Raw genomic sequence first — 143039 nt, 5'->3', positions numbered from 1 at the left:
GCATGTTTCATGTAAAAGCCACAAGATCAGTGGGAACGAGGCTTCCTTATTTTTTTAAGCTGTTTTGTGACAGATAAAACTCAGCTGGTGAACCAATCCATACAAAATGACCCATCAGGGCTGCCGTACTGCTATGAAAGAAAAAAAAAAATCAATGTCTCTTGTTAAAGATGGGGAGACTGACTTTATTCAAGACCATCACAACAGGTGTAAGGACCAATGCAATGGGATTTCACAGTGGGCTAGAGAGATGGGGTCAACTCTGAGCACAGCACCAGCAAGTGGGAATTTATAGCCAAGGAGCCTGGTGGGGGTCAGTGGCTGGAAAATTACTCGGAGGAAACATCAGGGCTGAGGGAGGTTCTTGATAAATTGATGTAACAGGGGACCTCGCTGGTGGTCCAGTGGGTAAGACTCTGTGCTTCCAATGCAGGGGGCCCAGGTTCGATCCCTGGTGGGAGAACTAGATCCGACATGCGTGCCACCACTGAGTCCATATGCTGCAACTAAGGGGCCTGCATGCCACAACTCAGGAGCCAATGCAGCCAAAAGAAAGAAAGAAATATTTAAATTGACATAACAGGATTCTTTTTTTTTTATCATCTTTATTGGAGTATAATTGCTTTACAATGGTGTGTTCGTTTCTGCTTTACAACAAAATGAATCAGTTTTATATATATACATATGTTCCCATATCTCTTCCCTCTTGCGTCGCCTTCCCTCCCACCCTCCCTATCCCACCCCTGCAGGCGATCATAAAGCACCGAGCTGATCTCCCTGTGCCATGCGGCTGCTTCCCACTAGCTATCTACCTTACGTTTGGTATTGTATATATGTCCATGCCTCTCTCTCTCGCTTTGTCACAGCTTACCCTTCCCCCTCCCCATATCCTCAAGTCCATTCTCTAGTAGGTCTGTGTCTTTATTCCTGTTTTACCCCTAGGTTCTTCATGACATTTTTTTTTCTTAAATTCCATATATACGTGTTAGCATACGGTATTTGTCTCTCTCTTTCTGACTTACTTCACTCTGTATGACAGACTCTAGGTCTATCCACCTCATTACAAATAGCTCAATTTCATTTCTTTTTATGGCTGAGTAATATTCCATTGTATATTTGTGCCACATCTTCTTTATCCATTCATCCGATGATGGACACTTAGGTTGTTCCCATCTCTGGGCTATTGTACATAGAGCTGCAGTGAACATTTTGGTACATGACTCTTTTTGAATTATGGTTTTCTCAGGGTATATGCCCAGTAGTGGGATTGCTGGGTCATATGGTAGTTCTATTTTTAGTTTTTTAAGGAACCTCCATACTGTTCTCCATAGTGGCTGTATCAATTTACATTCCCACCAACAGTACAAGAGGGTTCCCTTTTCTCCACACCCTCTCCAGCATTTATTGTTTCTAGATTTTTTTGATGATGGCCATTCTGACTGGTGTGAGATGATATCTCATTGTAGTTTTGATTTGCATTTCTCTAATGATTAATGAAGTTGAGCATACTTTCATGTGTTTGTTAGCAGTCTGTATGTCTTCTTTGGAGAAATGTCTATTTAGGTCTTCTTCCCATTTTTGGATTGGGTTGTTTGTTTTTTTGTTATTAAGCTGCATGAGCTGCTTATAAATTTTGGAGATTAAACCTTTGTCAGTTGCTTCATTTGCAAATATTTTCTCCCATTCTGAGGGTTGTCTTTTGGTCTTGTTTGTGGTTTCCTTTGCTGTGCAAAAGCTTTGAAGTTTCATTAGGTCCCATTTGTTTATTTTTGTTTTTATTTCCATTTCTCTAGGAGGTGGGTCAAAAAGGAACTTGCTGTGATTTATGTCATAGAGGGTACTGCCTATGTTTTCCTCTAACAGTTTGATCGTTTCTGGCCTTACATTTAGGTCTTTAATCCATTTTGAGCTTATTTTTGTGTATGGTGTTAGGGAGTGATCTAATCTCATACTTTTACATGTACCTGTCCAGTTTTCCCAGCACCACTTATTGAAGAGCCTGTCCTTTCTCCACTGTACATCCCTGCCTCCTTTATCAAAGATAAGGTGGGTTTATCTCTGGGCTTTCTATCCTGTTCCATTGATCTATCTTTCTCTTTTTGTGCCAGTACCATACTGTCATAAATACTGTAGCTTTCTAGTATAGTCTGAAGTCAGGGAGCCTGATTCCTCCAGCTCCGTTTTTCGTTCTCAAGATTGCTTTCGCTATTCAGGGTCTTTTGTGTTTCCATACAAATTGTCAAAGTTTTTGTTCTAGTTCTGTGAAAAATGCCAGTGGTAGTTTGATAGGGATTGCATTGAATCTGTAGATTGCTTTGGGTAGTAGAGTCATTTTCACAATGTTGATTCTTCCAATCAAAGAACATGGTATATCTCTCCATCTATTTGTATCATCTTTAATTTCTTTCATCAGTGTCTTATAATTTCCTACATACAGGTCTTTTGTCTCCTTAGGTAGGTTTATTCCTAGATATTTTATTCTTTTTCTTGCAATGGTAAATGGGAGTGTTTTCTTGATTTCACTTTCAGATTTTTCATCATTAGTGTATAGGAATGCCATAGGTTTCTGTGCATTAATTTTGTATCCTGCTACTTTACCAAATTCATTGATTAGCTCTAGTAGTTTTCTGGTAGCATCTTTAGGATTCTCTATGTATAGTATCATGTCATCTGCAAATAGTGACAGCTTTACTTCTTCTTTTCCGATTTGGATTCCTTTTATTTCCTTTTCTTCTCTGATTGCTGTGGCTAAAACTTCCAAAACTATGTTGAATAAGAGTGGTGAGAGTGGGCAACCTTGTCTTCTTCCTGATCTTAGTGGAAATGCTTTCAGTTTTTCACCATAGAGGATGATGTTGGCTGTGGGTTTGTCATATATGGCCTTTATTACATTGATATAAGTTCCCTCTATGCCTACTTTCTGCAGGGTTTTTATCATAAATAGGTGTTGAATTTTGTTGAAAGCTTCCTCTGCATCTATTGAGATGATCGTATGGTTTTTCTCCTTCAATTTGTTAATATGGTGCATCACGTTGATTGATTTGCGTATATTGAAGAATCCTTGCATTCCTGGAATAAACCCCACTTGATCATGGTGTATGACCTGTTTAATGTGCTGTCGGATTCTGTTTGCTAGTATTTTGTTGAGGATTTTTGCATCTATGTTCATCAGTGATATTGGCCTGTAGTTTTCTTTCTTTGTGACATCCTTGTCTGGTTTTGGTATCAGGGTGATGGTGGCCTCGTAGAATGAGTTTGGGAGTGTTCCTCCCTCTGCTATATTTTGGAAGAGTTTGAGGAGGATAGGTGTTAGCTCTTCTCTAAACGTTTGATAGAATTCGCCTGTGAAGCCATCTGGTCCTGGGCTTTTGTTTGTTGGAAGATTTTTAATCACAGTTTCAATTTCAGTGCTTGTGATTGGTCTGCTCATATTTTCTATTTCTTCCTGATTCAGTCTTGGCAGGTTATGCCTTTCTAAGAATTTGTCCATTTCTTCCAGGTTGTCCATTTTATTGGCATAGAGTTGCTTGTAGTAATCTCTCATGATCTTTTGTGTTTCTGCAGTGTCAGTTGTTACTTCTCCTTTTTCATTTCTAATTCTATTGATTTGAGTCTTCTCTATTTTTTTCTTGATGAGTCTGGCTAATAGTTTATCAATTTTGTTTATCTTCTCAAAGAACCAACTTTTAGTTTTATTGATCTTTGCTATCGTTTCCTTCATTTCTTTTTCATATATTTCTGATCTGATTTTTATGATTTCTTTCCTTCTGCTAACTTTGGGGGTTTTTTGTTCTTCTTTCTCTAATTGCTTTAGGTGCAAGGTTAGGTTGTTTATTCGAGATGTTTCCTGTTTCTTAAGGTAGGATTGTATTGCTATAAACTTCCCTCTTAGAACTGCTTTTGCTGCTTCCCATAGATTTTGGGTCGTCATGTCTCCATTGTCATTTGTTTCTAGGTATTTTTTTATTTCCTCTTTGATTTCTTCAGTGATCACTTCGTTATTAAGTAGTGTATTGTTTAGCCTCCATGTGTTTGTAGTTTTTACAGATCTTTTCCTGTAATTGATATCTAGTGTCATAGCGTTGTGGTCGGAAAAGATACTTGATACAATTTCAATTTTCTCAAATTTACCAAGGCTTGATTTGTGACCCAAATATGATCTATCCTCGAGAATGTTCTATGAGCACTAGAGGAAAATGTGTATTCGGTTGTTTTTGGATGGAATGTCCTATAAATATCAATTAAGTCCATCTTGTTTAATGTATCATTTAAAGCTTGTGTTTCCTTATTTATTTTCATTTTGGATGATCTGTCCATTGCTGAAAGTGGGGTGTTAAAGTCCCCTACTATGAATGTGCTACTGTCAATTTCCCCTTTTATGGCTGTTAGTATTTGCCTTATGTATTGAGGTGCTCCTATGTTTGGGGCATAAATATTTACAATTGTTATATCTTCTTCTTGGATTGATCCCTTGATCATTATGTAGTGTCCTTCTTTGTCTCTTCTAATAGTCTTTATTTTAAAGTCTATTTTGTCTGATATGAGAATTGCTACTCCAGCTTTCTTTTGGTTTCCATTTGCATGAAATATCTTTTTCCATCCCCTTACTTTCAGTCTGTATGTGACTCTCGGTCTGAAGTGGGTCTCTTGTAGACAGCAAATATATGGGTCTTGTTTTTGTATCCATTCAGCCAGGCTGTGTCTTTTGGTGGGGGCATTTAGTCCATTTACATTTAAGGTAATTATTGATATGTATGTTCCTATTCCCATTTTCTTAATTGTTTTGGGTTCGTTATTGTAGGTCTTTTCCTTCTCTTGTGTTTCTTGCCTAGAGAAGTTCCTTTAGCAGCTGTTGTAGAGCTGGTTTGGTTGTGCTGATCTCTCTCAGCTTTTGCTTGTCTGTAAAGGTTTTAATTTCTCCATCAAATCTGAATGAGATCCTTGCTGGGTAGAGTAATCTTGGTTGCAGGTTTTTCTCCTTCATCACTTTAAATATGTCCTGCCAGTCCCTTCTGGCTTGCAGAGTTTCTGCTGAAAGATCAGCTGTTAACCTTATGGGGATTCCCTTGTGTGTTATTTGTTGTTTTTCCCTTGCTGCTTTTAATATGTTTTCTTTGTATTTAATTTTTGACAGTTTGATTAATATGTGTCTTGGCATGTTTCTCCTTGGATTTATCCTGTATGGGACTCTCTTTGCTTCCTGGACTTGATTAACTATTTCGTTTCCCATATTAGGGAAGTTTTCAACTATAATCTCTTCAAATATTTTCTCAGTCCCTTTCTTTTTCTCTTCTTCTTCTGGAACCCCTATAATTCGAATGTTGGTGCGTTTAATGTTGTCCCAGAAGTCTCTGAGACTGTGCTCAGTTCTTTTCATTCTTTTTTCTTTATTCTGTTCTGCAGTAGTTATTTCCACTATTTTATCTTCCAGGTCCCTTATCCGTTCTTCTGCCTCAGTTATTCTGCTATTGATCCCATCTAGAGCATTTTTAATTTCATTTATTGTGTTGTTCATCATTGTTTGTTTCATCTTTAGTTCTTCTAGGTCCTTGTTAAATGTTTCTTGCATTTTGTCTTTTCTATTTCCAAGATTTTGGATCATCTTTACTATTATTATTCTGAATTCTCTTTCAGATAGAGTGCATTTTTCCTCTTCATTTGTTAGGTCTGGTGGGTTTTTTCCTTGCTCCTTCATCTGCTGTGTGTTTTTCTGTCTTCTCATTTTGCTTATCTTACTGTGTTTGGGGGTCTCCTTTTTTAGGCTGCAGGTTCGTAGTTCCCCTTGTTTTTGGTGTCTGTCCCCAGTGGCTAAGGTTGGTTCAGTGGGTTGTGTAGGCTTCGTGGTGAAGGGGACTAGTGCCTGTGTTCTGGTGGATGAGGCTGGATCTTGTCTTTCTGGTGGGCAGGTCCACGTCTGGTGGTGTGTTTTGGGGTGTCTTTGGACTTATTATGATTTGGGGCAGCCTGTCTGCTAATGGGTGGGGTTGTGTTCCTGTCTTGCTAGTTGTTTGTCATAGGGTGTCCAGCACTGTAGCTTGCTGGTCGTTGAGTGAAGCTGGGTGCTGGTGTTGAGACGGAGAGCTCTGGGAGATTTTCGCCGTTTGATATTATGTGGTGCTCGGAGGTCTCTTGTTGACCAGTGTCCTGAAGTTGGCTCTCCCACCTCAGAGGCACAGCACTAACTCCTGGCTGCAGCACCAAGAGCCTTTCATCCACATGGCTCAGAAGAAAAGGGAGAAAAAGTAGAAAGAAAGAATTAGTAGAAGTAGAAAGAAAGACAGAAAGAAGGGAGGGAGAGAGGGAGGAAGAAAGGAAGGAGGGAAGGAAGGAAAAAAGAAAGAAAGAAGATAAAGTAATATAAAATAAAGTAAGATAAATATAATAAAGTTATTAAAATAAAAAAAATTATTAAGAGAAAACAAAACAAAACAACAACCAAAAAAAAAAACGGACGGATAGAACCCTGGGACAAATGGTGGAAGCAAATCTATACAGACAAAATGTCGCACAGAAGCATACACATACACACTCACAAAAAGAGGAAATGGGGAAAAAATCAGAGTCCACCTCCTTAATTTGGGATGATTCGTTGTCTATTCATGTATTCCACAGATGCAGGTACATCAGGTTGATTGTGGAGCTTTAATCCGCTGCTTCTGAGGCTGCTGGGAGAGATTTCCCTTTCTCTTCTTTGTTCTCACAGCTCCCAGGGGCTCAGCTTTGGATTTGGCCCCGCCTCTGTGTGTAGGTCGCCGGAGGGCGTCTGTTCTTCGCTCAGACAGGGCGGGGTTAAAGGAGCCGCTGATTCGGGGGCTCTGGCTCACTCAGGCCGGGGAGGGAGGGGCACGGAGTGAGGGGCGGGCCTGCGGCGGCAGAGGCTGCGTAACGTTGCGCCGGCGTGACGTTGCGCCGACGTGACGTTGCACCAGCCTGAGGCGTGCCTTGCGTTCTTCCGAGGTAGCTGTCTCTGGATCCCAGCACCCTGGCAGTGGCGGGGTGCACAGGCTCCCCGGAAGGGAGGTGTGGATAGTGACCTGTGGTCGCACACAGGCTTCTTGGTCGCGGCAGCAGCAGCCTTAGCGTCTCCTGCCCGTCTCTGGGGTCCGCGCTTTTAGCCGCGGCTCGCGCCCGTCTCTGGAGCTCCTTTAAGCACCATTCTTAATCCGCTCTCCCAGGTACGTGGGGGGTTTCTTGCCTTTTGGGAGGTCTGAGGTCTTCTGCCAGCGTTCAGTAGGTGTTCTGTAGGAGTTGTTCCACGTGTAGATGTATTTCTGGTGTACCTGTGGGGAGGAATGTGATCTCCGCGTCTTACTCTTCCGCCATCTTCCCGGAAGATCCCCCATAACAGGATTCTTGATGAATGCGAGACGGGGCAATCAGACATCACATGGGAGATGGTAGGGGATAAGGAACCTGATCAGACGTCAAGGGTGATCAGATACTGATGTTGGGGGGATTTGGGTAAAGTGACTTAGCAGGTTTCTTGATAAAACTAGATTTTGGGCTTACCTGGTGGCGCAGTGGTTGAGAGTCCGCCTGCCGATGCAGGGGACGCGGGTTCGTGCCCCGGTGCGGGAAGGTCCCACATGCCGCAGAGCGGCTGGGCCCGTGAGCCAGTGAGAGGCCCGCGTACCGCAGAGGGAAAAAAAAAAAACAAAAAACTAGATTTTACAAGGAAGCGCACAGATAGGCCTGGTAGAAGGTTCAGGAGCCTGACTAAAGTTTGGTCAAGCAAAGAGTCTGTCACTGGTTACCACCAAGAGGCCGTTCCGTGAGCTCTACATTCTCCTGCTATCCAAGCAGCTCCCTGAAAAGAGCCTAACAAACATATCAGTATTTACTTAAGATGTCAAATGGCTGTTAAGTTGGGTGGCCAGGTGGAGCACGTAAACGTATAGAACGTCCAGTTAGATTTGAATTTCAGATGAACAACGAATAAGTTTTAGTGTAAGTCTGTTCTGTGCAGTATTGAGAGCACACTTATGCTGAATTATCTGTTGTTGATCTGAAATTCAAATTTAATTGGGCATCTTGTATTTTATCTTGCAACTCTACTTGGTAAGGCCCAATATGCTACCTTTTCAAGGGCATTTGATTTTTAAGAGGACAAGAGTAGACAGTAAGGCAGTTAGAAGGGAGCCTCTGTGGGTCTGTGTTGGTTTGCCAGGTAAGAGGCCTTTCTTGCCCAAGAACTTGCTTTGATTCAGAAAGAGCAGCTTGTCCGCTGTCGTCTGCCTTGGGGCTGAATAACCAAGTTCTGCGCCTTGGCCCCTAGGACGGATAAGAGCTTGACATTCCTGAGCGCCTGGCACTTGACATTCACAGTGAGGTAGATATTCTGACCCCATTTTCACAAAAGAGGAAACTGAGCACAGGAAGATCAGAAAACAGCCCCAGTTCAAGCCCAAGAAATAGTCCCCCAGAGCCAGTCGGGGTTAGCTTGGGAGGGAACCTGTTCTTCCTTGAGCCCCCAGGCTGGACCTGTGAGGGACAGAGGTGGACCGAGACGCAGAGGGATGCCCAGGTGCTTAGTGGACAAATCTAATAAAATGAGGTCTCTACAAAGCGCTCAGAGGGCACTTATACTTACTGGGGGGATTGATGGAGCCTCAGGGCCAAAGTGACTTTGGGGAAAATCTGTAAAGGAAAAGAGGAAATTGAATTTGGAGGTGAAACGGGTGCCGATCCAATTTCTGAAAATCATAATCCCGACCACTGTCAGAGCCTCTGCTTGGTAAAACTGTGTCCTCTTCCACTGGGTGTGTACCCAATTCAGTAGGAAACTCCAGCCAAAATTTCAGAAAAAAAGAGTTTCGTCAACTTTATCCCTAGGAAAGGACCCCCTTCCTGTCTGCCACTTTGTCACAGGGCCCACTGCAGCACATAGTCTTCAAAATTGCTATTTTTCTCTGATTCGTGCTCTAACAAAATCAGCATCAGTGTCATTACAACCTTGGATATGCCGACAGTGTTTCTCTCAAGAGGTTCAGAGATCACAGCAGGCCTCACAGTGGTTCTCCACTGGGGTGATTCTGTGCCCCGGGGAGATTCGACCGTGACTGAAGATGTATCAGTTGTTACAACTTGAGAGCAGTGGGGCTACTCTCTCCAGCGGGCAGAGGCCAGGGATGCTGCTAGAAGTCCTACAACGTTCAAGACTCCCCACAAGAAGGAACTCTGTGGCCCCAAACCCTGGCCTAAACTGCTCAACTAACCCCTGCATTTGAGAAGCAGCTACTGGACACCAATCAGGCCAGATGTGGGACCAGATGCCTGGAATGTGAGCTAAATCAGGCCTGGTCCTTGATCTCATTCACTCACACTCTGGGTGGGAAGGAAGACAGAGCATCTCAAAACTGTGTGTAGGAGGCTGTGCACAGGTCCACGTGGGCAGAGAGAAGAGGAAGGGGTCATCCTGATCTCCGAAGGTCCAGGAGGGCTTCCAAGAAAGGAACATCAGAAGAGGGCTGTGACGAATGAATAGGAGTTTGACGGCAGGGAAGGGAGGAAGAGTAGTCAGGCAGTGGGCCAGAGGTTCAGAGGCCTGGGGGTATAAGAGTAACATGGTGTGTTCCAGAAACCATGGAGGGTCTGTGCAGCTAGAGCATAGCTGCCATGATGGAGATAGGAGGGTCCCAGCAGGTGGGGAGGAGCCCAGTCATGGGATCACATTTGAACTTGAAAAATGACCTGTGTGTGGAGGACAGTCTGGAGCAGGGAGACAGTGAGAGAGGATGCAGTGGCGATAGAGCAGAGGGCGAAGCTGGCTGAGGGGTTGACACTGATGGACGTTTTAGGTCTTAGGGACTGATTCTACAGGGGCGGGGGGCAAGGAGGAGGTCAAGGATTTAGAAGCTGCAGGAGGAGGGAGCACGTCAATGTGGTTGATGTGGAGTGGTGTCTGGAGCGGGTTTACTATGGGGACTTGTATTAGTTTGCGCAGCCTGGGGGTTTCAACAACAGAAATTTATCCTCTCACAGTTCTCGAAGCTGGAGGTCTGAGATCAAGGTGTCAGCAGGGTTGGTTGCTCCTGAGGCCTCTCTCCCTGACTTGTAGACGGCCGTCTTCTCCCTGGGTCCTCACACAGTCGTCCCTCTATGTGTCTGTGTCCTTATCTCTTCTTATAAGGACCCCAGTCACACTGGATTAGAGCCCACCCATATGACCTCATTTTCATGTAATTGCCTCTCTAAAGACCCGATCTTCAAATACAGTCACGTTCTGAGGTCCTGAGAGGTAGGACTTCAACATCGGAACCTGGGGGGGCAGGGACCACATCAGCCCCTAACAGGAAAGGATCGAGCTCTGTGTCCTCCAGCCATTCCCCGGGAGCCATCAACTTCCCACTGTTAACAGACACTGACTCAACAGCAGGGAGACTAGAGCGACGTCCCAGGGACCAGGCGGCCAACAGTTTCTCTGGTCCAGAAAACAAGAAATGCCCGATCACTGAGCAACTGCCGTGTGATGGGTACATTCCATCCTCAGAGGAGGATGCAGGCAGCTGCTGTCATCCTTGTCCTAGAGACTAGGAGACCGAGGTCCAGAGAGCTCAAAACACTTGCCCGGGTTCCCACAGCTCACAGGAGCGAGTTAGCCTGCACATCTGCCCAGCTGCCCGCCAGGCCCGGACTCCACTCAGGACCTCGCACCGTATCCCTTAGGGGGACCCTTTGCTTCTGTGTCACCCATCTCTTGGCTGGCAGAGCCCAGGCCAGACGAAGGTGCCCCTACTTCGCCAGAGATGTGCCCGTGGAAACAACAGGTAGCTCCTGGGCCATCGGAGCCTCCGGTCAATATTTACCCAGTAATTCAAGCAAGCAATAAACAGCTTACAGGTAGCTTCCTTCACACACACCACGCAAGCTTCCTCAGCCATTGGACTGGGCCCAGCCCTTGTGAGTCTGGGCCGGGGGGAGCAGTGGCTCCAGCCCTGCTGTGCAGGAAAGCCCCCAGGGGAGCTTTGGAAAATCCTGGTGCCCAAGCCACCCTAGACCAGTGAAATCAGAGCCTTGGGGATGGGACTCAGGCCTCAGGCTCCAGTATTCTTATAAGGCTCTCCGGTGTGCAGCCAGGGCCGAAAAGATGCAGTAAGACTCCTACCGTCCCTGCCCCCAAGGGGGTGCGACACAGCACAGCGCCCCTCCCCTGCACATTCCCACCTCCAGCCGCCGTCATACAGATGGACACATTCACTCGTGGGTGTACACACACAGTCAGGCACGCACACGCCGGGACCATCCCTCCTAAGCCCGCTGGAGACCAGTCTGTCAAAGGCCAGAGTTAGGCTTCTCCAGGTGACAGAGCACGAGTCACTCACCCTAGTTCCCCCTCCAGCACCCCAGCATGGACGATCCTAGCAGGCGGGCTCAGCCCTCTGTGCCGGTAGAGTAAAGGTTCCAGGCCCAGCCCCCGAGATGCCCATTCCAGGAAGAGATATTCTGACAGGTAGCCAGCACGGAGCATCAGAGTTGGGGAATGAGAGGGGGCTTGGCAATGGTGCCAGCCCCTCTTTTCTGTGGCCCAGAGAGGTGCAGGGATGTAGCTGGGGCCACACAGGAAAGGGCCGGCAGAATGACCAACCACTTCTCTCTGGGGATGGCTCTGTTCACACATTCAACCCTCACAACCTCAGAAGTAGGGGAGGCTTTTTTCCCCATTTTAGAAATGAGGAACCTGAAACTGAGGACTTTTTTCCCTCTCTTTTTTTTCAATTGATGCACATAACATAAAATTTACCATGTTAACTATTTTTAAGTCTACAGCTCAGTGGCATTAAGTATATTTACACTGTTGTACAGCTATCACCACCGTCCATCTCCAGAACTTTTTCTTCTTCCCAAACTGGCATTAAACCCTAGCCCCCCCCTCCCCTCCCCCTCCCCCCAGCCCATGGCAGCCACCGTTCTACTTTCTGTCTCTATGAGTTTGTCTACTCTAGTTACCTCATATAAGTGGAACCAAACCGGATTTGTCTTTTTGTGACTAGATTATCTCACTTAGCATAACTTTCTCAAGGTCCATCTGTGTTGTAACATGTCCGAATTTCCTTCCTTTTGTGTTGGGTCTTCGTTGCTGCACGCGGGCTTTCTCTAGTTGTGGCGAGCAGGAGCTACTCTTTTTTTGCGGTGCACGGGCTTCTCACTGCAGTGGCTTCTCTTATTGAGGAGCACAGGCTCTAGGTGTGTGGGCTTCAGTAGCTGTGGCACACGGGCTCTAGAGCGCAGGCTCAGTAGTTGTGGCCCACGGGCTTAGTTGCTCCACGGCATGTGGGATCTTCCCGGACCAGGGTTCGAACCCATGTCCTCTGCATTGGCAGGCGGATTCTTAACCACTCCGCCATTAGGGAAGCCCTCCTTCCTTTCTAAGGTTGAATAATATTGCATTGTATGGATATACAATTTGTTCAACCATTTTTTCATTGGTGGGCATTTGGGTTGTTTCCACATTTTGACTATTGTGAACGATGCTGCTATGACACGGGTGTACAAGCATCTGTTCAAGTCTCTGCTTTCAGTTCTTTTGTGTATATACCCAGAGTAGAATTGCTGAATCAAATGGTAATTTTATGTTTAAATTTTTAGAGGAACCGCCATACAGGCAGACGTCAGAGATATGGCGGGTTCGGTTCCAGACCACCACAGTAAAGTGAATTTCACAATAAAATGAGTCACAGGAATATTTTTGTTTCCAAATGCATATAACAGTTATGTTTACACTGTGTTCATCAGTGATATTGGCCTATAATTTTCTCTTTTGTGATATTTTTGTGTGTTTTGGGTATCAGGATAATGCTGGCCTTATAGAATGAGTTTGGAAGCGTTCCTTCCTCTGTAATTTTTTGGAATAGTTTCAGAAAGATGGGTGTTAGCTCCTCTCTAAATGTTTGGTAGAATTCACCTGTGAAGCCGTCTGGTCCTGGACTTTTGTTTGTTGGGAGTTTCTAAATTACTGATTCAATTTCATTACTGGAAATAGGTCTGTTCGTATTTTCTGTTTCTTCCTGGTTCAGTCTTGGGCGATCGTACCCTTCTAAGAATTTGTCCATTTCTTCCAGGTTGTCCATTTTATTGGCATAGAGTTGTTCCTAGTAGTCTCTTACCATCCTCTGTGTTTCTAACTTCTCCTTTTTCATTTCTGATTCTATTAATTTAAGACCTCTCCCTTTTTTTCTTGATGAGTCCATATGTGCAATAGCATTATCTCTAAAAAAAAAAAGTTATATCTTCATTAAGAAATACTTTATTGCTAAAGAATTCTAACCATCATCTGACAGTGTAGGGTTGCCACAAACCTTCAACCTTTAAAAAAAAAAAGAAAGGCAGTATCTGTGAAGCGCAATAAAATGAGGTCTGCCTGGACTGTTTTCCACAGCAGCTGCATTGTTCCCACCAACAGTGCATAAGGGTTCCAGTTTCTCCACATCTTCATCAGCACTGGAAGGGTGAAGGTCACACCCAAACATCTAAGTGCAAGAACTTGCTTTTAGCCATTGAAATAACACATGTGGAGCTCTTGAAACAGTGGCTTAGGTGGATTAAGTGTTCAGCTGTTACTGCCATTAACAGTGCTGCTACTATTAACAGCACTACTGCCATCACTACCACTAACATCACCACTACTCTTACTACCGCTAATGGCACCACTGCTATCACTATGACGACTGTCGCTGCTGCTACCACAAGGCTTCCAAGACAGGAATCAGCCGGATCTGTCTCACCACACAGCTGTAACCCCATCCCTGTATCTGGGGTATGATTATTATCGTGGTTGGGGCTGAAGGAGAAAAGATCAAGGACCACCAGGGCTTTGTTTTTTTGTTGTTTTTTTTTTTTTTTTTGCGGTACGCGGGCCTCTCACTGCTGTGGCCTCTCCCGTTGCGGAGCACAGGCTCCGGACGCACAGGCTCAGCGGCCATAGCTCACGGGCCCAGCCGCTCTGCGGCATGTGGGATCTTCCCGGACTAGGGCACGAACCCGTGTCCCCTGCATCGGCAGGCGGACTCTCAACCACTGCACCACTAGGGAAGCCCAGGGCTTTGTGATTGACTCTCTATTTTAGCATTTCTCAGCAAGTAGACTGTTGCCCGCCTGGATCAGAATAACCTGTGATGCTGGCTTTAAATTCAGATTCTGGGTCTCCCTCTCAGACTGGCTGGGGCGGGAGGGGAGCAGGTGAACACTTGCTGGATGCAAGCCCCCTGGGGATTCTCCACTCAGTAGGACTGAGCAACCTGGCCCACTGGTGCTGGGGCAGGAGCCCCATGCATAGCTTTTTGGTTTTGGTAATATGATCCCCTCACCAAAAAAAAAAAAAAAAAAAAGAATAAGAACAAGAAGGTGTAATTTACCTTCTTTTCCCTGCACTTGTGAATTTCTAAATTTCTCTGGTGATCCTGTATTAGTTTTATACTGAAAAGTAAACATTTTTTAAAAACACCTAGAAATTCTGAGGCACTTATACCCTTTTAAATAGCTTTATGGAAGTATAACCCATACACAATAACTGCACTTACGTAAGTATACAATTTGATACATTTTGACACATGTGTATACCCATGAGCCCACTTCCATATTCACAATAGTGAACATATTCATATCCCAAAAAAGTCTATCGTGTCTCTTTGTGTAGGCACCGTTTGTAGTGTCCTCTGGCCACTCCTTTCCGCGCATGTACTCTCCACCTCTCCCCAAGACCTCCAGCATCAGAATTTGTAGGTTATTAGGAAAAAAAGGTGTCTGTACCCTTTGCCAATGAGCACTGCTGTCAAAACAACCTTGGTGACTACCTGGAATTACAGACCAAGTCTCAGCCACTGGGAACAAACTAAGCAGGAAGCAGCCCAGGGGAGCGTGGGCTGAAGCAAACAGGGAGGCACCACGAGGAACAGAGAGATGGGATAGGTCACCAAGCGCATGCGCAGGCACCGGTCTCTGTGTCTGGAGTGCCCTCCTCTGGCATCATCCAACTTTCAAACTCTTATTCATCCTTCAGAATCCACTTCTCCTGAGAAAGCTCACTTGGTCTATATCCCCCCAGTGGCCTTTTCTCAGGGATGGTGTCCAATGGCAGGGAGCATCTTCTGCTGAGCATTAAACAGGATCGGAGGACCTGAGACATCGTCCCGGCCACCTCCCAACATCAGAAACTGTGATATCTAAACCTGCCCCAAAAGACAGACCTCTCTCTCCTTTTCTGTAGACCTTCCAAGGAAGGTTCACAAATGCCCATGGCAGTGCCTAACAGCCTCCTCAGTTATGTCCTTGGCTACTCCAGCCTGACACTTGGCCCTGCCCACCCTCCCAAAATCACCTGTTGGAGTCTCCCTGGCTGGCCCTGCTCCCAGCGCCCCTGCCAGCTCCTGAGCGTAGGGTCCCTGGAACCAGGCCTGTAGCCCCTCCAGCCACCTGTAGGGAGAGGGCCAAGGGGAGAAAGGGAGGCAAGCAGGACTGCGGAGAAGTCAGACCCGCATCCTGCACTCTCGGGGTCAGGACAGCTGTGGTGCGGTGCGCACGGGCTGACTTCCTTGGGGACAGCGCACATCCGGCCTCCCTACCAGACTGCGCATTCCTCCACCCAGGGACTTTGACAGAAGCACCGCAATAACCACCACGCCAGCAGCTGAGATCTGCTGAGCTCTTGCTACGTACCAAATTCTCCTGCACACGGTATCTCACTGACTCCTTGCAGAAACCCCATAAGAGGGGCCGTTATTCTCGCTACTCCTCACAGAAGGCATAGAGGGCCAACTTGCCCAGTCACACAGCTGAGGTGGGTCAGAACCAGGATTTGTGGGCCTCCCTGAAAGCTTCCCTCCCCCGGAACCCCATACCCAGTATGTAACAAATGAAAATCAGTTTGCACACCTGACCGTGGAGCTCTCCATCTGGGGTCAGCCTCCAGCCTGGGCACACCATCCCCAGGGCTTTGGGACAGAGCTGTGTCCCGTGCTGTTGCAGAGCTGAGGCCAGACGGCCACAGCCCGCTGGAGGCCCTCATTCCTGGAGCCGACCCGCAGGTCATGGTAAGTGTTGGGGATTGTGATGGTGGCTGAGCCCTCATCTGTGCTCTCCAGGCTGCACGACATTCTCTCCGTTTGTTTACAGGAGAAGCCTTTACTGGGTCTTCTCAGAAGAGACGTTGGCTTCCCACCTCCCCAAGCAGCCAGACACAGAGCTGCCTTGTCGTGAGGAATAAACTGAAAGGAATTTTGAGTTTCTGGGCAACCAGACAAGGAGGAAACAGAGAGTCTGGGAGGAGGAAGGTGAGACCAGGAGGAGGGTCTGAGGAGAGGGGACAGCATGGCAGCTGGTGCCCTGCACGTGGGAGCTGCCACCACAAAATCCTCCTGCGTGGTGGCCACAGAACTCCGGACAGTATGCCCCTTGTCGCATTTAAACGTGTCTGCTGTGTTGTCCCGAGAGGTGAATGTCCCCTCCCCATTATCCAAGCCTTGAGCAAAGGTCAACCTCCCCCAAAAGTGGTACATCTTTGGTGCTTTGGGACGTGAAGGAAGAACGGCATCCAGTGGGTCTGAGAGAAGACCCTTCTGTCAGTCATTCCCAACCCCCGAGTCAATTCTGCCTATACCCGTGTCCTCAGCTCTTTTTAAAAATTAACTACAGGGCTTCCCTGGTGGCGCAGTGGTTGAGAGTCCGCCTGCCGCTGCAGGGGACGCAGGTTCGTGCCCCGGTCCGGGAAGATCCCACATGCCGCGAAGCAGCTGGGCCCGTGAGCCATGGCCGCTGGGCCTGTGCGTCCGGAGCCTGTGCTCCACAGTGGGAGAGGCCACAACAGTGAGAGGAGCGTGTACCGCAAAAAAAAAAAAAAAAAAATTAACTACAGTAACTGAACCTGAAACTCTGTATCCACTAAACACTAATTCTCCATCTCCCCTCCTCTCCGCCCCTGGCAACCTCCATTATACTTTCCATCTCTATGAGTTTGACTCCCTTGGTACCTCATGTAAATGGAATCCACAGTATTTGTCCTTTGTGACTGGATTCCTCACTTACCATAATGTCCTCAAGGCTCATCCATGTTGTAGCCTGTGTCAGCATTTCCTTCCTTTTGAAGGCTGTGACGTATTCCATTGTATGGATGGACCACATTTGGTTTATCCATTCATCCACTGATGGACACTTGAGTTTTTTCCACCTTTTGGCTTCTGTGAATAACGCTGCCATGAACATGGATGTCAAACTATTTTTTCAAAATCTTGTTTTCAGTTATTTTGGGTTTATAGTCGAAAGAAGAATAGCTGGGTTATCTGGCAATGCTATGTTGAATTTTTTGAAGAACCGCCATACTGTTCGCCACAGCGGCTGCCCCATCTTACATTCCCACCAGCAGTGCACAAGGGTTCCAATTTCTCCACATCCTCTCCACGCTTGTTACTTTGTTTCCTCAGCTCTTTTTACCTCACTACAGCTCTCGACGTCTCTCTACTTACCGCCAGTGAAAAGTGGAAATATTCACTCTTCCAATGCATTTTTCCTCCAGAACTTCCAATTTCTGTACGGTTCCTTGTGCTCAGTGTTTTACTTAATATAAAATAACATCCATATGACTTAATACTTCCTGCCTCATCTTGTTTGGCTCTGGTCCGGATCTGGAAGGAGGTTACTTTGACCTGTATGTGGGCGTCCCGATGGCCACTGACCCTGGGCCTCAACTCTGGAAAGGGCTGGCTGTGAGCTGAGGCCTATTAAGAGGTCTTCACCTCTGTCGCTGATTGGGTAAAAAAACCTCTCCGTTCATTGGTGGAATGTGGAGTTTTTACAGAGATATTCCTAAGCTTAATCAGAAAAAGACAGTCCCAAAGAGGCCGCCACACATAAAAGGGCCGCCCTGGTGAGAATCAGCATTTTAAGATTAAAGGACCTTCAGAAGATTTTATGTCCTTGTCCTCTCTCAAAAACTGCATGGCAAAAAAAAAAAAAAACTCCATGGCAGAAGAATATCTGCCCTCTTCTTACAAATCTTAAAGGAGAGAAGAGCTTTCTGTGTATTTCTTAAATTATACTGCTATGGTCTGAAAGTTTGTATCCCCTCCAAATTCATATGTTAAAAATCCTAACCCCCAAAGTGGTAGTATTTGGAGTTGGGGCCTGTGGGAGGTGATTAGGTCATGAGGATAGAGCCCTCATGAATGGGATTAGTGCCCTTATAAAGGAGACACCCCAGAACTTCCTAACCCTTCAGTCATATGAGGACACAGCCATCTATGAGGAAGCTGGCTCTCAGCAGACACTGAGTCTGCTGGCACCTTGATCTTGGACATCCCAGCCTCCATAACTGTGAGAAATAAATGTCTGTTGTTTAAGCACCACCCACCCCGCCCCCCAGTCTGTGATATTCTGTTATAGCAGCCTGAATGCACTAAGACACATAACACTGGAAAAAAAAAAAAAAAACAGAGATGGTGGGGGGCTAGGGAAGGTGACAGCAGCTGTTGAGTAGCTACTCTGTGCAAACACCATGCTCAGTGTTTTATATATTCTATATCATAGAACTCTCACACTCCTGAGGGATATGTAGTATTAGCCCATTTTACAGATTAGGAAGCTGAGGCCTACAAGGAGTTAGCAGCTTGCTCATTAATGATGGTGATGCAAGCCCAGATGTATCCGCCCCCCAGAATTATGCTTCCTCCAAACAGCCACCTGCTGCCAACCAATACGAGCTACTGTCTGCTGTGGTGGGAAGAGGGGAGGTGGGCGTTGGTGCTGAGGCTTCAGCCCTCTGCTCCTCAGGCTCAGGGCTGGACATTCACTTTTCCCCCCAGGTGAGCAGTCTCCGGAGGTCTGGCCTCCGCTCAGAGAAGACTGCCTTGAAAACAGGGTAGTGTTTATCCACTTATTATGACCAGATGGTGACAGGATGCCTGGCTCCCAATCAGCGACCATCTCCTGGCTCAGGAAGTCAAATCAAGGCCAGAGCCAGACTGATATGCAGAGAGTCCATGCAAAGTGGAATCAGGATTTTTAATGCATTTTTTGTTGTGGTAAAACACACATAAGATGTACCATCTTAACTATTTTCAAGTGTACAGCTCAGTGGCATTAAGTACACACACACTGGTGTGCTACCATCACCACCATCCATCTCCAGGACTTTGTCATTTTTCCAAACTGAAGCTCCATCCCCATTAACCACTAACTCCCCCTCCCTCTCCCCCAGCCCCTGGCACCCACCCTTCTACTTTCTGTCAGTGTGAATCTGACTACTCTAGGACCTCCTGTAAGTGGAATCATGAAGCATTCGTCCCTTTGAGGCTGGCTTATTTCACTTACCATAACGACCTCAAGGTGGAATTTAGGAATTTTAAGAATCCTTTGCACAAAGTGCTGTGGTCTAGTGAATCAGCCGCCCTGCTGAGGGGTCCCACACCCTTCGGCCTGCACTAGATAAACACCCAGAAACCCACGCTGGCCTCTCCCCGCGGACCCCACCTTCAGCAGAGCCTGTCACGAGAGCAGCTCTCCTCTTCACTTCTGCACACTTCCAGACCTCGCAGAAGCCCCCAGGTGTCCGGATTACTTTTCACTAACTGGTTTTAGAGGATTCTTCCCAGTGAGAGCTGCACAGGCCCCTTAATCTCATCAGGATTAAATGCATTCCCAGCCACACGGGGGAGGGGGTGTTCCCTGGGGCAGGCATCCTGAATCAGCAACGGCCTCCTGGCGCTGGAGGCTCTTGGTTGCTTCCTGTAGAGCCGGGCACTTGCCCACCTTATTCTAGTCTTCTGCCCACTTACGCCATCCACTCAACTACAAACCCCTTTCTGGAACTCTCCAAACTGAAGACGACCCCTGGGACCCTCCCCACCCTGCCTCACTCCGGCTGCCTGCCTGTGCCCACCTCACTGCTCCGAGGACAGACTCTCCATCACTCATTCCTTGGGGGTCAAGGTCACTCATCCCTCCCACCTACCGCCCCACCCCGGCTGCCCAGACTACCCAGGCAGCTCCACCCCACAGTCCTGGGAGCACAGACCCAGGATTGCATCACCCACACCTTTAGACTGCCAGTGCCACATGGGCAAGGACTCTGCTATTTGTCTTGGCCGCACCTTTTTCATTAATTCCCTGCTGCCCTCGTTTAAGGCCCCATAAAACGACAGGATAGAGAGAAATAACCAATTGGCCGTTGGCGCTCCCTTTACAGGGGAGAGGTTGGGAGGGCCCTCCTTTCCAAGTTCAGAAGTAAAAATGTCATCTTTCACCTCAATAAGGAGAGGAGTCTAGGAGGCCTTGTGGAGCTCGCCAGGCTTCCCTCCGAGCCTGGACCCGTCTCCCTCCAAAAAGCCTTCTGCCCCAAGCAAAGTCACCCGCAGGACCCCTCTACATCTCTCGTCTCATCCCATCTCCCAACTTCCGACTCCCCACTGCCTTGTTACCCGTAACTGTCCAGAGCTGCTCCCTTCCCCCCCACACCGTAGGCTTCACCACCACCCCATTTTCCTTCCCGGATCCCAGACTGATGAAGTCCTCCCCTTCTCCTGCTTTCCCAAGAAACCTGCTCTACTGGGCCTGATGGAGAATAAAACCAAGGGATCTTCCCCCTAAGCATCTTCCTTATCTTGTCCCAAGCATAGGGGCAGTGTGGACCACCCACCCCAGGGGGGTGCAGGGGGAGAGGCAGGGCCAGCCTGCCCTGGTTCCCAGGGAGCCTTGGACCTCTCGTGCCCCCATCAGTTATCCTGATCGACTCTCTGGAAGACCCAGGTGACAAACCTCATCACCTCTCTCTGCGGCAGAAGCCTCACTTCCAGAACAACTTCCCACCTCTGCGTTGTAGAAGCCACCTGCCTTTTCATCTTACTCTCTGGCTCATTTGTAAAAAGTGAGGGAACCCCCTTTTCATAGACACTCAGACGCACTGCTGTCGTCCCCTCCCATCTGGGCTGGGATGCTGACCCCCCCTACCCCCAGCAGCTTGCCCCACGCCTCCTCAGTGTTGCCAGAGTAACCTCAGCCAGGCAGCACCGGGAGCCAGAAACCCTAAATGATTCCCTGTCTCACACAGAATGAAGCACTCGAAGCCCTGAGCACTCTGACCCCAGCTGCCCTTTCCAGAACTGCCTCCATGACCTCAGTATACGTATCTCACCCTACAGCCGAGAGTACCTACTCATCCTTCCAAGAATGGGTATGGTCTTCCCTTCTTTCAGGGAAATGTGCACTTAAGCAAGGGAGAATTTAAAGAAGGGAGCTATCATATTGTGTCTGATGGTGGTGGGAATGATCCAGGAGAGAAAGAACTGGTGAGTCTAAAGGGAGAGGGGAGGTTTGCTAAAGCCACGTCCTTGAGCATCAGGAAGGAATGGGGTCCAGGCCACAAGGCGAGGAGGGAGTGGCCTCATATAAGAGCAAGGACAGCATGGCCATGCCCAGGCAGGAAGGAAGGGACAGATGCAGGGCTGGGAGCACATGCGGGCTTCTGCTTTCTCAGCGACATAAGAAGCTGAGACAGAGTGGGTGGGTAGGGGTGTTGGAGGTCTAGGGATACAGAAGGAACGAAATACAGGATGAGATCAACTATGAAAACATACATCTACATATGAGTAGCTCTGTTTCTCTGTCTACTTAACTATCTGTCTACATACCAGCCCCCTTTCCCCCTATCAAGCCTGGAGAAATATACATCAGAAGGTAATGTGAGGCTGCATCTGTTTTATGGGGGTGGGGCTCCTGTTTCCTTCTTTGCATATGTTTATATTTTCCAAAATTTATCCAGTGAGTGTGAATTAATTTCATAGTTAAAATGGAACTTTTCACAATAAAATTAGTTACAAGTTGGTATCTGAAGTAGAACAAAATGGTCACCTTAGAGAGCAAGTTAGGAGAATCTTAAACCAGAGTCAGCCTTGAAGGGAAAAGGCAGATTCTAACCCAAATATGAATAGAGAGGGGTCTGCTTCCTCCATGGGGGAAGACGCTAAGTAGTCATAATCTCAGTCTCTCTCTCTACACGTGCACGCATGCGCGCGCACGCACGCACATACACACCAGGAGATGTGGGGCTGGGGGACGGACAGGGCTAAAATGCTGGGCTCGTCCCTCTGTCTGGAGCCCCGCATTCATGGAAATCCCATGTCCCTGGCTCTCCAAGACCAGCCCAAGTCTCACAGTCTGTCCAGTTGACGCCGTAAGGACCCTGAAGCTGTCCACACGAGTGGTCTCTGCACGTGTACCTCTCAGGAAGGCAGCAGGGCACACAATGTAGAAAATTGCAACCTGGGGAAGAAAGATGACAGCACACCATTGAAATAAGGCTGGGCTGGCTGAGCTTCCGGAAGAAACAAACACCAAGAATGAGCCTCGAATTTTGCCCATGAATACTGAGAGAGGACCGTCCTGGGCCTTTGAGGTTGTCACCATCTGGACCCTGAGTGTACACGGCAGTAAACGTCACAAAGATACATGACAGAAGGCCTCTCTCCAAGCTGGGCTAATGTTCCAAGCCCTGGTTGCCTTACAGACCAACAAGAATGGGTTAAAACTAAGACAGCGTGACACTAAAGTACAGGCAGCAAAAGAAAAACAAATCAGTTGGCTGACAGCAAACCTAGGTGCATCTAAAGACTGGGATTCCAGGCTTTCACTTCCATGTGGTGCGTTCCATCCCTGTTCGGGGAACTGAGATCCCACAAGCCACACAGTGCAGCCAAAAAGAAAAAAAGACACAGTCAGCAGAGTGAAAAGGGCCTGCTACAGAATGGCAGGAAATACTGGCAAATTCTATTTCTGATTAGGGGTTAACACCCAGACTCTATCAAGAACTCCTGCAACTCAACAACAACAAAACCAAACAACCCCATGAAAAATGAGCAAAGGACTTGAGTACACATTTCTCCAAAGAAGACACACAAAGGGCCAATAAGTGTATGAAAGTAGCTGCACATCACTCGTCATTAGGGAAATGCAAATCAGAACTAAGGAAGGAAAATTTAGGTTAAATAGCTGGAGGGAAGATGCGGGCAGGCCTGTGCAATTCTGAAACGGTCTATCCTGGAAGAGTGAGGCGTCTGTTTCATTGGAGTGCTTGAAGCATGAGATTAGACTCCCTGCTCACCCGGAGTGAGTTCCGGGGCCGTGAACTCGAAGTCCGGCAGAGCATGCGCTGTTGCTGCCCTCCTGCACCCCTGGGCACGCTCTCCAAGGACCAGCTGTGAAGCCGGGGAGGGACCTCGCAGAAGGTAAGAGGCGGAGCCCCGCCCGGGTCTCTGACCCCACCTCCCGCCGTCCACTCAGCACCGCCAGCTGCCACCTGCCTGACACCAACCGTCTTGAGAGGCCACCAAAATCTCAGCCACGTCTTCATGTCTAATTGCAGCCACTCTCCCTCCTCCGATCCTCTTCGCCTCTCTGCCTCAGTCCTCATTCCTATTTCTTTGTTATCAAAATCAGACTCCCTGCTCACCCGAGGCTCCATCTCCCGTGGCTGTTACGGGTGTTCTCTTTTCTGCACAAGTTTGCTGCCCACATGCCCCAGCCGCTTCCCCCTTCCAGTCTGTTCTTTCCCACCAGGGCCCTTGAACCTCACGGAGCAAGGGGGCCAGTTTTTTGCTTTTTTTTTAAAACATCTTTATTGGAGTATAATTGCTTTACAATGGTGGGTTAGTTTCTGCTGTATAACAAAGTGAATCAGCTATGCATATACATATATCCCCATATCTCCTCCCTCTTGCGTCTCCCTCCCACCCTCCCTATCCCACCCCTCTAGGTGGTCACAAAGCACTGAGCTGATCTCCCTGTGCTATGCGGCTGCTTCCCACTAGCTATCTATTTGGGACCAGTTTTTAAGTCCCTCAAATCTACAAGACCTCTCCCATCAAGCGAGATGGTACCTGTCCTCTCCCCTGGGGTAGTCTAAACACACATCTCAAGAAAAAGACTTTATTGCCTAGACAATTGGAGATAAGGAAAGATCATCTGTCTGTCCAAATGGCTTGGGCTGGGCCAGAGTTGTGGCATTGTCAGAGTGATTTTAGTACAGACCCTGCTAGACATTAGGCTCTTACAAACTCTAGATAAGGACCTGGTCTTTATAAGGCTTGGAGGAGTGGAAGGGAGGCCGGGAGTTGCATGAGAGTTGCCACTGTAGATAAGGAGAATATATATTTTGTTTAACCAGACCTGTCCTTTGGCTGGAAACCCCAATGAAGTAGCATCCATCAAATCCTTTTCTGATTTACACGAATCCCTGATTCCCCTGATAAGGAAAAGTGTAAGTCAACACAGCTCTGTTGTAATTGGGTGTTACCTGCCCAGATACCAGACTTTTTATCTACAGATTCTTTTGCAGGTTCCCTTCAGCTTTATCTGCCTTGTAGGTGCGACCAAATTATCATGTGTGTGTATGTGTGTGTGTGTTCCAAGGGCCCATTCATGAATATGTCCCAAAGAAATGCCACAGAGAATTAGTGACTTAGAATCCAACGAGGGAAAAAAAGGGAGGTGGCAGGAAGATGATGGATCTATTTAATAATCATACCTAAGCCTTCCCATATTGTCTGCTCCACGGAGATATCTGCAATCCATCACCCGTAACACGGGGAAGCCAACCCCAGGGCTGCCCTGATAAGAGGCCAAGGCTGTGGTAAATCACCCCACACCTCTGGACTCAGTTTCTCCATCTATGAAAGGGAAAATTGTATCTACCACCATGTAGCTATCACGAGGATAAATGAGCTGCGTTACACCAAGTGATCTTAAAGCAGGAAGGCTGGTGGATTAAATAAAGATTTACAAAGAATTATGTCTAAATGATCATTATGTATGATGTGCTTCATGACGCTGATAAATGATGCCTGGAGGGGACCCCAGAGAGAACCTACTTCCAGTGTCTCATTTTCCAGATGAAAAAAAAAGCGCACCACCTCCACCCCCGCTTTTCCTCTGCTGGTCAGGTCAGTACCCAGGGAAGATAAGTTCAAGCAGCAAGTCACTGGTAGCTCAAAGTCCATCCTTCTACCCTGAAGAGTGATACTTAGAATTTTTAGCAAGGCAGAGAAACAGCTGTGACACAATGTTAAACAACACAGCAGAATACAAACCAGGACACATCCAGTGACTGCAGCTGTGCTGTGTGTGCCTGGGAGAAGCAGTATTTCGAAATGAAAGAAAATACTTGTGTCTGAGAGTGGGTTTTAGTTTAAAACTTCGTCTCCAGTGTTACTGCTTTGGTACTGGTCTCTTAACAAGTTGGGACACTCTCTTTGCCAAAGTGTTTTTTTGTTTTATTTATTTTATTTTTGGCCGTGTTGGGTCTTCGTTGCTACACACGGGCTTTCTCTAGCTGCGGCGAGCAGGGGCTGCTCTTCATTGGGGTACGCAGGCTTCTCATTGCGGTGGCTTCTCTTGTTGCAGAGCACGGGCTCTAGGCGAGCAGACTTCAGTAGTTGTGGCACTCGGGCTCAGTAGTTGTGGCGCACGGGCTTAGTTGCTCCACAGCATGTGGAATCTTCCCGGACCAGGGCTCAAACCCATGTCCCCTGCATTGGCAGGCGGATTCTTAACCACTTAGCCACCAGGGAAGCCCCTGCCAAAGTGTTTTTATACAGAAGTGTAAAAAGTACAAAAGTGCCCCCGCTCTGACTCCCCAATCCTGTTCTCCCCTGGGGTAACTAGCTTTAAGTTGCCAGTGTCTTTCCAGACATTTCTTAGATACAAACCTAGTTCTAAATGTTTGTATCGATGTGCTTGTTCATTGAAAAGCAGGTGAGCCTCCCTGGTCTTGGTCTTGCTACTCAACAACCAGGAACAACCTGTCCTGGGACAACAGCGGAGGGGGGTGGTGTGGAAGATGCACTCTCCACCCATAGACCAGGAAAATGTGACTGTGGACCAGGGTGAGGACAGTTCATTCACCTTTCTAAGGGGAGACTTTACTCCCAGAAAACACTGACTCAGCCTGGCTCCTCCCGGCCCAGCTCCTTCCCCTTCAGCCCGAAAGCACCCAAGTTGTTGGCCTGTGGACTCAGCCAACATTGCTGAGTCAGACGCCAGCTTGAAGGAGGGAGGCTCTGAGGCAGCAGTGAGTCAGTGTGCGTGAGTGACTTGAGAAAAACCATTTAACAAGAACTGTGGGGACAGCAGGTGGAGTGGGAAGGCATTATGTGCAACATGTATGTTCTGCGTGTGGATAACATTCCTGGGAAATCCACCATCCTCCAGGGCCCAATTCAAGCACCATCTTCATAAAATATTCATTTATTCTCAACTCTGGGTGCTCATAATTACTCATCCAAACGTTGGAATAAGGGACTTTCAGGATGTGCTGCCCCAGCACCCCCAAGTATAGGGACCCCCCTCATTCACGCACCATCCCCATCAACACACACCCCGCATCCACTGACCCCAAAACAATTGTTGCAGGTTCTCCATATTCAGAGTTGCCACATTTAGCCAAAGAAAACACAAGACACCCAGTTAACTTTTAATTTCAGATAAACAACCAATCCTGTTTTAGTGTAAGTACGTCCCATACAATATCTGGAATATACTTAGACTAAAACGGGATTGGTTGTTTATCTGAAATTAAAGTTTAACTGGGTATCCTGAATTACATCTGGCGACTCTATCCAAATTCTATATTCTCCACTGTCCAGACTACTTAATAATTTTATCTGATAATTTTATTTGTTCAAAAAGCGTATTCTAAAGACCAGGTAGTACCCTCTCAGAAATGGAAGCTTCCTTAGGAATATTTGCTACAATGACAAATAATCGTTTTTGAAACCTCCGAAAATTTGTTATAATCTTGATGTTACCTACTTCTCCCCAAGCATCCAATAAATCCTGGTCAAAATGTACACACTCAAAATAATTCCTTTGCACATTTAGTCAGAAAGGTGCAGTGTGGTACTTCATTTAGTGCTTGAAACAAATTACACAGATATCTTAACATATATCTCTGTTTAGATATCTCAACCATGTGTTATATAACTGTGGACAAAACTAATCTTCATCATCTCAGCTAACATTTATATAGTTTGTATATACAATACTTTCTAATTATGTTGTGCAATTGAATACAATCTATATGAAAACTCTGTAAGGTAAGCATTTATTATCATCACCATTTTCAAGTGGGAAAACCTTATTTTATTTTTATTTTTACTTTTACTCACAGGGACTTTTTATCAAAGAGGGAGGTTCAGAGGAACTGGGTATCTTGTTCGACAGCAACACAAAGGGTAAATGAGAAAACTAGGTCTTAAGCCAGGGTCTTCTGATTCTAAATCCTATTCTTCTTCATCTCCACACATCCCTGATGTAAAAATAAAAAGGTTAGTAGTGCATAATCTTTGCAGAAAAATTGGAAAATATGGAAAAAGAAAAAATGTAAATCACTAGATGTGTCATCACCCAAAACAACCACTGTTAAAATGTTAAAATTAACTGTATCTCCTTCCAGACATTTTCCAACACAAACAGATCATCTAAGTATGTAGATATATAGATATAGATAGATACGTAACTGGTCTTTCTGCATACTCTATATTCACCACACCTTACTAAAGTGAGCTTTTCAAAATATCTACCTGATCATGTAATTCTCTTGATTAAAACTCTTCAAAGACGTCCCTTTTTTCTAGAAATAAAACGCAGAATCCTTACCATGGTTTACACAGCCATGAACTGGCCCAAGTCTATCTCTCCAGGCTCATCTTGATTCAATCTTCTCCCACCTTACTCTACTCTCCAGCCACACTGACCATCTTTCATCTTTGTTAATCCAATTCACAAAAATGCTATCTCACTTATGTTTTAATATGCATTTATATAAATTATTAGTGAAGCTTAACTTTTTTCACAGGTTAATCGGAAATTTTCATCTCTTTTTTGTGTGAAATGTCTACTCGTGTCCTTCATCTAATTTTCTGTTGAAGCCTTGTCTTGTTCTTATTGATTTGTAAGAGCTTTTTATATCCCACATGCCACAATGAAGACTGGGCACAGCCAAAATAAATAAATGAATAAAAATTTAAAAATAAAATAAAAGAATTGAAATCATACAGTGTGTGTTCTCTCCCACAATGAAATCAAACAAAAAATCGGTAGCAGAAAAATAATGGGAAATCTCTATACATTTAGAAACTAAACAAGACACTTCTAAATAATCCATCGTTCAAAGAAGGCATCTCAAAGAAAATCACAGAACACGTTGAACTGAATGAAAATGAAAACACAACATTAAAAAATTTGAGGGACATAGCTAAAGCAGTGCTGAGAAGGAGATTTATAACACTAAATGCTTATATTAGAAAAAGAGGAAAAGTCTCAAATCAGTCATCTAAGCTCCCACCTCTAGAAGCTAGAAAAATAAGAGCAAAACAAATCCAAAGCAAGTAGGAGGAAGAAAATTATAATAAAGGCAAGGTTAAATATCAATGAAATTGAAAACAGGAAAAAAGTAGAGAAAAATCAATGAAACGAAAATCTGGCTCTTTGAAAAGATCAGTAAAATTGGCAAAACTCAAGAAAAACTGAAAATTTTAAAAAGAGAGAGAAGATGCAAACTACCAAGATCAGGAATGAAACGAGGGACATCATTTCAGACCCTGCAGACATCAAAGAATAGTAAGGGAATAATGTGATTAATTCTACACACATACGTCTGATAACTTAGATAAAATGGACCAATTCCTCAAAAACTACAAACTACCACAACTTACTTAATATGAAATAGGCCATTTGAATAGCCCTATAACTCTTAAGAAAATTGAATTTATAATTTAATTCCCCCCAAAAGAAATATCCAGACCCAGATGATTTTACTGGAGAATTCTACCAAATGTTATGAATATGAAGAAATATCACCAGTTCTACACAATCACCTCCAGAAAATATAAATGGAAGAAGCATTTCCCAATGCATTTTATGAGGCTAGTGTTACCAAATCAAGACTAAGAAATAAACAAAAAAGAACACAACAGACCAATATCTCTCATTTATATAGATGCAAAAACCTTAACATAATGTTAGCAAATAGAATGCAGCAACATATAAAAAGAATTGTATACCACCGCTAGTGAGATTTGTTCTAGGGATGCCAAGTTGGTTCAATATTTGAAAATTAGTCAGTGTAATCCACTGCATTAATAGGCTAAAGAAGGTAAGTCATGGGATCATATCGATTGGTACAGAAAAAAGCTTTTGACAAAATTTGACATCCATTCATGACAAAAACTCTCTGAAAAGCAGAAATAGAGGAAAAATTTCTCTACTTGATAACATTTACAAAAGACCTACTGCTAGCACTATACTTAACAGTGAAAGGCTGAATGTTTTCTCCCTAAGACTGAGACTAAGACAAGGGTTTCCACTCTCACCACTTCTGTTCAACATAGTACTAGAAGTTCTAGCTAGAACAATAAGGCAAGTAAAGGAAATAAAAGGAATACAGATCAGAAAGGAAGAAATAAAAGCATTCCTATTTGCAGATGACATGATCATCTAAAGAGAAAACCCTGAAGAATCTACCAAAAACACGCCTCTAGAATGAATAAATAAGTTCAGTAAGGTTGCAGGATACAAGATCAACAATTAATTACATTTCTGCATACTAGCAATGAACAGGTGGAAATTGAAATTAAAAGTACAATACTATTTACAATTGCTGAAAAAATTAAATAAGAGTAAGTCTAACGAAACATGTTGTTTTGTTACATAGAACTGTATATGAAAAATTATAAAACACTGGTAGAAGAAATCAAAGAAGACCTAAATAAATGAAGAGACATACCGTGATTGTGGATTAGAAGAATCAACAGAGTAAAGACATCAATTCTTCCAAAATTCATATATAGTTTTAATGCAATTCTTGTGAAAATATCAGTAAGACTTTCTGTAGCTACAAACAAGATTATTTATGTAATAAATAGAAAGAAAAATTTATGTAGAAATACAAAAGAATTAGAATGGCTAAAATAATTTTGAAAAAGTAGAATAAAGTGGGAGGAATCTAAAGAAATCCATGCCAAAACTCATCACCGTCAAACTTTGAAAAAATAAAGACAAAGTCTTGAAAGCGGTGAGAGGAGAATGATATCCTACCTATGGGGGAAAACTACTAGAATGACAGCAAACTTCTCAGTGGAAACACTCCTGGGCATTTGTCCCAGAGCAATGAGAACCATGTCCACATCAAAACCTATCTGCAATTACTTTTAGCTGCTTCATTTATAATAGCCAAGAGCTGGAAACAACCAAAATGTCCCTCAGTAGGTTAGTGGTTAAATAAACAGTGGTGCATCCATAGCATGGGGTTCCACTCAGCAATGAGAAGGAATGAATTAATGATACAGGCAAAAACTTGGATGGATCTCAAGGACATTATGCTGATTAAAAAAGCCAAACTCACAAGGTCACATACTGTATGACTTCATTTATATAACATGCTCAAAATAACTAAGTTACAGAGATGGAGAAAATTGGTGGTTGCCAGAGATTTGGGATGCTGGGAGGGAGGGGAATGAGTGTGACTATGAAGGAGTAGCACGAGGGGGGTCTTTGTGGCGATGGAAGAGTTCTGTATCTTGATTGCAGCAGTGGTTACACGAATCTACATGTGAGAAAATGACACAGAACTATACACACTGCACCATGTCAATTTCCTGGTTTTGATATTGTACCCTAACTATGTCAGATGTAATCACTGAGGGAAACTGGGTAAAGAGCACACGTACTCTGTGATTTTATATATGTATGCAAATCAGTGGTGTATCAGCAGTCAAGGGACTTTCCTATGAGAAAAGCCCGTAAAGGGAAGAGCATTGGTAAAGAGTCTTCTCCTCGCACTTCAGTAGCACGTATCTCTTTTAATTAAACATGGGTGCTGGTCTGGGATGAAAACAATGACTGCACCTTCTTCCTTTGAAAACACGGAATGTCAAAGGAAGGCTTGATCATTTAGAATGTGATATAAATTGCTTGTAACACCATAAGAAGAAAGGAGATTTCGCTTATTTGATTCCACAGTCCCCTCCTTTATAAGGACCCATCAGTCAACAAGATTATGGATTATTCTGTGTGTGCAGTCCTGTGTTAGGACTTTTTCATCTCCAAGTGCCTAAAACAATTCAGATTAGTTTAATAAAGGCAGAGTTGAATCTAGGGGTTAAAATATGTCGTAAGGGCCCTCATGACCCAGCAGGCTCTCTTCCATGAGTGAAACCTGAAGATGCACATCCCACCAACTTTGGAACCCAGCTGGGGTAGACAGATGGCTTTCTCACCCTTGTCTCCAGCTAGAAAGTCTCAGGAAAATTCTGAGTACATCTTCAAATTGGCCAACTTTGGACATTTGCTCCAAGTAAGCCTAAGTGTCCCATAGAAGAGAGGATTCTGCCCCTTGAAGAAGGTATGAGAGAGGCCAAGACCTGGGACCAGCCCTCCAAAGGAGTCCTCTCTGCCCTTGAAAAGGAAATTATCAGGTGGTCCCCACCCCTGCAGGCTTGGTGCCCCAAAGAAGAAACAAGATGAACCCAAATGCACAATTTACATATAAACATGAGAGGTTGGAGACGGCAAATATGCACACATAGAACCTCAGCTTTATGAAGGCATTGATCTGAGAGGATGCCAGTGAAGTGTGAATAAGGAAATGCTGAACTGGTCTCTGAAGTGCCTGGAGGGGCTGCACTCAGATGGCTCTCATGCGGAGAGACACCCAGGAGCAGTTTCAAAGGAGGGAAAGTGTTTTGCCTCTTGAACACACAAGATTAATGGGAGGGTCCGATGAGAAAACAGATGTGATCGCTTGGTCACTGTCACCTGCAACCCAATTTGTTGTTGGTGTGATTTAGCAGAGAGCGTTAGAAGGAGGACACCCCCAACCTGAGGAGGACACAGTGAGGGGTTCAGAGTCAGCGGGCACAGTGAGAAACATGTCAGGGTTCAAGGGCCTTCTGTGAAACAAGGTAAAATAAAAGGATAAGAGAACGTGCACATGAAGAGCTCCGGGTGGTGCGTGGTGCACGGTGAGAACCCAGAGTACTGCCACCGTTCACAGCCACGGTCCTGGTTCCACAAGTCAACGTGGGGGACAGGAGGGAGCGGGTGTGGTCAGAAATAGGAGGCCAACCCAGAAGATGAAGCCAGAATGGGGTTAGACCAACAAAACCGCAAGGGCCACTGCAACTAGAGAGCCTGGGATTTTCTCTAAGAAACTCTCAGTAAACATTGATTAGATCCAACCAAATTACAGCCCGGGTGATGGGAAGGCTCTGGATTTAGATAGTGGTGATGGTGGCACAGCCCTGTGAATATACTAAAACCCACCAAACTCTACATTTTAAAATAAGGAATTTTATGATATGTGAAACATATCTCAATTTTTTTAAAAACCAAAGCCTGACAGGCTGGAGCAGAGAGCAAAGGTCAGAACAGAGCGGACATGCAGAGTCAAGTCAGAGCCTGGCCCAGAGGCCACTTGTCTTCAAACTGTCACTACCTCTGCCCACGTCGCAGGGACTTCAGGTAATTCTTCAGGCAATGAGGTCTTCTGGAGACCCAGGCCCAAATAGAGTGCCCACCCTGACCAGCATTTAGTCACCTTGCGACCTCCTCGTCCCCAGGGGACACTCTTACCAGCAGTAATGTCACCACAGTGGGGGGAGCCACCACCAAGCACAGCATAGCCATGAGCTCCTGGGCCTGCAGGAGGGTTCCCGGACAGACAGCCGAAACTTGTCAGATGGCTGTCCACAGATCTGCCTGGACACAGGTCAGCATAGGTAGCCAGAACAGGATCACTGGGCTGAATGTAAGCCTCCTCTTCCACCCACAGCTAATAACATTAATAATATTTATTTGTTTGTTTGTTTGTTTATTCATTTATGTGCCAGGCATCACACTAAGTGATTCCCATCTCGTTTAACCTTCACAGGAACCCTCTGAGATAAAAATTATTATTATACCCATTTAACAGATTTGAAAATTGAGGCCTAAAGATGTTCATTAGTTTGTTCACACAAGAGTAAGAAATGTAATTTTTGGAGACTGTCTTTTAATTTCATGTTCAATATCAAACAGCCCAGAAAAAGGAGTCTTCAGAAGAAAAGTCAGAATTTTAGAGTGATCTGGTGAAGGGGGAGGGGTCGGTGGTGACAAAGACTGTCGCTTTCTACCTTGTTCAGTACTTTTAATTTTAGCAGTGAATATGTAACAGTTCAACAATAAAAACTAATAAGAAGTGTGTGTGTGTGTTTGAAGACCAGGGACAGCAGACGTAAAACAGGTGATCCTCAGGAAGTCTCTCTCTGGACCTCTCCCTGGGGTGGGTTTTGAGTGGTTTTTAGAGTTCTGGCTGGTTTTGTCAGTAGTTAACATCATCTTCATCATCCCTGGGGTTTACCCTCTGACAGAATAGGACAAGCAGGGGAGTGTATATGACAATAAGCCAGGCCAGCACGGTAAGGAGCAGCTGGCAGGGGGCTTCCTTACCCCTTCCCTAACCTGGGTTCCTGGGCACGTCTCACCACCCCACCCCCTGGGCAGTGAGGACCTGAGGGCTCCCATCCCTCCCAGGAAAGGCTGGCGGTGGCCTGGGTTGGATCACTAGAGCCCCAAGCTAGGCCTCAGGACGATAGAGTTTCAGGTTCCCCAAAATATACAAAACCTCTGGAAAGTTTGAAACCACAGGGGACAAAAATGGGCTTCCCTTCACCTCACAAAAAAGTTCAGTAATGTAAAGGAGAAACAAAAATACGTGAAGTTTCATTAATGCTCCCATGATTATTTTTACTTTTCAAATTTCTGAACATGAAAATGTGCCGTCTACGACTTGCGTTTCTTTCCTTGACGTCGCTGTCTGGACAGGGATGCCATGAGGCCCCTGACTTGTGGTCGCATGTAGAAGACAGAGGCAAAAGACAGCAGAGCTGAAGTTGGGAACTTCTGAGCAGGCAGGGAGACCTGCCCGGATAGAGCCCCACCTGAGGTAAGTGGGTGTTGCTGTCCCAGCTCTTCACTTCTTAGGGGGAGGGAGACCTCCTCTCCCCACTTTAGATCAGAACTCCACAAGGGGTAGAAAAAACAGTATGGTGGCTTCTCAAAAAATTTACCCTACTCTGGTCCATATGATCCAGCAATTCCACTTCTGGGGATATACCCCAAAGGAACTGAAAGCACAACTAGAAGAGATGCTTGCACACCCCTATTCATAGCAGCATTCTTTGCAATAGCCAGAATGACCATCCACGGATAAGGGGTAAACAAAAGTGTTAGATACATACAATAGAATATTATTCAGCCTTCAAAAGGAAGGAAATTCTGACACAGGCTACAACATGGGTGAACCATGAAGACATTGTGCTGAGTGAAAGAAGCCAGTCACAAAAGGACAAATACTGTCTGATTCCACTTACATGCGGTACCCAGAGTAGTCAAATTCATAGAGACAGGAAGTGGAATGGCGGGTGCCGGGGGCTGCAGGGAGGAGGGGGTGGGGAGCTGTTATCTAATGGGAACAGAGTTTAGGTTGGGAAGATGAAAAAGTTCTGGAGGTGGATGGTGGTGACGGTTGCACAGCAACCTGAATGCACTTAGTGTCACTGAACTGAACTTAAAAATGGTTAAGATGGTAAATTTCATGTTTTATATATATATATATATATATATATATACACACACACATATATTTATTACCATAATAATTTTTAACATCTTCGTTGGAGTATAATTGCTTTACAATGTTGTGTTAGTTTCTGCTTTATAACAAAGTGAATCAGCTATACATATACATATATCCCCATATCTCCTCCCTCTTGTGTCTCCCTCCCACCCTCCCTATCCCACCCCTCTAGGTGGTCACAAAGCCCCGAGCTGATCTCCCTGTGCTATGCGGCTGCTTCCCACTAGCCATCTATTTTACATTTAGTAGTGTATATATGTCCATGCCACTCTCTCACTTCGTCCCAGCTTACCCTTCCCCCTCCCCATGTCCTCAAGTCCATTCTCTACGTCTGCGTCTTTATTCCTGTCCTGCCCCTAGGTTCTTCAGAACCACTTTTTTTTTTTTTTGGATTCCATATATATGTGTTCGCATACGGTATTTGTTTTTCTCTTTCTGACTTACTTCACTCTGTGTGACAGACTCTAGGTCCATCCACCTCACTACAAATAACTCAATTTCATTTCTTTTTTATGGCTGAGTAATATTCCATTGTATATATGTGCCACATCTTCTTTATCCATTTGTCTGTCGATGGGCATTTAGGTTGCTTCTATGTCTTGGCTATTGTAAATAGTGCTGCAAAGAACATTGGGGTGCATGTGTCTTTTTGAATTACCATAATAATTTTTTAAACTACATGAAGGGAGGCTACATGGGAACAGTCCTCTGGTAAATATAAGAGACCCACCTGAAGAAAGCAGGCATGGCTCTGCTTCTGCACCTCCGTTTTGTCCTGCTCAGCCCACACTTTAGGAATTTTAATGATCTGACACCACAGGGAGTTGTACACTAAAATCTTCCTGTGGCATAGTTCCTACAAGTTATTTGGCAGGAGAAGAGTGTAAAGACAGATAACAATAATAGACACCTTATTTATCACTTTCAAAAATATTCATAACTAAAAATTCTCAGAAGGGAAAAATATTCATTTTCCCTTATGATTTCCCTTTTCTCCCAGGCCTTCATCTCTCTAGTTCCTTTTCCACCAAACATTTGTTCTTTGACTTCTGGCAATTCATTTACCTTTTCTGTTTCAGGTTCCTAGTCTACATTTGGAAATCAGTAATAACTTTTATATTCTCTCCTTTCCTTGCAGAGATTGTTGTAAGAATCCTGGAGACGGGGAAGAGGGAAATATGTAAAAATATAAAGCCATTGTGTTTATTCTTACTATTATTAAGAACTGCCTTTGGGAGATACTGACTCCTCAGGTGAGACTTACCCTAAATGATGCCAGACATGACCCAAGAGAATTACACAGCAGGCCTCTCAAGAGAGATCTGGTCCACCTGGTCCCTCACATCATGCCACAGTTGCTGCTCCCTGTTTCTTTCTGTGTGCCTAGCACAGCCCCGCAATCCTGGGTCATTTGTGGGGCAGGGAAACGTGGTAGCCAGTACCACTGCACATCCCTGCAGTGTAAAGGGATGAACTCCCCATCACCAGGAGTATTCAAATAGAGTGCAGATAATCACATCGCAGGGAATTCCTGCTTTGGGCAGGAGGTTGAAATTCTGTGTTCTCTTCCAATCCTAAGAATCCATTGATTTCTTTATTACTGGATTAGGAATCAATTGATCTGAATCCAGTGTGGGCTCCATCCCCTTCCTTGCTGTGTGACTAGCCATGTTCCTAACCTCTCTGAGCTCAGTTGCCTCAGTTATCTCTTATTATGTAATCTGCCCAACTGCTCCTGTCCTCAGGAGCCCAGGAAATCCTACCCGAGCAAGGGCTCTGAAAATCTGTTATTTTTTATTGCCATGCTAGGAAGAATAGTAGTGCTGTTATTATTATTCCTGCCCTCCGAGGATGACTGCATGACCCAAGCAAAGACCACAAAGCAGCCCTCCCTGCTCAGAAGGGAAGGACTAGAGCCTGAGAGGGACTTGGGCTGGAGAAGCTGCACTCTGAATCAGCATTTCTCCCCAAGAATAGTGATTCCTTCTGTTTCTTTCCTGTTGATCTCCAGTCCTTCCGAGTGACCTTTCAGAAGCATCCCTGGAACCTTGTGAACATTGACTTTTTTTTTTAATGTCCAACCAGGGCTTCAATCCCTAGCAGGGTTTCCTTCTACTTGTACACATACCAAAAAAGAAAAAAAGGCTTGCTGAATTAATGAACCACTTCCCTTATCTATTTTTCCTGTTATCTAATTCCGAGGGGAAAGCTGGGAGCTCCGAGGGAGCTAGGAGACAGCTCACAACGCCTCCCTCCCACACGCTGAGAACAGCCTGGAGTCCCCGGGACTGAGGGACGCTGTGAGGAGCCGCAGGGACACCGCTCCCACCGCGGGTGAGTCCCCTCCTGGCCCCCGTGGTGACCCCTTCATCAGGGCAGAGAGGGAGATACACCGAGGGAGCTGGGAGGGCCCAGAGCAGGGGGGCTGGAGGATAGAAGGTCGGTGGGGGAAGAAGGGCAGGGAGAGGACCAGCCAGTGTGGACTGAGGGTGTGCAGAGGCTCTCAGGCCTTGGGGACAGGAAGGATGAGATTCTTTGCAGACCAAGCCACAGAGCCCAAGGCTTGCTTTCCCACTCTCGCTCTCTGGTTTATTTTCTTGGTTTCTCTTTCTTACAATTGGGTGTCATTTTAGTTTCGCCATTTTCTGGTTCGGCTTCCCACTTGAACAGTCAGAAATTGATGAGGATGGGCAGTCTCTCAAAAAAAAAAAAAACAAACAAACAAATAAATACACGCCACACGAAAAATCAAACGATCTGACCAGGTGCCCCTGAGTCCTCTTGCCTTTGCTTCCTCCAGCCCTCCCAGATCACATGGCTTTCCTCTGGGGTCCCTGCTGTGGATGCTCTGTCTTGAGAACTGGTTAGAAAGTTTAGGAGAACCCTTCCTGACCCAGGTCAGACCTTCCTGGGATGCTTTCAGGGCAGAAAATCTCACTGGCGTTTTTTTGTTGGTTTCACTGGTGAGTTAGTAAATAGGCCTCGTGGCCTTCAGGATCTGATAATTTTCTTCACCTATTCACAGGTCAAGGGTCAGTCAGGCTTGGTGTTGAGTTTAACTTTTCCTTAATTCTGGAGCCAGACATGTGATGGGAAGGAGGGGGTGAAGGTGGGTCTTAACAGGTGTACCTCAATGATTGTATTTCTCTTCCCCGAGCCCACTTTGCGCTTTCAAGAGCTTTTTGCAAACAAATCGAAATTACCTCTGCTACCTGTAAACTCACTGTTTGGGCAAATGAGCTTTGCATCTTATTTGTAGCTGAGAAAAGGGCTCAGTCTCAGTCAGAAAGAAAAGGAGACACAGTGGTAAAGACAGAGGGGCAGCTTTGAAAGCACACGGATAGAGAATGGCCAACCATTGCTTAGAAACGAAGGCTCTGGGAGAGTTTGAAACCACGTAGGTTATCTGAGCTTCGTCCACTTGCCCAAAGGTTGAAAACACACAATGGGGTATTTTAACTCTGTAGCCTTAGGAGGACTAAACAAGCGCTCATCTGGAATTGGGAAGGATTTAGCGCAAAGTCTCTTGGTGTCTGAATAGTTACTACAAATATTAACTCTGCAAAGCAGAGAATGGAAACGTGTTCCTTCTGCTATGTTTCCCTCACGCCGGCTTCCAGCGGGGTGAATCAAAAGCTGTCTCAAAACTCACCCTGGGGCTTCCCTGGTGGCACAGTGGTTGAGAGTCTGCCTGCCGATGCAGGGGCCACGGGTTCGTGCCCCGGTCCGGGAGGATCCCACATGCCGCGGAGCGGCTGGGCCCGTGAGCCATGGCCGCTGAGCCTGCGCGTCCGGAGCCTGTGCTCCGCAGCGGGAGAGGCCACAGCAGTAAGAGGCCCGCGTACCACAAAAAAACAAAACAAAACAAAACAAAAACTCACCCTGATCTGCCTTACTTATCTTTCCCCTGCCCAACTCTGGTTCCCTTAACCCTCCCCATTTCCCCCCAGGGCTGATAGTCTCATTCTTCTGTGTGTTCTCCAAAATTAAGGGAATTTGAGAGGTTTTTAGCAGGGCAAAATCAGGGAAGCGCCCCTCTGAATTGAGGGCAAACCTTACTGTGAAAGGCTACTAGAATCCCATCACAAAATTGATTTGGCTTTTTTATTAATAGTTAGTAATGTGCTGGATTTTGTTTGTTTCTGTTAGTCTTATTTGATTAAATCAGCCTAGCGTAAAAGGATATTTAAAAGTCCCACTTTATGAACCTTTTTTTTTTTTTTTACAGAATTCATTAGAGTTCATGTTTAGCGAACTAGACATTTCCTGTTTCTTCTAAAGAATTTGTCTCTGAAAGTGACTGCATTTGTGAATTCAATTGGCAGGGAGAGGGGAAATCTTAGTTTTGTGTGCTTGGTACTGAGGAAATGTTAAGTTGCTCTTTATCCCTGTTCTAGTTCTCAAACCCAATAAAATATCCATTTCAAATGACTTTCTAATGCCTTGTTATATTTGCCAAGTGATTTATGGGACGGAAAATTCTAGTTCGGCATGTGTAAGTCCGGAGATGGTTTAGGGCTGGGACAGCACAGAGACTGAAGCAATTCAAGCGATCAATCTCCAACTGTCTAAACACAGCACCAAGTGGAGATTCGAGACAATTATCCGAATAATTGGGGGGGGGGGGAGGCACTTTCACCTGAACTATCTAGATAAAGGAGCGACACGGGAAAATGTGCGTGACCCTGAGGGCTCTGCCTCGGCTCTCTCCACGACCACGCGAATTCGGGAGATTTTTCTCTAGGTTTTCCGATTAGGGTTGGGCATGGGAAAGGAAGGAGAGGTTTCTAGAAAAGCTTAAAGGGGCTCCCGCCGCGCCACTGGGAGAGGGGCCCTGCGCCGCGGGACGCCCCGCTGGGTCTGATAAAGTCCCGAAGCCGATCTAAGGTCAATAAACCAGGCGGCGTCAGGCTCCGGCGGAGGGTCGGAAAGGACAGGGGCGGGAGGGGAAGAGAGCAATCTCGAGGCTGTCGGCGGAATGAAAAGGAGCCGAGAACCGAGGAGGTCCCAGTCCGGGCGCCGGCGTGGGGGCGCTCGGGGCCGAGCCTGGGCCGCCGTGCTGGGCGCGCAGCCCGCGGGAGGGAGTAGGACGGGCGGACTGGGTGGGGTCCCTGCGGCGGTGACGGCGACCCTGGAAGTGTCCCGGGTCCTGGGCGAACAGACCTAACTCCGCCGAGAGTGTGAAGAAGGGAACGAAAAGTTTGGAGGGAAAAAATTAAGGAACGGAGGAGGGGTGAGATGGAGACTCCCAAATAATGAGAACACTCAAAAACACTTCTGGGAACCCTCAAAGAGCCAGAGAATTGTCCCAAAATAAGAAAAATTAGGAAAAGGATGACAGTATTAATCATTAGTCATCAATTTTCATCCCTTTTGTATGGCGCTTCAAAGTTTACAAATTCCTTTTACATAGAGTTCTTGTTTCTCCCACCGTTCGCATGGCGACAAAAGAGACTGCAAGAAGATATTCTGCCCAAAGTTACAGCACATTGCCAGGGTCCCCCGCAAAGGGGCTCGAACCGGTTGCTGAATGACTCGTCCTCATCCGAGAAGATCTTCCCAGGAGAGAGCCCAGATGAGAAGTATGCAGCTCTGCGGAAACCTGGTGGATGGAAGCCTGAAAAAGCGCTTCGGGGCTGCTAACCTCCCGGATCGGGCCCCTCCGGCCGAGCCGTCTAGTGCGAAGCCCCGAGTGCGGGTAGGGGACGAGGTGGTGGTGGTGGAGGGGGCTCCCCTGGAGGCTCGCAGGGTCCCCGCTGACACCGCGCCCTAGAGCCGGCGGGCCTCTGCAAGTGTACACCAGCGCCCTTGAGCTCTTTCCACTCTCCTGCGCTCGGCCCACAAGGCCGCGGAGATCCCTCTTAGTCCTATTCCTGGCGGGGCCGTCGCTGGTTTGGTTTGAACTCATTTCAATTATTGTGGCGCCCTGTAGGCCAGGCCACCTCGGAAGGGTGTCGCGCCCGCGATCTCCAGGGTCGGGTCTCAGGCCCCGGGTTCCCCGCGCAAGCGAATGTCCTGAGAGCAGGGTTGGTGGGCGAGAAAGCCCAGACCGCAGGCGGTGGGGTCCGGTCGCGCTCCGGGCCCGGGTGTGACCTCGGGCCTGGGCCTGGCGCTGATCAGAACGCTGCCCGGGTTGCCCTCTGCACGGGAGACCCATTTACGGAGCTCAGAGGTGGCGGGATGCTGGACGCAGGACGCACTGATGGCGGGGGGCGTGTTGGGTGCCGGGGAATAGAAGGGGGCTGGCTTTGCCCGCCGCCTGCGGGCCCCTCTCCGTGTGCAGGGCACTAGCGGCCCCTGGACCCGCTCGCCCCGAGGCCTCTGCCTCTACGGTCGGGGCAGCGAGGCTTGTATCGAAACCCCGTCCCCCGGTGTCCTTCCGGTCGCGACCGCCCCTGTGAAGTCCCTACACTGGCCAAGAATCACAGATCACAGTAGGAGTTTCATCAAAACGGTTATTCTTACACACACACACACACACACACACACACACACACACACACACACACTCTCCATCCCCCAGTTAGGCTGTTCTGCATCTCAACACCCCCGTGGAGACACCTCCCCATCCCCAGAGTCGAGGGTCGCAGCGAACCTCCGCAGACTCCAAGCCCAAAGGCACTGGATCAGTCATTTCTTGGACCGGGTTTGCGGGGTGAGGGGGAATGAATGGCAAGCCCCCGGGGCTCGCAGGCTTAGTGGCCACGGACACCGGGTTCAGGGAGTTTCCCTCGGCCTCGGCTCAAAGAGCCTTTCAGGCACGGCTCCACGCGGAGGCTGGAAGTAGAGATTTTGCGCAGCTTCTGGACTGGGGGCTTATGGGGGGAATCAACGGGTTCCCGGGCCTGGGCACGCTGAGGTTCTGGGGCAGTCTTTTATTCACTTCTCGGCCCGCGCCCCAAACTCGACAATTCCCCAGCAAGCCTCCTCCTGGTCTTGGAAAAACTCCCCGCAGATCCTTCCAATACGTCACGTCGCTAAACCCGGGGACAGCGCCTGCAATGCCCCCCGCAGATGCCCGCACCGGGGGGCCGGGGTCCAGGCGCCGTTGCAGCGTTAGCGAAGGTCAACGTTGGGCGGGGGTTGGAATGGCTGCTGCTTTTTTTTTAGATATTGAGAGGTGTAGTTTCTCCGTCGTCCACCCCACTTGTCGTTCTTAGGGATTTTCTTTATTCGTTTAGTATTGTCTTCTTAACTTACGCTCTGCCTTTAAATTTTCCTCTGCGTCTGGCCTGATATTTTCTCATCCCAACCCAACACCCTTACCCCCTTATAATAGATTCGTTTTAACTAATTCGGATGTCTTATTGGATGAATCAGAAGCCTTCCTGTTGGCGAGGTATTTTAATTTCTGAATGTTAAACTACACAGCGATTTTGCTTGCCCTTAAGGAATTTCTTAAATCTCCACCTCTAAAGAAGTAGCGCCCTACAAAATTATTTTCCAGTTTCTAGGTGGATGTCTAACAAGATTGATTCTCTCAAAATCATGATGCAGTGTTGTTGTTGTTTAATGTTGTGGAAACATTTAATACTGAGCCAGATGATTTGTCCTGCCACACCATTTATTATGGCTTTCCACTAACTCCAAAGATTTAGCAGGAAATTGACGGCGTAAATAGAGAACTTGCAGTTGTTCCCCAGCTAAGATTTTGTTTGCTTTTTGTTATATCAGAGTAGTTCTAGCGTAATAATGATAGAACAATGAGTCTCTCCTTGTAGATAAGTCATAATTTTGAGCATCTATTCTTTGTTTTCTGTGGAATTTGTTGTTAGAGCCTATGTGAAATTTTTGTTTCCTATAATAGTGCTGATAGATAGTATATCCTTTTCTTTTTCAGAAAATAACTGGAGACGCAATAAAAGTAGCTCATGGGGGGGAGAAGTGTCAAGGCGTTTTGTTTGTTTGTTTGTTTTTTAAGTTTTTGGCCACACCCCACGGCATGTGGGATCTTAGCTCCCTGACCAGGGATCGAACCCATGCCTCTTGCATGGGAAGGCAGTCTTAAGCACTAGACCACCAGGGAAGTCCCTCAAGGTTTATTTCTTTAAGAAACTTTAAAAAAGAAACTCTAAAGAAACAAGATCATTAACAGATAAAAACTTGACCATGGGAAATTCAGAACGGAGGTCAGAAAGTTAGCTATGCTTCCTCTGCGATGATTCCAGAACAACAAAAATTAGGAAAGGCAGTACCGTACTGGTCGCATGTAATAGCCCCTGTTTGTGCAAAAGCAACTCTCTGGTATTAATGGGCGGGGAGGGTTGTTCAAAGTGTTCCTAGCTTCTGGAAAGTTGACAAGCAGAATCTACGAGTCATAGAACTACTCCCTAGAATTCAGCAGATGGTCGCTACCGACCACATCGGATACCTGCTTCCTTAAATACTGTGGGAGTAGGGGCAGGATTTAGGGTTCAGGGCAAGTCCTGCGAGGAGGCTCTGGGAGGAAACCGCCTGAGGGCCCCCGAATTTGTCAGCTCTCCCGGGCCTTGTACTTTCCCCAGGCTTGGCGCAGGGCTGCCTTCGAAAACTCTCAGCTTGGTGGCCGCTCGGGTTTGCTCCAGCCGCGATAGCGGAGGGGCTCGCTATCTAATCTGGACAGCAGCATGAACAATCCATTAGACCTCGGCATTTATCCGGGGCGGGGGAGGAGGGAGGGACGGGGGCTGGCGTGCCCCACCCGGGCCTAGGAGGCGCTGAGCTGGCCCATTGGAGGCGGCGGGGGCGGGGGAAGGGGGGGACGGGGGGCGGGGGAAGGGGGGGACGGGGGGCGGGGGGAGGGGCGAACGGCGGGGGAATTAATGAAGCTGAGTTCGTGTGGACTCACAAGGCGCCCCTACGTGGTGTGCTTCCGTTGCTGGTAAACTATAATTCTACCCATTGTCAGTGTAAGGACCAATTAGGATCCCTTTGGGTTTGGAATATCACATTTTCTTTTAGAATTTCAGTAGATACTTAACAATGTCTTTTTCAAACTCCACGCCAATCAAGGGGCACTGTAAGATTCCAATTTTCCAGTATTCCCTGGGACTTGGGAGACTTAAATCCATCCACCCATTCTTTCGTTCATTCATTCGGCAAACATTTACAAAGCTTTCCTCCGGCAGGCATTGTGCCTTGTACTGACATGTTAAATTATTTGCCCAAGATGAGGACTACGTTGGCAACGTGGGCGGAACCCTAAATCAACTATTCCAGCCCCGTGACTGCTCACTTCTTTCCCCCAAGACATACAAATCAGAGACGTTGGGAGTTAGAAGGGCCTCAGAGGTTATCTGGTCCAGCCTTCAATTCAATGCAGGAATCCCCGCCCCAGAAGGCCACAACGAGGCCCGCGTGGGCTTGAACGAAGCTCCATGGACTGGAAAGTCTTTCCCTAGAAGAAGTCGGTCTCCGCTTGCCCACACCTAAACTCAGGTTGCTAAGCCCCTCGTGCCGCTGTGACCCCCCAGGTGTCCCACTAACCCGGCTGACCACCTTCCCTTCAGACTTCCCCTGGGAATGGAGTCTCCAGGTGCAGGATACTAACCCCCAAAGAAATGTTAGGATGCCATTGGCCTTAGTCAAGCTGGCCTGCCTCACCTGTCCATAGGGGTTATGTGCTGCCAGTCAGAGTATAGGCAGTAGTCAAAGAATGTCCAGAGCCTGGATTCGTGTCTCAACACAACCACCTACAAGCTGGGTGACCTGGACCCAGTTATGCCAGTGGTGACCAAGTTATTCCACGTCTATTTCTGGCGTATTCTCGAAATAAGATGTGTGAATGTGCTTCTCAATAGCGGAGGATGTCACCTTATTCAAAGATAAAATTCCCCCTCTGTAATCTGAGATTATTCTCATTTGCTGTTTAAAAACTTAAAAGCTACAAAAGGCAACTTCTGGATAATGACCTCATCACAAAGAACATTCTGGAAACTTTAGTTCTGATGAGATACTAAGGGCACATTGTCCCTGGGTGAATGTGAGAGTTTAGACTGTAGTGTTAGAATAATGTGATTTGAATCCCATGTCCACTACTTACTGGCTATGTTATCTTGGGCAAATTACTTAACATTTTTGTGCTTTGGTTTCTTGTATTTTGAAATCTTCACAAACCTTAGAGGGCAGACAAGACTTCTCCCAGTCCCTAAAATAATCTCCGGAGTGTAATTCATTAGCCGGGCATCAATGTCCCTCACGGGTTTGTTTGGCTTTGTTTGTTTTGTTCTTAACCTGTAACTTCAAAACACTGCAGTAGTTATATTTGTCTAACAAGAGGTGTAAATTTACCCCAAAATTCATAAATATGTTTAAAAATTATCTCACCCAAAATTGAGTGTTGCTGGTGGGAATTCTGGATGCAACCCTTCTGGAAGGCAATTTAGCAATATGTATCCAAAACACTACAAGTGTTCATATTTTTTTGACCCACTTTTTCCAGTAATAGCAATTTACCCCAAGGAAATAATCAGGGGTTTACAAGATGCTTTACTTACCAAAATTTGTGTGGATTTGACAAGGGCACTGCAAACATTTATTTATTTTAAGGAAAAATAGAAAATACCATAAACTCTGAACATAATAGTTTACTTACATAAACTGCAAAATCCATAATGTAGCCATCAAACTGTTTTCCTTAAAATATTTAATGACATGGGAATATCTCATAATATATTTTTTTAAATAAAAAGATTATGAAATACTGTGTGAAACTGGCTGGGTGGGGTGGGGAGGAAGAGAGACAGACAGACAGAAAACACTAATGTTCTCCATGGTTCTTTCTGGGTGATGTGGTTAAGGACAGACTGTGTTTTCCTTGTTATACTCAACTGTATTTTCCAAATGAACTACAATGAGCTCCTGTTTCTTTGAAATTAGAAAAAAAAATTTTGAGAGGGGTGGGAATGATTGATCAGATCCAATACATGTCTTGCTTCTTAAGATTTCATGACTATGGTGCTTATGACAAACATTCATTTTAGAGAATTTAGCTTTAAAGTCCCCAAAACTCAATGGACTCAAACTCCAAAAACACTCCTGGACTCTAGAGACACTTACATTTGGTGGGAGTGATTTTTCCACAATGGGGTTCTCCCTCCCCCTTTAGAAAATGTTTTCACAGTCATCCAGATTGCCTCAGAATTTCACTTGCAACCTTGAGTGTTGCTGAAATTGAAAACAATAGTCTAAGTTCTTGTAAATTTTTCTTCTTCTCAAAACTCCCTTTGCTGGCAGAAGGATGTGGTGGAATGTAAGGCCAGGTGCTCTCGTCCAGCTGCAAATAAAAGCTGATTATTCAGACCCCAGGAGAAGAAGAGGGGAACTTGGGCAGGGGAAGTAGACCTTTAGTGGTGGCCAAAAAGCTGGAGAGAGTGTTCAGAAGGGAAGACCTTTGTGAAAGCAAGAAAGTTAACCACTGAGAACGCGACTGAGGACCATATAAATTACAAGTATTAGTGAATGTCAGGTGCCATTTTCAAAACTGAAATAGTTTTTATTTGTAGAGGAATAAGTAGCAGTTTATAAAGATGAAGGGTGCCTTCCTCCCACTTCATATGTGGAGTGTAAGATGGGGTTGAGGGGAGGGTGGTAACTCAAAGAAATAGAAACAAAATCCCACCATAAACTTAGGGAGCCTTCAAAAAATCTTGTACTGAGATTTTTAATTTAATGTAACACATTCGGGCAACAGAAGATAAAAGTAGCATTGAGTCGAAGGTCAATTTCATTGATGTTAATGATCATATAAACATTGAGCAAATAAAAAAATTGTAGTCTGAGTACAATAGGGGATATCGACTTAAAATACAACTCCTATCCTCTCTCTCTAGGCTCTATACTTTTTTTTTTAACTCTGAGGTCAGCCTTTGTATAGTTGGTTGGTTGGTTGCTTGGTAATAAAGGAATATGAATAGAATTTTGGTAGAACCACAAAATTTTAGTTTTTTGTAGACTGGAGTGAGTTTCTCTCTGCCCTTCTCCACCTACGAGGCAAGCAGGGCCCAGTCAGGCACCATATTTATCTTCACGCCACACTTGCCAGCCCCCTGCACCGTACAGGCATGGTGGTAGGTAATGTTTTGAAGAATAATCTCACAGGAGCACATTCTAGACATCTTTGCTGACTGAATTCTCTACGACAAAAATCCTCAGCAACAACTGATTTCTCTGTACTTGTCTCTGAAGGGAACAAACCCAAAGCCTTGAGCCAACCATATGTACCCTGCATCTGGCCAGGATATATCCTGAAGCAAGGGGTATGAGAAGTTAGGACAACCAGAGCTGGGAAGGGTGCATATTTCCAAAGCCTTCACAGAATGCTTTATTTTCTACCACCTAGGAGTTCCTCGGTCTGTGGGCCAGTAGATATTGGCTGATTTTCTTATCACTCTGCCATTTAGCATTCTAAGAAATGCCTCATCAGGCACGGGGTTTTCTGGAACACACACTGACCCCAGGGAAGTATCCTAAGAGCTCAGCCTTTATATAATTTTAAAATAATTTTCACGTGTAATCAAAATAGAGAGATCAAACTGTCCTTCCCTTGACCCTACTACGAACTGATTAAACAAACAGTACCTTGATCGATGGCCTCGTCTGTAAGTTGCGGACAAGGAATAGCATGTATCAGAGTCCTTTCACATACATATCACATTGGATCCTCACATTTGATTGTTCTTTGGGGTAATCAGTGTGGATATTATTAGAGTATTATGCCCGTTTTATAGATGAGGAAACTGAGACTCAGAGATGTTGCTTTGCCAAAGGTCACACGACTAATAAGTAACAGAATAAAACTCAAAATGCCCTACTCTACCTAGTAAGTGCTGCCTTCCCCACCCTCCAGGAATATGCTGAGGATTCCTGAGATGATCTATATGAACTGATTTGTAATTGCTGTAATAGGTGTTATGAGGATCCCTTAATTCACTCCTCTGCAAATCTTGAAATCAAGGAATGACAGAGCTGCAAGGCTCTTAAAGCTGATTTCACACACACACACACCTTTCACTTTACAGGTGAGGCCCGCGGAGGTTAAGTGACTTGCCAAAGGTCACCCCACGAGTTAGTGGGATATGACCAATGTCATTTTTAAAAATTAGGTAAAACAATTGTATACCAAGCCCATTTTTATGGCTTATTTTAAGCAGGTTAATAAGTATACCAGGCACAGCTTTAAACCTAACTGAATAAATGCTGACACTAGTTTATAGATTCAGCGGATAAGTAGCAATAAGGAATTATTCATCTCTCATTTATCATCCAGCCTCTCTAAGGTGCGAGTTATAAAGTGAAACAGGAGTTTGAGAGCCTCCACACATGTGCGATCAAAACAGTGAAAATAAAGTGGTTTGTAAAGCCATACATTTACAATGTGGCTGGGACCCCAGGTCTCCTGAAATGTGAAAGAAAGAAAGGAGAGAGAGAGGAAGGAAAGAAGGAAAAAACAAAGAAAGAAAGAAAGAAGAAAGAAATTTGTGTATTTCACAAATAGGCACTTTTATTATACAGAACTCCATATTTGGCCTCCAGAGGCATTCAATCATTAATTCATTATTTTGGGTGTGTATTGAGCACCTACTGTATGCAGGGCACAGTGGGAGGTATGGAGAATGATTAAATACTACTCCAACCATCAAGGACTGTTTAAGCTTAATGAAGTGACAAAATAAAGCTCTGCATGTGCGCGCGCACACACACACACACACACACACACACACACACACACACACACACACACACTTGAACCTCAGAGTCAGCCGGTATAAAGGGATGTGTGGGTGGGAATAGGAGGAAAGGGAGACTGCCTGACGGCTGGGGTAGCCACAACAAGGAGCACACGGAGAGGGTGTCCTTGCCACGACCTTGTCCCCCAACAACATTTCTTTATCATGAGAATAGGGCTGGGAACCATCACAGGCAGAAAAAAAAAAAAAAAAAAAGACAGTGAATTGACTGCCCCAATTAAGAACCCAATCCAAAAACCTCGTTTCCTCCACTCAGCTACATGTTAAATACAAACAAACTGGTGAAGAGATGGAGGGGATCTGCTAGGGTGGGAACAGCAGTTAAAATATTTGTAACATATGTTGAAAATGAATAAAATTAACAGTTGATTTGCGGATTTGGGAGGTGAGCGCTCATGAATTCTCATGTTGTTATTCAGAAGGACTGGTTTATTTTATTATTTTAAAAAAATCAATATCTGCTCCCCAGTGGTGCACCTGAGGCCCAAAGGTCATTGTCAATAACAGGGCAGTCACAAATCCAAAGTGACTTGGCTCTCAGCTGCCCAGACAAAAGACGCTGTGAGGCTCCTCTTGTAGCCCCACCTTCATAAATGGAAGCATTTTCCAAGATATTAACTCAAAACCCTTTAATTTGTAGATGGGGCAACCAAAGCTTAGAGAGTCCAAGTGATGAAGGGTGACCATTAAATGTATGTGAAATCATGAGTGAATTGTGTATTACGAATAATTACTCAGGACATTGGGCATAAACTGGGACGTAGGATCACCCCATGAAACAATGAGGGTCATGACAAGGACCAAGTCCAGAACCCTGTCCATTATGCCTTCCCCCCAACCCCGTCCACAACTTTGCTGCCTTATTTTGTTTATTTTGAAGGCTAGAATATTTATGAGGATAGTTGAAAGCTATTGTCCAGAAATATATTATGTACCAAATGCCTCTTTTGGCTTGGTTTGTCCTCCATCTAGGAGGGGCTTGAAATGACTAGTTTTAAATGTCTATGACTCACTGAGACCCTTTACTGCAGCCTCTTTCCCCCACCCACCCCCATCGGGGCTGAGCCCTGATCACCATTTCCACCTCCCTGCAAAGATGGAGGTGGCAGTGCTCACCACGTACTCTGGCTACCCCAGAGCTCAGTGTGCCTTATCGCTAATCCTCTCACCCTGGTGGTTGCACCAGGGTGAGGAAAGCTTGGCCTTGGGATTCAGATTTATAGAGGGGAGCTATCAGTTCCTAAGGCAGCATACTGAAATGGAAAAATGGGGTATGACCAGGTCTCAAAGCACCTACTACTGGCTCTGCCATTAAATGGCTGTGTGACTCTGGATAAGCCTGTAGCCCTTTCTGGGTCCTAATCACCTCATCTATTAAATGAGTGGCTTGGACCAGAATCCCAAGCCCCCTTGCAACTCCAGCTCTCCGTATCAGTGTCAGTGTCAAAAAGAGGCCAAAGGTACCTGGGCCCATAGTCACCCCCCCTCTCAACGGGGGCACTCAACGGGGGCTGAGGTGCTGGTGAGGCACCACGTGGCACCTTCTGCACATGAGCTTCTCTATGTTTGCACAGTGGAAGGGACCATGGCACATGTGTTTCCGCCACATCCCTGGTACTACATCTTCAGTCATAAAGGACAGAGATTTACACTGTGTAAGGACGAGCCGGAAAGTCCAATTTTCTGAACTCAATTCAACAAACTCTTAGAAACGTCTACTACGTGTTAGAAACTATGGAAAATACAAAGCTATCAAATAAGATTTCTGCCCTTGAGAAGACTGAAATTTGGAAGAGAGGGTTATGGAGACAGGGGGACACGTGGAGAGATTAAAATGAAATACAATGTGTTAAAGCCTGTGGAAAAGATGCGGGGGGCGGGGAGGGGAAGGAATTGATTCCGGGAATTGAAGTCTTTTTTAAAAATGTGTTTTAATTGAACGGAGGACATGTGAGAAGAAAGCCCTTGCTTTTTCCCTTTTCTGTCCCTCGTAGTACCAATGCTTTGTTCACAGTGGCAGTATTTGGGTTCTGGAATCAAACTACTTGCTTGTAAACCTTGGGTCTGCCACATATTAAGCTCAGCAAGTTACTTAATAGTGCTGTGCCTCCGTTTCTTCATCTGTAAAATGGGGGAATAGAGTGATTGTGTAGATAAATGAAACAGTCAATCCATGCAATGTACTTGGCACTGTGCCTACATATAGTAAGTGCCCAGTGGTAGCTGTTACTCAGTAAACGTTTGCCTAGTGAATGGACTGAAGTTTTATCTGCAGTCCAAGCCTTTTATCTTAGACATGCAGATGGGCCTCACATTTTGTGTTCCTCACTGAACCTGCTCATTATCTGTGGCTAAGACTGAGTTCAGACTTAGAGGTCTGGTGTTCCCACCCTTCCACTGTGTGGGACCAGCAGTGAGCCCCTTGTTATAGGACCTTTTGAGGAACAGAATGGCACAGTTTGGAGATATCCACCTGGGGAGATTTAATGTCACAAAATGTTGGTGTAGGAAAGCACCCAGCCTCTGCGACTTACAGACAGGAAACTAAAGCGCAGAGAGACATTAAGCAATTTGCCTGTGGTCCTGCCACTCACCTGGTGGCAGATTCAGGATTAGAACCCAAGACTCCTGACTCCAGATCAATGAGCTTCCACCAGTCACCTGCTCCCTAGGTCCCGACCCCCTGGCCTGAGCTGCTTTCTGCAGGGAGTCTCTTGGGCCACCTGGGATCCCTCCCTCGGCTCTCCGTCCGGTGCCCCAGAGAAAAGACTACCTGTTTCCCAGTTCTTAGGTCGCATCTAAGAATGAGAGCCCTGTCAGAACTAGCCCTTGACTCAGACTGGGGCGGGGGTGGGGAGAATGGAGAAAGGAAAAATCTGAGCCCTTTAGCACTTCGTGTTAAGTTGTCTCCAGGGCTGACTTACTTCTTTAATTCTCACTAAGCGAAAGTGCTTTGCAGGTACTATGTTCACGATCCCCACATGAGTGTCACCCACAGAGAAGGTGGCCCTGGGGGCTTTCATTAGAAAGGCAGAGGGGTAAGGCCACCTGCCCTAGTTCTGCAGTCCGTCTGGCGCTCAGATAGCTGCTCTTCTAAAACGGGGCAAAGACAAGATGGAGGAGCGTGGAACTGGGAGAAAGTGAGCGGGAGGTTGAGCATGAGCTAAGCTGGATCCTATCTTTTCAAGCCGAGCAAGTGAAGTGTTTTTCGCTATTATAAAAGCGAAGTTGAAACCTCAGAAATGTACAAAAATGGAGGAGAGGGGGAATTCCACGCTGGAACCTTACCATCTTTACATGTAGGTGCATTGACTTTTATTCATCTACCTGTCTTGTTTTCTATCACTATATAAAAATTCGAACGAACCCAAATGGAATGTTCGCCGGGGTCCTGATTTTGCTCCCCTCACGCAGGCGTGAGTGATGCCCGGAAAACTGACTCTTCCCCTGCTAAGCTGTGTTGCACGAGACACTCCTGGCGGCGGCGTAGTCCAGCCTCGCGGGGCGCGGCCCCTCGGCTGGAGCAGGCGCTCCTCTCCCGGGCGCGCGGCCGGAGGGCGGGCGCGGAGGTCGGACGCCGGCTCGGACCGCGGCCGCCGGGTAAGAGCGGAGGTCCGGGCGCGGGCCGAGCGAGCGCGGGGGCTCCGCCGGGGAGGCTACGGCCGCGGCCCCCCGGGGAACCGGCGCGGGCGAGCGGGGGCGGGAAGCCGGGCGGCGGCGGGGAGGGAGTGGGGCCGCGCACCGGGCGCCGGGCCGGGGAGGCCCTTCCGCACCCGCCGCCCCCTCCGCGGAGCCGGGTCGGGGCGCGCCGGGGGGCGGGGGCGGCCGGCCGGGGGCTGACCCCGAGCGCCGCCGAGTCTGCGTCCGCCCGCCGCCCGGCGCTCGCCGCCCGCCGCCTCGGGTTACGCGGCGGCCGTCGGCGCGCACCTCATCAATAAGGCCTGACAGGCCGCCGGCTCCGCTGCCATCCATCACCCGGCCCGCGCGGCCAGAGGCGCAGGGCACCCCTCGCGGGGGACGGGCGCGGGCCACGGGAGCCGGCGGCCCCTCGGGTGAGCGGGACCCGGGAGAGGCCCGCGGTCACCAGGGAGCCGGGCGGACTCCACGTAAGCCCGAAAACAGACCCGCGCGACTCGGAGGCAGCGTTTTCTATCCATCAACAAATATTTGACTTTATTCCACCTCTTAATCCCAGTGTCTTTTAAGAACGTGTTCATTTGTTTTTAAAGAGCCGCAAGGGAGCTTAGAAATGATCTAGCACAATCCACACATTTCACAGATGAGGAAACTGAGACAGAGTGGGGACTGGGCATGCCTGAGGTCACGCAACCCGGTGGCGATGCAAACGAGAGGTCAGGTCTCCTGACCCCCCGGTTCCCAGCCCACGCGCCGACCACATGGGCACTGGGTAGGACCCACGACGCATATGCGTGTTTGGCATCAGATGTGTGAAATGGACGAAGTCGTGCGTGTTGTAGGTTCTCGGTGTGCCTAACAGTCAAGCCAGGTCGCCGCCTGCGTGTGTGTACACGCGTGTGCGCGCGCACGCTGAGGTCTAGAAAGGGAACAGTAAATGAGGCAAAAGTATGGAGGGGAGACACCTACATATAAAAATAATATAGTTCCTTGAGTTCATTTACTTCCTCTTCCCATGTACTCTTCCTTCCCCTCACCTCAAGGAATTAACATGGTTTCTCTTCTAACTTATCTGTTGCAGCACTTTCTCCCGTTGCCTGTTTGCAGGGCTCTTTTTCTCACTGGTCTGAACCAGTTTGGAGGTAGTGACTTATGTTCATCCCTAGATCTCCAAAGTTTGCATGGTGCCTGGCACACAGCAAGCACTCAATACGTGTTTGCTACAGTGAATTGCAATACTTGTAAGGGAATCCAAATTATTAAGGTTCGGAGGACATCGAGGCTGAAGGAACTCTCAGATCATGGTGTTTAGTCTCATTTCGTGAGAGAGAGACTGGCCCTTGATTTACCTCTGGCCCCCAGAGTTCCCTCTTTTTTTCCCAGAACGCTACCTGCCACAAGCTCTCCTGGTTGTGGCTTCCTGCATGCTTTTTACTTCTTCCCTTCCCTTCCCACCTTTTGGTTCTTCCAGTGCTTCATTAGCAAGCTTTGGAAGGATGGGGAGGAGAGTAAGAGGGAAATAGACAAAGCCAATCTGTTCGCTTTATTTCTAACAGGAAACAGTATTTTGTGGGGTTTTGTTCTGTTTTCGTTGATGGTGGTGTTTTGTGTTTGTTAGTGCTGTTGTTTTTTTCATTCAAGTGAACAGGATGAGATTAAAGCCAAAGACCAATGGGTGTCTGTTAACATTAACAGTCATTTTTCCTCCATGATCACGGTGGTTTGAGGAGAGTTAAAAACAATGATATTATCGACAACTCTTGGAAGGGGTAGAAATGAGCACACACAGACACACACACACACACACACACACACACACACACACACACACACACCACTTTTATTGAGCAGGAAAGGTAGCAGAGCCATCCTATGGCCCTGGTAGTCAGTGGCTTTGGGCTCACTTGCGATGTCTACTAGACCATGACTTCTGTAAATACAGGTACAACGTGTAGTTTTATCTGGCATAAAACACTTTTTTTCCAGTTACCATCTATCTGCAATGGTAGCCCTTCCGCATGCAGGTCACGAACTACAGCTGAGTGTAATGAAAATTGATGTAAGAATCAGAGTCAAAACAACTTACCCTGCAGGACTGTTGCAGGGCTGAATATGATCATGTGCAGGAAAGGCCACGTTTCACCAAATGGACTGAAGGAAGTATAGTTCTACTCTCAGGGGCAAGCTCATTCTCTCAAGGCCAGGCCTTGGCTTATTCCTGCCTCATGGGACCAGCTGGACAAAACCCAGTCTCCTTTGCCTCATGGGACCAGCTGGACAAAACCCAGTCTCCTCTGACTGACTAGCTTCTGGCCAGCTGGGTCTCCCTGCTCTCCATCTGTTGCCAGCCAGTTGCCTGGGGGAGCAACAGTGTGGTTGAAGTGACTTAGCAATTTCTGAGCTTCTGCTACCTGGTTCCAGGACTCTCAGGATGAGACAACAAGTCACACTCCCTGGGAAGTCACCCTTCCTGCAATAGGGAGGACCAACCTTGGGCACTGGATCCTTTTAGAAGAGATGCAAGGTTTTCTTTTATATAGAAATCACTTTTCTGAAGTATTTTAGGGGGGAGTGAATCATGTACCAGGGATGTGAAGTCTCACTAAAGACTGGAGACGGGAGTGTGTGTGTGTGGAGAGAGAGAGAGAGAATAGGGGCTGAAGAATTTTCTCCTGTCCCAGAAATACTCTTAACCCCCTGCTTTTTTAAAAGTCTGATTTATTGAGGTGAAATTTACATAAAGTTCACTCTTTTTAGGGTACAGTTCTATGTGTTTTGCCAAACACACAAATGGTATAACCACCACCACAATCAAGATATAGACTAGTTCCATATTTTTTCACTTGGCATCTCCAGCAAGGCTCCTGACTGACAGCAGCAGAGGTGTCTTCACAAGGTATGGAAGTACCTTGGGCAGTAGGAGGAAAACCGTGAAAACAGTGGCACTGCACCCAAGTAGAAGTGTTGGAGTGAAACAGCGGAGAGGAGAGTTCTTGCCGAGACTGAGGATATCTCTGTGGTCCTGATACTAGGAGCTTGCTGTGTAATCTTGGGCAAAACATTTACCCTCTCTGAACCTCAGTTTTTTCATCTGTATGTTGGAGATAGTTATGGTTGGTGTTTAGAATTCTCTCTGCCCCTTGAAAATCTATGATATAATGGTACTGGGTGTAGGTCACAGCAAGATGGATTTGATAACCAAATATGACACACTCCTTATGATGGAAACTGCCAAAATCATTTGAACTATTGATTTATAAAGATGGTTTTGTCAAAGAGCCTGAGAAGGAGAATCAACCTGAAAAAGACAAGTAATTACAATGTATTGCATTTCAAAAATGTTATATATGTGGAATAATAATACAACATATAACCTTTGGGAACTGGCTCTTTTCACTAAGCATAATGCCCTGGAGATTCATCCAAGATGTTGTATGTATCGCTGAATGGTATTCCATGGCATGGATGTGCCACAGTTTGTCTCTTCATTTGGTGGAGGGTATTTGGGTTTTCAGTTTGGGATTTTACAAATAAAGCTGCTATGAACATTTGCAAAAAAAAAAAAAAAGCTATAGGCTAGCTCCAACACCCCCCCCCCATACTTCCTCCTTCCCCTCTGCAGTCACCTCTCCCCCAAACCCCTGCCCCTGGCAACCTCTGTTTTCTATCCCTATGGTTTCACCTTTGGGAAAATGTCATACAAATGGGTTCATTTAGTCTTTTGAGTCCAACCTCTTTCATGCAGCCCTAGTGCACTTGACATTCACTCACGTCACTGGGTGTATTTGTAGTTCATTCTTTTTTGTTTCTGAGTAGTATTCCCTTGCATGGCCTCCCCTCCATTTGTTTATCCATTTCCCAGTTGAGGATCATTTGTGTGGCTTCCAGTTTGGGGCTATTAGGAGTAAAAACTGTAAGTGTGAAGATACCAGCAATCCTCTTCCATAGATTAAAACACAACTTACATTTAGCTTTTCTTATCCTGAGGCAAATTGCAAATAATTCATATGCTGAGCAGCCATGTTCAGAGAGTTTGGGATGGGAATGTCACAGTCTCTGACAATCTTATGTAGAGGTGGGGGGGCGGGGAGGAAGAGGCGAGGAGAGAGAATGAGAAGCCAGGGCTTTTGGAGTGGAATAAAGACCAATTTCTCACCTAGTGATTATGAAATTGATCACTCTTGACAGATAAGGCTGTGTCTTATTCTATCTCCTCTGAGCCGTCCACCCCACCCCTGCCCCATCCCCAAGCAGAGTGTGGGTTATGGGAACGGGACATCTCCAGAGACTTCCTAGGCTGGGGGCGCAAGGACTCTTCCCCTCACAGGGGAAAGGTTCCAGCCCCAGTGAGAGGTGGTATGAGATGGGAGAGGGAGAACGGGGCGGGCGCAGCGAGCTGAGGCTCCTGGGGTCAGCTCTGCCCCTCCGAGAGTAGAACCCTGCCAGCTCTTCCCATCTAGGTGCTGATTATTCCATTTCACTCAGACTCTTGCCTCTGGGTTTTTCTCCCTTTAGTCCCTTGCCCTTTGGCAAATTGCTGTGGATTAGCACCTCTGCTAAAGAGGGCCTGGGGCTGTGGAAGAAAGCAGACTTTAAAGGCAGAACATCCTTGTCTTTCAGTCAAACAGGCAGATACAGGAGCATGTATGGGAAAGTTGAAACTAGCGAAGAGAAATGGAATGTCAGGGATCTTGCTGTCTTTTTCTTCACTCAGGTCAAAATACAGCAAATAGCCTTTTGACAGAAATAGGTAGGTCAAGCTGTTGGAAGCTCCATGCCTCCCATTTTCTTCTGCTGTTGCAAGAAACTGATCATTTACAAATGAGTAATAAATACCTCCTTGCGCCCAGGGGTGTGTGAGAGAAGGCAGCCCACTCTCTTTGGGCACCTGCTGCCACTGAGCGGTGGTGGCCTGTAAGCGACCTTACTGTCCATTACAGGGAAGCCCAGGCCTGTGGAGAGAGGGTCCTCCCCCACGTGCAGGACCGCAGGGCCTAGAGCCCTCAGCCCCGCAGCCGCGGCTTTGGGAGATGCCCCGGGCGGGCTCTGCTTCCAGGGCTGGGGGGTGGAGGCGAGGGAGGAGAGGCTGTTTTCGCACTTGGGCTTCGCGCTTCCTTGACACTTTCCTGTCTCTCGCTCCGCCGCCAGGTCGCGGCGCCTGCCTGGGCGTCTTCCCCAACTCCGGGTCACCTCGGGCTCGGTGGCCCGGGGAAGGGTGCTGGGGGCGGCCTGTGCGGAAACCGGCCCAAGCTGGCGCTAGGAACACCGCGTCTCCGGTGGCTCCACAAGTCCCGACATGAGCGCCGGGGTCTTGGACTGGCAGCGCTCCAGCCGCTGGGTCCCCGTCAACACCGCAGCCCTCCCGGGAGCGGGGTGCGATTCGGGATTGACCTCGCCCCGTCTGGTCCCCTCGCCTTCATCCGGCCCAGGCCTTTCCTTCCCAGTTCTCTCGCTGGCCTCCCGTCTCCCTGGGGCTCTCGGTCTCTATTTCTGTCGCCTGGTCCCTTGACTCCTATCTCTTCTTCTTTCTCTGGGTCTGTGTTTCCGTCTCTGACGCCCCCCCCCCCCCCCCCGCCTTTCCCCTGGTCTCTCTTCCTCTCTGCTCTCCGCCTGTCCTTCCCCTGCTCTGTTTTTTCCATAACACTTCACACCACCTAAAAGCCTATACTGACTTATTCATTCTCCGTCTCCCTTTTATAGAATGTAAGCTCCCCAGGCAGAATTTTTCTCTGTTTTGTTCTATGCTGAATCCCAGCGCCTCGGACAGTCCCTGGCACTGAGTAGGTGCTCAGTAAAATTAGGATGAATGACTGGATGAATGAGTTAATTGGTGAATGAACAAACCCTGTCCCTCTGGGTTCTCAAGCCAGTCTTTTCTCTGTCTTTTCTGCCTGCCTTCTTCTGTCCTCCTTTTCTCTGCTTTCTCTTGTTTCTGCCTCTCGCCATCCCTCCCTCACTTTTTTTCTCGGTCTTGCTGTCGGACAGCGTCCCTCCAGCTTTCCAAAAGGTACGGGTTTGGGCCGTCCGCACCGGGAGATGGTACACCTGGCGTCTCTTGTCAGCCTTTGTCCTAGGGAACCGGGCAGCCTCCCTGTCCAGTCATCGCAGCCTAAGCGCCTAACCAGGTCCCTAGCTGAACTCGACCTCCAAAATCCTGACTGTGCGCCTGGAAATCCCTTCTTCCTGCAGACCCCAGAGTCCTGGGACTCCCAGTTTCCTTAGAGGCAGCCTAGATTTGGGCGAGAGATTTGTAGGTGGCGGTGCAGATAAACACTCTGCAGCGACTCAGACTGGGCCTCTCCGTGTCTGGCCTGGGCCTGGCCTCAGGGTCCTACTCTGAGAAATGGTGGTGACTCTAAGCACCTACTGTGTGCCAGGTGATGCATTCACTTTTGAAGGGAGTGTTGTTTCTCCAACTCCCAGCAACCCTGAGAGATGCTATTAGCAACTCCTTTTGTAATTGTAATCATTTAACAAACATTTATTGAGCATCTACTATGTGCCAGCCCTGGCTGCTGTCCTCATAGAGCCTACATTCTGGGGTGTGTGTGGGAGGAAGAGGTGTGTATAAGCAACCACAGATAAACGAATTTGTAACTCCGGGGAACAGAAGAGCTAGGAATTAAGCAAAGTCACATTTTATGTATTCCAAGAACATTTATCGTGCTCTTGCTGTGTAATGGGTGCAGCCAGTGCTGCAGCTTCAAAAGTCCCTAACAGGGTAGGAGGGAGGGAGAACCCACAAGGGAAAGAATGGGGCCCATGTCACCAAGAGAGATCCTGGAGGTGACAGCCTCGGTCCCCAAGAGTAGGGCCCCTCCGGACAGCTCGGAGATTCTGCAGCCCCAGAGCGGGTCTCGGTGCAGCCTGGGCAGTGGGTACCGGAAGCTTCCGCTTGCTGCTGTTCCCCCACCCCCATCCGAAGTCCTCGGATTTGGAGGGGAGAGGGAGCCAGGCTGGGCGAGGGTAGAGGGGCGAACGCTAGGGCGTCAGCCTGGCCGCAGGGCGCCCGGTGCTTGGCGACCCGCTGGCGGCAGAGCCCGGACTTGCGGGCGCCTGGACTGGGTTTCAGTTCTCGCCTCCGCTGCCCCGGGACCTGAGGAATGCCCTCCCCATTCAGAAAGCTTTTGGCATCCTTCCCGAACTTGGTGAAAACGTGGAGACTCCTTTTCTTTCCCTTCCCACGGGTTCTTAGATTATGAGACACGAACTGTTTTATTTAAACTTGATTTTAATGTTTAAATGTCAGACGTCCTCATTAAATGAAATTTAGAAAGATTTGAAAAGCAAAACGAGGGCTTTAAAAAGCGTTTCGTTATAGAAATTCGATAATAAGTAGAATGGATGAAAGAACTAAGACTCAGAAATCTAGATTCGAGACCTATTGCAGAGCGCCCCGGCTTTGCCACCTCCAACAAGTGTCTTAACCTCTCTGGGTCTCCTAGTTCCCGTTTGTATGAGGATGGGAACATCTTCTCTCCCTCCCTCTAGCGCGGCGATGTTGTTGTTTCCTCGAAAAAAAAAAGGAATTTGAAAGTGTTCTGTAATCTGGAAATATGGTAGGGTGTGCCAGAAACTCTAGTCCTCAGGGCCGGAAGCAGCAGGAAGCGTTTGCGGTCTCCGAGACAGAGCATGGCTTCGCCTTGCAGCACCGAGTAGTATTTTTACAAGCAAGACAGAATTAAGAAGCGTGGCTGACTTCTCTCCTCACGTCCACCGGCAGGAGGCTGATGAGCACTTCCTGGTGGGCAGAGCTCGGTTCCCGGGGAGGGGGTCTCTAGCCTCGCCCCCCAAGAATTCCCGCTGCCAAGGCACAGGGGCTCGGGAGGGAAAGAAGGTCTACTAGCCTCGCAGCTTAATTCGTTTTCCGTCCGCGGGCGACGGCCCTGCTCCACACCCGGATCCTCTGTGCTCCACCCGCGGGGTGGGGTGTGGGGTGACTCTGGGCGTAGTGCGGGCCCCGCGAGTGAGGACCAACTGTCGCAGAGGGAGAAGGAATCGTGCCGGCGGCGCCAGGCCCGGTGGGGGAATTGGAGGGCCGCGTGGGGACAGGAGCCGGCAAACGTTCAGCGCGGGTCCCTTTGCCTGTCTGTCCCGGAGCCCTAAGGTACAAGCTCGCAGAGATGCGTCTACATGTCGGAGGAATTCGTTACACAGGACAAGGGGTGACTTTTCCAGTGCCCTCCCCGGTCCTGTCTCTCTGCGGGTTTCTTGCTCCCGATTAGAAGACTTTGGGGGCCTGCTGTTCTTTCAGGCGTCGTTGGTTTTCAGGGCTGGCGGCCGCCGAGGCTGATTTCCGCAGGGTGCCCGGCGGCCGCACCAGCCAGAACTGAGACTGTGGCCCCGGCGTTGCGCTCGGCTTAAAGCAAGCCCGCTTGGGTCCCGCCAGGGACTCCGGAGAACCCCGCCCGGGGAGACCGTCGCTGTTGTCGCTGTGAATCCCATCGTCCACTGTTTATTAACTTTTTTTCAGGGAACTAGAGTTCCGATTCCTCTGTACTCCATGTCCTGCCCTACAAATACGTCTGTAAGGTATGGACCGGCTCAAGTCCCAGAGGCCATTTAATGGAGCAAAAATTTCCGGCAACTTAGTCTTGTGTCCTGGAGAGATTTTTTTTTTTAATCGAATAGCACATCTTAGTAATTCTTATTTGTCTAAATTTCACGACTTGACACTTCATTAGACCCAGGCCCTTAGTAAAAAAGAGGTCAAAGACTTTACAGTATTACATTTTCCTTGCAGATTATGGGAAAGAAAAGTGGAAAGAGAGCATGAATGGGGTTGGGCCATATCCCAGGCCAGCCCAGAGACATCTCCTTAAAAATAGCCAGGAGTCCGAACCTCAGAACACACCACACGCACACACATCCCCAACTCCATTCCCAGCGGCCTCCTGAGCGAGGGAGAAGCCTGGGAACTTAGTGGCAGCCGATAAACCTCCTCCAGCCGGCGGGCCAGCGAGGCCTTGAAATGCTCTCCGCTCCTGGCAACGGCGCGGCGGCCGCGGCTGCTCCCTCCTCGCCCAGGGGAGGGAGGGGGTGAGCGAAAGAAGGAGGGAGGGGGTGAGCGAAGGAAGGAGGGAGGGAGCGAAGGAAAACGAAACACCCTAAAAGAGCGGGCCGCTCGCCAGCCACTCTCGGGACCGTCCTTGAGCTAAGCCCTCTGGGGAGAAAGTTGGGGCGCTGGGCCCAAAGGGAGGGGAAAACGCAGAACACAGACACAAAATTCTCGGTTCCAGGCATCTTCCTAGAAGCAAGGAATTTTTGACGGACTCCCAGGCTTCAGCCCACCAGGAGAGCGCGGACAGGGCTGGGGGGCTGGGGTGTGTCGGTGGTAGTGGTAAAGGAGCTCTGTCGCAGGGCTGGCCAGGAGCGCCCCCCTGGTGCATCCGGGGTTCCTCGAAAGGAAGCGCTTAGAAAGAGCAGTCTCTTCCATCAGGGGTCTCACAACAGCCACGCAGAGCAGGGCCTGCTATTGCCCCCACCACTGTACGGGAGGCTGTGGGGGGGGGAGTGAGGCGAGGCTGGCCGCTGGTCACCCAGCTACTGCGACCCTCAGCACACGCGCTCTGGCGCCGCGGCCGACCCGGCACTACGAAGGTAGCAGCCCGCGTGGGAGCGGCCCGCGTCCTTGGCTTTGCGGAGGACGCTCAGATGGCCGCTCCGCCAGATGCTAGGTCCCAAGGCCCAGTCTCCAGGTTCAGACCCTTTCGCCCTCTGGGGGTCGCGCGCGGGAGGCAGCTCTGAGACATGGGGCATCGCTGGAGCCACAAATTCCCAGGGAGGAGAGAGATGCCGGGGCAGCTTCCTGCTCCTCCGAGCTCAGCCTTGCAACTCCTCAGAAAGCCCTCGTAGGGCCCTGGCGCAGGCCTTTGGCTTCGTGGCTCTCTCGCTCACCCCAGGGGGAAGGAGGACCCGTTTCAAAGAGCACAGGGGTCGCGTGCCCTTCTCGGCTGCATCAGAAAGTGCGCCGGTCGGAGTGTCCCCGCGAAACCGCCTTTACCCAGGTCCAGCTTCCGGGATCCCCAGGACCACCTCCCTCTTAAGTTCCCAGGCCTGGGATCTGCAGCCCCAAATTCTGCAAGGCGCTGGCGAGGAGCTGGAGGAAGCTGGAGAAGGGATCCCTAGCACGCCACCCTCAGCTTCCCGGGCGCGAAGGGGCCCAGGCGGGCAGCGGCCCAGGGAGCGGCGTCGGTGAGTCCAGCGGGCGCTCAGCCCTTCCGCCGCTCTGCCGGGCGCCTCAGTTTTCTCTCTTCGGCCTGAGCCCCTCTGGACCTCCGCACCTTCAGCTCGGGGAAGAGAATTCCCCGCGCAGCCGCGCTCAGTCCTTCCTCCGGGATTTTCCTGAGAATCCCCACGAGTTGGCCACGATCCCTTTGGGGGGTTTCCTTCCAATCAGCCCCGCGTCCTAGCCTCGGCCTCAGCGCCCGGATTGCCCTCGCGCAGGCCGGGAATCCACGACCGATTACAGACTGCGGAAGCGGGTCTCGCCCGTACCCTTACTACGGAGGCGCACAGGTTTCTTTCAGGGTGGTATCCCCGGCCCCCTCCCGACCCCTCCAATCTGGTATGAGAAACCTGCGCAAGGGAGAGAAACGCGACCTTATGGGGGATGGGGGGAAGTTTAACCGAAAGCTTGAGAGCCACCGGCCGGCTGTTATCTGGAGCTGAAGGCTGCGGTAATCGATGGGTTATTTTTACGCGGTAATAGGGCCCTGTGATTGCTCTATTAACCTTTAGACCTGTCTGAGGGACTCTCCGGCTCGCAGCCCCGCTGAGCTGGGGCCTCTAGGCACTGACGCCGACTCCAAACTCAGGCCTGCCACCCTCCCCGTCCCCGCTCTAGGCAGGGGGGCTGAGGCCGCTGGAAGAGTCCTCTCGGCGGAGAAACTCCGCTGGACTGCCGAGCTCCCCAAGTCCCTAAGTCCCTTGGATTGGAGCTGCGGCGCCGCAGGCAGCAGAGAAAACGCAAAGATCTGAAGGGAGGAGGCCGCGGGGGCTGGGAAGCTTCGCCCTGAAAGCGTGCACTTTTATCTGCATGAACATAAAACTGAGCGCAGGAGCCTGGCCGACTCCCCGGGCTACTGCGAAGGTGAAAGGGAGGCTTAGGTGTCCGCGCTCTGATTGAGGGGGGCAATCTCAAGTTCGGTGTCTCTTCCTCCTCCCCAGAATCTGGGGCTAGGAGAATCCCACTACCCACTATCACCCGGAGCCCTGCAACCAGCCGGGCACCCCCGGTGACCCAGGGCCCCACACCCGAGCCGGGGTCGCGCCCAAGAGGTCACCTTCCCCGTTATCAGCCCCGCCCCTCGCCCCCCGCGTCCGGGGCCGCGGCTGGAACCGGACCACCAGGAAGCGTGGGGAGGAGGGAGGAGGTGGAAGGCAGGGGAGGAGGTGGGAGAGAGACGACTCGTTAATAAAGCTGACCCTGGGCAAAACCGCAAACCGAATCGACCTCAGGCAGGGCGGTGGGTGAAGCCCGCGCGCCCCGGCGGTCGCACTTCGGAGTCTTCCGAGGAGATCCCTGCGCCTGGACTTTGCCTGCTAGGGGAGTTTTATGAACAGCTCCGCAGCTAGGCGCCCAGCGGAGGTGCAGACCGTCGCGGCGCACCCCCGCCCCCTGTCCTTGCACGTGACTCCCGCGGGCCAGTCAGCGCCGGCGAGCGGGAGCGCAGGGACGAGGGGATCCGCGCCGCGAGCTGGAGGACTCCGAGGCGGCCGGCAGGGAGGCTGCGAGAGCTCCGCCACCGCCGAAGCTCCCGCGGCGCCCAGGGAAGCGCGCGCCGGCCTCCAGGAAGCTCGAGCCGCTGCAGGTAGGCTTCTCCCGCGCCTCTCCTTGCTCTTTCCCGTCTCCTCCGCGCTTGTTTGCTTGGGAGTAGAGAGGTAACCAGCGGATGGAAGGGAGACGTTGGTCATCCCCCTCTCCCTAACCTTGCCCAAAGCCGGCTCTCCTTTGGCTTAGCAGCTTCGTCAAAGCAGAGTAGGATTTGGGGGGAAAGCGGACAGGGATATTCGAAGTGCTTCTGGATTCTTTTTGTGTGAACTTGAACGTGTTTAATCCCCGCCCCCGCGTGCAGATTTCCCAGACCTTGTTTGCATCTCGCAGGCCTGGGCCTGGGTGGCGATGGTGGCCGCGAGAAATCCCCCTGACCGACTACCCTGCACAGGCTGCACGGTGGCTCGAACACGAAGGGAGTCAGACGGAGGAGTGTCGCCCGTGGGTGACAGAGAGGCGGTGGGAGGCGGCGCAACTGGGCCTCGGGCCCCGGGGAGGCGCTCCGAAGTCGGGAATCGCTGCTGAGCGCCCGCACTTTTTATGCCTCCCAGTTTTCCTATCTGGGGTCCAGGGGACTAAACCCACACTGCTTCTGGGTGGGATTGGCTGAGGGCGGGAACCCGGCGGAGAGCAGTGATGTCCCTCAGCTGGCCACGGCTAGCTACCCCGGTCCACGAAATTATGTCTCTTGGCTTTGGGCTGGGGGCGGGGGTCACCCAGGGGAGAGGAGGATGCCCAGGTGGTAGACTGCCACCAGGTTGAAAGAATGAGGGGCCTTGCGATTGGGGGAACAGGGTGGTGAGAGTCCCGGGGCCGGTGGGAGTCGCGGCCAGCGCTGCCGGGAAGGTTGGGAAAGCGCCTCGGGGAAGGATTTCCTGTGTTTCTCAGAAAAGGAACTGCAGCCAAGAGCAGGTTTCAGGCTTTTAAAGAGAGAAAGGTTTTATTGGGGTGACGGGGTGATACTCCCCCCTCCACTTCTGGATCTCCACGTCCCCCGCAGCGACCAGGTCCGTTATTGCCGGCTTGGCTGTGCGTTCGGGTGTGACAGTTTTCTGTGCAGCAGGCCGAGGGCGAAGGCGCCAGCTGAACCGAAGCAGCAGGAGCGACCTGTAAATGCACGGGAACGTTAGGACGCTCTCGATCCTCTCCGCTCTGAGAAGTAGATCAGAAAAGGGCTCTGAGCTCAGTCAGCAAAAGGAAGAAAGCTTTCCTGTCTGGCTTGTGAATTTTGGGTGAACTGGGATGGGTGATGAGCAGGATACGGAAAACTGGGGCATAAGCCCGGATCCCCACAGCAAGGCCAGACATCTTCTGCCATTCTCAGGAGCTCGTTCTGCTCCCTCCCGGGATGGCCTGCGAGGAGGGTCAATTACAGAAACAAGCAAGAGTCTTTTAAAGGGAGTAGTTCATTTCTTGTCTTAACAGAAAGGTATAGAGGGGTATTTTTTCCCCCTCTATTGTTCAGTAATCCAACTCTGAGGTAATGTATCAGCCATTTAAAAAGGCAGAGAATGTAATAAAGACAGATGTTAGATTTATGGCGTTTTCAGCGTTTCCATTTTAAAGCTTAAGTTAGCACCTGTATGTATATTGGAAATTGGATTACAAAATTATAAATCTTCCTTTCCTGCAGCTATCTGAGAAAAGAAACTTATGACATTTGTTTTAGAACTGTAGGAGTATTCCAGAAAATACAATGAAATAGGTCAGCTATTTGATTTTTAAATCAAATACCGAATATTTTATTAAGGTAAACCTGTGTATTTACTTACTGAAGCCCAGAGATTCCTATAGGTATTAATTTTTTACCTTCATTTTCAAAGGGGAAAGTTGGTGATCTCAGGTCAACTTTTTAAATATCCATCCTCTAACTAAACTTCTTATTGGAAGGAAATGTTCCCTAAACCCATAACTTATTGTATAGTTTTGAAAGCAAATAATAAACCACTTAGGAGTTAACATATGACTGTATAATACTGTGCTATAACATTATTATTATTAGTGATGTTGCAAAAGTGGTTAAAGCATTATATAGTATGTATTAGACATTCCTTTTCCAGAATTTTTTTACAAGAATAAAGATGACCATTTATTATAGTACATAATACGTCTGAAGCGTTTTCTCATGATACATTGTAGTAAAAGTAATAGTCAATTGTATAGAATTGTGCCTGTTATAAAAGTTTTATAAGGCCCTATTATAAGTGCTCTCCATATATTAATTTATAATCCTCGCAATGACCATACAAGATAGTTACCTTTAATATTTGAATTTTTGCAAATGAGGAAACTGAGACACTGAAAGGTTAAGTAAATGTGTCTACAGTCATTCATTCAGTAAGCGGCAGAGCCTGGATTTAGTACATAGTTCAGTTAATATATCTGTAAGTCTACTACTGCAATTAAAAAAAAAAATGTTAAGGGTAGCTGCCTCTCCTAAGGAGAAAAGTGGGCATGGACTGGACAGCCTTAAACCCTTGGAGTTCTACAGATCCTGTCCCCTACCCCCTTTAATTGTACTTTGATCTTAAAGGAGTTTCAAAACTTTTCGGTGCTTCAGTCCCCTCTTTTGTAAAATGAGGAGAGACACTTTTACTTAGTGGAATTGTGGAGAAAATGACCTGGAGCTAAGCAGGTGCTTCAGAACGTGTAGTGCTTAGTTTTATCAGAAAAATTGCCTGGTGAAATAAAAACACAGGATACAAGGATATAATCAAGTCCTACAAACTGTTCTTTCCCCCAAGCAGTCTCATTGGTGTTCTGATTCCATATGTGGGTGGATCAGTGATTCCATATGAAAAACCCGTTCGATGAATTGGAATGGTTCAGTGAGTACTGTAGCTCTGTAAAGTGACTTTGTACATTCCTCTTACTTTTCTTGATATCCAGTCTGCAAAATCTCCAAAATAAAACTACTTGCGAGAAACGTGTATCTTGTCTGATTTGATGTCCACGTGATATAGCGTATGGATAACAGATTCCACAAACTTTTTCACCGAGATTTAGCAGACACTGTGCTCACTTATAAATATTTAGACTCTGCCTCTAGTTAAAAAAAAAAAAAAAGATTGCAAACAAAAATTTCTTAGGCTGCTGGTTTTTATAAAGTTTGTCCTTGTCTTCCATGGGCAATCTAAAGTTCTTTCATGGCCAGGATCAGTTGGGGATAGGTGGGGGGACAGAGGAGATGGGGCGAGATTTCTTAGGTCTAGGTTCTGTGCGGAAACCGGAAACCCTTGGACTTTTAAAATACTGTGACAAGAATATACTAGAAATAGGGTAAAATTAAAGTCCTTCCTGACAAGCAATACAAAAAAAAAAATGAGCGTGATCATAACCAGTAATTTCATGTCCAATAACTGGGAAGCCCCGGGTCTCTAAATCGCCCCTCCCCGAGGCTTCCCTCCGGCAGCCGGACCCCACGGCCTCTGCAGAATAGCTTCCCGCGGAGCCGGGTGGCCTCCGAAGCTGGGCCCCCGAGAGTGGCGATTTTGTTTGCAGGGCGGGAGAAGCAACCAAGTTTAGGGGAAATGGGCTCTGGAAGCTCTGGATGAACTTATTTCCCTCTTTGTCATTCCCTCTTTAGACGCGGCTGCATCTCGGAGGAAAGGAGCCAGCCCGGCCCTCGGCCTTGGAGCCAGCCTCCCGCACCGTGCACCGCAAGCCGGGGTGTCCTGAAGACGGCGGTGCCGCGCAGCGACAGGCCAGGCCGCGTGACCCCGGCTGGAGCCCCTTGCCCGCGCCCGGGCGCTACCCTGCGTCTTCGCGACCTCCAGTCCCTGCAGTGGATTCGGCCCCTCCTCCACCACCTCCGGGAACAACCGCAAATTCAGTTTGGGATTTTCCTGAGTAAACCAGAGCCTAGAGTCTTTGGCTCAATGCTGGATTTAATACGTATATATTTTTGAAGGATTCGTGTGTGTTTTTTTTTAACCTTTGATTTTTGATCTTCATTTTTGTGACAGCCCCTCACTTGTACATTATTCGTCTTTTTATTTTTGTATTTTTATTTTCTCTCCCCGCACTGATCCTTGTCCTGAGGACTCGGACGCTGCGAGCGCGCGGGACGATGTACCAGAGCCTGGCCATGGCCGCCAACCACGGCCCCCCTCCTGGCCCCTACGAGGCGGGCGGCCCGGGCGCCTTCATGCACGGCGCAGGCGCCGCGTCCTCGCCGGTCTACGTGCCCACGCCGCGGGTGCCCTCCTCCGTGCTCGGCCTGTCCTACCTCCAGGGTGGAGGCGGGGGCACCGTGTCCGGGGCCGCCTCGGGCGGCAGTTCAGGGGCCGCGCCGTCGGGCGCAGGGCCCGGGACCCAGCAGGGCAGCCCGGGCTGGAGCCAGGCGGGAGCCGAGGGAGCCGCCTACACCCCGCCGCCAGTGTCGCCGCGCTTCTCCTTCCCGGGCACCACCGGGTCCCTGGCCGCCGCCGCCGCCGCCGCTGCGGCCCGGGAAGCCGCGGCCTACAGCAGTGGCGGCGGGGCGGCGGGCGCCGGCCTGGCGGGCCGCGAGCAGTACGGGCGAGCCGGCTTCGCGGGCTCCTACTCCAGCCCCTACCCCGCCTACATGGCCGACGTGGGCGCGTCCTGGGCCGCGGCCGCCGCGGCCTCCGCCGGTCCCTTCGACAGCCCGGTTCTGCACAGCCTGCCCGGCCGGGCCAACCCTGCAACCCGACACCCCAATCTCGGTGAGTGCTGAGCGCGCGTCCCCGGGCGGTCCGGGGCCGGAACAGAGGTAGTTCTGAGCCTTGTTTGGGACATTTAATTTTTCACAGGTGTGCGGGGGCGGGGGCAGGGGATAGAGGGGATACGTGAGTTTTTCCAAGGAAAGCAAACTGGGAGACAGAACCTGGCGGCCAGGGCGGGCGGTAGTGGCGGTGAAGGTCACAGCCCCACGGAACCCAGATTCCGTTTAGTGAGGGCGGGCCTGCCCTCTAGATCCTTTTCTGAAAGGGAGAGACGACTGCAGGGTGGCCCCGGGCATCGGGTGTGTCTGGGTCTACGTGCGCCCGGGCAGCACCCGTCTGTAGGTGACTGCGGAGGCCGCCGGGCGAGCCGGCTGCACAGCGCTGGGAGCACCGGGTTTCTGCTCCCACCTTCTCTCGGCCGTTGCTCAGCGTCCTCCGCAGGGAACTGATTACATGGCTTGGGCCCAACATCTTCTGGGCCATTTGGCGGGCCAGTTGGAGGATCCCTCGGGGTGGCAGAAGATTTTCCTGTCGGGGAGTTCACACCGGGAACAAATGAGGGACCCTAGCAATGGAGATGGATTGAACTGGGATCAGTGCCAGGTGGGTGCCTCGGGGCCAGAGCGTGTTGTGACCATGTGCTGGTCGGCGGGGCATAGGTGCCCAGGGCTGCGTTGGAAGCGCACTCCAGCTCGGTGTCCGGGAACGCGGGAAGCCCAGAGGTGCATCTTTATAATGCCCGACTGAAGTGGAGACATTGCCGGAGGTCCAAGTGTTCAGCCTCGTCCGGTCCCGAGGGCTGGGGTTAGAAATTACAATCGTAATGGGCACAATTTTAATAGCTTCTTTGAATGTCAGACTTGGGAAGGACATCAAACGTGTGCCCCTTGCTCCCATTTACAGATGAACAAAATGAAGTCCGAGGAAGGGCTTCGGCGCTTCAGGCTGAGAGAGAAAGGAAGTGGCAACGCTAGTTCAAAATGCAAATGACCTCTGGTCCTGTGGAATTTCAGGAAGGGACGGGATCGGGCTTGGATGGAGACTACTCTTGTAGGGGAGGGGAAGCCCAGACTTGAGCAACAAAGTTAACATTTATTGACTACCTACTAAGTGCTAAATCCTTTCGCATTTGTTCTCACTTTGAAGAGTAAAGTCTGTTCCTCCCAGGTTTCCAGTCTTGGGCTGGCTCCGAGAAGGGTCCAGGCTTTGAAGAGCTTTTAATTTATCCTCAGACCCTGGGTGGCCTGGGGAAGAGCCCCAGGGGTGTCCGCCCAAATACACATCTCAGGTAAACTGATTAACCATGGATGTGGCGCCGGGTCTTGGAGCTGTGGCTCCCAGTTTCCCCCTCCCCGTCACGGGGGAGCCAGACGGCACCCCCAGAGAGGAAGGCCCGCCCCTCCCCAGGCTCCGGAGACCCTCGGGAGGACCTTGAGAGATAGCTCGGCAGCATCTCCATACAATGGCAGCTCGAGGTGGGCATGCTGGGCGTGGGCCCCTCAGGCCCCACGTTCTTAGAACCCTCCTGAGTTCTCTCTAGAGCTCCCTCTAGAACTCCTATTTTAAAATAGGGAGGAATGGTCCACACAGTTTCACTTCTTCGAACTTGGGGGTGGGGTGGGGAGGTTGCTTCCTAACCCTTGTGATCCTGGACTGAGAATTTGGTGCTTGGTTAGGGCAAAAAGAGAAGTCTGACATCCAAAGATGGGGGGGGGGGATTCTTTGTGGTCATGAGAGTCACAGCCACAACAATGTAAAAAACAATAATACGGTGGGGGAGTGCACACAGTGAGTATTTAGATTCTCAAATGTAACCCATACCAGGCCGGAGGGTGTTGGAGTAAGTAGTGTTTCCCACACTCCAGTGTCAACAGATGGCAAGCCGACCTTTAAGGAGGGCCCCCTTGCTGACAAGTGTGGCCTGTCTTCCTGGCACGCTGTGCTGTGTCCCACTACTTCAGGAAGTCCCACCTGAAGACAGCCCTGGGGTCTGGCCAAGCAGTTGGATTTTCTCTTCTGTACGCAGCCAAGTGTTTTAAGTGGGCAGGTGGTGAATGGTTCCACGTTACCTATGTGAGGGGACAGGAGGCACGTTGAATTTGTTGGCATTCAGATCTCCAGCATGTTCTGCGTGTGGCACTTGCATAAAAGCCAGTTAAAAGCAGCATATGTACATGTGCTTTTTATATGTTCCTCCTATCACATGGACCCTCCTGTTAATGCCTGGTAGCTTTATCGAGGACCATCACTGACATGTTAACTGATGCTGAGTGATCGAAGGATGATGACAAGTGATTACTGAGTCCGTGGTGTTTATTGAGAGCTTGCTGTGGGGAGTTGCCACTGGGTCCTAAGATGGCAGTACGGGGTGAGGTATGACAAAGGCAAACCTAGATTCAATTTCGGGTGCCCCTGTGATCTCGGGCAAGGTACTTACCTCTCTCAGTCTCCTCTCTTTTCCTGTATAACGGGATGGTTGTAACTACTTTTAGTGTTGTTTTAAATTAGAAAAATAAGGTAACATTTGTGAAGTTCTTGGCTTCGGCACATAAATGATGGCTATTTGGGTAAATAATCACTATCATGGCAGAGTGACCAATTTTTCTGATTTTCTCAAGACTGAGGGCTTTTTAGGATTGGAGATTTTGAGTGCTAAACCTAGGACAGGCCCCCAACAAACGGGGATAATTGGTCGCCCTAAACAGGCATGAAGACAGGTGAGTGACCCAGCAATGGGCTATGGCCATGAGCTGAGAGCAGAGGAGAGAAGACAGAGGTGTACCTCCCTCTGTCTAGGAATCTGGAAGTCTTCACCTAAGTGGTACCATCTGCACTTGGTGCTGAAGGGTAAATAGAGTTTGTCAGGAAAAGTACCTGCAATTTGGAAAGAAAAAGAAAGAAAGAAAGAAAGAAAATGCATGCCCTCATTTACTGTCACACTGTCTGGTACCATGAAATAATAGAACCCAGCTTGGCTTTGTTTAAATGATGCATTTATCACCATAGGTGAAACCACACAGCTTACCTCATTCTTCACACAGAAACTGTTTTTAATTTCAAAGAGGAGAAAAAAGAGACCACCTTCATTTCTCTATGAAGTATTAAACGTTAGTATTAACAATAGTTCATATCTTGCCAGAGTTCTTTTGTTGGTTATTGGAATAAGGCAAAAAGCAAAGTAATAAAAGCAAACAGGGGCCTCTGTAGAGCTCTGGACTTAGGGTGGAAGGAATGACTCTGCCTTGACTGCCATGTATATAAACTTTAATTCATTCCAAGTTCAATATGAGCCCTGACACAACCATTGAATTCATGAATTAGGCTGCACTGATGGAATTATGTGACCTTACTGAGACCAGGTACAGAGTCTCACCCATGTGTAAGTGCCTGGCACATGCTGGGCACTGAGCAAATATTTCAGTGGAGATCCAGGAGGGAGTTGCTGCAGTCCTCTGCCCAGGTCAAATCACACACCACGGCTGCTGAAGAGACCCACCGGAGGGCTCTGGGGAGGAGTGAGCCAGATGGGAGAGGGTTCCTGAAGCCTTGGGCAACCACTGGAGCAGTTTCCGTTGGAGAAGTCCCAGGGTGGGTAAGAGAGGGAGAGAGTGTCTGTGTATAAATATCTAAAAGGCAAAAGTCTATGTCCTTTTAACTTCGTGGTGCTCTAGGTGAGCAGATATTACATTTGAGGAGAACACTTTTGCACACAGGATTGTAGCTGTTGAAATGGAATGGCTATGTCTTATTCATGCACCCCTGGGCACCGAAAGTGCTTACGGAGACACCATGTGGCCATCTGCCAGTGGAGCTGTTCTGGGGACTCTTGCATTTCAAGGGCTTGGGTCTGCGTTGGTGTGCCTGTGAGTTAGCTGTGGCGGGATGATATAGCTGTCTCCTTTTAGAGATCCTGATCACGGTTGTTAACGTAGGCATATCCATTTGTCAGAATTCATGGATGTATACTATTAAAATAGGAGTGTTTTATTGTGTGTACATTACACCACAATAACGTTGATTTTTGTACCAATTAATGCTTGTAAATGCTTAAGGCTGAAAAGGAAACTGGAAATTATATGAGACTATGCCTTAAAGAAAATAACATTGTGGTAGATGTTACTGGAAAAGCTATGAAAATATAGTTTATGATGGAATAACAATTCTTTTGTGTAATAGAAGAACAAGCAGTTATGATTTCAAAGGAGTGCAACAGTTTTGAATCACTTTAAGGGTTGATTAAAAAAAAATAACAACACAAAGAAATGCGTGTATATCACTCAGTGTTAGCCAAATGGTTTCTTTGAAAGCTTTGTCTCATTCACGGTGTTCTAAGAGTTTGTTTATGGTATAGGTTGGTGGAAGACTCTGAAGTGTTTTCTGGATCTTTTGGGAACTGCTTATCAATTAAGCCACTTGCCTTCAGAGCCAGTGCATTTATGTAGGGAACTTTGTGAGATGAACTCGTCGTAGGTAGCTTGTTTGGCTAGAGAATCATTCGTCAGTCTTTGAGAAACCAAAGTTGTTTAACTTTCCGTTACCACCCTGAGCAGGTCAGTCAGAGCTGGGGCTGGTCTGTGGTGTTGCCCTGAGAACCATTTAAATGGGGAAGGTGTGTGTGTGGCTGGGGAGGGGGGCGTAGCCAGGGATATGTCACTGCTTCTAGTGAGATCTGTCACCTGCCCAGGGGTGTCCCATTGAAAGGTCAAGCCACATTTGTTAGGTACTTTCTAAGCGCTCAGGTGAAATGATGCACAGGAGACAGCTTTAGATAACACTTTCTTCAGTATCCCTCCCTATTTTTTTTTTTTTTTTTTACTTAAACGAGCTAAGAAAACAAACATACTCCGAGGTGTGGGGAAACAGGAACTCTGATACCTGTGGATGGGAGTGTAAATTGGTACAGCCTTTATGGAGAGCCCTTTGTGTTATCTGACAAATTACAGAGCTGATACCCTTGACCTAGAAATTTAACTTCTAGGAATTTATTCTACAAATATAGAATATATTCTATGGGTACATGTTAGTTGCAGCACTGTTGTGTCGTTGGAACTAATTATTCCAACCAAAATTGTAAATAATCTATATCCGCCTTATTAGGGGAGTGTTTGTGTTCACATGGTACATACAAACAATATGATATCTTGCCAGCATAAAAAAATTAGGAAGTTCATTATGTAATGGTATGGAATCCTCTTCAAGACATTTATAAGTGCAGGATGTGTGTGTAGCACTGTATTTGTGTAAAAAAAGAGAAGAAAAGATGATATGCATTTGGAAATATTTAATTTCTCTCTGGAAATATTCACAAGGAACCTGTAGCATTGGTTGCCCGTCGGGAATAACTGGAGAGGTGAGGGGAAAGGGTGAGAAAAGGACTTTCACCATCTGTGCCTTGGAACTTTTTGAATTTTTAACCACCTTAACCAGTTTTCATTGTCCTTTCTGTGCTTCTTTATTAATCCATTAAATAACAAGAAAATACATTTAAAATACAGGGAGGTTAAAGTTAAGATTTACTTTGTTTTGTTTTTACCTTAACAGTTTTTAAGTGTACAGTTCAGTAGTGTTAAGTTGTTGTTTACATTCTTGTGAAACAGATTTTCAGGATTTTTTTGTCTTGCAAAACTGAAAGTCTATACCCATTAAACAACACTCCGAACTTCACCCTCCCCCAGCCCTTAGTAACCGCCGTTCTGTCTCTATGAATCTGACTACTTTATTATTTTTTTTAAATAAATTTATTTATTCATTTATTTTTGGCTGCATTGGGTCTTCGTTGCTGCGCGCAGGCTTTTCTCTAGTTGTGGTGAGCGGGGGCTACTCTTCGTTGCGGTGAGCGGGCTTCTCATTGCGGTGGCTTCTCTTGTAGCGGAGCACGGGCTCTAGGCGCGCGGGCTTCAGTAGTTGTGGTGCGTGGACTCAGTAGTTGTGGCTCACGGGCTCTAGAGTGCAGGTTCAGTAGTTGTGGCGCACGGGCTTAGTTGCTCTGCGGCATGTGGGATCTTCCCAGACCAGGGCTCGAGCCTGTGTCCCCTGCACGGGCAGGTGGATTCTTAACCGCTGCACCACCAGGGAAGCCCAATCTGACTACTTCAGATCTGTCTCTATGAACGTGACTACTTTAGATCCCTCATGTAAGTGGAAATCATACCGCACTCATCTCTTTGTGACTGCCTAATTTCACTTAGCATAATGTCCTCCAGGTTCATCCATGTTGTAGCCTGTGATATGACTTCTTCCTTTTAATGCTGAATAATGTTCCATTGTATGTGGGTACTACATTTTGTTTATTCATCCGTCATGGACACTTGAGTTGTTTCCTCCTCTTGACTTGTGAGTAGTGCTGCTGTGGACGTGGGTGTACAAATGGAACCTTTTTAATTTTGAGCCATGTGACTATATTACCAATTAAAAAAACATTAAACCAATTAAATTTTTAAAAAGACATAGTACTCATGAATTAACTTCCTGAAAGTCTCCCGGCTTTTTTTTAAAAATAGAGTTCTATATTTAGAGTTTATGGATGTACAGGAAGAGTACTTTAAAACATAAATTGTTATTTACTGAATTCGGCTTTTGATTTTTGCTTATCCAACAGGAGATTCCTTTACCTAGGGGTCAGAAAACCCTTATCCTACTCTCAGTAATGCCTTCTGGGAGCAGATCTCCGTCCACAGTTGTCAGATGTCGCCCCCCTCCCCGAACCCAACCCCACTGACGTGACTTCCTAAGATCCCCTCGTGGGCACATACACTGGTGACCTTTCCTGGTGTGGGCACTTCTCCCTCAGGTTATTTTGGGGCCAGAATGGAAAACCACTAACCTAGGACAGTGATGGGATTGTGTTAGAAAACCACATTACCTTCTCCCGAGGCAAGGTAAGTCTTTTAGCCAATTCTTTTCAACCTGTCCTTTTAAGACCTTTGAGTTGTACTGAATTTAGAGCTGCAAACGTTGCTGCTTCTGTTTGCATAAGAAAGAGGAAGGACCACAGGTTTTCCCATTGCCTTGCTCTAGAAGTAGGCAATTCTTGCAGGTCCAGGGATGCTGCTGTTTTAAGATCTTGAAGGGGCCTTTCTGACATCGGAAAGTATTTGTCTGCTGGTGACTTCCTTGACCTCCAATCCTGCGTAAGGTGCAGTTGATAAGGCTCTCTCATGGCTTGGGAATGAGTATCACTCTGTTATATTGACCTTCTATGGCCCATGACATGGTCTCATGTAACACACTCCAGGGAGGATTATTTAAACGTTTTATTGGCTACTATAGAGCTACTCTTTTGTCTCCTTCTCAAGAAGGTAAGGGAAAATAATATGAGTGGGGTTATACTAGGAATAACCTCTGACCTGTTTTAATTTATACAAAATAAGTTTACAGGTTTGGGTACATACATGTTTGGAAACCAGCTAACAACTTTCAGCTTTTTAGGGACAGGAACCTATATCTTTTACCATATATGCATATATATATATATACACATATATACATATATCTATGTGTATATATATATATATATATATATGTATTGTGTACTATGCATATATGCAAGTAAGTTGGATCCTTTCTCGAGGGTCAATGAGGAAGTTGTCAGTCAGGTAACAGGAACTTTTAAGTCCTTCTTGAGAATTAGATATTGTGATCTCCATTTTGCAGAAGAGGAAGCTGATGGTCAGAATGATTAATCTGCCCCAATTCCTGCTGGTAGTAAACAGCCCTGGCTTAGAACCCAGGTAAGTCCCACTTCTAGGACCATGCTTTTTCCCTGTTTGCCACACTTTGCATTTGCCAAGCTTAAGGGCGCTCCACTCTTCAGATCCAGAAGGTACGTGGTGTTTGAAGGACTCAAGTAAAGTTCAGGAGTTTGTGTTACTCTGCTCACTACCTGCTCCCTCTCCCCAGTGTAGTTTCTCTTCTCTGTTTTCCTGTTTCCCACCAATGTCTCTCCATCTCATTCTGATACTGCAGAACTTGCAATGCCAGGAATCCCTGCCTCACACAAGCTTCCTTTCAGCATCCTGATTTGGGTGTGCGGAGAATTAGAGATTGCCCAGAATTCAGACCCTCCAAACTAGAAGATTCTTCTTACTCTGGGGGGGACTGTTGGCTGCATAAGAAGAGCTAAGCCGTCTGGCTCTCTCAAAAATCCCTTTTCTTAAGGAAACTAGAACCGTCTTCTCCGTATTCCCTTTTCTCCAAAGGTCGGAGCTGAGAAAGGAGGAGAGGAATCACAGTGGTTATATTTTTTAATGAAGATGAGAATAGGGGCATGGATCAAGACAGTGGATAAAACCCCAAGGCTGGTAAGAGCCCATGGAATTGGTCTGAGCTGATCACAGAAGCCATGAGTGGAAGCTTTCTCGTTTCTGGCAGGGGGCCTAGGGTTTTATCTATTGCTACTCTGTAATCAGAACTGAGCCAGGATATTTAAGCCTCTTATCTGAATGAAGGGAATTTGGTTTTCTGGCCTTCAGTACTTTGCAGGAGCCCCCAAATTGCCTTCATGTCTTTAAATATCTTTTTTTTTTTGCCAAAGGAGGAATATAATCCAGACAGGTAAGCCATGCCATGTGGTTCACCCTCTGCAAATGGAATGAACGTGAGGATGTCTTTCACTCTGTGTTGAATCATCATAGATGAACTTTCTTTTGGAGGATGAGACATCAAGGAGTTACCACCAGAATATGGTGGGAAATTTTGAGGATCATTAAGCCGCAGGCTTTGCGATTCGTCAGTCACAGATCCAGTTTTGCTGCTTAAAACTGAATTAAATCCTTAAAGTAATTTTTTAATCTTCCTTTTTTCCTTCCTAGTTTAAGTCTCCATTTCTACTTCTAGAAATCCAGTCAAACTTTATCAGCTCCATTCAGTACTGATCGATAGCAACTGGTGAGCAGGTTAATTATAATCGCAGAATAAACGCTGGAGTCTCAAAGTTCACCACTTTTGCAATGTTTCCAAACCCCTCCGGGACCATGCCAAGAGACTCTCATTGACACATTCAGAGCAGGTGTGGGAGTTTGAACCCAGGCAGACAATCGGATCTGATTCAAGACAACTCAATTTGGCTTCTTATCTGCAGCTTTTCCTATCTTATGATGTCTGTCATTTCAGATAAAAACAAGTTCAGTCAACTGAGCTGGGAAATGGCAAGTTACATTTTCTTCTGATAAAAGTTTTCTAGTTGCTGTTTTATCAGATTGGGTTGAAATTGTATGTGTTTCTGTCAAGGTCTGCAATGACCTTTTCAGATATTTTATCAGGTATTAGGTGGGGAAACCTTTTTTTTTTTTTTCTCTTTCTTTCTTTGACCTAGCAGAGAATGACCTGACTTCCAGGATCATAAATCAAACTAGGCAAAGAGAGGCAATAATACAGGTTACCCATCAAAATTGAGTAGGCGGGGGAAAACAAACAACAAATAAAACCTTTCGCTAGCATATAGAGAGAACTTAACTTGACCCGTGGTTCTCACAGTGTACACTTAATAGGAAAATACTGCTTATTTGAAAAAAGAGAACGTATTCCACGTCAAAGATGGCTTCAGAAAAACAAACAGTTTTTTTTTCAAATAGTATCAGCAAAACTTAAGTATTTTTCTTTTATTAAACTCAGGTATATTTACTATGGAGAAATGAAAAACTCATATAAACCAATGCACAGAATTTGTAATCTTACCATCCAAAGATAACCGCTGTTAGACATTAATCCTTGGCTTCTTAGTTACCATACATATACAGGCATGTGTATATCTATATATTTAAACAGTCATAAAAGTTACTGTTTAGTTATTTCAGCACTGAAGAAAGTTTTCATAAGATTGGTGACCCAGACTGGCTCCTAAAGACTGGTCTCTTAAATAGAGCAAAACTGGGAAATTGACTGAAAGAGCTGCCAATAATAAATAGCCAATCAAATGGGAGCGTTGTGTATAAAAGCATAGCTTTTCAATCTTATAGTATGTTATGTTTAGCCGTTTTAAGGCTAGAGCATATTTATAAGTTTTAAGTGGTTGCCCCCTTGAAGTGAGGTGACCAGCTGCAGGAGGTGTTGATTTGTGAGGCTCTGGTTTGTTGAGAAATGTGAGCAAGTAGCTTTCAACCCACTTTTTAGAAGGGGAGGTCAGTGAGGTGAAAGTGTATCAGTCCAGCCCAAGATCCTGTCCCCTGCTCTAATCTTCCTGCTGTGTGACTTTGGACAACTTATGAAGCCCCTCTGAGCTTGAGTATCTGCACTCAAGGTTAAGAAATCAGGCCAGGCACAGAAATAGTGAGAAGGGGTATTTAAAATCCAGGGTCTGGGAATTCCCTGGCGGTCCAGTGTTTAGGACCCCACGCTTTCACTGCCGTGGGCCCAGGTTCAATCCCTGGTCGGGGAACTAAGATTCCTTAAGGCCCACAGTGGAAGGAAGGAAGGAAGGAAAGAGAGAAAGAGAGAAAGAGAGAGAGAGAGAGAGAGAGAGGGAGGGAGGGAGGAAGGAAGGAAGGAAGGAAGGAAGGAAGGAAGGAAGGAAGGAAGGAAGGAAGGAGAAAGAAAATCAAATCAATCCAGGGTCTGATGGCAGTGCCCGTGACAATAGTTCATGCTGGCTGTTACAGCAAAGCTACCATAGTAACATGGCACCTTCCTGAGCTTACCTGGCATCCACCTGACTTCATGCAGTCTGTGTAGAGCAGGTTTCCATGGCTACCTGCCTCATTTTAAGCAGTAGTATCTGTGAAATTTCAAGTTGGATGGGCTAATTTTATTTTTTCTTATAAAATACTTAACTACTAAAATGTAAAAACAACGGTGGGAAACCATGGGTTAAGTGACCTCAGAATTGGTCTCAGTTTGTGGTTCCTTTGGTTTTGTTTTTCTGTTATTCACTAAACCCATTCAGTGCCTAAGGTCCCCGCAGGCCGCGGAGATCTGCAGAGGGTAGAGCTCTGTTACAAACACCAGTACCAGACACACCATTTGCCTCATCGGCCAAGAAGCCAAAAAATATTTTTTACCTGCTTCCTGTGAGCTGGGCACTTGTTAGGCTTTGGAGATCGAAAACGAACCAGGTGGTCTCTGCATCCCAGGAGCCTACAGTCTGGCAGGGGAGGTAAAAAAAAAAGTGAGAGTCTGAGTATATGGAGGGCTATAGAGGGGCAAATCTGGGTTCCACGCGAGTCCAGGATGCCAAACCGACAGAGACCAGGCTTCCTGGAGGAGTGGACTCCTATAGGGAGTCTGAAACGATGAAAGCTGAGGACATATCTTTTTTTTTTTTTTTTTTTTTGCCGTACGTGGGCCTCTCTCTGTTGTGGCCTTTCCCGTTGCGGAGCACAGGCTCCGGACGCGCAGGCTCAGCGGCCATGACTCACGGGCCCAGCCGCTCCGCGGCATGTGGGATCTTCCCGGACCGGGGCAAGAACCCGCATCCCCTGCATCGGCAGGCAGACTCTCAACCACTGCGCCACCAGGGAAGCCCGAGGACATCTCTTGAGTTGGCGCTTCTGCAGTGTCGGGGGGTGGGGTGAGGGGGCCATGCAGCAGGCAGAGGCATCTGGAGAGTTCGGACTTGGCCTGGGGAAGAGAAGACTTAGACAGTGGAGGGGCAGGATTCAAGTAGCATTTTGGATATGTCGTTTTGGTTATAGTGTAGAAAGGCTAAAAATAGTGGCTCTTGTTTGTTTTGCTTTTGCCTCGCTCCTGCAAGGTAATGACCGCCTTCCCTCTGCATTTCTGCACCCGTTCCCACTTAGAGAAAGATGTCTGATGGAAAGGAAGAGGCTCGCTGTGAAGATGCTGTGGAGGGGCTGTGTGTCTGTGGGTGCGTTAGCAGTAGGGCACAGTGAGGCTGGGCGGCTTGTGTCCAGGCTGAGGTAGAAGAAGGGGCAGAAATCCAGGCTGATTCTAGTTCCCAAACCAGATCCCTGCCCTGGAAAGGATGGGGCCGTGGCTGATCTGACCTCAGAGGTGGGGTCCCACCCTCTTCTTCTCAGTGATTCTGCCCGTAAAGGTGAGATGTAAAGGGCCAGGAGTGGCCTGAATAGGAATACAGATAATTACAGGGGAAAATACTGTTTATGCAGGTGTGCAAAGCCAGATGCCACAGCACCTCCCTCCCAGGAGGGTTAGAGGTGAAGATGAAGACTTTAAGTTCAATTCCTGCCTTTTAAACAAGTTTTTAAGAATATGTTAAATTTCAATCATATGCAAAAGTAGAGAGTGTCTACTCATCCCCCAGCTTCAACAAATGTCAACTCTCAGCCAGCTGTATTTCATCTGTATCCGCTCCCCCCCCGCCCCCGCCGCCCCGCATTCCCCTACACTAGGTTATTTTGAAGGAAGTTCCAGACAACTTATCATTTTATCTCTAAATACTTCTGTCTGTATCTCTAAAAGATATAAGGATACTTAAAAAAAAAATACAGCCCCAGGACCAGTATCACTCTGATACAGTTAACCACCACTCCTTAATATCATTAAATATCGAATCGGTATTCAAATTTCCCATTTGTCTAATTTTCTTTAACAGTTTGTTCAAATTGGGATCTAAATAAGGTCCATACGTTGCCTCTGTTGATGTCTCTTAAGTTTCTTTTAACCTATAGTTCCCCTTTTACTCTCTCTTCTTTTTCCTGCAATGTTTGCTAAAGAAACTAGGCTTTTCCTGTAGGTTTCCCACAGCCTGGATTTTGTTGATTGCATTCCCCTCATTTAACATGTTCCTCTGTCCCCTGTTTTTCGTGTAAATCTGTGATTGGAAAAATAGGCTAGGTAATGTCCAGCAGCCATGGACGGTCATTGCCTAGACCTGTTATTTCATCAGGGGTTGCAAACGGTCGCATTCTAGCGCTCTCACTCCTTCTTCATTTATTAGCTGATACACGTCTATAACAGTAAAAAAAATTTTTTTTTTAGTTTATCAAATATTTGGTTACCCTGAGTTACAGTTTGTATAGGAAAGGCAGGATAAATGCTTGCTTCTTTCACTTTACTTTTCAGTGTTCAAAATAATGAATTAGTTCCCTAGCATCCTTCCGAGATTACCAGTGAAATAAAAACTTTTTAGTATCATTAAGAACTCATGGATTTAAACAGATATGATGTGTTTTATCCCATGTCCTTATTATCCTGATTGATGTTCACATTGTCCCATCTTTTGCCAGTGGAAACTTGTCCAAATTGTCTCCTGAGTTCTTTTGACAAAATCTTGGTTTGATCCTTTCCTGCTTTCCATACGACAAAATGTTCCAAGCTCTTATACATTTTCTCCTCCCAGACCTGGGTTTGGCTATCTCTCCAGGAAACCCAGACTCCTTTTAGTGAGAAATGGTATTTGGACACCACTCTTAGAGTTGGCTCTTCTAGTTGTGCTTTTTGCTGTTGGGTTAGTCATTCCGTATAGAGAGTTAGGAAATACTTCCCCCGTCCACCTGAAGATAAGATAAAATACATCATGTGTGGATGCTAATACTTCCAATTCAAATTTAGGACTGAAAGACTTTCACTTCCCTTTATGCATCCTTTTTTTTTAACTGTCGTAAAATATACACAACATAAAATTGACCATTTTAACAATTTTTTCAGTATCACTTCAGTTGGCATTAAGTGCATGTACATTTTTGTGCATCCATCACCACCATCTGTCTCCAGAACTTTTTCGTCTCCCCCCTGCAGTGAAGCTCTGTATCCATTTCCTCCTCTCAGCCTCTGGCAGCCACCATTCTCTTTTCTGTCTCTAGGAATTTGACTATTCCAGTTACCTCATGTAAGTGGAATCATACAGTGTTTGTCCTTTTGTGTCTGGATTATTTCACTTAGCATCTGTCCGCAGGGTTCATCCATGTTGTGGCCTGTGTCAGAATCTCCTTCCTTTTAAAGACTGAATACTATTCCGTTGTACGGATAGAACACATTTTGTTTATCCAGTCATCTGTTCACGGACGCTTGGGTGGCTTCTGCCTTTTGGCTGTTGTGAATCGTGCTGTTTGTACCAATATCTACTCGAGTCCCTGCTTTCATTTCTTCTGGGAATATACCCAGAAGTGGAGTTGCTGGATCGTGTGGTTTGGAGGTACCACCATGCCGTTTTCCATGGTGACTGCACCATTTTACATCTTTAAATCTTCTCATCCACACCAAGAATCTTCATCCTCAAAAACCCCAACATAATTCCTCGTTTGCTTTATGCCGTAACATCCGTAAGAGTCTGAGGAAACCAGTACCAACGCTAAGCTTGACCCTCGGTTACTGAAACTTGTTCTGTCTGTTTTGGTCATTCCTTGCCTTTTGGCTTCGGATTTACCTCCAGTGTTTCCAGCTCTTGGTTTTGGGCTCCTCTGCAACTACACGTGCTGGTTGCTTACGGCAACTCCCCCTACCTCCTGCTTCTTGATGCAGCGCTGCACCCCAGAGGACCACCTTGGGCATCTGGCACGTCATCCGCCACATCTTAGACCTTTTCCCAGTGCTCCAGTGGCCTGGTTGTCCTTTAGGGACCGGCAGGGTTGACACAGTGGGGCCAGTTGTGGAGGACCTTGAAAGTCGGGTAGAGGAGTTTAGGACTTTATGAATAGAGGCAAACATAATTGAAGCAATAAATTGGGAATACATACACACAGAGGTGTGTGTGTGTGTGGGAGAGAGAGAGAGAGAGGGAGGGAGGGAGGGAGGGAGGCTGGCATGGAGACAGAAGGCCTCTGGTTCAGTTAGAGGCTGTCAGAGGCTTTCTCTAGCCTGGATAATGAGTGAGTGATGGCAGAGGACATGGAAGGAAAGGCCTGAGACGTCACCAGGCCAGACTGTTGCAGGAAAGGCATGGGTGAAGACAGCGGTATGTGTCAGCTTCCATGCGCCCCTCATCCCCCAGTTTACACGGGCTGGGGGTGGTCATCCCCCAGTCGCTGGCCCAGAGGTGGCATCTGAGTTTGCTTCCCTTCTCTGGGAATCTGAACTGTTCTTCCACCACGCCGCCCTTCCACTTAGCTGATAATCTCCCGGTGGGAGTGGGGGTGAGAAAGAGGGGATACACGGTAGCAAAGGGGATACTGGATCGAGGTAGGAATCCTGGATTTGAGGCCTCACATCCCTGACCTGTTGTGTGGACCAGGCCAATGTCACTTCTTCCCTTGTCTGGGATTCCACTTCCCCATCAGGAACACACACTCCTTACCCCCAGTACCTTGATTTGCTGCACTGAAAAAGTCTGGAGGAACTTGTGAATAGGGAGTTGAGTAAACTGTTAGGTAGAATTTCTCACCCGCACGTTCCCATTTAAGGCCTGGGGAATCAGAGGCATCACTTCCCCCTTTGCCTGGTAGCCTCCGACTGCTGGGACAGCCCGGAAAATACCTGGCCCTTCTAAGCGAGGCCACCAAGGAGAGCTGGCAGGCTCTTATTTGACTACTTTCCTGTGGAGAGAAGGGCAAATTCTACTGTATTCCAGAGAATCCCTGGGTTTTACCGCTTAGCTTGGAGAGTCTTGGCCTTTGATGGCAAGGCCAAGATGGTGGGAGCTTCTGAGCTCAGCTCTGAACTCCAGAGGCCAGGCTGCCTGCTGTCTGTCGTGGGGAAGAAGCGCCTTGGCAAGCCACCTGGTGTCTGACGGTCTCATTTTTCCTTCTACCCTAGTAATTCCACAATGGCTTTTTCATGCACACAACTGTGGTCTCTTCTTCTCACTCACCTGCCTGTGGAAGAACCAGAAGCAAACAAGGAAGAATCAAAGAAATCAGGTTCACACTGCCTCTTGGTAGCCAAGAGGGAGCAGAGGTGGATCTTGTCGTGAATGCAAGAGAGCTGGGGTGGGCTCGTCTCTCCAGGCAGCCTTTGACTCACCTACAGGCAGAATCCCCGAGAATCGTACACAGCCAGCGTTCTCACCGTTTCCATGGTGCTGTCATTTTATTTGGATTATAGTTCTAGATTGAAAGTGTTTCCAGGGCAAGAATTATACGTCACTCAGTTTGGAGTCCATGATACGATTACATGGTAAATACTAAGTAAACGTTCATTATCTGAAAAGATAAAATCAGGAATTCATCACAAAGTATATGGCCCCTCCGGCTCATATATTCATACCTGCAGTCTGGGTCCACCAAGACTGGCTGGGAGGAGGGAACCATCCTTGTAGAAGGAACCTGAGGGGGAGGGGTCCAGGGACAAGCATGGCCCCATCATGATCAGTTTTACAGGGAGAGGGATCTGGTGGGACTGGGGTGTGGGGAGGGGAGGATATTGAAGAGCTGTTAGAATCATGCTCAGGCAGCCCAAACCTAGGAGGTGGCGGGAGAGGGGAGAGCAGAGAAAACTCTAGTGATGTGTCCTCAAAGGTAACAGCAAGGAAACAGGGCACCTAGGGGTGGGACAACGTATTGGACATGGTGGGCCAGAGGCATGGGGGAGGGACAGGCAGGTGGGATGTCCAGGAGGCAGGTAGCCGGGGCTGGAGTCTGGGATCATCACTCTGTTTGAAGCCATGAGACCAGGATAGAGCCCCCAGGGTCGTGGGGACAGTGACGGGGGGCTGGGGGGGCAGTGCTGGCCTCCAGCAGAGGTGGGAAGGGTAACAGGTAAGAGATGCCTGACAAGAGGAGCTAAGAAAGGAAGCTGAAAAAATCGACAGTTACGTGCCCTCCATTTTCACCTCGCAAAACCCACCTGAGCTCATTCTTTGATCCTGTGATGCTCTGCTGAGCCCTGATAGTGCCCCCTTGGGCTTCCTAAGTTCCCCCCGCCCCCGCCACCAAGCCTTCACATCCTATCAGAATTCGGGCCCTGGAGCCCGTCTCCCCCTGCCAGTGTATGGAGACTTGCAGAATTTCCCTCATCAAGTTTGTCCTTTCCAACCCATTGAGTGCCCGAATCCACTCTTTTCCCTCCTCCTCTCTGTGAATAGATTCCTTGAGATCCTTCTTAGAGAGCCTCTTAAGGCACCAGGGAGAGTTTTGTGTATACGGGTAACCGCCTCTCAAACTCATCATAACAAACGGGCTCAGGAACTCAAAGATTCTCTGTAGAAACAAACTCTCCCGTCAGACTCTGTTTAAAGGGCATAAGTGCCTGTTGATTTGGGAGGCTGGTCTCTGCCTGCCTGAAGTGCTTCACAGAAGTGACAAGACACTCTCCTTCAGGGAATGTTGATATTAAGTTTCCTGCCCTGTGTAAACACATCTCCAGGAATAGCATTAATAAAGGGGACCCTTTTCCCAAGACAAAGCAGAAGGGGCGGGGGGCGGGGGCGGTGGAGAAGGACCAGGAGGACGGATCTGCCGGGCCAGGGAGAGCTGGCCGAGTGCACCATCTGACCAGCTGTTCTCGGTGAAGGCAGAGCCCGTTAGCTGGGCTGGTTTTCATCATAGTCACAACTCTTGCTTATATTTCTTGTTGGGACGTCCATCTTTTTACTGTTTGGCAGCTGATGACGGGGCGACGGAAGAGGCTTGTGGTGGAGGGAGCGAGTCTGGAGTCAGACATCCGATTTAAAATTCCAGCTTTATTACCCATTGTAATGTTCCCCGCTTTTCACGTCCGTAAAATTGAATAGAAGCCACTTCGTAGGGTCATGGTGAGTAATAGGAATAATGTTCATAATGCATAGTACCTGACATGCGGTAAGCATCCTTAAGTGTTAGTCACTGGTCACCTGTTAGTAAATGTTCACTGTTATCATTAAACAGATATTATTTCAAACAGGATTTTTTGGCTCCACTAATGAAAGTTTAGGTTGCCAGGTGGAATTAAATGAGGGTTTTGTATTTGTTCAAAGTGGCCTTCTGGGCTTCCCTGGTGGCGCAGTGGTTGAGAGTCCGCCTGCCGATGCAGGGGACACGGGTTCGTGCCCCGGGCTGGGAAGATCCCACATGCCGCGGAGCGGCTGGGCCCGTGAGCCATGGCCGCTGAGCCTGCGCGTCCGGAGCCTGTCCTCCGCAACGGGAGAGGCCACAACAGTGAGAGGCCCGCGTAACGCATAAAAAAAAACAAAAAACAAAACAAAACAAAGTGGCCTTCTTTCTCAGTATTAGTCTACATTTAGGGACATAGACCCCATATCCAACTTAATGTCTGTAATTTCTTCTACATACGGGGCGGGGCACATGTCCATAAGGCTAATGGGGCTTGTAGACACCTGAAGAGTGACTTTTGTCATAGCTTTGGAATGTTTTTTAAATCCTTCCGAGGAAGGTGGAGTCAGTTGTCTGCCTCCAGCGACAGCTGAACAAAAGGGAAAAAACGAAGAAACCACTTAGAAAGGAAGAAGGGTTGTGTGGTGCGTCTCTGGGGGGGTATGTGTCCTGAGGAGGCCCGGCTGGGGTCTGTCGCTGGGAGTCTGACAGTAAATGAGAACCCCTTCCGCCTTGAGCTGCTTCAGTGAGGTCTTCCCTGGGGTCCAAGCCCAGCACCACTTGGTTAACATCATCGTGGGAATTCAGGGAATTGTGTGTGCTGAGGCCACCGCACATGTGCCTGAACTTCCTTCCCTCGGGATCTTGCCGCCACAGGATTTCCCTTTTGTCTTGGCTTTTCTGAAGTTGCTGCTACCTCTGAGTTTTTTTCTGGAAGACAGAGCCGTAGGAAGACCCTGCCATGAGGAATCTCCCCAGCTGGGCCAGCAAACCGGAGCCACAGTGGTCGAGATCTCACTGATTTATTTGGCTGCTCAGTGCACAGCTCTGCATTCGTTCCTGATTTTTAGCTTTTGTTTGTTTGGTTTTTTTTTGTAAAGATGAATAAATAATTGATTTAAAAAGGAGAGACACAGTGGCCAAAAGGTGGAAGCAACCCAGGTGTCCATAGACAGATGAGTGGATACACAGAACATGGTGTGTATATGTACAATGTGGGGATTCTGACACAGGCTACAGCACGGATGAATCTTGAGAATATTATGCTGAGTGAAATAAGCCAAAACACTGTGCATGATTCCACTTACAGGAGGGACCTAGAGTAGTCAGAGTCATAGAGACAGAATGGTGGTTGCCAGGGGCTGAGGGGAGAGGGGAGTAGTTATTTAATGGGCACAGTTTCAGTTTAGCAAGGTGAAAAGAGTTCTGGAGATGGGTTGTACAACAATATGAAAATGCTTAACACTACTGAATTGTACACTTAAAACAGTTAAATGGTAATTTTATGTTTTGTATTTTACCTCTATTAAAAATAAAAAACAGGAAGAGAGACGGTGTAAAAGCTTAGCAAGTCCCCAACACTGCATACTATTTGCCTCCACAAAGGTATAAGCAGTATTAATCTAAGAGTTGGTGGTACTATCTCTTCTGAACTTGTTCTATAAGATTGCTTTTCTGTAGCAGCTTCACACTTTTCCTGAGATGTCTGCCAAGTTTGTGAAAGCTGTAAAAGGACGGGTTGAACTACTGGGCCTTTGTCATCAAAAACGGTCCAGGAGCGCTGGGATTCAGCTGTGCTTCAGGTGGGGGAAAGAAGGGCTGAGAGCTGGGCGCCGTGAGGCCCCCAGTGTGGAGAAACTCCACATCTTTATATGGAATTTGTAAATGTCTGCTTGGCCCCAGAGTTCTGAGACTAGAGTGAAAAAAGGAGAAAGAAAATAAAACTAACCCAATAAACAAGGTATAAAATATACCCTGATCTCCATGTGTTTATAACTTGGTTTAGGAACAAAATATAGTTTGGAAGAAAAGAATGAAGTCATACCAAGAGATGTAAATGACACTCCAAGACAAGGATACGAACAGGCAATTGAAGATCAATGTGATAAATTGCCGAATAAACCCATGGAAGCATCGGGTTAGTCTAGGAAGGCTCGCGACAGGAAAAGGAAGAGCAGGTGCTAGGATGTGAGAAGGATGCTTGTACAGTGAAGAAGCGGGGGCTTCCCTGGTGGAGCAGTGGTTGAGAGTCCGCCTGCCGATGAAGGGGACGTGGGTTCGTGTCCCGGTCCGGGAAGATCCCACATGCCCGCGGAGCGGCTGGGCCCTTGAGCCATGGCCGCTGAGCCTGCGCGTCCGGAGCCTGTGCTCCACAACAGGAGAGGCCACAACAGAGAGAGGCCTGCGTACCGTAAAAAACAGTGAAGAATCGGGTAGAGACTTTCTGGGGAAGATAGCAGAGTAAAGTATGCCTTCTCCCCTTCCTCCCTGAATACTGATAAATCAGATGAAAAGAACCCTCAGAATACAGTAAAAATTTCATCTCTAGTGAAACTAGGAAAATTCCCTCAACTACAGAAATACTCTCAAATATAATGGAAATTCAAACCACATCGAGGGGAAGACTTGGAGAGCTGATCCATACCTCTCAGATTTCCAGCCCATGTAAACTTACCTGGTAAGAAAATAGATGAGATGGGAAAGGAAGAGCCAATGTTTTCATTATTTGCAGATGAAATAGTCAACTTTGGTAAACAAATATGTAAGATCACTATGGAGAAAGCTATAAAACTTAAAAGACATATTTTAAAAAGACATGGATAAGTGGGAAAAGATACTATGTTCTCGGATTGGAAAACTTAGCAGTATTCTTTCTTCCAAATTCCCCCACCGCCCAGCCAAACAAAATCTGTAAATTTAATGCAGTCCCAGCAAACATCCCAGCAGGCTTTCTTAAATACAACTTGTCAAGCTGATTATAAAATTTACGTGGAAGAGTTATTGTGCAAGAATAGCCAAGATAGTTTTTATAAAGAAAACGTAAGAAGGGAAAACTTGTGCTATCAGAAATCAAAACAAGTGAAAATAAACAGGTACTGGCAGAAATTAAGGCAATGATGTTCATTACAGCCCTGCTGTATGTAGTGGTGAAAAATTACTTGCTGAAATACAGCCAAGGCATTAGGAAAGGGGAAGCTATGGTACAAAAAGACTGGCATTAAATAATGTATCCTTTCAGATATCAAAGTACAGCTAAACAACTGTGGGAGTTATGGATTAGAACATAAATGTTTTATACCTTTACAGTACAAAACTAATAAATCCTTTTCAAAGAGTGAGATAGATCTGTACTGATATGGGAAAATATCCAACTACATGAGTTTCCACGAAGAAACTAAACTGCAGAAAAGTCTGTGTGGTATGATCCCATTTGCGTTCAGGGCAGATGGCACTGTTCTTGCAGGTGTCCCTTCCCGGGGCAGAATTATATCCCCCCACGCTGATAACATAGGCTTGCCTATGAGACTAGCTTTGATCCATGACATGTGACTAGAAGTCACTTGTGCAGATTCCAGACACAGCTTTAAGAGTCATTATGGGGCTTCCCTGGTGGCGCAGTGGTTGAGAGTCCACCTGCTGATGCAGGGGACACGGGTTCGTGCCCCGGTCCGGGAAGATCCCACATGCTGCGGAGTGGCTGGGCCCATGAGCCATGGCCGCTGAGCCTGCACATCTGGAGCCTGTGCTCCGCAATGGGAGAGGCCACAGCAGTGAGAGGCCCGCGTACCGCAAAAACAAAACAAAAACAAGAGTCGTTATGTAGTTCTGACATCACTTTTTGCCCCCACCATGAGGCTCGTATGACCCAGACAGAGGTTGCACCTTCAGCCTGGGTCTTGGAGCAAAGCACACATGTATAACAGAACTGCAGCCAACTTGCAACTGACATGCACTGTGAACAGCAGAAAACAAATCTTTAATATAGTAGGCCACTGAGATTCTGGGATTGTTTGTTACAGCATAACCTAGCAAAAGCTATCTGATACATTGTTAAACAGCACCAAAACCAAACATGTGTTTTCTGAATATATATATTTTTTCTCTTTAATTCATCTATATCTGTTACAAGTTTTAAAGCAGAATGTGACTTGAGCACTGCATTCCAATTCACAAAACTTGGCTCTGAGTTACTTTTCAAGGACTTTACAACATGTCTAGGTAAGCTTATAATTTTGCTACTCTAAACAGTACTTTTCTTTGGAAAACAAGTCCGGTGGATAGTTACTCCCATCAAGTTGGTTCAGTTTAACATACTAATTTCTAGAAGCCTGGCACATGCAGTCAGTAACTACAGGGGATGGAAGGTTTTGAACATGTCTATAACGTGCCTAATATATTGTAGAGATATGTACAAGGATGCCTGTTGCAGCATTTATTACAGCAAAAATTGAAGACTACCTGAATATACATCAGTAATGAAATTGACAAACTAAATATGATATGTGAATATAATGGAAAACCATAAAGCAACTCAAATAAAGTAGCTCCACATGTATCAACATAATTAAAATGCAGAAGCATATTAATAAGAAAAAATAAAACTTAAGGATACAAATCATGTTATTTCTATGAAGTTTAAAACATGCAAAAAATATATATATTGCTTTTTAAAAAGTATGCACATATTACCAGAGTAAAAACATTCACGTGAATGATAAACCTATTCAAGATAGAGGTTTTTTCTACTGAGGGAAGGAGGAGACGGATGGATACACAGGAATCAACTATCTGCAGTGCTTTATTTCTTTCAAAAATCAGAAGAAAATATGGTAAAATGTTACGATTTAACAAAGCTAGGTGCTGGCTTCAGGAGCCTTTTAATATTCTTTTCTTCTCAATTACTGAAATATTCCATGTTTTTTAAAAAGTAAATTTGTAAACATAATGTACAGTGTGAGGGCATTCATGTAAATTTAAATTTATACAAAGCCATACTTATAATGTTCAGAGGTACGTATATTTGTGTGTAAGAGTATAAAAATGAATTGGAAGAATATACACTAAATTCAAAATAGTGGTTGGTTAAGAGATGGTGATAGGGAATAAAAGGGATTGTTATATTATTTTTGGTACTTTTCTGTAATTCTAAATTTCTAAAAATGAAAATTATAATTAATAACAGAAAATGTCTAGAAATAGAAAATTTGTTAGCCACCGTTGCCTCTGAGGAGTGGGATAATGGTAATTGTGGAGACTTTTATTTTTCATGTGACATCTTTCTGTACTGTTTGAATTCTTTTTTTTTTTAACATCTTTATTGGAGTATTTGAATTCTTATAGCAGTTGTGATGTATACAATTTAAACATAAATTAGGAGGAAATAAATAAATATATATATGAGAAGAGTTACAATGTAGTGCCAAGTTAGATGATTCAAAAAGTAGGGAGCTAGAAATCATCTTTTCCAAATATTTCATTTTTGAGTTGCGGAGACCAGAGCAAGAGAGGTAACGTTACTGTTGCTGAACATTTTGGCCTCCAGTTGCTTCTGGAATTGGGTCTCATTACTCCCAGCCTATAAATCTGGTAAATGTAGTTTGTGATATTGAAGCAGAGGCTGGACCCCATTCACATCATAGGCAGAGTCCTGAGAAACACTCCTGCAGCTATACTTCTGCGCCCTCTAGTGGTTGGAGGACTTTCCTCAAGGCCACTGTGTGTAGATGTAGATATGTCCAGGGGGATTAGGGAAGAGTCTGGTTCATCCTTTCACCCGATCAGCTGCACTTCTCTGTCTTTTTATGTCAAGCTTCCTAAATAAGATTCTCTTTGAAGAAATGGATCTGCAGCTTAAAAAAAACAAGTGACATCAAAATCACTGGTGCAGAGTCATTTATACATTTGATCTGATACTGATCTGGATAATTTTAGAACTAGGAAGGGCCTCGATATGTGGTCTGACACCCCCATTTTACAAAGAAGATCCTGGTCATAGGCGGGTACAGCGAGTGCTGCCTGGGTCCATCGCTAGGGAGGGACACCGTCGCCCGGCCCTGCTGTAAGCGATCTTCATCCTTATTTTTTGTTTTGTTTTACGTCAAGTGAACTCAAAGCTAAACAGAGCCCTCCTGACTCTCCTTAGAATCACATTTCATGCGAAAAGCTTTCAGGGTAACTAGGTGGATTAGCAGGAGAAGAAGATATAAAGTGCTGGTGATTGAGTTTAACCTTAGTTTGATTAAATAATCCTCAAGAAAGCCCCAGAAGGGGAAATGGTCCCGTGTACACAGTTCTACACCGTAGCGCTGCTCCCCTTCTAAAAGGCGTAAATCTCCCCTGAAATGCCTCCCTAGCATTCAGAGCAATAAAGAGGTCACATTATATCTCCATAAATCTCCCCAGCTGGCTGGCTGGCTGCTGCCATTCCAGGAGGTGAAAGGAAAGTTGTTTCCTTTTGACGGCCACTGGGCTGGAAGGAAAAGCCTTTTCCCTCCAGACCCATTGTCTTGATCCCTGAGGGAGCTGGTCTGCCAATTTGTTCAGTATTTCCTTTCCCTCCTGCCAGCTTGTCAAAAGCTTAAAGAGGGGTTGCAGAGTCAAACGGGCCCAGACTGCCTTGGTATAAGTCTCCGCCTGTGGCCCTGATAAAGGGCCTGGCGATAGCTCCCTCTCAGTCTTCCTAATTAATAAAAGGAACAAGGTCTAAACAAGCGGTGTGCATGGGTGTAACTGAGCGTTAGAAGCCAAGTCAGATCCGCCGGGGTCTGGGGCCTAAGCCTGCCGAGAAGGCCAGGCCGGGGGGCCCTTGGGATAGGAACCAGGGTGCTCTGAGAGATGACAGCGGGTCGGTTAGACTGAGAACCTGCTTGGAAAATGGTGGGAGATAAGATGCTCTTGTGGGAAATCAAAAAAGGGAAACTTCCCTGCTCTAAATGAAACCTATTACTACATGAAAGAGTGACGATGCTAGTCAGGGCATGTTCATTTACTTTATTACTTTATTTAACCTATGAAAGAATTATTTATTGCAATTAGGAAGTAAATTAGCATAGTTCAGTGTTCAAAATGTTCACAAGAACATACAGTGAACAGTATCCCTGAGCTACCAGGTTACAGTCTCCCTGGAAGCAAGTCATTATTATCAGTCTCTTGTCTATCCTCCTAGAGGTATTTTTACTGTGCATACAAATAAATCTGTGTATAGATGCCTACCTCTTCTTTTTTAAGAGAGTGTCATGTACCCTGTTCTGTACCTTCTAATATTTCACAGTATATTTTGGAAAGAATTCCATATCAGTGTGTAAAAGATTTTCGTTCTTTATGGCTACACAGTGCATCCTAACTGAGTTGACAGTCGCTCCATATTGATGAACATATAAGTTGTTTTCCCAGTCCTCTGCCATTGCAGAAACAAATGCCACATTGAGTATCCCCGTACGTCAGCCATTTTACGCAAGCGCCAGTGCATCTGCAGGATAAATTCCTGGAAGTGGAATTTCTAGATCAAGTGTGCAAGTGTTTATACTCTTCCTGAAATATTGTCATGTTGCCCATCTCCCTAGCCCCCGGCAGTACCATGTCCTGCTCTCCATCAATATCTGCCTGCTTGTTTCCCCACACCCCCCTCCCGGGGCACAATTAGGTAACTGAGGCAGGCTGGCAGGAGGCCTGGACTCCAAGGAGCCAGAAGCAGCGCCGGACTTTGTCCACAGCAAGATGGGCAGACAGCTTTTGATTAGCTTGTCATACATCCCCACACTTTCTGGTCCTGCCCCCTGTGGAAAGGACCTTCGTCTTTCCCTCTGTGGGGTGGGAAGAACAGTCTGTGCCATAGTGGATACCTGAGCCCAGAGAGGGCCACCTTTGTGGGCGGGGAGGCACCTGGGCCCACAGTGGAGAAGACACTTTGTCACTGGAATGAGAGGATCATGGGAAACTGAAGAAATGAAGTAGACATCTCTCTAATCCCTCGACTCCTAGGCAGAGATGCTTTTGAAAAGTAAATTAAAAATTGTATTAGTGTTTGGGATTCACAGATACACACTAGTATATGTGGGGGAAAGTGGTATTAGTTATTTTGTAACAGCCTTATTAATATGCATTATGCAAATAATGTGTAATTTACATTCTCTAAAGTCCACTCATTTAAAGTGTGTAATTCAGCGGACTTTAGTATATTCACAGAGTTGCACATCCGTCTCACAATCAACTTGGGAACATTTTCATCGCTCCAAGAAGAGCCCTGAACCTATTAACAGTCACTCCCATTCCCTCTCCCCCAGCCCCTGGCAACCGCTAACCGACTTTCTGTCCCTGTGTATTTGCCCATTCTGGGCATTTCGTATGAATGGAACCACACATTCAGTGGTCTTTTGTGACCAGCTTCTTTCATGGTACATGATATTATTTTTAACCATCCCTTTCCCCCGAGCTCAGGGCTTTTGCATTGCTGTTCCCTCTGCCTCTAGCCCTGTTCCCCAAATACAGAGATGCTTATTTAATTAGCTGCTGATTTAATGAATTTGAGCTGTGTTATAGGAAGAGAAAATCTAAACATAGTCCATGTAATTGTCATTTTAAAAATCAACTCAAATTTTCATATTTTTTTTACTGCAGCTTAGTTTTCTTACTCATTCCCCTATCAGTGGAGATTTGGGTTGTTTCCAGTGTTTTGCCATGAACATCTTTTTTTTTTTTTAATAAAGTTATTTATTTTATTTACATTTTATTTTTTGGCTGCATTGGCTCTTCGTTGCTGCGTGCAGGCGAGCGGGGGCCACTCTTCATTGCGGTGCGTGGGCTTCTCATTGCGGTGGCTTCTCTTGTTGGGGAGCACGGGCTCTAGGCACGTGGGCTTCAGTAGTTGTGGCACGCAGGCTCAGTAGTTGTGGCTTGCGGGCTCTAGAGCACAGGCTCCGTAGTTGTGGCACATGGGCCTAGTTGCTCCATGGCATGTGGGATCTTCCCGGACCAGGGCTCGAACCTGTGTCCCCTGCATTGGCAGGCGGATTCTTAATCACTGCGCCACCAGGGAAGCCCTGCCATGAACATCTTAAAAATAAATATTTCTCTCTTCCTCTGTCTCTCTGTGTGGTGGTGATGGGGTCCTTTTGATGTATACTAATGAATTATTAGAGCAGTTTTATCACTAGCAAGTGTGGGCTGGTTTTTAATGCATCACAGAGCACTCTTCCACATCCATCCATCTGTATATATAATTACATATACACATATTCTGTCAGCCGAATTATGATGTTTGTCCAGGAACATGCATCTTAGTGGCCAGGCAGGCAGGCCAGGGGCAGAGCCTTCAGATTGACACCATCCTACTGCTGCCTCATTAGAGGCTTTAGGATGCTGATTTGTTGAAATCTGATCGGTCAAAATGTACTGAGTTTCTGCTATGTGCTGAGCACTGCAGATGGAGTGACCCAGCCTGAGAGCAGCGTGGTGCTCGCAGGGCAAAGATCAGGTCACGAAATGTTCTAGAAGCTTAAGTGAGTGACTCACCATCTCTGGACCTTGGTTTCTTCCACTGCATGTCCACGGAGTCACCCAAACACCTCTTCTAGTTTTTCGAGACTGAGTGCTTGCCCTCCCAGAAGCCTTAGAGCCAGCACAGGGAGACCAGGATGAGGGGCTGTTCAGAACTTACCAGGCCCAGAAAAGGAAGGGTAGGGTTTGGGCTCGATACCCGGAGTCCAGGAAGTAGCAAACATTTTCAATGGCTGATGGCCACCCAGGGATCCCGTGGCTGTAGCCGAGCCGAAGGCCGAACCCAGCCTGAACCCAGGGAGCTGGGAGATGTCAGTGACCAACTAGAGAACCCAGCATTTAGAGCAGTTTTCGGCACCTCTTTCCTTGCATTCTGCATGCACCCTGCCTGGGAGGTGGTGGCACTGGGGAGAAACGAGTGTGCAGGGGACCACGGGGGAATAAACGTGTCAGGGTTGTAGGTCTCATACCTGGAGTTCGGCCGCAAGTGGCCATACGTCTGATTTTAAGCCTGTTGTCCCAGAATAATTGGTAATAAGCACCTTTCCCTCAGAAGCGTGCCATTCTGGATGATGAGGTGTGTGGCATCCAAGCCAGCCCGAGGGGTGTTAGAAAAGAGGAGAGCCGGTGGTTCCGGGTTTAAGAGGGTGGAGGCTACAGGACAGGGTGTCTGCTGAATGCAGCAGCCTATAGAGACCCTGGCTAGTCTTCACTCAGCGTCCCGCAGGGTTCTTCCCCAGGCCCCTCGGGGAAGACTCCAGGCAGCTCATCCACTGGGTAGAAATGGACAGGAGGGAGCCCACAACGGACGAGGAGACCACTGGGCAAAACAGTGTTCGTAAAAACACTTATTGTTAGAAGGGCAAACTACCGACGTTAGCAAGAGTTTTACACTAGAAATTATAACACAACACAATCTTTGAGTGTTTCCTGCTCAGTTCATTTGCCTACTTTGAAGACGGTCTCCCAGCCCGTGGATCACAGGTGGGAAGGGCCACAGTGACCCTCTCCTGGGAGTCTACGGGTGTTTAACTTCCAGATCTGGCAAACGAAGTCACATTCTCAGAACCTAACACCATAGAACTCTAAATAGCCGCGTGGCAGTCTGTATCCATCATGGACTTAACTTTGCACAATGCAGGAGGCTCAGGACGTCATGGTCACTGAGGGTCAACTGTGAATTCTTAAGCACCGAGAAATTTCTCCTGGGCCAGTGACTGACCTGTCACGGGGAAATTTTTACCCTGTAATTATATCCCTACACGTGGGGATTCTTTTTGTTGTTGTTGTTGTTGGGGGTAGGAGTTTATTTATTTGTTTTGGCTGTGCTGGGTCTTCGTTTCTGTGCGAGGGCTTTCTCTAGTTGCGGCGAGCGGGGGCCGCTCTTCATCGCGGTGCGCGGGCCTCTCACTGTCGCGGCCTCTCTTGTTGCGGAGCACAAGCTCCAGACGCGCAGGCTCAGTAGTTGTGGCTCACGGGCCCAGCCGCTCCGCAGCATGTGGGATCTTCCCAGACCAGGGCTCAAATCCGTGTCCCCTGCATCGGCAGGCAGACTCTCAACCACTGCGCCACCAGGAAAGCCCACGTGGGGATTCTTGAAGGCCACAGAGATGCAGGCTAGGAGACATTTCCCAAGCTGGTGTGCTGGGGAGCACTGAGACACCCGTGCCCTGAGACGCTTCTGTGATCAGGTGAGCTGGGTAAACAGGGCATACCTGCGTCCTGGACTTCCTGTGGTCCTCGCCACTAACATGCAATGTTGCGACCCTAGAGTATCTTTCACGTACTGATTTTCGAACTGTTCGTGTTGACGCTGTCTGCTGCTGGGAAGAGAATTGAGTCCCCGACAGGATGGTCAAGCCATCTATCTGCCGGCAGGAGCTGGTGGGTCTTTGGGCCCACGGTTGAGAGGCTGCCCAGTCAGTCTGGGTTGAAATCCCAGCTCCTCTATTTCCTGGGCAAGACCTAACTTCTCTGAACCCCAGTGACATTCCTCTTTCTGGGCCTCCCTCCCACTCTGCCCCTGCTGTGCACACAGACCAGGTAGGAGTGGAGGTAGATACTTGGGAGCCTGTAGATCTTCAAGAGAGGAGCAGGTGGTCCACAGAAAGGAAAGATAGAGGCTTGTCTCTTCCCACAGCTCCTTCAGTGACAGGCACTGGTTGCCCAGTGAAGTCTTCGCCTCATGTTTCTCTGTGTGATGTGTAATTTCTCTTAGCTTATTAGGGGGTATTAACTCTTGGGAATATGCTGTAAATATTTTCCTCCAGTCTGTCATAGCAAGAGTTGTTCTTCAACCTCTTCTTTCTTTCCCTCCCTCCCCTTTTTCTTTCTCTTTCTCTCTTTCTCCCTTCCTTCCTCCCTCCCTTCCTTTCTCTCCCTTTCTTTCTTCTTTCTTTCTTTCCTCCTTCCTTCCTTCCTCTCTCTCTCTCCCTCCCTCCCTCCCTGTCTATCTCTTTCTCTTTCTTTCTCTCTCCATCCCTCCCTGTTTTTGGTGCTTTTGTTCCTTCCTTTCAGAATGTCCTTGCTTCTTTGTGATTTTTTTTTTAACCTGACTCATTCTTTAACTCTCACCTCAAGCCTGAAGCCAGGGTCCTAGGTAAATGCTGGAGGTGTTTGTGTGTGTGTGTGTGTGTGTGTGTGTGTGTGTGTGTGTGTGTTGGGGGTTGTGGTGGAAATCTATTTCCAGTACAATTACAGTATTCACCCAGAGAAAAGTGTAAAGGTCTCTCATATTATTCCGTGGCTATCCAGAAATGTAGTGTGCTAAATGTTTCATATAGATGATACTCAGCTTCCTTGTTTGTAAGTTTCTAAAGCTGTCTGCCCCTCGTGGATCGGGTCGGGATGTAGTGGATGCTTTCTGTGAACCCCAGCGTTTTGTTCTGGGCGCTCAGAGGCAGGGCCCCCGGCTCCGGCTCCGCAGGGCAGCTCCAGCCCAGCCCAGCGGGAACTGCTTCTATTCGGCAGGAGCTTCCAAAGTAGCTGCTCTAATCCTGCCAGCCTGACGTTGCCTGAGCTGTGTCCGCCCTCCCCACAGCAGCAGCCTGTCACAGGCTGGGCCTGACGAAGCCCAGAAGACTGAAGCCTCAGGAGCTGCCCCAAAACCTCGGGGTTTGTTTGCTTCTCACCAGGCGCCAGCCCCTGGGACAGAGCCGGGCCTGTCAGGAAATCCAGGCACAATCTCTGCTGAACTTTGGATGGGACTCGGGGCTGGGGTTCAGCATGGGACGTCTGGGTGGGGCTGGGGACTTTGTTCCTGAAGCCCCTTTGGCTCCGGGAGGTCTCCGGGCGGCCCCTCCCCTCTCTTTGCCGGCCTTAATTTGCAGCACTGAGTCGCTACCCTGGGCATGGGTAATTTCCGTTGTGTTTGTGTGTCTTCCCTCCGCAGATCGCAGAGAGATCTAGGATGGCTGAGGATGTGCTGCGGGGGGGAGGGGGGCCGGGTAGTGATTCAGTCCAGGCGTCACTGCAGTTTGTCACATTGAATGTAATTATTTGTTTTGGGTTGTGCATCCCCAGCTAGACAGAAACAACTTGGGGCAGAGATTTTTGCCCCAACTTGACCTAGTATATCTCTATGTCCATCACCTGCTACAGAGGCAGGTAGAGCAGACACACACGGCAAATGTTTGGGCTCCCCACCAGAAACCAGATGGACTCAGCACCTGAGAGGACTGAGGGAGAGGAGGGTCTCTCCCACCCGGGCTCGGGCTCAAGACCCAGCTCCCCTAGCAAGTGGAAACCCCTCCAAAGAGGGAGGGTGTGACGGACACCCCTGTGGTGGAGCTCAGCGCAGAGCCAGGCTCTGTGGCTCTGACCCAGCAGCCCGCACACGCATGGCCCCATCCCTCAGCCTGAGCTCTCTCTCCAGCAGTCAGGAGACAAACCAGCTTTGGGGCCGCGCCCAGTGGGTGTTGCCAACCGCTATCCCGGCCTCTGAGTCCTCTCCCTCCTCCCCACCACCTCCCCTCTCTTCCTCTCCTGGCGTTCTTCCTCCCAGCCCTGACTCGCCTGCTGGCCTGTGGGTGGGTTCCCCGAGATGGATGAAGCCGGGCATGGGAGGTCAGGTCCCTACCCGTGATTGCGTCAGCTCTCCGTGGGGAAGTCAGGGTGGGATCCTTCAACCTCCTGGCCCCCATTTTTCTTTCAGGCACTTGGGTGGGAGTAGTCTGCCTTAGTTCCTAGGACTATCGGTACTAAATTAGATGCCGAAGAAATCAGGCTGGGTTTGTTCCCCTCTTTAAAAAGAATTTTTTAAAGTGGGGCATGGATGGAAGTGAGGAGTTAGACCCCCATTCTTGGGGTGAGGGCACAGTTCATTTTCTCCTTTTGGTTGCTAAAATGATCACGAATTAATATTTCCCATGAGCAGAGCCCCGAGACCTGTCAACCTGCCTTCAAGTTCATTCCCTGCCCACAGGTCTCAAACTGGGCCAAGTCTGAGAGTGATAGACAATTTACAATTCTGAGAAAAGGTCAGATTCCCAAATCTCCTGGCTCTTTTATCTGTCCCTCCCCCAATATCCAGGCACCAAGGTTCTCCCTGGTTGTCCCCACTCCGTCCCAAACCCTCCAACCCTGACAATAACCCATCATTGTTATCTCATTTGGTGTTTGCAAAGCACTTTACAACCATTGTTGTGAGTTTTTCCTCTTATTTACAAAGTACTTTACAACTATTATTACAAGTCTTTCCTCTGAATGTGGGGTAAAGCTGACCCATTCCGAGAGCTGGATTCCCACTGCCTTCTAAGTGGTTGGTCCAATTCCCATGATGCCCAGCACTGGGTGGGCGGGGCTTTCGTAATTCAAGGCCGTGGCTGTGCCCTTCCTTATTAGAAATCAGGCTGCTGCCCACTTGCCCTCGGGAAGTTCCACCCAGTGCACGTCTGATGAAGTGGTTATTAGCAAGGTTCGCACTGTCAGATGATGGTGCTGGTTTGGGGCTCCCAGCCTGTCACCTCCCACCTCCCCCAGTGTGGGTGCTAAACAGCAGGGTTTGAACCTCTTTCTCTCCCTTCTTCAGTTCAAGGGGGGAAATATATGTATGTGTCAGATGTAAGAGAGTAAAACAGTCCCTTCCCCCAGAGTGTACTGGGAGTTGCTTGAGGTGATCAAAAAAATGTTTTTGTTTCGTTATTTTTTTTTCACATTTTAAAAGGTAAGCAATTATTACATTATAGAACGGTGTTTTAAAAAATGAAAAGTCCAGGGACTTCCCTGGTGGCACAGTGGTTAAGAATCCACCTGCCAAAGCAGGGGACACGGGTTCGAGCCCTGGTCCGGGAAGATCCCACATGCCATGGAGCAACTAAGCCCGTGCGCCACAACTACGGAGCCTGTGCTCTAGAGCCCGTGAGCCACAACTACTGAGCCTGCGTGCCACAACTACTGAAGCCCACGTGCCTAGAGCCTGTGCTCCGCAACAAGAGAAGCCACCGCAATGAGAAACCCGTGCACTGCAACGAAGACCCAACGCAGCCAAAAATAATTAAGTAAATTTAAAAAATAAAAAAATAAAAACAAAAAGTCTATACAATTTGATTAGCCTCATAGAAGCCCCTTCCTGGTAGTCTCAGCTGCCATCACAGTGTATTTGGTGTTTTGCGTGATGCATTTTTCATTTAACATGGGAGGTAGGCATTTTTCTTTATTGTTAGGTTGTCTTTGTCATCATCATTTACAATTATGTAACGTTCCATTGAGTGGGTCGGATGGCAAGATTTTCTGGTAGAAGATATGGAAACTTTGCCCATTTGGGGTTGTGGTGGTTTGTAAGGAGATGTGGTGCATCTGAGGGATGCTTTTAGGAAGCACGGCCTTCACCTCCCCATCCTTCCTTTGGCTGCTGTTGTAACACCTGACTCTTCAATCTGGGACTTCTACACTTCCTACCCTAGGCAAGAAGTCTCTGCCACCGTAATGCCCACCTTGTTTAAGATATGTGGCCCAATTGAATTCAGTAATATTTACTCCTTATTGATACTCTGACCCCATCTGCCCAACCAGGTCATTAGCATTCTGAGCTCCTGTGACATCTCTCGGAGTGCTGAAATAGCAGATGCTCAGTAAGTATTTGTCGGTGACAAATACACACTTGCCAACCTCCAGTGCCTTCCCCCAGCCTGTAAAATGGTTGCTTGACTGTGTAACCCATTCCGTGTGGCAAGAAGGCATTTCTAAGGCGAGCCTCGGTGCTGGGTTCTCAAGGTAGTCAGGCCAGTAACCAGCAGAGAGACCAGGACTGCTAGGGAGGCTCCTGGGCTGAGATCCTGTCCTGGGTGTAAAACCATAAATATGAAGAGAAAAGGGAATCTCCCCTCCAGAAAAGAGGAATGGATGGAGAAAGACCCTCTCCCTGTGCAGCCTTCTTTAGATGAACTGGAACATAGGAAAGAGGTTGGTTTGCTTATCTTTAAAAGGAAAAGAGTGTGAATCTTCATCGGTGAGAGGCACGTTCTGAAATATTTATGAGTGAAATGACAGAATGTCTGGGATTTTCTTCAAAAGAAATCAGGATGGGGGAAGTGGGTGGAGGAGGTGTACATGAGACAAGATTGGCCACAAATTGTTGGAAGCTGGATGGTGATTAAATAAGAGCTAATTTTCCTATTTGGGCCACTTTTTTTTTTTTTTTTTTTTTTTTTTTTATGCGTTACGCGGGCCTCTCACTGTTGTGGCCTCTCCCGTTGCGGAGGACAGGCTCCGGACGCACAGGCTCAGCGGCCATGGCTCACGGGCCCAGCCGCTCCGCGGCATGTGGGATCCTCCCAGACCGGGGCACGAACCCGTGTCCCCTGCATCGGCAGGCGGACTCTCAACCACTGCGCCACCAGGGAAGCCCTGGGCCACTTTTTAATATGTTTAAATGTTCATTGTTAAAAAAAAAAAAAAAAAAAAACAGACTAATTGGGTTGTGCTCTGTTTGGACTGAAAAGGTGATGTAAAAAACCCTCCATCGTGATTTAGACAGGAACGCAGGGGATCAATTTAGAGGCTGTAGCGCCATCTAGTGTTGATTGCAAACACTCTACAAAATGAGGACATTGCCAGCGCCCCTCCTTGGTCTGAGGGCCTTTTGTGAGCTCCCCTGGCCTTTCCAGTCCCCTCACCGGAAGGCTGGGCCGAGGGAGCAGGGCTACTGGGCAAAGGCAGGTGGAGGGTGACGTGCAGGTTGTTCACTCCACGCTTCCCCCCCGGGTTTGGGGAAGCAAGCCGAGAACAGGAGTCATCATGTCATGTGCGGCTCTCAAGGCAGGTGACCTTGCTGGAGGGTTCTCAGTGTGACCCAGGTGCAAAAATAGCCTCTCTTGTGACCGGTGTGTGCTCAGCTCCCCGGCCTGAGCAAACAGCCCCTCACACCTGCACACTGTTTACTCATAGTTACTTGTTTGCAGGTGCAAATGACTGTTTGTGTACCCAGAGTTGAGGAGAGGGCCTCCACCATCCTCTTCTCCAGCCCGAGTTCCCTCAGAGCAGGTAGCGAGGCCACAGAACTAGCAGAATGTGCGGCCTTAAACCCCAGGGTAAGGGGCTAGGCTGATGGAAGGAGAGCTCTTACCCTCCTCCCCAAGTCTCCCCCCTGAACTAGAGAAAAATCCACTTTTGCCTCTGGTAGTAGGACAAAAACAGTCTGAACACCAGGGTGGCTGTATTTAGGGACAGAAAATTTAGAAAGGATATAAAAATGTTCAAAATAGGAAGCATTTTGTATACATGGAGTCAGAGAGACTTCTGGAAGTTCTGAGCCAGACTTTATGTAGATCACAAGGAATAAGGAAACTGGCCGAGCCTGTCTCAGCAGGGTGACTGAAATGGCCACGAGTGAGATGAGTCAATTGTTAAATTCTGTAGACATGGAAGACAAAGGTGATGGGGAGGGAGGGGCCTGTGAGTGAGTGCAGGGAAATGGCAGGGATGGCCACGTTCCTGTGGACGGGTTCCACTCTAAAGCACCGTTGCTCATAATATGCACCTTTATTTTATGTTCCAATAAGCAAGAAAAATGTCAAGCTATGACACAGCGTATCATACGGATACATTGAAATGAGAAAAATGAGTTACAGCCTTTTTCTGCAGGAAAGTTTGAAAATTTCAAGAACTTTCAGAAAAAGATAGTCCCTCTGGCTCAGTAATTCTGTGTCTAGGCGAGTATCCTAAGGAATAAGCAGAAATGCTAAGATTAGCTTTCAAAATGAGCGGTGTCTACAAAAAGTCAGAAACTGGCTAAGTAGAAGTCCAATGAGAATAAAGGATGGTGCAGTACTAGCATGGGATAATATACACTAAGATACGTTATAAAGAATTTCTAATGTGGGAAAATGCTTTGGTATGAGGTGAAAAAATGGGCTCAAAATGATACAGCTTGACCTCAAGTAGACAAAAATATGTCAATATATAAGACGTTGCAAAGGATCTAACAGAACAAGATGTTAATAACATGGTGATCTTTGAGTTACAGGATTATGTATGATTCCTATATTTTTTTACACATTCCAGCATTTAATTTTCCCGAAGTAAATATTTATTATATTTTTATTGAAAAGGAAATGGAATCTCAATTTTGAAAGGGAAAAAAGAGAGAAAGAAGGTCTTGAGTGGAACTCAGTGTTAGGTGAAACCCCGCCCCCGCCAGGCTCTGAAGAGAGAAACCCAGGCGCTCGTGGTCTCTACCACACTCTGTTCCCTTTCTCATGACCAGGGAGAGCCTGCTGTGTCTGGGATGCCGGGGGTAAGGTCCGCTTGCTAGGACAGCCCTCTGAGCCGGTTCCCAAGGCTTAGGGCCGAGCGAGGAAAAGCCAGGCAGCCCAAAGCGATCCGTCTTCCACTCCTTGCAGGGAGAGGGCATTATTTCCTTGGTGTCTAGATTCTCCGCTGTGAGATTTCTGGCGTAAACAGAGAACTAATCCTCTGTATTGTTTCCCACCCAGTAGATGTGTTTGACGACTTCTCAGAAGGCAGAGAATGTGTCAACTGCGGGGCCATGTCCACCCCGCTGTGGCGGCGGGATGGGACGGGACACTACCTGTGCAACGCCTGCGGCCTCTACCACAAGATGAACGGCATCAACCGGCCCCTCATCAAGCCCCAGCGCCGCCTGGTAAGCCAGTGCCGGGCGCCCGGCAGCCAGGCTTCTCTCCCTCTGTCAGCTCCTGGCTTCAGGGCTCGGCCTTGGTGGGAAATTCCTGGTTTTGAGTTTGGGGCTTCAAGTCATGTTTCAGAGAAGGTGCGGGTTTAAGGGCTGGATGAGTGGCAAATAGTAATTTCTTACACCTTCGGAGTTGGCTTGAGCTACGAGGATGGTCCAGGCCATTCAGTTCAACCCCTTAATTATGCAGAAATGAACAGTGAGGCTCAGAAAAGCTAATGGCCTTGCCCATGGCCACTTAGACACTGAGTCTCCCCTCAGGGACCAGAGTCCAGACTTCCTGCTCCCCGACCCAGCACTGTCTGGTGTATCGCCTATGTTCACATCAACTCCACAAGGAAGGCTAATTCATCCTTTCTGTGTTGTGACTTACCCTGTTTTCAGTTGATCCGTTGATAAACCCAAAGACCAGGGAGATTATGTGGGGCATGCTGGGCCCTGTGGCTGAGGAAGAGTTGGAACCAAGTTTTTGTCTCCTAGTTTCCTGGTCTTTTCTACTAAAATTTGATTTTGACCAATTTGAACTAGCTTTCCACAGATATTAGGGAAAGAAGAACAGAGGAGATAAACCCTGGTGCTTCCCTTTCTTGAGGTCAGTTTTTGAAGACACTCGGACACAGTAATTCCTCACCCCCACTCACTCCCGGCCCCTGAGGCCCGGATTCGTTCTACTTTGGGGAGAAGCTTTTCTGCCTACAGTGTGCAGGGCTTGCTGGGCTTTTCCCTGACGCGAGTGACTGATAATGTTGCTGACGCCGCAGTTATGACCAGGATCTGCCATCCCCCTGCAGCACAGCCCTTTTGCTCCCACGCCCCCAGGAGAGGCTTAGGGACGCGGTGGCTGGTCTGAGACTCTCACACAGCCACGCCCCACACTCGCTGCCGGTGAAGCGAGATGCTAGGGCGCCTGCCGTGTCCTTGTCCTTGGACCTGAAGGGTCTGTCTCCTGTGTTGCAGTCCGCCTCCCGCCGAGTGGGCCTCTCCTGCGCCAACTGCCAGACTACCACCACCACTCTGTGGCGCCGCAACGCCGAGGGCGAGCCCGTGTGCAACGCCTGCGGCCTCTACATGAAGCTCCACGGCGTAAGGGTCCCCCCGACCGTGTCCCGCGCTTTCCTCCACCGCTCGGGTCTCACCCCTCTTCCTCCCTGCAGATCATAATTCATTTTCTCCTTCTTAACAAAGAAATGTAGATCTGGAAGGGACCTTAGAGACTGTCGTAGTGAGTTAGGGTTGCTATAGCAATACCATAGACTGGGCGGATTAAATAATAGCAATTAAGCTCCATGGTTCTAGAGGCTGGAGCTCCGAGATCAGAGGCCAGCAGGGTCGAGGGAGGACCCCCTGTCCAGAGGCAGACTTCTCTCACTGTGTCCTCACTTGGTGGAAGGGGCAGAGGAACACTGTGGGGTCTCTATTATAAGGGCACTAATCCCATTAATGAAGGCTCCACCCTCATGACCTCATCACCTCCCAAAGGCCCCACTTCCTAATACCATCACCTTTCATGTTAGGTTTGTGCACATATGAATTTGAGAGGGACACAGACATTCAGACCATAACAGAGACATTGCTATGGAACATCATTTCCATCTTTAACATTACATAAGTCTAATTCCCATCTCACAGGTGAAGAGACTAAAAAATAGTCTATATGTGTGTGGTAGTATGATATATAACAAAGGTAACAATTCAGTGGATAAGGGATAGCTTTTTAAGAATGACTGTATTGATATAATCTGCAAAACAAAAAGAAAACTTGACCTCTACCTCCTACCAAAAGCAAAAATAAGCTTGGATGTATTAAACATATGAAACATAAAACATCTTTAAATAGAGACAATAAAAATACTAGAAGAAAATGTAGAGGGGGAGTATTTATATAACCTTGAGGATGGGAGGAGACGTTTTCTTCAGCAAGTTTTCAAAACTCTTAAGTCATAAAAGAAAAATTAGGTATATTTGATTGTGGAACATTTCATATTAGTGTATGGAAAAAGATACCCCAAGAAAGTAAAACCAATATACACATGCATGAGAAAAAGGATTAATATTTCCAGAATACAGAGAGCTTCTACAAGCCTCTTTTTTTGCTGGCCACACGGCTTGTGGGATCTTAGTTCCCCAACCAGGGATCGAACTCGGGCCCTTGGCAGTGAAAGTGCAGAGTCCTAACCACTGGACCGCCAGGGAATTACCAAAGTTCTTTATGTTCTAATTTGGAACAATCTCCATTACACAGTGCTTAAAAACGAAGTCCGTGCAGAACACTGTACATAGCATGGTTCCAGTTTTATAAAGAAAGAGGGAGAACATAATTTATATGTAGTTGCTTATATATACATTGAACACTTTTGGATGGATGAATACACATACATATGTATATAGATATGTACATGTGCACACATGTTTGAGAACTTTTTAAAATGTAAGAAACAGGCTGTTATTCCAATTGCCTCATGGGCAGAGGATTGATAGTAGTAAGATGGGAGGGGTTGTTATTAACTTAATCTCATGCATCTTTTCATGTTTTCTTGTTATAATGAGCTTAAAAATGTCTAAAAATAGAGAAAGCCCATGCACAGCAACAAAGAGCCAACACAGCCAAAAAAAAAAAAAAGTCTAAAAATATAGTTAAGAATACTCATAAGGAAACATATTGACCCTTGAACAATGCAGGGGTTAGGGGTGCCGACCTTCTGCACTCAAAAATCCATTTCTAACCTATAGTCTGCCCTACATGTACGTGATTTCTCCTTACCCGTGGCTCCACATGTGCCGAGTCAACCAACCATGGATCATGTGGTGCTGTAGTATTTACTCTTGAAAAAAAATCCACGTTTAAGTGGACCCATGCAGTTCAAACTCATGTTGTTCAAGGGTCAACTTTTGTAAGAAGTGTATACAAGGATACTTGTTGAATCACTGTAATAATGAAAATGGAGGAAAAAAACCTTTGGGAGGAAAATGGTTAAAGAAACTATCGTTCTTCAATAGGGGAACGATAAAAGGAGCTGATAGAGGAATATTATGTAGGTATTAAAAGGATTGTGTCTGTAAAAAATTAGAAATAGAATTACTATATGATACAGCAATCTGTTTCTGGTGTAGATCCAAAAAGAATTGAAAGCAGAATCTCGAACAAACATTTGTATGCTCACGTTCACAGCAGCATTATTCGCAATAGCCAAAAGGTGGAAGCAACCCATGTGTCCATTGATGGATGGATGGATAAGCAAAATGTGGTCTACACATACGATGGGATATTATTCAGCCTTCAAAAGGAAGGAAGTTCTGGGCTTCCCTGGTGGCGCAGTGGTTGAGAGCCCACCTGCCGATGCAGGGGACACGGGTTCGTGCCCCGGTCTGGGAAGATTCCACATGCCGCGGAGCGGCTGGGCCCGTGAGCCATGGCCGCTGAGCCTGCACGTCCGGAGCCTGTGCTCCACAACAAAAAGGAAGGAAGTTTTGACACAGGCTACAACACGCATAGACCTTGAGGACGTGGTGCTAAATGAAAGAAGCCAGCCACAAAAAGACAAACACAGTGTGATTCCGCTTATATGAGGTCCCAGAGGAGTCAAATTCCTAAAGACAGAAAGTAGAATAGTGGTTGCCAAGGGCTGAGGGGACGGGGAAATGAGAAGTGACCAGTTAATGAGCAGAGTTCAGTTCTGCAAAATGAAAAGTGCTCTGGAGATGGATGGTGGTGATGGTTCATAGCAATGCAAGTATACTTTTTTTTTTTTTTAAGGAGTCTCATGAAATGTTATTCAATTTCAAGGGTACAGACAAGAAGCAAATTTCACAAAGAAATAATGCAGCAATGTAGTTACTGGCTGGGATGGCTGTACTTGGGGTTGTTCAGAGTGCTAAGAACTACGTGGATTATCAGCTATCCAGTTTTCTCCATTCTTCAGCTCTTTGCCACACGAGGATCCATTAGTCCTAACTAGAATGGAAATGAGGTGTACTTACCGAGATAAAATTTTATTCTTAGGATGCCAGAAAATGTAGAACATCTTTCTGAAGTAATAGAGGCTTCAGTCTGTAAGTGGGTCACTTATTTCCCCAATAGGTTTACCTCTAAGTCAACTTGAAGCACAGTCTTCAGGATTTCAAGCTTAAAATAGTGGTTTAAACTATTTTCATCCTAAAATATTTTAAAATGGTTACACTGACTGGAAATTCCCTGAAATGAAACAGCTCAGTTATATTTGATAACTCTGCAGCACCCCCAATTCATTAGACACATTTAATGCATAGTTCCCAGACCTGCAATAATACAACCATAACCATTCTAATCGTATCATAGTTTAATAAGATATTGACTGGTCCCTCTAGATAAAGTCTACAAAGCAAAGGACTGAGCAGGTCTGTTGCCACGTCTCCTCAACGGCTCTATAGTAGGCACAAGCAGTTGAGCTTTTACTTTAAGGTTATTAAGAGTTACTAAATTGGGGCACTTCCCTGGTGGCACAGTGGTTAAGAATCTGCCTGCCAATGCAGGGGACATGGGTTCGAGCCCTGGTCCGGGAAGATCGCACATGCCGCGGAGCAATTAAGCCTGTGTGCCACAACTACTGAGCCTGCGCTCTAGAGCCCGTGCGCCACAACTACTGAAGCCCGCGTGCCTAGAGCCCGTGCTCCGCAACAAGAGAAGCCACTGCAATGAGAAGCCCGCACACCGCAACAAAGTAGCCCCCGCTCACCGCAACTAGAGAAAGCCCGTGCGCAGCAACAAAGACACAAAGCAGCCAAAAATAAATAAATAAAGTTATTTAAAAAAAAAAAAAAGAGTTACTAAATTGACAGTGATTGAGTGAATTTGTAAAGTATCCTCACCATTTTTTCAATTCATTAAGAGGTGAAATGATAATCTTAGAATAAGGATAAAAGGATTATAGGTGCATTGGAAAATTAAAATGATTGGATTTGATATGGCTGCTAATAGCCCACAGTTAAATAGAAGGAAAAAAAGTGGGGAGGGAAAGCCTTTCTGATCCACACCAAATTTCATACAATTACGCATAAGATTGTGTTTAGGTACAAATCCACTGCAATTCAAGTTTTTAGACAGAGGCCAATTATAAATTCATTATTTTGAAGTCAAAAGTACTTATCACATCTTCTAGATCCCACTTAAATAAAGTCTTCTTAAAAACTTATTGCTTTTTTTTTTTGCGGTACGCGGGCCTCTCACTGCTGTGGCCTCTCCCGTTGTGGAGCACAGGCTCCGGACGCGCAGGCTCAGCGGCCATGGCTCACGGGCCCAGCCGCTCTGCGGCATGTGGGATCTTCCCGGACCGGGGCACGAACCCGTGTCCCCTGCATCGGCAGGCGGACTCTCAGCCACTGCGCCACCAGGGAAGCCCAAAAACTTATTTCTTAATAGTCATATTTTAAACCACTAGGTTTCAGTAGGCTGGTGAATAGACATACTCTATATCAATACTAGAGGACATACTTTACATGAAAAATCATAGCAAGGCAGTTTACCAGAATTCTCATAGAAATGCACATTAGCCTATTTTACATGGCATCTGTAAATAGCATCTGAGGAAATTTTTACAAAGATAATTCAGTAGTCTTGGTAATAATGTACACTAAAACTTTGGCATCTGTGTCCCATTTTAAATCAACCAATAGTTCTATCAGTTCCTGCAAGCAGCCTACTTGAATATGACAGTCGACTCACCAGTAAAATTTCAGTGCCATTTATCAACGTATTATGATGAAAAACTTTAATTAAAATAAATTCATTCACCTAGGATTTTAATTGATTTTTATAGATGAGAAGGAACCTGAATGATTCTATTTATGATACATTTATAAATCAAGTAAGAATCTGGCAAGACCTCCAAAGCCAGTGGGAAATGATCTGTCTGATGCCTACGGTGGGAAGGGTATAAAGCACAGCTGTTAAAAGATGGTGACTGGCAGAAAACAAAGTTTTTCTATTTTCTAGTGACGCTGGCAGAAAAAAATACTGCTTCAAGATTTGGACACACAGAGATACATCTGCCAGTGCAAATGTCTATCACTAGGTCCCCTCTCCTTTTAAAAAAGATATATTAGAATACGCATTCTCAAATGGGGGTGGTGTCACCCCCAAGTAGGACCAAAAAGAACCCCTAGTCTTTTCATGTATAAAGCAGATATAATACATATACAGCATATCTATGATATTAAAATTCATTGGGGGAATTCCCTGGCGGTCCAGTGGTTAGGACTCCATGCTTTAACTGGCGAGGGCTCGGGTTCAATCCCTGGTTGGGGAACTAAGATCCCACAAGCTGTGTGGCATGGCCAAAAAAATTCATTGGGGCACTATTTAAAAAAAAAAAAAGTTTAAAAGGCTTGGGGGGTGGGGTTGATGAAAAAAAGTTTTAAGGGGGCTTCCCTGATGACGCAGTAGTTGAGAGTCCGCCAGCCGATGCAGGGGACACGGGTTCGTGCCCCGGTCCGGGAAGATCCCACATGCTGCGGAGCGGCTAGGCCCGTGAGCCATGGCCGCTGAGCCTGCGCGTCCGGAGCCTGTGCTCCGGCAACGGGAGAGGCCACAACAGTGAGAGGCCCGCGTACCACAAACAAACAAACAAAAGTTTTAAGAAACACTGAATTAGTGACTCAGTCACATGCATTTCTTCTCCCCACCATCACTATGCTATGTCAAAATACCCTGTGGCATTTTTGGTATTTGGAATTTTCATAAGAACATTATGTCTCTAGGACAATACTCCCAGAATAATTAAGATTAAGAAATTTATCATCAGCTCTAAACACATTTAATTACAGCATCTAAGAGGAGACTTATTCTTAGAAACTGACACCAAGTTAGGAAAATCAATTAACATACATCTGATCATAATTACGAGTACAATCTTAACGTCTATGTTAAGAATTACAGGTTTGAGGTTGGCACTGGCAGCCGAAATTCAAAATTGCCACCTAAAATTCAAAATGAAAATCTGCGCAGTCTTTTTAGAAAGCATTCCCTTTCTTTACACTATCCTGTCACAGGTGACTTTATCCATTAATGCGAGTATACCTGACACTACTGAACGCACACTTGATAATGCTTAAGATGGTAAATTTTATGTGATGTGCATTTTATGACAATTTTTTAGAAAAAGTAGTGAGGTGGGTGGGGATAAACACGAGGACAGGATTCTTCTGAAGTCAGGATGGTCTTCAAGAGGTGGGCGCAGGGCGGGGGGGAGGGGGTGGCAGGGCAGGGAGGGGAGGATACTTTCCTCCACGAGTGGGAGTGCTGTCTCATCTGACTCTCAGTTGACTAGAAGGCAGTTCGAGTTCACGTATGCTACTGCACTTCTCTTTTTTTTTTGGCCGCACCATGCGCGGCTTGTGGGCTCTTAGTTCCCTGACCAGGGATTGAACCCGGGCCCTCAGCAGTGAGAGTGCAGAGTTCTAACCACTGGACCGCCAGGGAATTCCCGGCACTTCTTTCTTAACAATTCCATGTTCACATCTCCGACGTGGTCATCACTTGTCCTTCTGTGTTTGCAGGTGTGGCCTCTGCTAGTCCCATATGGGAGAGTAGCACAGACCAGGGGCTAAACAATTGGGTTGGCCAGGCCTGAAAGAAGCCAGCTGTGGGGCAGGCACACTATTTTAAACTAGTAGAAAGATGGCCCTGCAGGCCTGCCCCCGACACCTGTTTAGGCATCTTGAATGGTTCAGGAGTGTGATGCCCGACAGTCACTGCTTGTTTAGGAGAATTCAGACGCCCTAAAGGGCTGTCATAAAGGACTCAGGCACTGGCCACAGGGCAGTCTCTCCACCATTGTCCCCGCTGCTCCCGACCCCCATGGAAACCACCACTTGCCCCAGCCAGGCTCAGCACGGTGCAGAGCTGCTCCGTGTAGAGTGACTTTACATCCCCACTCTCCAGGCCGCCTCAGGGCGTGCCCATGGTCTTGGCATAGCTATTAATAGCACCCCATCTTCACTCACACAGTGTCCCAGTGTGGCTGATCAGGTAGCGGCTTTAGCACATACTGTTCTTGCTGCTTGAAATGTCTGCCCCTCATCTACTTGACAGTCTCCTACAACCCAGGCATCACCTCCTCAGGGAGGCCTGCCTTGATGTGCCCATGTGCCACTTTCCCTCCCCCAGCCCGGGACACAGTTCAGTGTTTCTTTTCTATTTTCCCTCATCACCTAATGAATCTGGTTATCTTCTATCTGTCCGTCTTTCCTAACTGTGAACCTCTGGAGAGAAGGGACTTTAGGTCTTTGTTTCTCCAGAGTTTAGTATAATACCCAGCATGGAATAGACATGCTCAACACATGTTTTTTTTTTGGTAGAATTGATTTCTTGCTCAGCAGGAGTTCCAGGCCTGATTCACTCAGTCTCAGCCCCAAGGTTTGTAGAGGAATTGCATAGATCTGTGTGTGTCTCTGTGTGTGTGTGTGTGTGTGTGTGTGTAAATAATGTCACGGATCAGGTACAAATGGAAAACCACATATATTGACTTGTGACCCCCTAGGTCCCCAGGCCTCTTGCGATGCGGAAAGAGGGGATTCAAACCAGAAAACGGAAGCCCAAGAACCTTAACAAATCGAAGACACCAGCAGGTGAGAAAAAGATCGATGTTAATTATATGAATAACTCAGTAGCTCTCAGAGTGTGTGAGCATCGTGTATGCTCAGGTGGGCCAGCCCAGGCTACCAGGGTGTAATGATAGCATCGTCCATCCCCGGCCGTTCAGGACAGAATGCATAACCCAGTGCAAAAGTAACATCACCATGGAACATATTGGGAGCTTTTAAAGCAGGCTCAACTCATGTTGTGGCCTGGTTTTTGCCAGTTGCAAAGACTGCAGAGGTCCAGCTGGACCGGTTGAGGGCCTGGAGGAAAAAGGAACATGAGTCAGTCCCTCCATCTTTGGTGCTCCAGCCACTCAGGAACTCAAGTTCTTTCTATTTGCTTTGGGCTAAGTGGGGTGCAGGAAGACAGGGTCCTGTGAGTCATGTTCAGATTGATTTGTAACATTAATTTGTAAGCCAGTGTATAATTAACATCATGTAGTACTCTGTACCTTGCCAAGCTCCTTCACAAATATTATCTCATTGATCTTTACAGACGCCCATGAGACCCCGTTTATGATCTCCATTTTACTAATGAGCAAGCTGAGGCTCAGAGAGGGCAATGACATCACAAGGGTCACACAGCTGTGAATGGGTAGAGCTGGAATTTAAACCCGAGTTTTCACTTCAGGGCCCATATTCTGTTCAATATATACTCTGCCTTCTCAATTTCTAGATTTCAGAATGAGGACTACTTGGGTCCCCTACCAAGAGCACTCCCTCCTCAGTACCGCTGTCAAATTAAAGATTTCACTGGAAAATGTGGCAGTTGTGGAGAAATTAAGTCGGCTGATATGATGGAAAGTTTATCTTCTAATCTAAGGCCTGACAAAGTCAGATAAGTTTCCCTGTTCCACTGCTAAGAACATGACCAAAGTTCTCCTTTTCCAGATTCGACAGTGGCTCGCTCCTTCTGGCAGTCATGTCTTAGCAGAGCGTTCACTGGCTCACACCAGGTCCTCGGCCTTTCTCCCTGCTTCCACATTGTTTATATGAACAGCACCTTCCCCTGGGGAACTTCATCTCTTTACATGGTGGGGTCCCAGCGGGAGCAGGCATTGGTTCAGGTGTACAATCCCCTATCCGAAATTCCAAATCCAGGGAGCTAGATTAGGCAGTAAAATGTAATCTGAACTGACACAGGCTAGTTACAGTCTTCAGTTATCCCATGTGCGAATATTCCCATGTTTTGCTGTAGGACTATTAATGTATTTAATTACGGGGTGTTGTCCCAGACCCCGCTGCAGGTATTCTGTTAATACTCAGTCTTTGTCCTTTTTAAAATCCAAAAGTTTGAATCCTGAGACACACGTAGCCCCAAGTGTTTGGGATAAGCGGTGGTGAGCCTGTCATCTGAAAAAGTTCCCTTGAAATTCTGCTACTTCTGCTTCATTGTGAGAACCGTTGCCCTGCACTGATGGAAGGACCCTGCTTCTCTCCCCAGCAAATGTAGACAAGCCGTTAGCGCGGATCTGCCCTGGCTGTCTCCAAGGGCCGCCATCCGTTTGTCCCTGCCCCTGGGCTGGGTGTCCTGACTCTGCCTTGTTCCAGGTCCCTCGGGCAGTGAGAGCCTCCCTCCCACCACCAGCGCTTCCACCAGCAGCAGCGCAGAAGAGATGCGTCCCATCAAGACAGAGCCTGGGCTCTCATCCCACTATGGGCACGGCAGCTCCCTGTCGCAGGTACTGCTCATTGCGGGGTAGACTCCAGGCGGCCAGGCCCCCGCCCGAGGCAAGGGGCTGTCTGCACGAGGATATGTCTCAGCACATCTGATCAAGCTACAGCGATTTGGACACACGACCGTCATGCACGCGTTTAGCAGTTCCTCTGTGCCAGGACCCGTGTGCTGGCACACAACATTGCTACAACTGGAATCAGAGTGCGGCCGCTGTGTGGGAGGCGGAGCGGGGCTTTCTAGGCCAGTCTGTCTCCTAAGTAAGGGTGGCTTGACCTTGGCCTTGAGGGTGGGTAGATCTTAACAGGAGGAAGGGGAGGAGGAGGCCCCTCCTGGTGTGGGCAAAGGTGTAGAAGCTGCAGAGGGCAGGGCGGGCGGGCTGGGGTTGGTGAGGAGGTCATAGGCAGGATGCCATTGTCACGAGGGTTGGCTGCGGGTCCAGCTTCACATGTGTGTCCAGAAGACGGGCCAGCAGGACCCTCGTTTCCCTCTGTCAGATACAATGGCAATCCTGCTCCTCTAGCCCCTTCCCTGTGTGGTTCCCCCATCCGGGATCAGGATGCCCCCAAGCTTGGTCACGGTCTGCCATTAACTCTGATCTCTTCTCCGCCTGTACTTGAGGCGGGCGAGTCCTAAGGAGCCTTCTGCCGTCAGGGTGAAGAGAAGCTGGTGCCCTGGGGCCAGGAGACCCAGGAGCCCCTTCTGGGCAGGGGCGGGGATGGCTTCCTTCTGAAAATGGAGATTGATGGTGAAAAGACTGTAGAAAATGCCTCGTGTGACCGCCAGAGGCTTCTGAGAAACCAGAATAGTCACAAAGCTACTGGGTCAGTGCTCAGAAGCAGCTGACGAGTCACGCAGACCCCCTGCACCCCATAGCACACAGGGGTCAGGGGAACAGAGTGCTGCCTCTCCTGCCCTTGTCCTTTGGCCCTGTCCTCTCGTCCCCTTCCTGGGGTGGGAGCCAGCCTGGGCACAGCTGTGGAATGGGGCTTCCCTCTCCAGCCCAGACCCCCTCCTGAGCCCCAGGAGGGATCCCATTGACCGCATCTTATACTTCTCGCTTTCAGACGTTCTCGGTCAGCGCGATGTCCGGCCACGGGTCCTCCATCCACCCAGTCCTCTCGGCCCTGAAGCTCTCTCCGCAGGGTTATGCGTCTTCTGTCAACCAGTCACCACAGGCCAGCTCCAAGCAGGACCCTTGGAACAGCCTGGCCTTGGCTGACAGTCACGGGGACATAATCACTGCATAATGTCACCTCCTTCCCTCCTTGGATTCCTGCATGGACTTGGGACTGGGAGGACAGCAGAGATGAGGCTCTGGGCTCCCGGGGGCCGGCCTGCTCTGTCTGGGAATGACTCCAGACAACAACTGGGAAGAAACTTGAAGTCAATGATTTGGTTAGGGGAGCGGGCGCTGGATTTTATTGGATAGCTTTGCAAGGTGGGGGACTGGAGAGAGTGCAGACTCTGATCTGGAAGAGACACCCCCCCTTCGCTAGATCACACTTAGGCCCCTTCCACGGAGTTGCAGACCCTTTCTCATTTTCTGCCTCATCACCCCTGACAAGAGACGAGATGTCCTTCTCCCTTGTCTTTCCACCGCTGTGGCCCGGAATGGTGGTTTTTCCACGGTGTTCCCGGCACGGGGGATCCGAGGGCAGGGTGCCGGGGCCCCTGCTCCAGCCTGAATCAGGGTATCTGATGGACATGTGTTTGGACGCCTTGGCCCCTCGGCGGGTCCTGCCCTCGCCCAACACTCCCCTTCCGGCTCGGCACACCTGCATCCCTCATACTGAATCTTGACTCCAGAAACACGGGGTAGGGCCAGTGTTACCAGATGCTCCGTGGGGAGATGGAGGAGGGGCCGCTTCTCCCACCGCAAAGTGGCTTCGGCAAACTCGCAATCTGGCAACTTTGCCTCCCACGCAAGTTCCTTCCGCGGCTAAAATCGCTCCTTCTCTTCATACCCGAGGCCTCTGAAAATAAGCGCCCCTCCACTGCTCTCGGTGATTCAGCTCTGCCCGCAGCTTGAACACGTCCCCAAATCCTTCTTCCACCCCGTCACGCTCAGGGGGGTCCTGAGTAAGAACAAAAACGGTTCTGGTGCTGAAGCAAGTTTGACTAGCATTCATGCAAGACTTGAGATCTTTCTGGAGAGGATATCTAGTGGACACCATCGCCGGGCCTGGGGCCGCGCTGCGCGGGGCGGGGGTTGTCAGCCTGGAATTTGCGCATGCGCCGTGGTTCCGCGGAGACGCGTCTGTTGCCGGGACTGCCGACCGAGGGCATCCGAGGGGCGCAGCTCCTGCACCCACGTCCTTTCTCCAGCAGCAGTCTTTTGTCCAGGAGGCCAAATGCTAGGGGCTTCTCAACATAATTTCAAACCAACACAACTCATGGAAGAAAGACGACGAGTGATGAGAAGACACCGGGCGGGCGGCCGAGCGGGGGGGGGGGGTGTGCCCTCCCACTCTCGCGGGCTGGGAATCGGCCTCCTCTCCACGTTGCTGTCTCTGCCGTGGCCCTGGGCTCACGAAGACGCTTCCTTCCGTGTCCTGGCTGCCAACAGAATGTAGCTGACTGGCCTTCCTCTGTGCTACTCCAAACACCCAGCCCCCAGCCCAAATCCTCCTGGCGGTAGCAGAGAGTATCTTTAAACCCAGGTTCTGTTTTAATCATTTACATCGCTTTCTTCTGAGAAAGCCGCCTTCATATACCTTCCTTAATCCACAAACCTGCTAACGTTGTCTTAAGGTGAAATGGCTGTAAAATCAGTATTTAACTAATAAATTTATCTGTATTCCTCTTTCCCTTCTCCTCCTCCCTCTGAGGTCTTTCCTGGGAGGTTCGCTGCTGCCCTTTGCAAGGCAGCCCTGAGCCACTGAGGCCCCTTTGCTGATCCGCTCGCAGGCTGCGTCTGAATCGTTTCTCCCTTCATTCCTTTCGGCAGTTGGCCGAGGCTTCCTCTGTGTGTGTCGGGGGCTAGTGACAAGGACTAGCTTGTGACCTTGACAGGTAACCTCTAGGCTTGGTTTCCTAGGAGAGGGTTGGACCAGCCCTTAACTAAATTTCCTGTGGCCCAGAAGTTGCCTCCCAACGAAGGGGGCATTTTTAGACCTCCCCTCGGGTACACCAGTGGCTGGAGCATGAGGCAGAGCTGCAGGGCAGTGGTCTCTCCAGCCCTCCTGGTTTGAGACGTGCACTAGACGTGCTCTGCCATCTCCTACTTTCTGGTTTGATTCAAACAAACCCCTGGAGGAGGTCAGTGGTGCTCCACGCCAGTGGCACAGAAGGTGAAAATTTCTCCTTTGTCCATTTTGTCTTCACTTTCTTAGTCTACAGAATTGCTTAATTGCTTCATCTTAAAAGTGAGGTGGGGTTGAGGGGAGCGGCCCTAAGGCCTGTGGAACGGAACCCAGACAGGCAAATCCAACCCCACTGAGAATTGTTGGCAGTAGCTTCCTGCCTCTCAGCTGGCTTATGCCAAACCCAGTGGGCAACTGGCGGCCTTTGACCTTTCACAACACCCTTGTTATTTTTGAGCAGGTAAGGGAAAAAAAACTAACAACCATTCTTCTATGTAAAATCGGAAAAGCTTTTTAATTGGCTAAGAAATAGCCAAAGCTACTAAACACAGCTACCATCCAAAGGGATGAGTAACCGATAACTCTAGCAAAGAATAACAAAAGAGATTCAAAACCAAAAATAAAACCTACCAGGATTTATGTTGGCCTTGGGGAGGACGTGTTTTCTGATGATGAAGTCTTTGCCAAGAACATTTTTGCCACTTCCCTTTAGGAATGGTTTTCAGAAGGATACACACACACACACACACACACACACACACACATACACACACAATATACCAGAAGATTGACCTCATCCCTTATATAGTCATAACTTATGCTTCACTCCAGATGGTAAAATCCAGGTTGATTCAGCCTCCTTGCTCACCAGACTTGGTTGCTTTCCCAAATCGAGGCATCCTCAGAGTACGTCAAGTTGCTACCAATCAGGATACTCAAAAGGATGCAATTCCCAGATGGCTGGGAAGTGGCTAGAGGTGGGGTGGGGGGGTAGGGGGCCAGCAACGAGAAATGTCTGGCCTAACACGGTGAGTGCAGCAGCCAGTGGCACGTGTTCAGGCTCAGACATCCCTCACATTCCCTTTCGGGCTCACCTCTCACTATGACAAAAATTCTGAGGCACAGGCCAAATCATTTTAACAGTCAAGAGCATTAATCCTTAATTTCTGGATGCCTTTAGGGGTGAGTAGTAGCGGATTTAGCCATGATTATGTTTGGCTTGGGTTGACAGTAGTGAAAATAAGATTATATTCACTGAACATGCATCAGATGGAGCGGGACTGGAGTTTATTTGATGTGCCCCCCTTTCCGAGCCTGTAGAACTTACTGACTTGGATACTAGTGCATGAGAAACAGCCACTTGGAAAGCTGCTTTTGGAGTGGAGGTGACTGGTTTTCAGTTTTTTAAATCATTTTCTGACATTGGAAACTACTCTTCAGATTGCATCCTTGCCTTGCTTGAAGCTGGAACACAAACACGCCACCATCCTTACCAACACAGATATGTATCTTCCCAGAGCCAAGGACCAGCCTCAAAGCGTCCAGGTTTAGCCTGGGAAGTGGAATCCATGCTCCTGAGGGCTCCCTTCCCTGGACACTGTTGCTTTCCGTTCAGTTCCTTTGCGTCCTGGGACCACTGCTGCTCTACTTCACCCTGGCTCCTGTGCGATTTTTATCTCCCCTCCAGTAGCTGCAGCTGTAACGTTTGTAAAAAGATTTCAATAACAAGGACAACTAAATAATCCGAGCAAGAATGGCATTAAAACAGACCTAGTTTCTCAAAGTCCAGTTTTCTTTGGGTCTATGCATGACTAGATCACTGGTTGAAGCCTGGGGGATTGTGGGTTTAGTTTTATAGAAAGAGGCGATCATACACAGCCGTGCTCTGGGCTAACAGGAACAGTGGAACCAGGAAAAGCCTGCAAGGTACCCGGTGGTACTCTTGAGCCCCAGCTTAGCAGCGGTGGCAGGCCCTGTGCGAGGGGGTTTTCAGACAGACCCAAAGAGGGAGCTTCTCTTGAGTGAAGGGTGATAACATGAGATCCCCACACCCCCGTCACGCACACACTCCATCCCCTCCCTGCTTTGCAGTGACTGCCTTCTGTCTTACAGCTGTGGTGGCCTCGCTTCACCTGAGAAATAAACGTGACTGCATAGGTTTTTAACCAGATGTACTTGAAGTTCAAATCACTGGGCAGTCTGGAAGTTCCAAATCAGTGAATCTCTGATTGCAGGACTTAATTCAGATGAAGTTCACTACTAGTAAATGATACTAGTGAACACTACCAATAGACCCCTGTTACAACCAAGATATTGTAGTTTCTTGTGCCACTGCTTCTTTAAGATAGATTTACTCAGATGAATTGGGTTGTAATTAGACATGTGAAACATTTAGCTCTATCATTCCTCCTCTGTCCTTTTCCTTTAGAACTCATGAAAATAAAAAATTGAAAAGATCCGTTATTTCTAGGGTTCTTGATTCTCTTAAGACTTCGGGGCTGGGCTGGGAAACAAAAGAGGTAAGACTGAAATAACAGAATCCTAAACAGACTTTTGACCAGGACTCTGCTGAACAAAGCAATGAGTGATACCAGCTAATGTACCTTACAGTGTAAAGCCATTGCTTTGTACTTAGAGAATCCCCCAGACTTCTCTGTAGTGGTATGGGCTGGACACACTTTCAGGAAGTCTTCCTGTCCCCCCACCCCTTAACATCCTTGCAGATTTCCTTAATGTGGCCTCCAGCCTTACCACAGCCAAAGTTCCCCCTTTACCCCACCCCTACGTTTTGAAATTATTTTGTCTACATAGTTATTTGGGCTTTTCTCACTTTTTATAGATCAAAACCCAAACTGCATACAAATTACACTTCAGTTTTTAAAAGAACAGAAAGCATAACTGCTCATCTTTACTGACAAGTACTACCGGATAGTCCGTAACACTAAGCTGATTGAATTCCCGTCTTTGGCAGAGATGCTCGATTTAGGTTGCTCTGCACTCTTGGTATGGCTATCGGATAGATGGTTACCTTGGGGCTTTTTTGACTATTTGAAAATGGCTCACGGGGTCCTATTGGGTGAATCTCTGGGTCCCGGGGGCTCTCGGAGGGGACCACTACCATACAATCACTTTCTGGAATAGATTCTGTACCCATTTCCACCCGTGCTTCTGCTTCCTTGAAAAGTAAGGGAGGGACTGCCCTGGCGGTCCAGTGGTTAGGACTCCACACTTTCACTGCCAAGGACGCGGGTTCAATCCCTGGTCGGGGAGCTAAGATCCCACAAGCTGTGTGGCACGGCCAAAAAAAAAAAAGAAAGAAAAGAAAAGTAAGGGAGGAGCCCACCAGAAAGAGCTAGACACGAGATTCTGAGGTTTCAGAATTCTAGCCCAGGTTTGGCCAGTGTCTAGCTGTGTGACTCTGGGCATTTCACCAAGCTGCTCTTCACCTCAGCAGCTTCATCTGCAAATGTTTTGGAGGAGGGAATCTTTAAGTTCTCTTTAAGCTCTAAGCAGTTGTGAGAGCAGAAATAATCCGAAATTATCCTTGCCATATCTGGTATCACGCAGGGAGCACCAAGTCCCATGCTGGTTGGTGTCATGCTGTGAGGATGGTCAGGAAAAGACATGAAGAAATTCATCCCTGGGGTCACACTGACTTCGATACAGCATCCAGGACTTTGGACCAGCAGCTCTGAAACCACAAGTTGAGCAAAGTGGCTCATCTCTCTGAGTCTTACATACTCTTGTTGGTACAGATGAAATCTCAGGGCCCCAAGATTTGAAAATACTCCCTCTGGAGACTCCGGATAGATGTTCTCCAAGGGGGAAATAGTACCTTTATTGTGACCCAAGTAATGAGGTTTAAAAATGTTTCAGAAGCTTTTCATCCAAATGAGCATTGCCTCTCAAAGTAGCTGCCTTGCAAACTACTTATTCCACTGTTTCAGCCACGGTAAAAACATAGGTTGGAACTCCCTTTAGAGGCTCTCCAGACCTGCTCAGATCAGCCTAAAAGAACCAAGCTTATTGCTTCTCAGCCACAAACAGAATTTGGGGGTCCCAAATAGAATTATATCACTTGACCAATTTTTGTCACCTGTCCTGATCCTAAACGCCCCCTTCAAAGAATAGAAATTTGCCGTCATGAAGAGCTATTGAAGAAAGGACTGTAGGCTCTGAAAGCTGATTTCAGTGGAGGAAGCAGATCGATGGGAAACATTTTCAGGTCTTTTGCCACTGTCACACTGATGGGGACAGCATGCCATGCTGTAGTTGTGGTGTGTTTTCTTACGTCCATCAAATGACCTTGGTGTCTTCCCTCACTACCCAGCCGCGTTGATGAGGTTTGAGAGACTCTGCAGGTTATGGGACCGGAACAGGGTCCTGCTTGGAGAATGCTTGAAGAAAGTCATTTCTGCAATTTGGGGCAGAGTTTTTCTGTTTTTTTGTTTTAATTTTTGGAGTCCCAGACCTCTCTGAAAATGTAACAAAATCCATGACCACTTTCCTAGAAAGGTACACATATATGAGTGGTACACATACACCATTCACAATTTCAGGGGTTCTATGAACTCTGGAAACTTCTCCATATTCCCCAGGTTAAGAACGCCTACACTCAGGCTCCAGTTTAGTCCAGGGCTGCAAGGCTGTGTTGGACAAACTGACCAGGTCAGCTCCATCTGACCAGGGTGTCCTGGTACTTGGGACCCAGAGCAAACCTTGCTATTTAGCTATGAAGTAAAGCAGTGGGACAGTCCCCGGGCAGCTGTCAAGGCCCTAGGCCCCCCTGGAGGTCCTGCAGCCTAAAATCTAGCAGTTTGCACAGGGACAGGGCTGAGGAATTCCTGGTAGCCCCTTCCTTACAGGAGGGTTTGGGCCTGGAGTCTGTGGGAGTACAGGAGGGGTTACAGGACACGAGCTTCTAAGGACTGGGGGTAGTATTGCTGAGGTTTCCTTCCTCAGCTGACCAGGGCAAGTCGAACTGAAGGGAAATAACCCCACTAGGAAAAAGGATGCCTGGATTGGGAGGCCATGCCTGACTCATTTACAGATCATGAGGGGTCTCAGAGATCATCGGGTCCAAACCCTCTTGTCCCACCATCGTCGAGGGAATTTGCCCAAGGCCACAGAGCTGGCATGAGGAAGAGGTGCACTTACTGAGCACCTACCCTCACTAAGGAGGCCGAGACTGGCATAAAGATACCTCCCTTGCAGTTAATGTGCTTACCATTTGGGGGCGCCGGCGTTCTCTTCCTTGTGGCCTCCAGAATGCAACAGCCTGATTTTCAAACATTCAATCTGAGACCACCCTGGAAATTGTGCTAAAAAAAGTACCTGCCACTTACCGAGCACTCCTGCAAATCAGCTGCGCTAGTAAGTAGCTTTATACATCCATTAAAACTTTCCTATATCCTCACAACCACGTGTTGCACACGAAGGAGATACAGCCCATAGATTTTAAGTAGCTCCCTTAGGCCACAGAACTAGTACATGCAGAACCAGGATTCAAACCTGACTGCAGAATTTGAGCTTTTACACCGCCCCCCTGCCTCTCCCAAAGAGTGGAAACCTAAAAGCTGAAAAGCCCACACAACCTGGGGTCCCACTCCAAGCTGAAGTCTTTCAACGTCTTTCTAGAAGTTGGAGAGAATCCTTGGTTCCGAATTCTCCAATTTAGACATGATGAAAGAAGACCCTAGAACCACTGGAAAATAGGGCTCACCATCCACAGTCACACGTCCAAAAAAGAGGGGCAATTGGAATGGACCCGGGAGCCTCACTCTCAGCCCTCCAGGCTCCCCAGGTGTTCCTAGAGACACAGGAAACCTCCTCCATGCAGTTCAGGACCCCAAGCTCATTCATTGGCAGTCTGATTCCTCACCACATCCTACTGCTTTTCTCCATCACATCCTTTCTTGCTTTAATCGGTTTTCATGGGCATTGTAACTTTAACCCTGTTTAAGATGTCACTGGCACAAAGGGAGAGGGAGAAATTGGCTCCATGGCCCTTAGAAAACTGGGTGTTGACCCCCGTAGTGCTGAGGCCCAGGCTCCTGAGGGCTTTGAGGTTGCCCCCCGTCCCCGTCCAGGACGCAACTAATAATAACTAAGAACATATTGATCTATTGCTATATGTCAGGCTAAGTGCTAAGAGATTTAGGTGAATCATCTCAGTAAATCCCACCATAACCCAGTGAGGTAGGCATTTCACTGCATTTTACAGACGAAGAAACTAAGGTATGGAAAGGTTAAATTACTTGCCCAGCTCTGCCCACTGAGCGGTGGGATTTGGACTCAGGTATTCTGATGCAGCAACAGTGTTCTTCACTGCTATCCTGTAGAGTTGCGCTTCTGGAAGCTTGCCCTTCTCCAGGCAGATTCCCTAGCTCTATTGTCTTAGAATGGTGATTGCATACATTTGCACCGCACTTTACAGTTTATGAGTTTCGTATCTAAGACCTCATTTAGCCATTCATTCAAAGAATATTTACTAAGTGCCCACCGACTGCCAACCACTGTGCTCCTAAGTCCTCGCTGCTCCACCTTGTGTCCCTGGACCTCCAGCAGCAGCATCCGTGAGCTTGTGGGAAAAAGGCAAAATCTTGGGCCCTGCTACAAACCTTGCTTTGTGATATTTCCATAATAACACCATGAAATAGCTATCCCACTTCATGCTGAATAGATTCAGAGGTACTGTGACTTGCTTGTCTCCCCATAACTACTATATGCTGTAAATGACAGAGGTAAGCTGTGAACCACGTGGTTGCTCAACTCTATAACCCTTCAGCCTCAGAAGAGCCCTCTTAGGCACCAGGCATTCAGTCCAAGAGGTGAGGCAAGGACTGTGTCTCTGGCTTCCTTCCCAGCTCAGCCAGCGTCTACAGAATGGGGAGTTAGGGGCTCCAGAAGCTACTGTTAGGGTGTGCTTGATCCTATAGCAGGTGGCATCCTGTGGTGGGTATGTTGTTCCCAGAAGACGCCAGGTACAGAAAGAGGGAGACCAGAAGGCCCAGGGGGGATGGAAACACCATCCCCTCAAACCTCATCCCCCCTCTAGGGCTCCTCTGTGTTGAGCACCCTCAGTAGCCCAGACCTTCCAGCCTTCCTCTCCTCACTTCCTGCCCTAGCCGGTTCAGTAGAAGGGCCACCCGTACTGCTCCGGCTGGATCAGCAGGACACAACCTGGGGAGGGGCTGGGCCCTGTCTCCCTGTTCTGGCCAAGACCTCCCCATGGCCCTCTCAGCTATGGTCCCTGGTGCCTGCCATCCTGATCAGTTTCCCCAAACTTCCCTGCTGACTTCTTGGAAAGTGCTAGCTCCCCATCCTCTTTGGAGAAATAACAACAATGGAACATTCTTATTTTAAAATAGTCTACTATTTTATCTTTTTTATTGTCTGGAAAAATTTAATATTACCTTTAAAGCAAAATTTGCTTATGGTAAAAATTCAAATAATAATATTCAAATCATATAAAGTAAAAAAAAAAAAAAATCCCACCCTTTAAAAACTTCATGAGATTTCTTGACAACCTGTTTCCTTTTCACAATTACCTCGCTGGGCTCGGAGGCCCAGCAAAACCAAAGGCTTGCCTTTGCCTGACCACCTAAAGTTCTATTCAGCAACTTAATTTTCTCTATCTTCGTTAAGACAATAAACGTTCCAAACGCGGTTTGCTTCTTCCCCCCCGTCTGCTCAGACTCACTCTCTCTCCACCCTTTAGCCGCGACACTCGGCATTGGCCCAGCGTCCAGAGACCTCCTTAGGGGAGGAGCTCCGCACCCTCACCAGCTCTCCCAAGGGCGAGACCCCACTCCCGCCTCCCGGGACAGAGCCCCGCACCTGTTTGGACAACGAAATCCCGAACCCCACCCACGCAGGGCGAGACCCGCCTCCTACGCTCACCGGGGGGCGGAGACCCGAGCTACCCCACCCCCTCGAGGGGGGAGCGTCGCTCGACCCACTCCCCACCTCCAGTCAGACGTCTGCCTCCCTCACGCTTCCCCCGCCCGCCTACGACAGCGTCCAGCGCGCACCGCGGGAGGAACACGCGCGCACACCGGGCGCCGGCTGTTCCACGGCCCGCGCGGAGGCGGTCTGCGGGCCTCGCAGGCGCTGGGGTTCCGGGGTCTGCGGGCGGGGAGCCGGTAAGTCCCGCCGCGAGTCCCGTTGCGGCGTCGCGGGACGTGCGCGGGTGGGGAGGGGGCGGAGCGGCGCGTCCTCTGCTGTAGCGGGTCCACCTTCCCCGTCGGAAATGCAGGGCTTTCCCCAGCTTTACCCTCGTCACCTTGTTACCGGCGTGAAAACTCGGTTAGCGAACCTTTTAGAAGCGTCCCTCATGGAAACCCGCAGCCCGGGTTGAATTTTTCTTTCTTTTTTGGCTGTTTACCACTTTTTAACATTCCCCCCCCTCCCCGCACGCCCGACCGAGGCTACTGCAGTGACCGTCAGTCCCGTCTCTGCGCCCGCTTCTCCCCCGCATCACCCCGAGAAGGCGCTGGGCAAAGCAGGCATTTTAGACTCTCCCGGGGGCGGGGGCGGAGGTGACGCCCTCTCCTCTGTCAGTGTGTTCCACTAGCCAGCCCCTTACCAGCCTCGCGCGGTTAACGAGGGTGCGCGGGGTGTCCCCTCGGGACCTGTGTCCCTTCGGCTTCTTATCTTTTAAGGCTGTGGTAGAGGCAGCTCGCTGCCCAGCTTTCCATCTCCATAAATAAACCCGAGAAAGAAACATGCCCTTGTGTCGAAAGATTTTAAGCATCAGAGGCATTTCAGAGGGGAGCTTTTCCAGAAGCTTCCACGGTTGGAGAGACCAGGGCACAGAGCTGGTTGAGGTTCAGGTCGGCTGCACTGTGGCCGGTCTTCCTGCAGCCCCGCAGTTTTGTCAGGAGAGCCTCTCGAGTGACTTGAAGGTCTGATTAGGGGCAATTGTACTACATTTTAGTGAGCCTAAAGCACCATCAAATTAAAAATACATATTATGGAACGTGCTGCTAATTAAACTCTGAGAAAGCATGGACTGTAAGAGGCACCGCCATTTCAGAGATTTTTAAATATTACTTAAAATTACTGAAATGCAGTAGCTACCACTGTGCCAGGAAACTGCTTAGTTCTTTGGGTTTTCATCATAACTTGCAGTCTTGTGCAGGTGAGGAAACAAGTGGATAAGTAGGGTAAGGGTGGGGGGAATGCCTTCTGTGTCTTAGAAGCTGGGGTGCCGAGCACTCAGGCGCAAACATATGAATGCCTCCCGCACAAGCTCGCAGTGAACTTGGATGATTTGGGCAGGAAGAGGTGGGGGTCACAGGTCACCCTACATCACGGTTAAAATGGAGCCCCAGCTGTTTCTCAGTTACCAGGGATAATCTTCTCTAGGGAAGCCGGATGTGGCGTCTCCCTGATCTGACCTGACATGACCCTGTGTCTGCACCTGTCATGATTCTGAGCTCTGCATTGTTGTCACATACGCAGTGCTGCTACTAGCAGGGTGGTCCTGGCAGGGCTGGATCTGCATCTGTGTCTGTGTCCCTTACAGCCTTCTCTACCTCGACCATCTCGCCACTGAAAGAGGGGAGATAAAGCAGCAGCAGTGGGCTGGAATGATTGGTTTGGGGAGGCAGAAGGAGGACAGAGAAAGCCTGGAGATGAGTTAGGACCACAGTCCAGGAAACAAGTAACAAGGGTGGGCTCCCGTCCAGGCTGCCACAGGATCAAAGTGGAGGGCGCTTGTGGTGTGATGCCTGGCACACTGTTGGTGCTGCCTGAAGAAAGGCAAGAGGGGCTGGGATGGGGCAACAGTCCTCAGGAAGCTGGCTCACAGCCTGCCGCACCGGGGCTTTCTCTTTGATCCGACCCCCGCTTCCCAGCACATTCCCTTTTTGGCCGTATATGCTCTTAAAGTTGATGGCAAAAAACCCCCAAAAAACGGCTGTGTGGAGCTTGGCACCCATCAGAAATGCTAGAGAAACCAGCTAAGTTAGTGGCCTCTTTTCCACATTTCTGCCTGCAGGGATGCCGGAGGGGCCGTCTGTGAGGAAGTTTCACCATCTGGTCTCCCCCTTCGTGGGGCAGCAGGTGGTCAAGACAGGGGGCAGCAGTAAGAAGCTGAACCCTGCGGGCTTCCAGTCCCTGTGGCTGCAGGACACCCAGGTGAGTTCGTCATCTTTTGACGGGCTCGTTCCACAGCTCACCCCAGCGGGCTGACTCCCATCAGCACACCCTGTACCGCCCCTAAATTTATCTCAAGACTTTTCATGCTGTCACTTCCTGGAGCCTGAGGCGACCATGCTGGGACCCCACGCAGCTCCCCTTCTGACATTTCTCAGCCTCGGGTGAGCAGCACAGTGGCCTGTGGAACTATAAAAAATACATGTGCATGAGCTGGGTATTCACATTCAGCGTCTGGAGTGGTGGTGATGACTCCGACAGACTGATGTGCACCTTGTTTGGAAACCGTGTTTAATTCTATGGGGCCAGCAAGGAGGTGAGGAAAGAGCATAGCCTTCTGATCTGGGTTTCAGCCTGACTCATCTTTGCTCTGAGCATGAGTCAGAATTCCCTAAGGCAGCAGTCCCCAACCTTTTTGCCACCAGGAACCAGTTTCGTGGAAGACAGTTTTTCCACGGATGGCGGGGGCGGTGGGGTAGGGGGGATGCTTCAGGCGGTAATGTGAGCGACGGGGAGCTACAGATGAAGCTTTGCTCGCTCTTTTGCCCGCCACTCCCCTTCTGCTGTGCAGCCCGGTTCCTAACAGGCTGCGGCCCGGCCGGTACCAGGGGTAGGGGACCCCTGCCCTAAGGGGCTCGCAGAGCTCTTTGTGGTCTGACTCATGCCTCCCTCTCTGGCCTGCAGTTCACCCTGCCCCAGATCTCTCTCCAATCATTTTGAACTATCTAGAGCTCCTCTCACAGTCCTTCAAGGTGACGTGCTGCTCCCCTGTGCGGGCAGGTCTTCCTTTTTCTCCCAGCTCCACCCCCATTCCTGTCCCTTCATGTTACCATGGTAATTCCTGGTCTCTTCTGGATTCAGCCTTGCCATCACATCCTCAGAGAAGCCTGCCCTGCCTGCTCTGAGTTGGAGAAGAGACTCTGCTGTGCTTCCCGGGCACCCTGTACCTCTTGTTGGATGCTCACTGCCGAATTTGTCCTGCCTGTTGAGTGGAGGAGACAAGTAAACAGGGCACAATATTGTATTCCTGGCACCTGAGTGCCCGGCACTTAGGAGGCATTTGGTAATTGGCGGTAGAAAAACCAAGGATTTCTGCTGCTTCTTAGCTGTGTGTTTCTAAGCAAGTTACATAACCTCTTAGCTCTAGTGTCTGCTAGAGTTGTAAAATGGGGATAAACACCTACCAGTTAAAATTGTTGAATTAAGCCGACTTTATGCCTGGCACATAATAGGTGCTCAGTAAATACTAGTTCTCTGTCTTCCACGTTGCCCTTCTCACACACACACACACACACACACACACACACACACTATAAAACCATTCTTGGTTAGAACTGGAAGAGGTCTGGAAGAGGTCTGCTACACCTTCATGTGTGTTTTCTGCATTTGGAGGTGGGGCTCAGGGAGGGGGAGTGGTTAGCCCAAGCCGACATAGCTAGCAAGGGACAGAGACTGGAGCACAGGCCCCCTGACCTCCAGGTTTGTGCTGTTCCCGTGAGAGCACCTGGACTCTTTGTCCAGACTGTCCTGCAGAGTTTGCAGGACAGGATTAATGTCCCTTTGCCTCTGGGTCCCAGTGGCCGGGATCTTAGCACCTGCCTTCACAGAGCTGGCTTGCAGAAAATATTTACTCGATAGCTGAGTGGACAGAAGAATGTGAGGCAAGGGAGCCTTGAGATGGATCTGGGCACTGGTTTCCCAGTAAACCAAGGCAGGGGTCAGTGTTGGGAGCCCAGAAGCCTAAGGGAGGTGGCCTTGGGGAGCTGCCTGGCATGTGGGTCCCCATCAGTGGGCTCCCTTTCTGTTCCTCTGTCCGTGGGTCCTATTCTCAGGATCTGAGAGTTGAATTTGGAAGTTTAGACCTGTGTCCCTAAATGGGAAGCTGTTAGGTAGCAATGAATGGAGGAAGGGAGCGTGTGATTAAGGCCCAGCTGGGGGCCTCAACATAGAAGAGGTCCTATGGCCTGGAGAAAAAGCGTTCATGATGGAGATGGGACTTGAGTTGGACCTTGAAGGATGGAGGACTTAAGTGGGTCAAAAGGAGAAGAAAGGGCATTTCAGGTTTGAGAATCAGTTGCAGATTCAAACATGGAGGTGGAATGAGCAGGGTGGGCTCGTGAGACAGAGGAAAATTGGCTCCACTGTGTGCTGGCTGTTTATCCGGCATATGGCCCTTCACTGTCCTTCCTTGTAAGCTCTCCAGTTTCTGTGTCAGGAATTACGTATAATTGCTCATTACAGACTCAGAAGAGTGGCTTATACAAGCCAGGAGGTTTTTTGTCCCCCTTCCCATAATGGGAAGTCCAGAGCAGGGGGTCCAGGGTGGTGTAGGAGTGATGCAAGATCACTGGGGCCCAAGCTCCTGCTCTTCTCTCCCTGGGGGGTAGCCCTCATCCTCATGATGATGACGATAACATGGCAGCTGGGATTCCAGCCATTACATCCACGTTCCAGGCAGGAAGGAAAGGCAGGAGAGAGCTGGAAACTGGTTCATCCACTTCAAAGAGATTTCCTGGAAACCACCTTTGACCGTTCCTGCACAATCTCACTGGCTTCCCCATCTGTAAGGGAGGCTGGGAGACGTAGGTTTTTAGCTGAGCATGTTGACGTTCCTGTAAATCAGTAGATTTGTTGGTAGGGAGAAGGGGAGAGAGGGATATTGGGAGGCAGCCAGCAGTCTCTCCACACTTGGTCCCGTATCATCTTCTCTTTTGTTTTAGCCTCTCATTTTGCAGAGCACACACTCCAGAGCTGCCTAAGAAAGCATTAGGGGTGGGAGGGAAATATTGAGTCCTTTCCGCCTGTTAATGTTTCTGTCCCATCCTAGTCTGGGTGGCTGGGACATCTGGAGATCAAATCCCACTGTATACTTAGACTTTGTATCAGTCCTCCAATTAAAAAATACTTACAGCTTTGTTGAGGTGTAATTCACGCCACATCCAGTTCACCCATTTCAAGTGTGCGGTTGAGTTTCTTGACACAGAGTCGTGCAACCATCACCATAATCAACTTCAGAACATTTCACCACCCCCAGAAGAAGCCTTGTGCCCGTTAGTCCTTTCCCTTTCACCTCAACTCTCCACCCCCAGCCCTAAGCGACCATTTTACTCTCTTTTCTATCCTACAGATTTGCCTTTTGGGGGGGCATTTCACATACTTGGAATCATGCCGTGTGTGACTGGCTTCTCTCACTGAGCATAATGTTTCGTAGGTTCATCCCTGTTACAACCTGTGTCAGAACTTCATTCCTTTTAAATCCTGAATTCCCTGAGGGAAGGAGCAGAGACTCACTCATCTGTGTGACCCTCAGCACCTAGCACACTGTCTGGCACGTTGTATAAACCCAGTTAGCAATTAGAACTGAACTATCCATAGTGTCAGAGGAATTTAAAAGAGGGACGGCGGAAATTGCCATTGTTGGGAAGGGTGCAAGGGTCTCCTGACCTAGGCCTTTTGACCTGGTAAATGTTTTGACCTTGAGGGTCATCTGACAGATATTTTCATCAGCCTTATCCCAACGTGGGTGACGTTGCACCGAGAAAGTGTTGCCTGGAGCAAATTCCCTTATGCCTGCTTAATTCCTTGCCCAGGTTTTTATGTGAGCTCAGTTAAGCCATTTCTGATGTGTGGCGCAAACAGCTGTGCTCAGATTTGCAGTTAAGCTATTCTGGAATTATTTAGAAAGATAATGCCCTCTTTGGGGGCGAGGTCTTCAAAAGACTGCTCCAGTTGTTAATTTTTATACTAATTGACAAATTGGAGATCTCATCAGAACTGTGATCTTTAAGTATGTACCTTTGGGGGTCAAACTATCACAGGCAGTTCCATTATGAATGCCAGATGTTTTGGGTTTAATGGGTCTTGCACAACAGGCCTATCCTGGAATCGGGCCATGTACACATTACCTGCCAGGACTAGCAATATGGAGATAGAATACTCAGCAGCTGGAACATTCTTTTACACACATTTTCTGTTTTCATTTTCTTCTGCTGCAATCGTGTTGATCGTCATTTTTGATTGTGAGGTCTCGTGTGGCCATTCCTTCTATCGAATCCAATTTCAGGGGTGGCGAGGGCTGCAGAATTTCACAGTGGGTCGTCTTTAGCTGCTGTCAGTTTGTGTGTGGTGTGTATGTGTATGTATGCTGATTATTTCTAACAAAGAAAAAGTATTATGAACTGAATACAGGAATGACAATTAGTATTTACTTATTAGCTAATTCATGGAAAAATTGGGAGTATTTCCCCTCAGGTATTCTAGGCCCTGCATCTAGCGTGCATCTATTTCATTGCTGATCTGATTCTTCCACTTGCTTCTAATCACTTTGAAAACCATGTACTAAGTGCCCACACGGCTGGAGCAAAAAGCAAAAGGCAAGTCCCAAATATTCAAGTTGGGAAAGTTTCATGGAAGAGGCAAGAGGGGAGACATTTGCATTAGGATAAATGTCTGTATACACCTCTTCCAGTCTTCCCCTTTCTGGGTAAGGCTCAGTCTGTTTTGACTGCAGTAACAGAATACCTCACACCAGGTGGCTTATAAACAACAGAAATTTATTTCTCACAGTCTGGAGCATGGAAAGTTCAAGGTCGGGGTGCCAGCAGATTCAGTGTCTGGTGAGGACCCACTTCCTGGTTTGTAGACAGCCATCTTTTTGCTGTGTCCTCATGTGGAAGAAGGGTTGAGGGAGCCCACTGAAGTCTCTTTTATAAGGGCACTAATCCCATTCAGGAGGGCTCTACCCTCATGACCTAATCACCTCCTGGAGGCCCCACCTCCAGACACCATCACACTGGGGGTTGATTTCAACACATGAATTTTGGGAGGACACAGATAAGTCTATAGCAGAGCCTTAGATCATGTTCATCTTTTTCTAGGTCCATGGAAAGAAATTATTCCTTAGATTTGATCCAGATGAAGAAATCGTGTCCGCTGGCAACAACCCACTGTCAGAGCCTCTACAAAAAGAGTGGAAGGAAGAGGCCGGGCACCACCAGGAAGTCTCTGAGCAGTCCTCCCGGTCCCCAGGAGGAGACGATGCTGTCCCCAGTGGAGGTGATGGTCTGCGGTGTTTGTGGGGAGACACCCCTGCAGGAGGTGCTGAGAGGTGGCTGCAGGTCAGCTTTGGCTTGTTTGGCAGCATTTGGGGGAACGAGTTCTCCAGAGCGAAGAAAGCAAACAAGAGAGGTGACTGGAGGGACCCTGTTCCAAGGTAAGGCGTGGTTGAGCAGGCCGTGGGCTGTGACTGTCGGCAGCTGTGCGGGGTCTGTGGGGTTCGCCAGGGCTCCGCTGTGCGGGCCTGGGCCGGGCTCTGTGGGCAAGCTGGGTGGTCTCCAGCAGCCTGCCGCCTAGGAGAGAGAACCCACTCCTCTGCCCACTGAGATGGCAGGTCGACTGTGGTCTGCACCCAGAGAGGGATGGGGACCACCTGGCAGCTTAGAGAGCGGGGAGTACTTTCCCAACAAGCACAGCCCTTGAGGCTGGGAGGCCTCTGAACAACATTTTATGGCTTGACTAGTGCTCTCTGACTATAGGGACAAAATTGCCCCAGTTTTCAGTCGGTTCATGTTGAGAATATCGGTGCAGAAAACTCTATCCATGTTCAGGATTCTTTCCTTAGTGTAGGTTCCCAGAGGAATCGTTGCTGGTCAAAGAGAATGAACATTCTTATCGGTAGCGCTGAGTTTTTTGTGTACTTTTTATCAACTTGTAGGGGCTTTCGGACCTTGTGTGTTAACCTCTGTGATGTGTGGTGCTAGTGTTTCCAGCCTGTCTGTGTCCTTTGATGGTGTTTGTGCCTTTAGGCATTCAGGATTTTTAGTTTGTAGGTACTGAGTGGTCAGTATTTTCCTTGATAGCTCTTAAGTTTTATCCTCTTGCTAAAGAAGGCTCCTTCTACCTCCAAATCAAAATACTTTTCTGGTTTCATAATTATATATTTTTTCATGTCCAGAACTACAGTCTTTGTTTATGGTATTATGTAAGGCCAGTAAGATGCTTGGGACTATAAAGATAACTCAGATCGGGAGTTCCCTGGCAGTCCAACGGTTAGGACTTGGCGCTTCCACTGCCGAGGGCCTGGGTTTGATCCCGGATCGGGGAGTTAAGATCCCACAAGCCGCATGGTGAGGCCAAAAAAAAAAAGAGGGAGAGAGAAAAAAAGAAAACCTCAGACTGGCTTGAATGGTGAGGAGATTCTTTTGACTCACAGACAGTTGACCCTTGAACAACACAGGTTTGAACCGCACGGGGCCACTTGCACGGGGATTTTTTCAATAGTAATATTACATTGCTACACGACTCACTCTGAGGTTGGTTGAATCCGTGGGTACAGAACCGTGGATACAGAGGCCGGCTGCAAGTTACGTGCGCGGATTTTCAGTTATTCAGAGGGTCGGTGTCCCAACCCCCAAGTTGTTCAGGGGTCAACCACATTAGAAGCTCAGAGGGAGTGCGGGCCGTGGCGTTGACGCAGGTCCAAGCCTTTGGCTTCCATTCGTGTGATTCTCCTGACTTTGCACTTTGCCACGTGTTGCTTTTGTCCTTAGACCAGCAGCAGGAGACTCCTGCAGTTCCAGGCCTTATATCCACACAAGAAAAGAGGAAGAGAGGAGAGAGAGGGTCATTTCTAAAGTTCAGATGAGCAAGGAGAGCTTTCCCCGAAACCCCCAGGAAACCTCTCATGGCCCGAAGCTGGGCTCGTGGGCTGATTCCGGACCCGGTCACCAGCCGGGGCGATTGGAACGCTCTTCCACTAACAAGGCTGGTCCTGCAGGCCTTCAAATTTATTGCCACACAGTGAACTCATGGCATTCACTTATTTTTGAATCTCTTCCTGTCACGTTATAACTCCTTCCATGTTGCATATTTTGCTTTGCCTGCCCCACCCCCTTTTTTTCTTTATTAGTCTTGCCTGAGTTTTATCTACTTTGTTGGTCTTTCAAATAAATAATAGTTTTGTATACTAACCACATGGAAGAGTATTTCCTAATTTTTCAAATATTTGAGTGTTTGGGGTCATCTTTTTTGGGTTTTTTTTGTTTTAATTTTTTTTATTGGATTACGATCAGGGTGGCAGCCTGTAAATTTTCTACTTTTGGCATCAAGATTTGCAGCCAAACACATAATTGATCTTTGCTTACGTTTTGTGTACATAAATGAAGATAGAATGTTCATTAAAAGTAAAACATTCTGACAAAAACCAAACAAACAAAAAAAGAAAAACATTCTGTAAATGTTAAGAACAGGTTATTGTTTTGATAGCTCAGCTTTTCTCTGTTTTTGTTTTTGTTTTTTGCGGTACGCGGTCCTCTCACTGTTGTGGCCTCTCCCGTTGCGGAGCACAGGCTCTGGACGCACAGGCTCAGCGGCCATGGCTCACGGGCCCAGCCGCTCCGCGGCATGTGGGATCTTCCCGGACCGGGGCACGAACCCATGTCCCCTGCATCGGCAGGCGGACTCTCAACCACTGTGCCACCAGGGAAGCCCTTTGCTTATTTTTTTTTGTTTAATATGCAAAACTTGGGAAGAGGATCATTGAAGTCCCCCAGGCTAGTTGTGGTTTTATAGAGTTTCTCCTTGTCTTTGTTTTTGTTTCTGTGTTTTGCTGCCCTTGGTCCCAGGTATCAGGGTCCCTGACTCTCAAAGGTTCTTTACAGCTTCATTATTAAACAATCCTGGACCCTGTCTCTGCCTTTAGCCCTAATTCTGCTTCTCTTTGATGTTAACAGTGCCGCTCCATGTTTGGTTGGCTCACCCCCTGGTCTTTTTTCCACTTAGTTGTAGGTCTGTTTTTTCATTTATTTTAGGTATGCTTGCTATAAATAGTAAATAGCAGGCTTTTGTATCTCTTTAAACTCAGATGCAAACTCCTTGTTTTGAAATGGGGTAACTGTGCTGTTTGGATTTTCTTTCATTTGTAGTTTTATTGTCCCTTGTTTTCTTTTTTCTGTTGGATTTATCACATTTCTTCCTTTTTTTAAAAAATAATTTTATTTTTGGCTGCGTTGGGTCTTTGTTACTGTGTGCGGGCTTGCTCTCGTTGCAGTGAGCGGGGGCTACTACTCTTTGTTGCGATGTGTGGGCTTCTCATTGTGGTGACTTCTCTTGTTGTGACTCATGGGCTCTAGAGCGCAGGCTTAGTAGTTGTGGCGCATGGGCTTAGTTGCTCCGCGGCATGTGAGATCTTCCCGGACCAGGGCTTGAACCTGTGTCCCCTGCATTGGCAGGCGGATTCTTAACCACTGCGCCACCAGGGAAGTCTCTTTTCTTCCTTTTTTTTTTAAACCTCTGTTAATTTGGAAGTACTGCTATTCATCTTTATTCTTTTGGTAATAATATTATCTTTAAATGATATCTGTTTTTTCCCTGAGTTAATAACTATCAAATTTTTAATAGCATTAAATTAATAATCTTTTCCCTTATTATTAACACTGGTATTTTGCTCACTCTCCTTCCCCCCTCCCTCTGAGATGAGACCTTTAAAATATTTCTACTTCTGTACTTTCCTGCCATTTCTACCCCATCTCTTGTGTCTGCTGAGGTAGTTTAGAATTTTAGTTCCATATTGTTAATTAACTACACTGTTAGTTATGTATAATTAAATTAATTAATATTTAAAACACACTAATACAGGTGTCTTTTTGTTCAGAGAATCCTTTCCTCACACTTGGATTACAGGTGCACTGTTATGATTGCAGGCCACTCGGATCTCACAGTAGACGTGACAGAGTCCAGTGCTAATCTTTCCATTTATCCTTTCCATCTCCCCTCCTCTTGAGATCCTTGCTGATTTACTTTCCGTTGGGATGTACTTTTCCTTGAGTAATTACTGCAGGTACTATGCGTAGGTGTTTTTCTGAGTCCTGTTCCTCTCAAGTTGTCCCTTTACTTCCACATAAGATACCACCCAGGTCAGATACGTGAGTCTTGGAGTCCAGCTGCAGCCCGAGTCTCTCCCCTCACAGAGTAACCCGTTATTGCTTATCAAGGTTCATGAGGTTTCTCCTGTGTCCCTGGTGGGGGCGGTGTGTGTATGTGTCTTTCTTGGTAGATCTTGCCGAGGACTGGGAGAGGTGCCTACTTGGCATCAGTTTCTCTGTCCTCCTTCCTTAACAAGCCCTGCTTTGTGCCATAGCCACACCTCCTGAACTTGAGACTTTTCTGTACGTCCCAAGTTGTCTTCTGCCAACACGTATTGTTATTATCAGAAAAAAGGAGAGAGTATACATTTTCTTTTAATTACTCCATTTGGCCGTGAGAGTTTAACAATTCTGGCAGAGCCATCCCTTTTCTCCTCTGGGACCTTAGCTTCCCCAGATTATCCTGAGTGGAGTGGGAGCTGTGTGTGCACGTGTGACCTGATGCTGCTGTCATAGCCCTGTGCACTGTGACCTCTCCTCTCTTCCCAGGCTGGTCCTGCACTTCGGCGGGGGCGGCTTCTTGGCCTTCTATAACTGTCAGATGGTGTGGAGCTCCTCTTCCCCGGTGGTCAGACCCACCTCTGACATCTTGTCGGAAAAGTTCCATCGAGGACAGGCCCTGGAAGCTCTGGGCCGGGAGCAGCCCGTCTGCTATACGCTGTTGGACCAGAGATACTTCTCAGGCTTAGGTATGGCTGATGGCAGAGGGTGGTCCTGCTGACCGACCTAATGAAAAAGTCCCTCGTCCAGGAGGCAGGAAACTGGCACCTGCCACTGGTGTCAGTGATGCTGGATGATCACCTGGGCTTCTTAGCTCCACTGCCCTCGTTTTTAAAATGAGGGGGTAGATCAGGCCATTTCTAACTTCTCTCCTACCCTAATTATATTATCAGTCGTAGTCTGCCTGATAGCCACATTGGAGCATGACCTTCTAGAGGGCAGGGATCACGTCCCCTCCATCCTTTTTTTTTTTTTTAATTTATTTTTTGTTTGTTTGTTTTTTGTGGTACGCGGGCCTCTCACTGCTGTGGCCTCTCCCGTTGCAGAGCACAGGCTCCGGACGTGCAGGCTCAGTGGCCATGGCTCATGGGCCCGGCCACTCCGCAGCATGTGGGATCTTCCCGGACCGGGGCACAAACCCACGTCCCCTGCATCGGCAGGCGGACTCTCAACCACTGCGCCACCAGGGAAGCCCTAATTTATTTTTTAATTGAAGTATAGTAGGACAAACGCAGACCCTGCACCCAGAGGAGCACAGGCTTCCAGGAGCGGCCTTTGGGGTAAATTAGTAAGAGAAATGCTGTGTAACCGGCTGTTGTTACAAACAATAATCAGAACAGCCAACATTTTCCAGGTGACTCCACTGTGCCAGGTACGTGGGTTCATCCTTACTGCTCTTCCTCAGGATGGCCACTTACTAGTTTTCCCTTCATTCAGATGAAGAAACTAAAGCAAAAGACACATTGCTCTAAGGGCACAGCTGAGATATGAAGCAGGTAGTCTGCTGGCGAATTTTAGAGAGAAATTTTGTGTGACCGTGAAGCTCTCGGAAAGAGCAGCCTTTTCACCCGTCCATCTTCTCCACATGTGCCGAACGCCTGGCCTCCACCGAGCCCACCTTCTCTCCTGAAGGAGAGGGTTGTTTAGTGACCCAGCAAGCATGGACTCAGCCCCCTGGAGCTAAAGATAGACTGTGATAAATGCCTAGTAGAGGTTAAAGAAAGTGCACTGTTGGGACATTTTGAAGAAACTTACTGATTCAGGAAGGAGAGGTCGAGGTTGACTTCACAGCAAATGAGGCAGGAGTAGGAAAATAATATAATAGTACCTCCTAAACACTTTTCTATATTTCAGGCGTCATGCTTGACATTTTAAATAATAATAACAGCTAGTATTTATTGATTCTCTCTACGTACCAGCACAGTGCTCAGCATTTGTATGTGTGTGTGAGAATTCTCATTTACTGCCCACGAAAACCGGGGAACCTACCCCCGCTTTACAGACCAGGAAACGGAAGCCTCAAGAAGGCAGGGAATTCACCAGGGTCAGGTAGCCGGGATCTGGTTGGGCCGGGATTCACAGCCAGGCACTCAGGTCCGGAGCCCCTTTTGTTAATCTCTTTGCTGTAACATGGGCCACGCCTGAGTTTTATGTCATTTCACAACAACCTAAAGGGTAAGTGTTAGCAAATACTTCGCAGACGGGCCGGATGATTCAGTGTGAGGCTTGCCCGAGAGCTTCTCGGCCAGCTGGATCTTCCTGAGATGCTCTCCACTGCCATCGTATCAGCTGTGCTCTGTTTTGTTAATTTTGTGGCCAGCTTTCCTTATGGATGTGTCCTTTTTCCTTCCCTTGTCCCCTCCCTGCCTCCTTCCAGGGAACATCATTAAGAACGAGGCCCTGTTCAGAGCTGGGATCCACCCGCTTTCTCCCGGCTCACTCCTGGGTCTTCCGCGCCTCGAGGCCCTGGTGGACCATGTGGTGGCCTTCAGTGCAGGCTGGCTGCGGGGCAAGTTCCAGGGCAGACAGCAGCACACGCAGATCTACCAGAAGGAGTGGTGCCCTGCTGGGCACCAGGTTGTGAAGGAGGCACTGGGACCTCCAGGGGGCTTCCAGAGGCTCACGTGGTGGTGCCCCCAGTGCCAGCCCAGGTTGTCACTGGACGAGCCAGAGCAGGTGGTGCCCTCCTCGGGTGCTCGGGCCCCTTCTACACAGAGCCTTGCCCTTGAGGGACCGTGATGCCTGAGTGTCGCCACAGGGGTTGTGGGCAGGGTTTGGGACTGGGGACAGGAATTGGGGGGTGGGGTTGGGATGCCAGTGCTGTTGGTGTTCACCTCACCGGAGTTCAGGCTGAGGCAGTCTCCACAGGGTCCGATTTTGTTCTTTTCTGGTTTTGGTTAATTCTTCCTATCTAATCCCACCACTGTTGACAGATGAGGCAAATCGTGATGGCAGTTAAGGGGAAACCTCCCGGGGTGACAGTGGGGCAACGAAAACGAGAGCCAGTGGAAGAGAGCTGTGCCAGCATTGCTTTGCAGGTGTTTGGTTTGGTTTGGTTTTGGTTTTGAAACACTGGCTGGTGTTAAGTCCCTCCATTTGAGAACCAGGAAAAGGGAATTATCCTTCTTGGTTCCCCAAGAGGGATCCAGGGATGAGGGAGGGAGTAACAGGAGAGTGTTGCTCGGATTCAGCCTCCTGCCTGGACCCTTCCCATGTGACAGAGATGCCAGGAGAAGGAGGGGAAACGGGGGGGACCAGGGAGTGTCCTGGTGTGTCCTTTCCCGGTGTGTCCATGGGCTTTAGAAAAAAGCGACTTGTTTCCTCCCCAAGGTGATGTGTTTGTGACAGTTGACATGCTCAACAGTGCAGGAATCCAGGTTGTTAGCAAAACCTAGAAGAAACCAGGAAATAAAGCTCTTTGTTACTTTGTGTTGTCACCTTTATTTGGCTGTAAAGGTTCTTTCACTGTACATAACTGAGCTCTTTGTGAAGATGCCGTTTAGGACTTGTTGGGTTGGTCGGATGGATCCATTTAAAAGGAGCAGGGCAGGGAGAAAGGTGAACATGCACCCTTATACTTCTCTGCCTTAAGTCACTGGGAGTTGTCCACAGCGGGGAAAGCCACCTTATGGCAGGCATTAGCTCAGGGCCAAGATGGTACCCAGACAGGCCATTTCCCGTAAGTCAGCATCTGTCAGGGTCTGGAGTACAAGAGGGGGGTGGGCTGGACAGGCATCACAGCCTGCGTGCGGGTGGGCACCCACTGCGATCGGTAGAAAAGGGGAAATGCTGTTGCAGTTGCTGAGAAAAGCAGCGACAGGGCTAGAAACAGCCGTGGGTGTGGAAAGAAGAAGAGATGGGAGGGTTACCATGGTGATGGGCTCGTACATGTCAGCCGGCTGGATGTGAAAACGAGGGAGGGAGGGTGCTGAGAGCTGGAGGAAGCTGCCCCCACCTCACCATTGAGACAGAGAGTCACGGGAGCTGAGCAGGTTCCGTGAGGAGACAGTCAGACCCTGTGTGCTGAGCTTGAGGCATCTGCACCAAAGTGGGGGGACAACACAGCCAGGAAATGGGCCTGGCTCCCCGCAAGTACAGGCTTGCAGGTATGGATTTGGGAGCTTCCCTCACAGCTGAGGGTCGGTTCGAGAAGGTTAACAAGGCGATCATGCGGCCTGAGAAGGATGGAGGTCACAGGGGAACCTTTAGAAGGTCTTTTGTTCAAGGGGCGAGAGAAGACAAGCCAATGGAAGATCAGATAAAACAGGAGGAAGGAACTTCGGGGGGCAGCCAGTGGTGCACACGTCAGAGAAGAGGCCTTCGAGTTTGACGGTTGGTTGAATTTGAGATCATGACCTCAATTTGGTCGAATTTGAGGTCATGACCTTCAAGAGCCATTTGTGTGGAGTGGTAGCCGGTCTGCAGGGGCTGAGGACTGGGTGGGAGCCCAGGGGTCAGTGAGTGTGCTCTGCTCTTCAAGAAGGTTGTCCTTGAGGGACCACTGGTGGTCCAGTGGTTAAAACTATGAGCTCCCAATGCAGGGGCCAGGTTCAATCCCTGGTCAGGGAACTAGATCCCACATGCATGCTGCAGCTAAGAGCCCACATGCCGCAACTTAAAAAAAAAAGATCCAGCGTGCCACAACTAAGACCTGGCGCAGCCAAATAAATAAATGTTTTTTTTAAAAAAAAAGGTTGTCCTTGAAAGAAATGAGAAAGGGGGTCAGGGAGGGAGAGTGATGAAAGGATGGATGTGATATGAGGATTCGTGTGTGATCAGGTGAGGGGAAAACCAGGAGGGAGAGAGACACCAGCACCAGTACTTAGAGACGCCTGGGCTCCGGTGGGGAAAGAAAAGTAGACCCAGAGAAAACCAGCTGGCACAGAGTAGGAGTGGGGAGGTTTGTAACAGCTACGAGGGGAAGTTAGAGCCGCTTAGGGCTCGAGGGAAGGTTATAGAGCCACACTAGAGACCAGAGTAGTCGCTCCGTTTCCCAACTTTGTACAGCAGTCTCCAGTAGCTTAGGGTCAGAAACAAAGAGGGATGCTGGATGAACCCACAGTTGAAGGTCGTCAGGGTATGAACGGTAGAAGTCCAAGAGGGCAAAGGAGAATCCTTATTTTTTTTAAGTTGTTTAAAATTATTTTAAAAGATACATCAAAAGATTCAAGCCTTACAAAAGATTATAGAGCAAGACATGGAAGAATAATCCTGAGTCTACCCTGTCCTCTTGGGAGCTGACATCATTTCTCTGACTTCAGTCTGTATTGGGGGAAAATAGTAGCACCTAGCAGTTGAGTCGTAAAGGCTGATGGCCGCACCATGAGTTCTGCATCGGAACTGCATAGACTGGGTTCCGCATGGAAGCAGCGGAGAAGCGGAAACGTGGACTGCCAACAGAAAGCACAGCTACTGCAGCCCTCTGCGAGGTTATCATTCATCCTGGCAGGAGGCTCTCGGCAGAAAGTCTCAAGTTACTTCTGCAAAGGGGAAAGGCGGGGATAGCAGAGGTGGACTGAATGAGGGTTAAGAGAAGAGGATGGTGGTACAGAACCTACAGGGCTGGCGAGGTGAACAGTGGGAATGACTCCTGTGGCCTGCGTGCCTGTTGGACGTAAGGAAAGGCTGCAGTTGAGGGATGGGGTACAGAGTCAGCGAGTCCCGGTTTCACTTAGAAGAGAGAGAGGTGATGCATTTGGACTCAGCAGATTCCAGGGTAAAGAGTTACTTATGAGCTGGCGTTTCATGATTACTGAGGTAAAAAACTTGCAATTTTGTGTGAGGTTTCAGTGGCCTTAGCCATCTAATAAATATTTTTTAAATGCCTCCTAAATGCTAGTTCTGGGAATACAATGATAAACAAGA

The 143039-nt window shown here is 47.9% G+C and overlaps 2 protein-coding genes across 3 annotated transcripts; both read left to right on the top strand.

The window, feature by feature from the left end:
- The first annotated feature begins 67856 nt into the window (after positions 1 to 67856).
- On the top strand, positions 67857 to 116463 carry GATA4 (GATA binding protein 4). Of its 2 annotated transcripts, none has more exons than XM_065878896.1 (6): positions 67857 to 68472; positions 104504 to 104670; positions 105676 to 105801; positions 113232 to 113319; positions 114883 to 115013; positions 116074 to 116463. In XM_065878896.1, the coding sequence occupies exons 1-6, from the start codon at positions 67857 to 67859 to the stop codon at positions 116254 to 116256; spliced, it is 1311 nt and encodes a 436-aa protein (XP_065734968.1). In that variant the 3' UTR covers positions 116257 to 116463. The 2 variants fall into 2 exon arrangements, with proteins under 2 accessions (XP_065734968.1, XP_065734967.1); XM_065878895.1 differs by having other exon boundaries at positions 104501 to 104670.
- An 11634-nt stretch (positions 116464 to 128097) lies between these two features.
- On the top strand, positions 128098 to 139913 carry NEIL2 (nei like DNA glycosylase 2). The gene is made up of 4 exons (XM_065879249.1): positions 128098 to 128235; positions 133131 to 133465; positions 137664 to 137863; positions 139552 to 139913. The coding sequence occupies exons 1-4, from the start codon at positions 128098 to 128100 to the stop codon at positions 139911 to 139913; spliced, it is 1035 nt and encodes a 344-aa protein (XP_065735321.1).
- Positions 139914 to 143039: the final 3126 nt, after the last annotated feature.

This window comes from Phocoena phocoena, chromosome 6 (genome assembly GCF_963924675.1).
Source record: "Phocoena phocoena chromosome 6, mPhoPho1.1, whole genome shotgun sequence".
NCBI lineage: Eukaryota > Metazoa > Chordata > Mammalia > Artiodactyla > Phocoenidae > Phocoena > Phocoena phocoena.
Note: the sequence above shows the minus strand (reverse complement) of the source record. Positions and strands in the feature narration are given on the sequence as shown.

Coding starts and splice junctions, on each gene's coding strand:
- GATA4 (XM_065878895.1), top strand. CDS start 67,857: ATGTACCAGAGCCTGGCCATGGCCGCCAACCACGGCCCCCCTCCTGGC. Junction 68,473..104,500: donor AACCCGACACCCCAATCTCG/GTGAGTGCTGAG, acceptor TTTCCCACCCAG/TAGATGTGTTTGACGACTTC. Junction 105,802..113,231: donor TCTACATGAAGCTCCACGGC/GTAAGGGTCCCC, acceptor GTGACCCCCTAG/GTCCCCAGGCCTCTTGCGAT.
- NEIL2 (XM_065879249.1), top strand. CDS start 128,098: ATGCCGGAGGGGCCGTCTGTGAGGAAGTTTCACCATCTGGTCTCCCCC. Junction 128,236..133,130: donor TGTGGCTGCAGGACACCCAG/GTGAGTTCGTCA, acceptor ATCTTTTTCTAG/GTCCATGGAAAGAAATTATT. Junction 137,864..139,551: donor GAGATACTTCTCAGGCTTAG/GTATGGCTGATG, acceptor GCCTCCTTCCAG/GGAACATCATTAAGAACGAG.